General features: G+C 40.6%; 2 protein-coding genes across 3 annotated transcripts; both read right to left on the bottom strand.

The window, feature by feature from the left end:
• Nucleotides 1-22,670: 22,670 nt before the first annotated feature.
• Nucleotides 22,671-33,835, bottom strand: TM2D3 (TM2 domain containing 3). 2 transcript variants are annotated; one of them, XM_046655477.1, is made up of 6 exons: nt 33,717-33,832; nt 33,227-33,319; nt 31,284-31,441; nt 26,975-27,149; nt 25,343-25,418; nt 22,671-23,431 (listed from the first exon to the last, which is right to left on the bottom strand). In XM_046655477.1, the coding sequence occupies exons 1-6, from the start codon at nt 33,805-33,807 to the stop codon at nt 23,266-23,268; spliced, it is 759 nt and encodes a 252-aa protein (XP_046511433.1). In that variant the 5' UTR covers nt 33,808-33,832; the 3' UTR covers nt 22,671-23,265. The 2 variants fall into 2 exon arrangements, with proteins under 2 accessions (XP_046511433.1, XP_046511434.1); XM_046655478.1 differs by lacking the exon at nt 33,227-33,319 and having other exon boundaries at nt 33,717-33,835.
• Nucleotides 33,836-35,979: 2,144 nt separating this feature from the next.
• TARS3 (threonyl-tRNA synthetase 3) lies at nt 35,980-99,610 on the bottom strand. The gene is made up of 19 exons (XM_046654782.1): nt 99,239-99,610; nt 98,254-98,319; nt 97,349-97,545; nt 90,074-90,197; nt 84,820-84,941; nt 83,002-83,119; nt 80,156-80,220; nt 77,618-77,696; nt 76,630-76,776; nt 75,436-75,534; nt 64,559-64,725; nt 62,699-62,861; nt 53,029-53,166; nt 50,969-51,046; nt 50,784-50,884; nt 42,498-42,602; nt 39,025-39,097; nt 38,159-38,273; nt 35,980-36,819 (listed from the first exon to the last, which is right to left on the bottom strand). Exons 1-19 carry the CDS (start codon nt 99,527-99,529, stop codon nt 36,671-36,673), a joined length of 2,397 nt encoding a protein of 798 aa, XP_046510738.1. The 5' UTR covers nt 99,530-99,610; the 3' UTR covers nt 35,980-36,670.
• Nucleotides 99,611-119,327: the final 19,717 nt, after the last annotated feature.

The raw sequence follows: 119,327 nt of genomic DNA, 5'->3' as shown, positions 1-119,327 counted from the left end.
TAGGGGTGATGCTCAGTACCCTGTGTAGGGGTGATGCTCAGTACCCTATGTAGGGCTGACGCTAAGTACCCAAATAGCCAAACACAGACACAGAAAGATGAGCGGCAAGCAGCTCCCCCTGACGCAGGCTGCAGCCTGCAGAGCGCCTGGCCAACAGCTTCAGTCCTTGCCTCCTGCCACCCCTCTGCACACCTGCCTTCCTGCTCCAGGCCGGCACCCCAGGGCTCGCTGGTGAGGTCTTGGCAAAGCTCCACGTTGCATTCTTGGAGAGATTTTACTCTGGCAACTCAAACGAGTGCCTAGAAAAGACTCTCTTAAAACAGACTGTCTTTTCTTTGACCCGATGACTCTAACCGCCTCATCCGCCTCCCTCAGCAGGCCCTCACCCCGCCCTCCTCCCTTGTCCCCCCTCCCTCACTGGCTCCCTTCCAGCCACCTGCCCCTCCTCTTCCCTTTTCTCCCATACCTCAGCCAAAGACCTCTCCTTCAGGTCACCCTTTCTTCCCTAAAACAGCTTCTGAAGTCTGACCTGGTCCGGGAAAGCTTCCAGCCAAGGGCAGGATGGGCCCAGGAGGCGTGGCTCTGCGTCCAAGGAGCCTGGTCTGCAGGCCTCCCTCCAGGCACCTGGACCTGTGCCTCCCTTTGATTCTACGGAGCGTCGCTAAGACTAAGTCACAGAACCCACAGGCCTGTCTAGCACGCTGGCATCCACAGGCTCCTTCTCCTGGTCTCACTAGTAAGAGGTCAAAGAAAGGATATAACTAAAGTTTAATCCACTAGAAGGTTTTCTGGAGAGAGAGAGAGGGAGAAATGAAATGACAGATAAATATATATGCTAATAAGTAGATATACTGTATGTATGTATATATGTGTGTGCATATACAGATACATACATATAGATACATATGTACATATTTAGATACATGTCTATATATAGCAACTACTGTAAATGCACAAGGCCCTACCCAACCAGTCGTCTGATCCAGTGCCAGGGAGCAGAGAGAAGATTCTACCCAGGAGACAGAGAGAGAGCCCAGAGAGGTGAGAGCTTGTCATGGAGGGCTGCAGGTGCCAGCCCAGGAGGATGAATGACCCTGGTTCTCATGCCCCTGGTGGCAGAGCAGGTGACATGGCCCCCTCTCTTCTCACTTGTTTCTCCCTGGGCAACACTGGCTATGCCTGCGGCTTCAGTCACCATGAGACACAGAGGACCCTTGGCTTGTACGTCCAACCTGACTGCTCCTGGGCTCCAGACCCAGGGACCCAGCCACTGCTTGACACCTGCCTTGGACCTGCCAAGTCATGTCACACCATACTTCTCCTGCTGCCCAGCCAGAAGCCTGGACACAGCCCCTTCTCCCCCCATGCCCACCCATCACCAAGTTTTCTCAGTTTCCACTCCCAAATATTGCATGGATGCCCGTTTCTTGGCATTGGCACCAGTGCCCTGGATGGTGCCCACTCTCGCTCTCCAATTAGTGCAGCTAGAGCGGTCTTTGCATTCCACACCATCCTCCACAGCCTAGGCCACAGAGCGCCACTGGCGTGCTCAGGGAGAGATGCTCCTGCAGCATGGGGTCGGGGAGAGGAAGACTTATTCCTGGGCACTCGTGGAAATGCCTGCGGATGCCCAGAAATATCGGTGCAGGCTGGGGGCTCAGATGTCCACTCTGCTCCCGGTAACCTGGCCCCTGGTCCCACATGCCTGGCCTCTGTGCCTGCTCCATGTCAGGGGAGCCACCGAGCAGGGCTCCAGCCCCCAGCGACAGCATCAGTCTCTGAGCTCCCAGGGCACTGACTTCCTTTCCATGCCCTTGGCAATTATTTAGGATTGGGAGTCAGGAGACCATTTCCACACAAACATGGTTGCAGGAGGAGGCAGAGCAGAGGCAGCGCTCCTTCAAGGCAACTCTACATGCTAATTACCCTTCCTGGGCTCAGGACTCCACCTGCGACTTTGACTCAGCCAGGCTGTACCCAGCAACTGCTGCAGTTTATCATCCTTTGGCATTTCTCCCTGAATAGCCGGGTTCCAACCAGTCTGGTTCTTCAAATACAGACTGGTCCATCCAACTGATTAGGACCAAATTAGTGAGGGTCACGGTGTTCCACAGGATTCTACTGGAACCCAGGGAGCTGGGGAGAGGGCAGGAACTCATAAACCCAGGCCGGTGACATCAGTATGGATGGCAGTTAACTAGTGAGGTGCAAGTAAGTAAGGAACACCCTCGGGACTCTCTCCCACAGGTCTCTTCACACCCGTGCACAAAGAGGGAGGCATAGGACTCTCATCCCAGCAAGCTGTGACAGCAAAAGTACATGCCATTGAGGAGGGGCTGGTTAAATAAATCGTGAACTGTGCAGTGGAGACCTGCACAGCCATTGAAAAGAACACAGCATGCTGGTGAAGTGCCAGCGAGTGAGTGCTGAGACACATCACGTTTTCATGCTCAGGAAAGTGCTTATAGCGGTACGCGATGTCGTCCCAGCTGAGGCCACCACACTAGGAGTGACAAGAGCTGAGCGCCCTGCCTGCTAAAGGTGCTGGGTCACACACCAGAGTAGATGCCCTGTGAGTGCCAGACCCTAAAGGGGGCTACCCGGTCCAGGCAGATTTGCCAAAAGGTCCCTCAACCACTTTGAGCCCTTCCAGAAGGCTGCTTGATCAGGGGGTCTGGGACAGAAGAATTTCTTGTTAGAGAGCTTTGGGGACAGTTTGATGGGAGCTCTGTGATGTCATGCCTGCTCCCAGAGTAGGGAGTGGAGGAGGAGGCTGCCCGCTTCTGCCCCAATTCAAGCCCAAGGTAGAGGCTCTGAGGGTCCCAGCACCAACAGGGCAGGGGGAAGAGCATTAAGAGACAGTCTCAGGGAGCTCGCAGAAGGGCCTGGAGTCAGGACACACAGACTGGACCTTGCCCAGTCTGGAAGAAGGAGGCCAGCAGGCAGAGGGGCTGCAGTGTCCACCCTAGCATGACAAAGGAGACACTACAGAAGCTGTCTGAGTTCAGGTGTCATCTTGACCAGATCCTCTCAAGAATGACCTACAGGGGTGGGGGATGCCAGGAGGAGGCTATGTGAGCTGCACCCATTCCATAGGATGCAGGAGAGAGGTCCCTGGAGAACCCCTAAAAGCCCACCACAAAAAAGAGAGCTTTGAGCATCTCAGAGGGGATAGCAATGCCAGTACCCTCTGTTGAGGGACTGGGAATAGCCTAATGAGTAGAGGAGGAAGAGAAGCCGGAAAAGAAGAGGAGGAAGAAGAGGAAAAGGAAGAGGGGAAAGGTAGGGATGCAGAGATGAGGGATGTGAGGTTGAGGGGTGCAGGGGTGGATGGGTCCAGGGATGAAGGACTCAGGGATGAGAGATGCAGGAATAAAGGGATGAAGGAATGAAGGGATTTCGTGATGGAGGGGGTTATGTGGGATACAGAAATTAGAGATGGAGGCATGGGTGCAGAGATGCGTGGCTAAGAGATAAAGCATGCAGGTTTGAGGGATGGATGTAGGAGGGATGCAGTGATGAGGAATGCAGGTGTTATGTAGGGATGCAGGGATGAGGAATCAAGAGATGAGGAAAGCAGGGATAAAGGATGCAGAGATAAGAGATGCAGGGATGCAGTGATGTAACCACATGAGAATTCAGGGCTTGAGGATGTAGGGGTGGGGGATGATGAATGCAAAGATGTCTTGCAGAGATGAAGGATGAGAGGTTCAGGGAACAGAGACAGAAAGATACGGGATGGAGGAATAAGGGAGGCAGAGATGAGGAATGCAGCACTGAAAATGCAGATTTTCTCTTAAATCTCCCGATATTTAAATGCTGGCAACAAATTCATATTTGTGTAAAATACTGAGCCAGCTAAATGAAACATGCAAGCCAAGGCGAAGGTGATCCCGGAGAAGGCTGTGTTGGTTGGTGAGCCTTAGCAGACGCTTTGCCAGGGTCTTCACTTTCCAGGCACACAGGGTGCACAGAGTGCGCGGCTGCTGGCTGAGCTGCTCCTCGGACAATGTAGACCGAGAATTGAGGCCTGCTCTCCAGCCCCTGTTCCACCTGCACAGAGTGTGGGAAACTTCTTGGCTCTCATTAGCTGTTTCCTTCATCATTGTAATAACGATAACCTAGTTGGGATGGCACCGCTGGTATTTTTCACACATTTGTCATGTTATCAGCCACGTTTTATGGGAGAAGGCTGCGGCTGGAAGGTTAAGTGCGGGGCAAGGACTGGCTGTCACGTTTTCCCTAGGGGAGCCTGGAGCCTGGGAGGGAGGGACCCTGCAGGGAGGCGGTGCAGGTCCAGGCCTCTGGAAGCCCTGGCAGGGCTGGTGCCTGGGCTCATACCCAGATGTCCCCAAGGGCACGAGCTGGAGTATAGAGAGCATGGTGCTGGCTGACAGGCCAGTGTGAGCATCCAGTTGGCCCAGCATGCTCTATAAAGGGTCTAGCTCCATGGGGGCCATAAGCAAGCACCAAGCCTGGGAAGCACAGAGCCCAAGGCAGGCAGGTGGGAGCAGGGCCCAGCCAAGCACATCCTGCCTCCAGGCACGGGCCAGTGCAGCCACCCTCTCTGTTCCCAGCATCCCTACAGAGCCAGAGCCACAACCCTCTGCTGATAGCCTCCATCCTCACTGGCCTGTCTGCCCTCCATGGGTCTGTGCTTGGGCCTCTTCTGGGGCCTGGCAGAGTGTTCATCAATGTTTGTGGAATGAATGAGTGATAGACTCTGTGAAGGGATCACTCAAATTCAGAAGAGGTGATTAAAAGAAGCACTTAGACACAGTGAACAGGAAAGTGACTGGTGATCCCATTGTTCCTCCTCTTCTTCCCAGAGCCTCCCCACCTATTGTAACTGCCCCACAAAATGTCAGTGAGCAGCTCCCGGCCATGGCAGGGAACCCCCAGATGCTGCACGCTCCAGTGCCCCCAAAGCCCCTCCTCCAGGCACTTATGCAGGTCCTTTCTCTCCAACCCTCATCAGCCTGCAGCCACAACTCATCCCATTTCTATGTGGACCCCTGCACTGTGGGTCCCCTCCTACACCTGCAACAGGTTTGGCCCAAGTGGCTTCCTCAGTCTGTCACCTACCAGCCCCCTGCTCCCCTGACAAGGGAATTCCCGTGCGAGCGGCTCACAGGACACAACCTTCACCACACCTCACAATAATAACTAAAGTTCATGACTCCCCAGGTGCTGGGTGATGCCACCAGTGCCTCACCATACAGCATCTTGCTTATTTCTTACCCTCTGAGGTACATGTGAGAGAGAAGGATGCTGAGGCCCACGGAAGAGCATCTCTTTGCCCAACATCCCCAGGAAGTGATCAGCAAACCTGGAATTCACAGCCAGTTCCGAGCCTGCGTTCCTCCTTTCCCCGGTTGGGCTAAGATCCTGGGAACGAGGGAAGCTGGACCCAGCCACGAGACAGCAGCCAGATCAGAATCAGTGTCTGGACCTGATTGGTTTGTGTCTGGACCTGATTGGTTGGGCTACCAACTAGAGCAGTGCAGAGCGGCATGATGACCGGGTAATGTCACATTGACACCTATGAGAGCCAGAGCCAGGTGCAGTGACAGGTGGGAGTTTGGGCATGGGGTGGGATCCAGAGGAGGAGAGGGGGCTTGGAGCTGACTCCCCACTGATGAAAGCGACCCTGGACTCTCTGAGGTGCCCGGCACCTGGGCCCCCCGTAGCTCCAGGGTGGGGTGCCCTGTTGCTGACGACTACTGACTAAGGGGCTACTTCTTCAACACTTCTCATCCCTCTGGGTGGGAATTTTCAACTCTCAAGACTCACAGCTGGCTCTGCCACGTGGGATGTCATTTTGGCTGCTCACCATGATTATGCTCTGACCTCAAAGCAGGCAACACAAGGCAGGCCTTGCATCAACAAGCCAGATGTTAAAGAGACACGTGCCAAATTTAATCATTTGGCATTTTAAGGTAAGGCAAAGCAGCCCTAGAAGATGTCCTGGTACTAGCAGAGTATTGGATCAACCATCAAAGGTGCGACACCAGAAGTCATGTTTAGGCCACTGGGGAAGAACAAAACCTCATTCCCATCAGGAATCCGCTCTCATTTAAAAGCTTTCTACCTCCCACACATCTTTTCACCTTCCCTGCCTTTTATAAACTTGCCGTTGTCATGTCCAAACAGCAAGCAGAGTCTTGGAGAAAGAACATGTACAGCATGTGCACAACATGACTATCTGATCGGTCACTACTAGGTAGATAAAGTAAAATCCCACTTACAGCCCAGGGGAGGCGCGTTGTGTGAGTAATCGCGAGTGTATGTGTGTGTGAGTGTGTATTATGGTGATGACAGGATAAGGCGATGGCCCCTCATCCTGTATCAGAGAAGATGCATGATTTGTAGAAACAGACAAATGTGTTAATTGCAGGATGAATGGCTCTGTGCGCTGTGGGTCCGTCAGCCTCAGATTATACATCATAAAGGAGATCTTGATAAAGAGTGAGTTCCCCCACAGTGACATCTCATTAATTCAGCCTTGGCAGGAAACAAGGAAACCTAATTTGTCCAGATAACTTGTAATCACTCAAAATTACAAATTAGCATTTTATCAGAAACATTTCTATCCTTAACCAAAGTATTCCAAACGCAATTTACTTTGCCTTTGGTAACTCAGGGTCTGCCTTGTGGGAGATGGGTCATTCTTTGGGCTGTGGGGGGTATCTTCAGTAGTAAGTGTGACCATTGGGCCCGTACAGAAAGTGGCTCCAGGTCACTGCGTCTTTTAGCTTCCCATCTACAATGTGGCTGGAGTGATTTACAAAGGCCCATGGGGATCGATTGTAGCAAAATGACCAAAGTTAACATCATCATAATCAATTGAAACGCTCTGGCTGAGCTGACACATAATCAATTGCATTGTAATCTACCTGGTTAGAGGCTGCAGCAGGGGGAGAGAGGGCTGGAGCTGGGGCTCAGGGAAGCAGGGACGCACACCCATCCTGCAGCCCCAGAGAGTTGGGAGTCAGGGCCCAGCACACCCTGGACAGCCCAACTGTGTGTCACGGGGCTGATCCTCAAGCTCTGGCAGAGTTTACACAGCACAGCCCTCGAAACCCTCCAGCCTCTTAGAGTGACTTGTTGGCTTTTACCGCACCGTGTTCTTGTACAATTTGAGGTGACAACCACTTGTCACCCTCTGGTTAGACCCCTTGCCCACTGGGCAGCCCCTGCCCACCACTTGCTGCCTGACAGGGGAAGGGTGCCTGCAGCAGTGGGGAAACCAGCACTGTGCACTGCTCTGCTTCTGCAGCTCTCCAGGAATTGGCTCATTGACTTGATCCTCTGGCCCCTGGTTCCCGTCAATTAAACAGAAGCCCAGGAACTATAAAGCTGAGGCCCGAACCTTGGCTAGCAGTGACTGTCACCCTCGAGGGCACTGCAAGCTGTGAGAACAGTGACAAGTCACTGCTACTGATAACAGTAAAAACACAAAAGTTTGCAATGTTTTTAATTAAACAAAAGTTTACATTTTTTTGTGGATTATAAATATCCTATCTAGAGATTGCATGTTTTGCTGATTGTGTGACATAGATTGTCTCATTTGGTGTCCACGTCAGCCCAATGAGGTAGCAACTCCTAACACCCCCATTTTACAGATGAAGAAGCTGAGGCCTTGAGCAGTATTTGAGAGCTCTGGAGCCCAAGCTTTTCACCCTTTGCTGTCTGCCTCCTCATCAAGCCTGCTGTCCCACCATGTCTGTCACATCACTGGCATGTTGGTCCATGAGGGAGGACAGAGTGACGGCGGGCCCCCTGGACCTTGCCTGCAGCCTGCAGCCTCCCTCATGAATATCACAGACCAGCAAGGACGTCTAAATGTCTGGTTTCATTATTCACTTACAAAATGCCTTCATGATTATTATATTAAAAGCCACCTGAGTTATTTCCTTCCTCAAAGAATGTCTTTTATTCCGTAGCCGAGACATCAGCTGTCCCCTTTTCCATGACACGCTGTAGCAGATCTTGCAGGGGCAGTTCAGTTAGGAGCAGTGTTTGGCTGCTAGGAACAAACTGGCATAAACAAGAGAGCATTTGTTTCTCTCAAATAGAAAATTCTCTCAAATAGAAAAAACAATCCTGAATATCCAATGGTTTACGTTCTCTACTTGACCTGAGAAGACCTCTCAACTCAATTCAAATTCCAAAATTCCAAATTCCAAAATCCCAGTCAGAAAGGAAAAAGTTCGGTGATGAGTTCAGATTTGTGCTCAGCACGTACACTCCAGGCTCTTCCGGTCTCCTCCAACCAGTCCTTCTATGGCAGAGCCGGCAGGTGCAAAGCCTTGGATGAGAAAAGCTAATTGGTGTGACCTTAAAAGAGACTAATAAATCCTTAAAAACACAAAGTAGAAACTCTTCTAACAGGGACACTTGTCAATTTTGCAAACAAAAGAATAACTGGAAATTAATTGTCCCATCCTAGCCATAAGGAAACAGGAACTAGAAAGTTCTGACGTATTCTTAAAGGGTTCCAAGGGAGACTGTAGGCAGCTCCCTCTCATATTCTTTTTCCCTTCTTTCCTCTTTTTCTCCATCTCTCAAAAGACTGAAGATTAATTGTAGTAGATCGTATTTTCTAAAAATGTCCACTTTTCTAGTTTCATAGGCTCTTCCTGAATCTTTCTACTCCCTCAATAAGAGATGGAGTTTATGCCCAGTCCCCTTGAACTTGAGTGGGCCTCTGTAACTGACTCAATTAGTAGAATGTGGTAGAAGTGATGTTGCATGACCTCTGGAGTTGGGTTAGAATAGGCAATCCAACTTCCATGCAGCCAGTCAGCACACCGTAAGGAAGCCCAACCGAACCCACGCAGAGAGAGCACGTGGAGCGGCCCAGGTGAAGAGGAACCACCAGCTACGCGAAGTTAGAGTCTTCAGGTGATTCTGGCCCCCATCTGCCCCAGGCCCAGCCCCAGGCCCAGCCCCAGGCGTCATGGAGCAGAGACAAACCATTCTGCTATGCTTCATCCAAATTTCTGATCCACAGTACGTGTGAAAATAAGTAATTGTTTTATGCCATTAAGCTTTGGGGTGATTTGTTACACAGCCATAGAAGTTGGAACATTAAGTAATCACAAAAATGTTGTCATTATGTCCACACTGCAGAACTAACAAGCCCAGGTACACAGACCTAACACGGAAGAAAAATAAATCAGATTATAAGGTCTCTTAAACTCCATGGGAGATACTGTCTTAATTGGTTAGAAAGAGCTTATATAAATTTAAAAGAAGACAATTCAACAACTTCCAAAGGAAAAAGAAAAAAATTAACCGTCTGATTATATGGTGACTTGAATTTTTTCAAAGGGAAAAAGTTTCACTGTGGTATTCATTAATGACCTTGGTTACTAGGTTACAAAATAAGAAGAAAAGCAGATAATTCACAGCTTTTAGATTTAAATATGGCTGGAAAATTCTTTTAAAGTCATTTTATAAACTCAGAGGTATATAATCGGAAAAAAAATTCATGCAATGTTTTTGATAGATGACTGCAGAAAGTGAGTCAGTAATTTTGATTTAAAACATCTAATTTCTGCTTCCATGTAGGATGTAGAAAGCTGCAAAGAAGAATGAGAAAAATCTGGATAGTCTACAAAAACTATCATTTTTCTTGAGTCCATCAGAAATGTGAAGTTGAAAGGCAACCAAATAAGCTGAATTCCAAAGAGGGAACAGAACCTCCGAGGACAGATGTGCTCTCTTGGCGGAGCACAGGAGAAACATGGCCACTAAGAGGTATGAAGACATCGTCTAACATTTTAGCAGATCATTACAGGTCAAGTGTGGACCAGGATGTAAGTCTGGAATAGCTAAGGAATCCAGACTTGGAGGAGTTTGCACTCACTTGAAAGATCTTTGAGTGCTCTCAAGAGAAATATTAGGAGCAGGGCAGGAGACTGGGGAGAGCATCCCTCAGTGGCACAGACATGTGGGTGTACACACCAGCTGCTGCTGGAGGATAGGCACAAAACCCCACCACTTCCCCAGATCCATCCCTCCTATGAAGCAAAAGTCTAAGATGCTGAGGGAGGGGTACCAAATCCTCCTACCCACAAGGTACAGGGGAAAATGCGTTGCTTTTGAAGAAAGAGTAGAAGCAAAATTCATCTGCCTCTGGAGAGGGGTAGGAAGCCTCTGGCCCCAAGGACACAGGAAAAGACCTATTCCTACTGTGGGAGGGGTAGAAGCAGAAACTTGCTACTTCTGGGGGAAAGGCAAGAAACCAAGATGGGGCAGAGGTCTGCTACCAGTGGTGGGGAGGGGCATGAAATTTCTATCCAAAACCAACCACAGACATAAGGTAGAATGGAGTTGTCATGGGAAGGAGAGGCAGGAGTGCTGAGAAAGCCCCACACTGAGGGTTAGGATTTGTCAAGGAACATGGCTGGACCAGGACACCAGAGGAAGCCCCCCTCTCACCATCAGCCTAGTGTTGAGGAACAGGTAATAGCACTCTATGCCTGAAGGAGAGCCAAGAGTATAGAAAGAGCTCTCCTTTATCAGAAACAGTTCAAAGGTGAAGGAGTGTCAGGAAAGCTCAGAAAAACCATCTGGCACCCATTCCCCACCATAGGCACAAGGTAAAAGCATCCTACATTTGAGGAGTTGGAAGCCTTAGCTGCACTAAGGGTAGCAATAGCAAGACCAAAATCCAAATCCAGTTCAACTCCTAACTAGATTGACACAGGCCTCACATATTAAAATCCAGACAGAAGAGGCATGCTAATTTTCAGCTGTAAATATAATTTACCTCAGTCTTTACTGATCTTCTATACACTATGTCTAGCATTCAATCAAAAATATACAATTAAAAAAAAGTAAGAGAAAACAATCTAGAGATAAAGTAATCAACAGAAATAGATTTGATGACCCAGAAGTTGGAACTATCACACGGGGGTTTTTAAATAACTGTAATTAATATGTTAATGCATCCAGTGGAAAAGAGGACAACAACATGAACAGATGGGGAATTTCACCAGGAGGATGAAAACTATAAGAAGGAATAAAACAGAAATGCTAGAAATAAAATGTGTGATATCATAGATGAAGAATTCTTGTGACAGCCACATAAGTAGGATGAATATAGCTTTGGAAAAATCAACAAACTTGAAGAAAGATCAAAAGAAATGATGTGAACTGAAACACAAAGAGAAAAAAGTGGTGAAAGCAAGTCAGAGCATTTGAGAGCTGTAGGACGTCATCAGATGGTCTAATGCACATGTAATTGGAGTCACAGAAGGAGGAGAGAATCTGAAGCTAATATGAAGAGAAGAAATATTTGAAGAAGATAATAGTCAAGTATTTTCCAAAAATAATAGCAGACATTCAACCACAAATCCAAAAATTCAGAGAACTCCAAGCAGAACAAATACCAAAAAGAAAAAAAGACACCAACGCTACCAGCAAAAACATCTACACATAGACCAATACACATCCGAGTCAAACTGCTGAAACTGAAGACGAAGAGAAAAGCTTGAAGGCAGCAGAGAAAAGAGGGAGGATTATACACAAAAGAGCAATGAAAGAATTTCAGAACACTTCTGATCAAAAACTACACAAGACAAAAGACAATGGAGTGGCATCTTTAAAACACTGAAAGGAAAAAAAACCTGTCAACTCAGAATTCTACATTCAGTGAAAATATCTTTTAAAATTAAGGTATAATAAAGACATTTTCAAACAAACAAAAGCTGAGAGAATTCATTGACAGCAGACCTGCATTACAAGAAATGTTAAAGAAAGTTCTTCAAGCAGAAGGAGTGTTTGACGGTCACCCCAAGGAGGGTGGGATGGACCGCCTCCCAACGGAATAGTTGAGATGTTGAGACTGATAATGCCACATGCACCAAGAAGATATGGAAAGATTTATTACTCATGGGATTTTCTGGGAGGGAAGGGCAGGCTCAAGCCAGTCCAAATGGCAACAGCAAATGAGGGCCAGTGACTTTGGCTTTTATTGTGGCTAGTGGTGGGGCTGAGGAAAGGGTTCAGGCATTGAGACTGGAGTTTGTGTGGTGTGAACTTCCTGCTGGCACCACTGGAAGGAGTGCAGTTTTTCTTATCAGCTCTCTTATTGGCTATGGCCTAAATGTGGGACAAAAAGGAAAGAAGGAGGAGCGGGGCTTGAAAGCTGTAAATGGTCCAACTTCAAAAATGGAATCTTACTTTTTAAATGGAGTGTGGTAGCACATCGAAACTTGGATCTACACAGAGAAATGAAGAGCACCAGCAACAGCAAAAATGCAGGTAAATATAAAAGACTTTATTTTTAATCACCATAAAAGATAATTCACAGCTTCTGGTTCCAGACAAAATGGAGTAACCACATTTCATCTTATTCCTCCCACTGATTGCAACCAAAACTCTGTGCCAAATGTATAAAGCAACCATCAGAAGACTCTGAGAGGTGAAGAAGAGAAGGTTGACTGGGCAGGGAGCTTGGGACTTGAGGAGCAACCAGGTGGCGAGTTCTTTGTGATTTTCCCCCCCTTTTTGCCCTCTTATATATTCTTGCCTGAGCACTATAGAGGCCCACAACCCAGAAATGCCAATAAGCACACATCAAAAAGAAAGCTCCAGGGAAAGCTTCTCTCTGTTCTTTCTGGTCGAAGCCTTGATAAAGGGCAGCCCTGCAGGACAGAACCCACTTTGCTCCAGATGACCACCTCAAAAACAAAGCTACCTGACCCTCCACTCCCATCCAACCCTTTTGAAGCTGCAGGGTCTGCAAGATAAGCCCTGTCAACCACCCCTGCCCTATACTGATAAGATGGATCCCTTCGTCCTCCCCACTGGAAGTATGGCCATGGGGACTATAGGCAAAGACCTGTTGACCATCCTTGCCGTGTACTAATGAGGAGATCTTCTTCCTCCACACCAGGACTTTGGGCAGACTTTGAGGTGAACCCTGTCGACCAGTCTGATCCTGTACTAACATGAGCAGAGGTGGCCCCCCTCCTCCTCCATACCTAGTGCCGCAGAGACTCTGGAGGTATCCCTGTCCACCATTCCTGCCCCGCACTAAGCAATGTCCGCAAGGAGGTGGTGCTCCTCCCCCACCCACTGGGGTGTCAGCTGCGGAGACTGTGACCATCCCCACCATGTGCCAGGCAAACAGCAACAAGGCAACACATACACCCTTCCCTTCCCAATCAGAGAGTAGGCATGAGGATTACACAGAGAGAAGAACCGGAGACAGGGAACTTTACATCTGTGTATGAAGTGCTGGGCAGACCCACAAGCAGCCCATGCATGGCCAACCAGAGTCAACACATCAAAAGATTGGAGAACTGAAATACAGTGTCAAATACTGCTCTTATGTCAGATTGTCCTCTGAGCAGCACACAAGACCTGTCTCTGGGCAGACCAGAATAGCACCTCAAACTAAATTGGCATTTGAACCACAGCCCACAAAAGAGTTCCAGAACATGCACTCTGAACCTAAACTGTTTGACTGCTGAAAGAAGATTTAGATAGAAACCAGAACCTTATAGCATGACACTCAAAATGTCCTGGTCATGTTCCACAGTTACGCATCATACTAAGACCAGGAGAACCTCAACCTGAATGGGAAAAGACAGTCAGCGGACATCAACACTAAGATGATACAGATGCTATAATTACCTGACAAAGATTTTAAAGGAGCTATCGTAAAAATGCCCCAAAAAGCAAATACTAACACTCCAGAAAAAATAGAAACTTTAAGCAAAGAAAAAAGAAGACTTAAGAAACCAATAAAAAATTGAAAACTGAAAAGTAAGTGAAATGAGAAAAGCTCACTGAATAGGCTGAAGAGCAGATGGAGATGACATTAGAAAGGGTCAACGAACCTGAAGATAAAAACATAGAAGTTATCCAATCTGAACAGAGAGAGAAGAGATTTTTTAAATGAATAGAATCTCAGAAACAAGTGGGACAATAACAAAAAAGTCTAACATTCATGTCATCAATCAGAGACCCAGCAGGAGAGAAGAAAGAGTGTAGTGCTGAAAAAATAAAGAAATAATGACTGAAAATTTACCAAATTCGGGAAAAAGACATAGACTTACAGATTCAAGAAGTTAAGCAAATCCCAAACAGGATAAACCTAAAGAAATCCATGCCTAGATACATTGTAATCAAACTTTCGAAAACTAAAAACAAAGAAAAAATCTTGAAATCAGCCAGAAAAAAAATAATGTATTACCTATGCAGTAAACCATTCAAATGACAGCATATTTCTCATTAGAAATCATAAAGGCCAGAAGTGGCATAACATTTTCAAGTACTGAAAGAAAAGAGCTGTCACTCAGAAGTCTATATTCAGCAAAATTATCTTTCAGAGATGAAGGTGAAATAAAGGTATTCTCAGATGAAGGAAATCTAAGAAAATTTGTTGTTGGCAGACTTGTTCTACAAAACAACAAACGCTAAAGAAAGTTCTTCAGACAGAAAGAAAATGACATAAGGAAACTTGGATCATTAGGAATGAGGAAGAGCAACAAAAGAGTGTTGTTGTTTTCTATTGCTGTATAAATTTGGAAAGCTTAAAACATATGGATCTGGAGTCTGGGATGGCTTAATTGGATGGCTTATCTGGGTCTCAGCAGGCTGCAATTCAAGTGTCAGCGGGGCTGTGTTCCTTTCTGGATCTTAGGGTCTTTTTCCAAGCTTACATATTGTTGGACGAATTTAATTTCTTGCAATTGTAGGAGTGAGGCCCTCAGCTCCTATAGGTCACCCACAGTTGCCAGCCATGTGGCCCTCAATAGGCAGTTCATATCATAGCAGCTGGGTTCTTCAAGGACTCCATGTGATTAAGCTACACCCATCTGCAACGAGGCAATGTGAGTCAGCGCTCCACACTTGCCAGGTGGTGTTAATGAAACCCAACAGGGAGCTGAACATGCTCCCCCACCTGGACCAGCACATTACCTATAAATAGAAGAAGGATTTTAAAAGAAGAATAAACATCAAACAGGTTTCACAACACAATACCTCAAATGTGCAGAATACAACAGAAAATCACTTGTCACACCAAGAACTGGGACAATTACAATTTGAATGAAAAAAGATAATCAACAGGTGCCAACACTGAGATGACTCAGATGTTGGAATTATCTGACCAGGATTTTAAAGCAGCAATCATAAAAATGCTTCAGTGAGCAACTATGAACATTCTTAAATAAAAAATAGAAAATCTAAGCAAATAAAATAGAACATGTAAAAAAGAACCAAAGGGAAACTATATAACTAAAAGTACAATAATTATAATTAAAAACTCACTGGGCATGCTCAGCAATAAGTAGATTGGAGACGACAGAGGAAAGAATCAGTGAATTCAAAGAGAGATCAATAGAAATTTCCAATCTGAAAAAAAGACAAGAAGGAGAAGAAGAAGAAGGGTACCTCAGGAACCTGTGGGACAATAACAAAAAAACCTAACACATATCATCATCACCGGAGTCTCAGCAGAAGAGGAGAAAGAGTGTGGGACAGAAAAAAATATTTGAAGAAAAACGGCTGAAGATAATTTTTTAAAACTTCAACTAATCCGAAAGTAGGCAGGAAAAGAGGAAAAGGAGCAGATGAAACAAACAGAAAACAACTAACAAGGTGGTAGATTTAAATCCAACCATATCACTAGTGACATTAAATGTAAATGGTCTAAAATCCCCAGTTAAAAGGATGATTATCAGATTAGATGAAAAACCAAGACCCAGTATATGCTGTCTGGAAGAGATTCAGTTTAAATATAAAGACATAGATAGGTTACAAAAATAAAAGGATGGAACAAGATATACCAAGCAAACACTAAAAAAATAAAAGTGGGGATGGTTATACTAATATCAGACAAAGTAGACTTCAAACAAGGAATAAAGAAAGAAAGAAAAGAAAGACATTACATGATAATAAAGGGGTCAATTCACCAAGAAGTTATGACAGGTTCCTTCAAAAATTAAACATAGAATTACCATATGATCCAGCAATCCCACTTCTGAGTATATACTCAAAATAATTGAAAGCAGGGGCTCGAACAGATACTTGTCCACCAATGTTCACAGCAGCATTAGTGAGAAAGGCCAAAAGGTGGAAACAACTCAAATGTCCATCAACAGATGAATGGATAAAGAAAATGTGGTCTATACATTTAATGGAATATTATTCAGCCTTAAAAAGGAAGGGAATTCTGACACATGCTACAATAGAGATGAACCTTAAAGACATTATGATAAATGATACAAAAGGACAAATCTTGTATGATTCCACTTATATGAGGTACCTAGGGTAGTCAAACTTATAGAGATAGAGAATACAATGATAAGTGCCAGGGTCTGGGGGAGAGGGGAGAATAAGGAGTTGTTTAATGGGTGCAGTTTCAGTTTGGGACGATGAAAAAGTTCTGGAGATGGATTGTGCTGAGAGCTGCACAACAATGTGAATGCGCTTAATGTCACTGAACTGCACACTTAAAATGGTAGGTTTTGTGCCGTATATATTTTAGCACAACTGAAAAAAAAAGTCATCACAATTCTAACAAAAGAATGCCTAACAACAGAGTTTCAAAATACAAAAGCAAAACTTGATAGAACTGAAAAGAGAAATACACAAATCTATCATTACAGTTGGGGACTACAACACTGCCCTGTCCGTAATTGATAGAATAAGTAGATAGAATATTGGCAAGTATACATAAATCCCCAAAAATACTATCAACCAACTTGACCCAATTGACATTTATAAAACCCAATACCTGGAACAGTACAACACACATTCTTTACAAGTGCACATATAACATTCAGCATGCTAGACCATATTTTGAGCCATAAAGCAAATCAACAAATTTAAAAGAATTAAAATACAAATTTTATTCTCTGATCACAATGAAATTCAACTAGAAATTGCAAAAATATATTTGAAAGTTACCATATATTTGGAAATTAAACAGTACATTTAAAAATAACATGTCAAAGAGGAAGTCAAAAGAAGAATTATAAAATATTTTATATTACACACAACAGAATTTGTGAGATGTACTCAAAGCTTAGAGGGAAATTTATAGCATTACATACTTATATTAGAAAATGAGAAATGTCTTGAATCAATGACCCAAGCTTCCACCTGAAGAAACTAGAAAAAAAGAGGGAAGGGAGTATTGCTGGTGTTCTGGGCAATTTTTAAACTTAGAGGTTAAAATCACAGCCTGGCGACTATCGTGGTCGTTTTTCCCTTTCTCGGCATGATCCCACACTTGGTGCCACATTTCTTTTGCTGTGAAATGAGTTCTTTGATTAGGAGCAAGTTTGTGTGAAGCAGTGAATAAAGCCAGGGAAGGAAACTCATATCCAGAATATGTGTCTATCTCAGTGAGGATAAATCAATGTCCCCTCTATGAGGGAAGGAGTCCAATGGAATCAATATTATGCTTACATTTTTGCACAGACATATATGGTCAATTAATTTACAACAAAGAAGCCAGGATTATGCAACAGGGAAATGACAGCCTCTTCAATAAATGGTGTTGGGAAAACTGGACAACCACATGCAGAACAAAACTAGACCACTATCTTACATCATCCACAAAAATCAACTCAAATGAATTAACAACTTGAACCTAAGACCCGAAACCATAAAACTCCTAGAAGAAAACATCCACCGATGTAAGCTCCTTGACATTGGTATTGGTGTTGAATTTTTGGATATGATTCCAAAAGCAAAAATAAATAAGTGGGTCTACACCAAGCTAAAAAGCTTCTGCACAGCAAAGGAAACCATCAACAAAATGAAAAGGCAACCTATTGAATGGAAGAAATATTTGCAAATCATATATCTGATAAGGGGTTAATATCCAAAATATATAAAGAAGTCATACAACTCAATAGCAAAAAACAGTCTAATTAACAAACGGGCAGAGGATCTAAATAGACATTTTTCTAAAGAAGACATACAGATATCCAACAGACACGTGAAAAGATGTTCAATATCACTAATTGTCAGGAAAATGCAAATCAAAACCACAATGAGATATCGCCCCACATCTGTTAGAATTGTTATTATCAAAAAGATAAATAACAAGTGTTAGAGAGGATGTGGCAAAAAAGGAACCCTCATACACTGCCGGTGGTAATGTAAGTTGGTGCAGTCACTATGGAAAACAGTATGGAGATTCCTCAAAAAATTAAAAATAGAACTACCATATGATCTAGCAAGTCACCTTCTGGGTATTTATCTGAAGAAAACGAAAACACTAACTTGAAAAGATACATGTACCTCTATGTTCATTGCAGCATTATTTACCATAGCTAAGGTATGGAAACAACCTAAGTGTCCATTATGGATGAATGAATAAGGAAGATGTGGTGTATATACAAAATGGAATACTACTCAGCCGTAAAAAAGGAAATCTTGCCATTTGTGACAACATGGATGGACCTTGAGGATATTATGCTAAATGAAATAAGTTAAGAAAGAAAAATACCATATGATTTCACTTATATACGGAACCTGAAAAAGAAAACAAACAAAACAAAACTCATAGATACAGAAAACAGCTTGGTACTTATCAGAGAAGAGGCTTGGAGGGTGGATGAAATGGGTGAAAGGGTCAATTGTACCATGGTGGATGGTAACTAGGCTCATTGTGGTAATCACTTTTTAGTGTATTCAAACATCGAATTATTATGTTGTACACCTGAAACTAATATGTTATATACAAATTTCACCTCAATAAAAACAATTTAAGAACTTCCAAACTGTTTTCCAAAGAGGTTGTAATCATTTTACATCCCCGCCAGCAACGTATGTGGGTTCCAATTTCTCCATCTCCTCACCAATACTTGTTACAGTCTTTTTTATTATAGTCATTCTAGTGGGTGTGAGGTGGTGTGTCATTTCTTTTTATCGTTTTCTTGTGATATGTGGGCAACTTCCTGATACCATGTGAACAGATTCTATTTATTTCTTCTCTCTGAGCAGTTTGAAAGTTCTATCTTGTGTTCTAGACAATGTTCTGTAGCCTGATAGCCAGGGGTGGGGCAGGGAAGAGCTCAGCTGAGACTATCTTTGGTAGAATATCTGGTCTCCTTACTAAGATTTTCTACATGTTTGAACTAAGGTTTCCTCCCCTGGTTAGGGAGTGGATTTCATGACCTTGTGGGTCACCTTGGGCTTTGGATCCACTCTCTGCACAGTGTGGAAGCCCCACATCCATGAGAGAATGGGTCGTTCACCAGCCCTCTCTCATGGGTGTCTTCCCAGCAGCCCTTTCCACTTCCCCCAGCATCACCAGGGGAAATGTAAGGACATCCGCCTTCACCCTGCCTGTTTCTCCTGCAAGTGAGAGTTCCGGGATTTGGCTGACTCACCAGGGCCATTTGCAGGAGTAGCCTTGCACACCTGAACAACAGTTCTTCCCTTCTCTTACTATTTTTGGATGTTTTTGACATTTGGTTGTGTCTTTTTCCTTGTATGCTGCTGGGGTCTTTTTGCCTGCATGTTTTTTGTGGGAAGGAAGCGCAAGTTTTTACCATATTGTGCTCATGTCATTAAGGATTTGTAAAAGGAGCTGCTGTGATCCAGCTGCACTCTCACACTTTATCCAAAAACTCTTAGCAAAACTTTCAGGTGTTTAGCTTACTCCTGGAGATTCCCTATTATTCATTCATTGAACAAATAGTCACTGTGCACCTACTGTGTGCCAGGCAGGGCTCTCAAAGCCAGGCTACAGCAGAGATCCAGAGTCCAGCCCTCATGGAGCCACTTAGTAAATTATGTCCAAGTGTCTCAATCAGCTTCCTTACTTTGCATAAAAAATGTGTTTATAAGAGACAATTTCAATACTCCAAACCTAAGAATTTATACCAAATTTGCCTAGGTTATATAATTAACTCACCCTATAACATTCCTCTGAGACTTCACAGTCTAGCAAAGGTGCTTTCATCAGATATGGCATGGGCAGAGCAGAAGCTGAAGAGTGGGAGCAAGGAAGCTTTTTTCTTTTGGTGAGGAAAATTGGCCCTGACCTAACATCTGTGGCCAATCTTCCTCTTGTGTTTGACAAAGAGTGGCCCTGAGCTAACATCTGTGCCAATCTCCCTCTATTTTGTATGTGGGATGCTGCCACAGCATGGCTTGATGAGTGGTATGTAGGTCTGCGCCTGGGATCCAAACCCACAAACCCTGGCCCGCTGAAGCAAAGCGAGGGAACCTAACCACTATGCCACCAGGCTGGCCCCTGCCTTCATTTTTAAGCTCTCTTGATGTTGTACTTGAAAAGCAGCATCAGACACAGCTCATTTCCCTCTCAGTGCTTACAGGATGAATTAAAGTCATTTGCAAATTCCTTGGCTGATGATGTGCCAAAAGTAAATGCAATTCTGGCAGAACACATTTAAAAAGTATAGGGAAACAAAGTTGTGTGGCACAGAAAAGACATTTTTACATTTTAAATCTTGAAGCTTAAGATCTTTAAAAAATTTTTAATCTTTTTTTTTAAAGATTGGCACTTGAGCTAACAACTGTTGCCAATCTTTTTTTCTGCTTTTTCTCCCCAAATCCCCCCAACACATAGTTGCATTTTTTTTTTAGTTGTGGGTCCTTCTAGTTGTGGCATGTGGGACGCTGCCTCAGCATGGCCTGATGAGCAGTGCCATGTCCGCGCCCAGGATCCAAAGTGGTGAAACCCTGGGCCGCTGAAGCAGAGTACACAAACTTAACCACTTGGCCACGGGGCTGGCCCCTAAAAATCTTTTTATAAACAGCATAAATAGTTGCACCTCAGCAATTTGCAGAAATCAGATTAACGTGATGCCATGGCTACTATTTACTTGAAGCCAATTTCTGTAGATTACCTCCCTGCAGCCACCTCAACTGTTGAGTCCCCAGAATTCCACTTGATCACTGCAACACTCCAAGACATCCATTACATCCACTCATTCCACAAATATATGAGACCTACTGTTTGCACTGTGCTAGGGACAACGAGGGAGACAGAAATAAATAACACAGCATCTGCCCCGGAGGAATTACTGGGGCAAGTGGAAGAGTGCTGACAAAGCAAGGTAGAGAGTCTTAAGATGAAGTAATGACACGTGGCACGCTGCGTGATAAATTCTGAATTTCCAGAGAACCGTCAACAGAGGTTGGTGACTGATCTGGTTCCTAGCCTGTGAAGAGGTTCCGTACCGAACAGCCCCTAGTCAGAGCTCACAGCACACAGAAACAGAGCCTGAAGGTCAGACCCAAACATGACATTTTGCTGCCAGAACAGGCCCATGGAATTTGCTAGAGATCACACCCACCATCTCTGGTGCCCTTTGAACGTGTACTTTTATTACAGTTTCTTTTAGGGGCCCATGTTTGAGTTCATCATTCATAAATTTGTTTAAATTGTATCTGGGAATCCCTTGATTTTCCTACTAATTCTCTGTCTCAGAGGCCATCAGCTCCATCAAATGCTTGATAGGAAGCCTCCCCGATTTGCTGACATCCTTTAGGTTCCAAAGTCTATTCTCTTGTAAAGATTTTTTAGGATTGGGGAACAAGTTCCTTCATCTCCCTTCATGGATATGGAATATTTCAGCTTTCACCTGTCAAATACTGGAGCTTCCTTATTTAACCCAGGCCCCAAAGCCATAAAGACGGTCAATTGTCAAGGCAGCTGCTACTTATTTCCCATGTGAACACATGTGCAACCAGTAATTCCCATCGCTTCCCTGGCTCCTCCTCGTGAGGTAGCTCAACAGGGAAATGTTGGAGATTCTCTTCTACATAGAGCTAAACACGGAGGGGATTCAGGGGAAATCTTTACTGCTGTTAGCAAAGGGGCCGCTTCCTTGCAGGAACAGGTTTTCCTCTAAAGAAATACCTGCTCAGCCAAGAGTCTCATGTAGCCATGACAGATAAGAAAGCGTTTGCCCTACAAAAGAAAGGCCATGCAAACGGGACTACCTAGCTGGAAGTGTTGCCCTGCTCTGTGCCCAAGCTCACGTTCCTAGCAAAAAACAACTTAACATTGGCTGTTTCTGGAAATAGCATGGGAAAGCAGATGTGATGGGGATGCACCACCTAGTGACCAGAGCTGGAAGTGTCACTCACTATACCAACACACCTAAGCATAAGATTCTGAGCTTCACAAGAGGCCCATTCTTAAATGGCAAGTTATCACACGAAAGCGATTCAGTTCCCCTTTCAGGTAAACTGTAACTAATAATCTGATGAAGAAAATATGGGTCTGTCCCATGAGATTTATGAAGATATTCTCAAAAAATATTTACAGCTTTTAGATTTGACAGGCTGATTAAGTCTTCTAGCTATTAACACAGATGTTTAAAAAGTAATACTCAGACACCCAATTTGAAAGGAAAAATGCTAACAATTTGTAAATGTTTCAAAAGAAACTTGAGTAAAACCCATTTGGGATTAATAATTGTTTTTCTTTCCAATAAAGGGTCAACAGCAGATCTACAAAGACTCAAAAACATTTATCACACTGACACACATTTCTAAACACTTCCAGTCTGTCAATAAATCAGCCAATTATGAATATATCTTAAAATGGAGTAATGCCTTAAAAATAAACATTTTACTTCTTAATAATAAAATTAAGTTGCTATGATTATTCCAGATTATATTTTAAAGTAGAAAACATACAGAAAAAAAACTACATTTTTAAAGTGACTTGTAATTTTATTAATTTTCCAGTACTCGTGCAACCTTTTACATTACTAACAAAATTCAAACCACATCAACTAGACACAACAGGTGTGCAGTTTACTTCAAACAGTCATAGGAAGACAAGACTACGTCGCTATTACACTGTAGAACTGACAGACGACTCAAGTTTAGGTAGATAACTTTATTTAGCTAAAGAATTGAAACACTTCCCACTTTCTGCAATCATAGCTGAAAAGCTTTTCAAGGCAAATTACATCCAGGCCAGAGATATGAGTGACACACTTCAACTTAGCAATATAAAACTAATGTCACAGGAATTAAATAGATATTCAATCACTGCAAAGGTTGTTCTTCTAATTTAAGTTTAAATTTTTTCACAGAAAAAAATATATTTCAGGCAAATAAAAACAAATTCCAGAGAAGCACGATTCAGTTTTTTATTTTACCTTCATCAAGGCAGGCAAAGTACAGATGCTGTACATTAAAAACAACATACGAATACATCACTCACAACACATCAATTTCTACAGGCAAAAGGGCTTTTTCTGAGCACTGCTCTCTTTCTGAAGCACAGAACCACAGCTAAATGTACAAAGAGCCGTCTGCAGGTCCAACGTAGCCAACACCAATTAGCAAGACGTCTATCAGCGTCCATATTCCCAGGCCACCGAAGCTGAAGAGCTTGCCGAGACCTTCTCGCCACTGGCCCAGGTAGAAACGATCTGCTCCGAACCCACCAAGGGTGATGCTGCAACAGCAAACAGGACTGGAATGGATCAGATGGCCCCCAACTGTAGGCAGGTGGGGCTCAATAACCACGCCAAGTCCCACTTGTGAAAGGGCCTCAAATTATCATAACTCTTAATTAGAACAGAATGACTATTTCACAATTTACAACACCAAATAATCATGAGCAAGAAGATTGTTTAAATGCCAAAAGTAAACACACAATTTTTAGCTGTACTGAAATTTAATGTTCCTTTTTTATAGAAAAGTAATTGATCTCATTGCTTTTTCATTTTGAAAATGGCACATCCAGGAGAACAAAGCGGGGGCTGGGTCTAACCGAAAGTGCACGAACATGCAGTCGGTGGCGTGAGGCAGCCAACACCATCTGGCTGACCTGGATTAAGCCGCCTAACTTTGTCAGTCACTCATCGCTGAAAATTTAGCGTTACGAACAAATGACTTTTAAGGTTCCTTCAAATTCCAAGATCTAACAATATTCAGACAACTTCCATTGTATTTCTTTTAAAGTTTTTCTTATGGAAAACTTTAAAACACAGAAAAGTAAAGAGAACAGTACCCATGACCCATCTCCAACAATTATCAGCACGTGGCCAACCCTGCTTCATCCATACCCTTCTCCTCCCCACCCAGAGGACTGTGAAGCAAACCCTGGACATTACCACATTCACAGTGAACAGTCTGAAAGAAACTATGTTGAGCCTTGAGAAGAAAACTATTCTTACTTTTTGAAAGTCAGTTGTTAAATGTACCATGATAATTTAAGATGTTAACAATGTGGGAGAAACTGGGTGAGGGGTGTACAGAAACTCTCTCTCTTTGCAACTTTTCTGTAAATCTAAAATTATTCCAAAACAAAAAGTTTATTTAAAAAAAAAAAGCCAGTTGTTAGTTTTAATTTGAACCTCTGCTGACAGTGACCATGGCCGCTGTCAAACCTCGTTCTTGTTGTATCTATCTCCTATCTAGACTCCTCTTCTACCTTCCAGTTGAGCCTTCCTGCCAGGCAGGAGCCTTCTCTCTCCCCAGCCCAAATTCAAATGCAGGGGTTCTTAACAAGTGGCAATCTGGCAGTATCTGGAGACATTTTTGATTGTCACAACTTCAGGGTGGGAAGGGAGGAAGTGCTACTAACATCTAGAAAAGAGAGTCCACAGATGCTGCTAAACATCCTACTATGCACAGGATACCCCCACAACAAAGAAGGATTTGGCCCAAATGTCAACACTGACGAGTCTGAGAAACGCTGCCCCATGTCACGCTGCAGCCACAGCGTCTAAGGCTCTAATTCTAAATCTTCAGCTGCAGACAGCACAACTTTTTAATTAGTGACTCATTTAACTAGCATCCCTCTGGTGGGAAGAACTGGTATAATTTTTTTTCAAACTGTTGAAAAGTTTAACAAATATAAGCACATTTTTATGTAAAAATTATAAGTCTATAATTATCTCTGGATGGTGGAATTATAGGTGATGTTTAATGTTTTTTTCATTTTTTCCAGTTTTCAGTATTAAGCATGTATTAGTTTTTAAAATAAAGAAGCAAGTCACTAGAAAGTAAAAATATACACCCTAAACCTACCTACTTTAAACAGCATACGGCATTTTACTGACTCATGGTAATGTTCAAGATGGAAAACCCTGACTGGTTCTAATGATATAATAATGACTCAACCAAATCATCTCTAGAATATGCAGGTACTTTGGGAGAAAAGCTACATCCTGGCCTTAAATTCCATGAAGGTACTGGTCTGCTCATCTAAGTAATTGCCTGCAGCTTGATGTTTCCTATGGTCTAACATGTGGGAGGAGCTGAGTGAAGGAGAAGCTTGGCTGAGCTCAATGTCTGGAAGACTCCATTAAACCCAACGAAATCCAAATGGCGTCTTTAACTTCTTAGTAATAAAGCTTACCTCAGAGCCAGAGCAGTAGACCACTTATAACCTCCAGTCCAATTGCAGTACAGCATTTTCGGGAAAGTACGGTTACCTTAAAAAAAGGAAAAACACTCTAAGTACATAGAAACATGGGTACAAAAATACTCTTACACAGAGACAATTATAACTAGTGGCCTTGTAATTGAAAACCTAAAAAGTCAACTCCCTTTACAATAACAAATGTTTACTACAATGAATGGTAAAAGGCAAGTCCTTACTATCTATAAGCATAGGTTTAATATTTAAATCAATTAAGTAAGGGTTACAGCTTGACTGTGAAATGCCCTACCAGCTATCGAGACTTTGTAAAGTGAAGAGTGAACAGTGTGGTACTGAGATGGACAAATCAAGTGATGGGAAAAGAGAGTGGCCAGACCACACACGTATAAAGACCTCCTGTGAGTCCTGAGACAACTGGCTATCCGTGTGAGGAAAAAGTGAACTTGAATCTTCCTCACACCATATACCAAAACGAATTCCAGGTGTATTATAGACCTAAATGTGAAAGGCCAAACTTACAAATTGTAAAACAAACCACAGGAAATTATCTTTATGCAGCCGGGGTAAGAAAAGATTTCCTACAACTATGAAAAGAGCTAACTCTGAAAGACTAATAACTTCAACTAATTAAAATTTTAAAGTTCTATTCATCAAAAGATACCAAAAGAAAGTGGAAAAGCAAAAGAAGATAAAACCTGGGAGATGATTTCAGGGACACGAAAGGTTACCATCCAGAATATAAAAGAATTCCTAGAAATCTTTAAGAAAAAGATAAAACTTAGAGATGTGGATTGCAGAGGCTGTGGATCATCAAGAAGAGTTATGCAGCACTGGGGGGAATAGAAATCGATCAAACCACTTACCATGCTACACAAAAATACATGCTAGACAAGAGTATATGCTAGACAAGCTTGTACACATGTGAAACCAGGAAACATGTACAAAAATGTTAACAGCAGCACAATCTGTAAGAGTAAAAACGGGTAAATAATCCAAACACGTAGAATGGATAAACTATCATCCGATCTTACAATGGATTATGATACAGAAGTCAAAAACAATAAGAGAAGACATATGGATGAATCTTAGAGCCATAATGTTGACAGGAAAAAACAAAGTCCTAGAAGACCATAAACAGCTTGCTATTATTTTATACAATTCTAAAACACGCCCTATTGGATAATATGTCACACTATATGTTATCATCTACATGTGACAGAACTGTAAATAATGTAGAAGAGGAAGTGGGATGCTAAGAGAATTCAGAGGGGTGGTTACCTCAAAGGGGAGGCGGCTAGCTGCGAGGGTAGCAGATGGCCTCAGTTGATTGATTGGGTACAACTCAATGACCATACACTATGCTCTAGACCCCACACATTTTTTCTTGTTTTATCAAGAAAACATTTTAAAAGATAAGAAAATTTCAAATTCTCTGGATTTTTTTTTAGTTCATTGAGTTTATTAACGAGGCTTGGCATAACTAAAAAGTGCTGACAAACGTTTCTGAGTAAATCATTTAAATTTAATTCTCAAATTTCTGGTTAAAGTTCCATAAGCAAGCTTAGAGAAAAACATTTTGCTTACAAATTTCCTTAAACTCCAACTTACCCAAGCAATGAATGTGGTCCCGCACCGTGCAGTTGGCAGTGTAGCGCTGTCGAGGGCAGGACACCGTCATGCAGCTGGTGGAATTGGAACACTCATAATCGGTTTCTGGAAGCTGCCAGCAAAATCTGCAAGTCATGTTGATGACGAAGTTCTTTTGGGATTTGAAGTCTTGATCCTACATACCAAAGGACACAGAACTAATCAATCATAATATGCTAATGTTATGTTAACATGTCAATTGTTAATATGTCAATAAAACTACATACCATATGGCACAAAATTCCTAAAGTATTTAAATTTATGACCTAGCAGAAAGTGGCAGAAAAATAGGTACCAAAACAATATGTACACAAAACAAATGTATATAGTCCTATAATCATAAAAATATACACCCATTTCATTTCCATTTAAAAAGTCATTATTTTGTTTTCTGCTTATGAAGTAGCACACGTTCTATGGATGCTGCCATTTGGAAATTACAGAAAAAACCCTGTAACCTCTCCAGAGAACCACTTTTCATCTTCTTCCATTTTTTCCTCCTGTAACATAGATTTATGTAAGTGGAACTTTACTGACAGCATTTGGTATCCTTTTTACTCCCACTTGACACTATATGATACATATTTTTCAAAATCATTTTTAAATGGTCACACAATCACCTCTGCAAGTATCATATTTATTAATTTTCTTGATCAATGCAAAATAGCTTTTATGGATAGCGTTCAAAACTGGGTAAGACCACTTGATTCAGGCAATATCATTTTAAACATCTGCATATTTCCAGTTATGCATTTATAACAAACATTTCTTATCAACTGTTTTTTAAAACTAGGTAATACATGTATGTGGTACAAATTCCCAGACGTGACAGGAGAGTGAGGAGGAAGTTGGCTCTGCCCTCAGCAGCCGCTCCCTGCCAGCACCGCGCACTGCTCACCCAGAGGCCTTCCAGTGAGTTCGGTCGATGCATGGGCACATTTATGGCACATATATTTCTGTTTTAAAATTTAACTTTCCCACTGATATTTACTTTTCACGTAATTCTGTAGCTATCAGGAAATATCTCTAAAGCTGCCAAATCCTTTTAAATAGGTGCAATGTATTTATTTCAGTACACAGTGAACCATAAATTAAACAGTTCTCTCTTGGACATTTAGCTTGTTTCAAGTCTTTTGCCCAGGGAACCAATGCAGCTAAGAATGTCATCAGGCATACTGATTTGCATCCATCTGCAATAATATCTGTAAGATAAATTCCTAGATATGGAATTGCTGGGTCAAAGTTTAGGTGTATCTCTAAGTTTCATAGATATGACAAACTGCCTATAAGAGGTTGATCAATTTGCCCACCCAGTATCAAGAAATGAAAGCGTTTGTCCCTAATACCCTCATAAACTCAGTGTTATCAAACTTTTTGACTTTTTCTGCCAATCTGATAGGTTAAAAGAAGTATTAATTTTATTTAATTATGGGAAAAATTAAACATGTTTTTCATGTGTTGAAAGTCCATTTGTATTTCTTTCCTATGAACCATCTGCTCATGTCCTAATGCCATTTTTCTATAGGATTGTCACCTTTTCTCATTGGTTTTTAGAAAATCTTTATGTATTATCAACATTAGTACATTACTTGTCATGTGTGTTAGAAATACTTTTTCCTAGTTTGTCATCTATCTTTTGCTTTTATGTTTTTTAGGTCATGCAGAAATCTCAAATTTGTAGAAGTCAAATGTATCAATTCTTTCTTTTATGGCTTCTAAATTTTATTTCATATTTGGAAAAAAATTCCCGACTTTGGGATTATAAGAAAACTATCTCATGCTCTCTCTGATACTTCATGGTTTCTTTTTGCATATTAAATCTTTGATCTACTTGGAATTTATTTTGGACAAGACAGGGATTCCTCCTAATCTTTTTCCAGATAGCTATCCAGGAAACCCAACATTTACTGAATCTATCTTCTCACCACAGAGAAGTACAGACCTGTTCAAAAGCTCATCTAGAGTGAAAAGATTTGTTACCTGTCCCTCTGTGAAACAGCTGTCATTACTAAGAACACAGAATCCATCTGAGGGAACTCTACCTGCTTCGGGCACACTAGCAGACTGGTATCTTCTCCAAGTTAATACAAAGCAACATTTTCTTCAAGAACATTTAGAGCTGACATCAACTGGCTTGACAGTTACCATTATAATTGGAACAGGAGCAATCTGATACAGAAGAAGTTGCAGGATTTTTACATTTATTTCTATTTATATACTTAACAGGGCCATCACAAAATAATTTCTTTGAATGGTGTAATCCAGTTGAGATTCTCTTAGCCTGTACACATGCAGAAGGACTGGAAGAGCTTTTTTCCCCATTAATTTTAAGTTCAAGATAAGTGGGGGAAGAGAGCAAGAGGGGCCTGAGTGCATGCACACACAAGCAAAGGAGAACAAGTATTTGCATGTGTGCATGTGACGGGCGGGGATTATTTCTTCTTGAAACGGGAACTTATTTACCAAGAAGGGACCCTACAGATTGTCACTAAACAAATAAGGAGAGAACACATGGCTTGCCCGGGATCTCCTGGCAACGGTGGTCCTAGGACCCACACCTCCTGACAGGCAATTCACATATTTTACTGCTCTCCATTTTTAAGAAGGAACAGACCGCCAGACTCTTCTTGGGGCAGACTTCAAACTCCACACCCGAGGACTGGGCACCTGCTATCTTAGAGGATTCTTATTACTGGCTAGTACAGCAAGCAGGTGAGATGAAAACACCTGGAGTAGGAGGAGAGAAAGAATCTAATCAGGGCACATCTCAGCCAGGAGGTGAGACCAAGGAGTTCAGAAACTTCCCGAAGCTTTGTAATTTCCCTACCTTTGTTATTTTTCTTATCCTCTGCCATTTTCCACTAAATGAAACTGTTTTCAGAACACCTACAGAAAGAAGAGATTGAGGACCATGTCTCCCTCTGTAACCAGTTTTGAGAGCTGAATGTCAAAGATGAGGAAGCAAACCACAGAGGAGGCAAACCCTACGAAGGCTCCCTTCAACGGCAAAGTCGGCCCGTCCTTCACTAAGTACCTACCACGCTCCAGACCCAGGAGAGAAAATTTTAAAAGCCTTCACGTAGGCTTAACCATCAGGTAGAGAGAAAATCCTATTGAAGAAACAGCGCCAAAGACTGATGACTAATAACTCAAGGGCAGTTCTGAAGACTATCTGGCAATTAGCTCAATTTTCCAGTGTGCTTTAAAGGGTAACACTGACAAATGAAAATGACAGGCTTAAGTTTACAAAAACCACATTCGGACACTGACGCGGCATAAAACCCTACCTCCCCTTTGGAGGGAAGCCTCTCTGGCTCCCTCTCCTGATAGTCTCCTGATACCAGACTTTGGGAGAATTACAGAAAGAGCCTGGCGGTGGAAGGAACTTTCCAATCTAGCCCTTCCCAGACCAAGTTCCAAAGAACCGGGGAAACAGTACCTTGTTCAAGTAAGTGACGGACATGCCACAAACGCTGTGTCAAAAGAAATCTGTGAAAGAGGATATAGAATGGAATCTGTTTTTTCCTCCTCGACCATTTCCCAGAACCAGGGTCCCATGGAAACACTTTAGGAAAAGCTATTCTGGGCCCATCCCCTCATTTAACAAGAGAAAGATTAATTAATCACACAGTTAATTATGGCAGGACCAAGAGTAAAACACTGCTTCACTATTCATTTCTACTCCTTAGCTCACCCAGATGCTAGGACAGTAGTCCCAAACAATGGGATGTGCAAGGACTTGCTGGGCTACTTGTTAAAAAACGCAGATGCCCGAGTCTCCCTGAGCTATCCACAGTCAGCGGCTCTGGGGCTGCCGCCAGGACTCTAACAGGAGCCCCAGCGAAGCAGCTGAGAAACAGGCAGCCCTGGACACTCCAAGGAACACCAACTACCAAGGCCTTTCTAGGCTCCATCCTGTCTGTCAAGTACCAGAGAGAGGATGGAGGTGTGATGATTGTAACAGGGCCATTTCTAAGAGGCAATAGCCGGTGTACTTGAACTTTCTCTACTTCCAACTTTCTGTAAGAAGGCTGATATTTGCTCCAATTTATCCTTAGGTCAAAAAATTGCCATATGAACCCTTACGATCAAACCCTACCTGGAAATACAACTTTCAGTCTTCTGATAAAGTTGACTGTGTTCCTAAAATATTAATTATCAAATGCAGAGCACTTTCTTCCAGAATTTCCCCCACAGTCAAGTCTAAACTCTACTTTTAACTCGAGGTTTACACTGAGTTTGTTTAGAACAAGTAAGTTGCAGTACTTACAACACAGGTAACAGAAGGTTTGACTGTGCAGTCAAAAGTGACAGGCTTCCCATAGACACAGGAGAAATTTGTCTTGCACTCTACACAGTCTGCAGGAAGTCTGCTGCATAAACCATTGCTTGGACACTTCATCACATAAGGTGGCATATCGGTACTTTCTGTGAGAAGTGAGAGAGAAGCTTATTCTTTCATAATGCTGATGGGAATCACAGAGGAAAAGAACTTTCTAAGGTTAAGGGACACGATCATTAGCAATGAGATACCGTGCTAGAATGGAGAAAGCAGAGTTGGAGTCAGAGACACCTGCAATTAAAGCAGGATTCGACAGCTCAACAGCTAAGTAAAAAGGACTTAATTACTGTCCCCAAAATGACTATGAAAATCAAAGGTGCTTATGTACATATAATGTATATAAATGCTAGGTATAAGTAGGGCCTCAAAAAATCTACCATGTAACGGGATGAAAAACTATGGCTTAGAAACGGTGGAGTTTGTTCAAGATCACAGAGGGAGTGACAAAACTGGAACCACAACCCAAATCTCTGTTTCCAATTCAATGTTCTTTTCACATGAATTCACTAATTTGGAAGTGAAGCCAATGACTTTTTAACTGAATCAATGGGTACAACCGGTACCAATTCCAGAAAATCTTCTGTCATTATTCCACACTGGTACGTCAAGAAGCCATACCTTACTAATATAATTAGCTAATAACATTTACAGTTTTGTACTACCAAAGTTCAAAATAGTTCTCTATATTAATAACTTGTTCAGTGGGTTGCAATTCTTTTTCCAGCCAACCTTGCCAAAAGCACGATATATTTTTATCAATTAAGTGGATCAAAATTGCAAGTATTCTTGGGGAGGAAGAGAAGCTTTCAAAGACATCCAGAAGAATAAAAAATTCTTGTGCTTTCTCTATAAAATAACCTATGTTTTAAATTCAAGTATGCTGCTATCTTCTAGCAGTCTTTCATATCCAAATAACAAACAGTAAATACCTCTGCCAGTTTCAATTCATTGAAATAACTGAACTCTAAAGGGATGAAATGAGAGAGACAATGGTTCCATTTAGCAAAACACACTAATACTCATTTAAGAATGGTCTCAAAGTCACTGCATTAAGTAGGCAATTCTACAAAATACCATTTTTCTTTTCTTTTCTTCTTATTACTATTGTGGCTGGAGGCTGGACCCTTAGAATCACAAAGCCGAAATGACTTTATAGGGCCAGGCTAACCTCACCTCCTGAAAGATGAGGAAACCGAAGCCCACGGGGTGAATGATCTGCTCAAGCTCCCAGCAGCACAGCCAGACCTAGACTCCAAGTCTCTCTCAGTCCCTCTGTGATCCTTCCATTACACACAGCCCTGGGAGGCGCCTTTAAAGTCCAACAGCAGGAACAGGGTTCAAAAAGCAGAAGCATTGGCTGAAGTTTATCTTGAAGGACAAAATGGAAAAATAATAGAAATAAAGAAATGGAAATGAAGAGTGTGGGACTGGAAAAAGAGGTGAGACAGGAATGCCAAAAGGTAGTGAAATATCAAGACTGTCTATGGAAATGTTTGTGTATCTGGGGGCCAGCCTGGTAGCCTAGTAGTTAAGTTCAGGCGCTCCGCTTTGGTGGCCCAGGGTTCGCTGGGATGGACTGGGATCCCAGGTGCGGACCTATACACTGCTCATCAGCCATGCTGTGGCAGCATCCCACATACAAAATAGAGGAAGATTGGCACAGATGTCAGCTCAGGGCCAATCTTCCTCACCAAAAAAAAAAAAAGAGAAAGAAAGAAAAGAAAGGTCTGTGTATCTGCCTTTTAGTTCACATAACCTAAAATACAATAAATAAAATACTCAAAAGATGGAACGTGATTTTACCCAAAAAGAAAAAGAGAAACCACTAGATATGAATATACACATTTACTAGAATAGAAAATGTCTAGTACCTGCTGCCCTGGGAACTACTGTGAAAGTACGTGTTGGGCCCGGATCCTTTAGTGACTGAGCCAGCGGCTGCGAAAGGTCTAAATTTAAGGATCCTACAATTAGAGAAACATGTTATCCTGGGATACGAACACCTTGGTTTGTGTGGTTAACACGCAGGGTCCAACAACTGCTCATGAAACCCTCACAGCTTGACTGCCCAGAAAACTAAAGAATGAAACGCCAAAAGGGTCTACACCAATTGAGATCTATGGGCAACTGGGGAACAGAGCCTGGTATCGGGATCCAGCTCCGCTTGCCCGGCCGAGAGCCCGGCGGCTGCGGGTTCCTGAGCGGAGGGGCGGTCGCGGACCTGCGCTCAGGACGCGCCAGACTCGGGCTGTAGCGACCCGCCGCCCTCCGCCCGCAGGCCCAGCCCGGACGCTTCCCGCAGCTCCCGGGGGCCCCCTGTCACTCAGCCCGACCCGGAGTGGACGCCGGCCTTGAACTCACCACCACCCGACAAGATGTAGAACTGTGAGAGGAACAGCAGCACACGGCACAGGCGGCGAAGAGCCCGCAGCGAGACCGCTGCACCCGCCATGTTACCGGCGCGCGCGCACTTCCGGGACGCGGGGCGGGGCTAAGCCGGGGGCGGGGCTAAGCCGAGGGCGGGGGCGCCGGAGGGGGCGGGTCTGGGCGCGTCCCCGGGGAGCCCAGGGCGCAGGCGCGCAGCTAGTGCTGCAGGGGTTCTTCCCCCGGGCTGGAGGCTCCCGGGAGCAGGGAGGCGGTGGTGAGGGGCCCGGGCCGATGCGACGGTGTGAGGTTGCTCGGTTCACAAGAGCTGCTCACTTGCACGAGGTGCTCACTTCTTTCATGGCCAGAGACCGGGGAAGGTCACCTGGGACCAAAATGCGCCCCTGAAGTGACTGAAAGCAGAGGCGGGTATCTTGGGAAGTTGGTCACCATTTGTATGTGGCTGGATATGTATGCGTAGAGATAAAAGTTGCAACTGTGTGCTACGTACTAGGGGAAAGTTTTAATGACATTACATATAATTTCACACTAAAGAAGTACTTGTTTACAGATGAAGAAACCGTGGCACAAACTGTACGGGAAGTGACTCCCAGGTGTGCCAGGTGGCCCTGCACAAGCCGCTCCTGGTGATCCCAGCGCTGGCCCGGGTCAGCGCAGCTAGCGTCTCTCCGCGGCCTGCGTGGGCGCCCCATGAGCCTAATCCTTTGACAAATAGAAATGGCAAACAGTAGGATATATTCGAGTGTGTGGGGAAGCCATTTCGTGTAAACCTAATTTGGCCTGACTTTGTTTTTTCCAAAAGGGCCTGACTGTGGCCGTTGAGCCCGCATTGTATATCTGCTTTAAACATTTCCTATGGCAAGAACAAATGGCCTTGAGATAAAGGTGCAACTTCCCCCTACATTGGCATTTCCTTAAGGACAAGTATCTTTCCTTAGGCTAGGAACTGATTGCTGCACTCGCCTTTGACCGCCCAGCTCCAGACAACAGACCCGCCACCCTGCTGTGTTCACCAAGACAGCAGACCTAACTGCTGTTTCCATCAACTGCTGTGTGGACAGAGCAGTCTCACGACTATTGTAAAAGGGACATTTCAATCATGTGAAACATCCTCTTTGGGGGTATATAACCACTCTGTGCACCCCACTTCTTCAGTGCCCTTTCTTCCTTCGGGAAGAAAGGCCCGGACCATGGTCCTTACATTTTAGCTCAGAATAAACTCACCCAAATTTTCATTTATAGATTTGTTATGGATTATTTTCGTCGACACCTCGAAGACACGCATTACTTCAGAGCGTTCCTCCAAGACTGGGAGAAGCCCCCAGGCCCTGGGACAAGAGCCCTGGATGCAAGAGGAGGGTCCAAAGCATGGGCCCCTCCCTGGAGAAGGCCAGCCCTGGGGGTGAGCCTCACCCCAGGCCACCATCTGCACCTATTTCTATCATAGTATACTTTGTCCTGGGCTGTTGACATGCTTCCCTCTTCCCAGCTGCCTGCCACAAGATCATTTTGGGGGTGGGGGGGGATCTTCTGACTCCCCACTTCCTCACTACCACGTTTGGTGAATGAAAAATATATCAAGGGGCTGGCCCGGTGGCTCAGCAGTTAAGTGCACACGTTCCACTTTGGCGGCCCGGGGTTTGCCAGTTCGGGTCCCGCGTGCGGACATGGCACCATACCATGCTGTGGTAGGTGTCCCAAGTATAAAGTAGAGGAAGATGGGCAGGGATGTTAGCTCAGGACCAGTCTTCCCCAGCAAAAAGAGGAGGATTGGCAGCAGATGTTAGCTCAGGGCTCATCTTCCTTAAAAAAGAAAAAAAAAATCTAATTGTTTCTGGCCTCAATAACTGTTAGTGTGAAAAATTATGTCACATAATTTGCACCTTATAGCACTATACAGGTTTGATATATAATACTGTTTTATTTACCAAATGTCCAGGAAACTAAATGATAAGTATGTTGAGAAGAGAGAGCATGTCTTAAATTTATTTTTAATTCTGTAGCACCAAGCCAAATAAACACTCAAAACTACTTCTTGATTGGTAGCTAAATTCTCTATTGGCATTAAGCCATTTTAATTTGGTTCTGAGCAGTAAAGTATTCCTCTCAGTTAAAATCAGAAATCCACTTGAGTCTATAAATCAGTGGAATGTCATCCCATCAAAAAAGTAATTTAACTCTAGGGCAGCAGATTACTGTGGAATAAGCCCATAGCTGAAACAGTGGAAACACTATGTGATGCATTTTATTTGGGAATTTATTTTTTGTAAAGATGAACAAGGCTCAATTGTCAATTAGAAGCATTAAAACAGCAATTCTTAAACTACAGTGCAAACAACAGGAGTTTCCAGAACAATGAATTTCTTTGAGTTCAGAGTCTTTTGTCAGTAATTCAGTATTTAGCACTAGCTGCTTCTTTTGTGGTTGTTGGTTAGTTAAAATAAATTAAGTAATGACTCCAATCTTGGAGATAAAAGTTTCAGTGTGAACTTTAGTAAAACAACCATAAAAATACCTGAGAAATAATGTTATTAGAAAATAATATTTTCCCTTATATTCAAAAAAGCTTTGCAGACTTATATTTGAAACCAATCTTTTGAAAATCACAAATCTTAGATAATAACATCTCATAATCCTCATTTCCTAGTATTTCCCTCTTTCAATGAATAACATTTTCCCATTTAAGTCTCTCAAGACATTTGGGAAATTAAAAGTTTCCCAAGCTTGTCCTCTTACTGTCCTCAGACATACTAGTGAATTAAGCTTTGTACATTTCAGCTACTCATTCACTGTCTCCTTTCTCACTGCTCCCATCAGTGGACCCGTCGGTGGGTCCAAAGTTCTTAAAAGAAGTACTAACGTTAATTAAGAAAAATGCATTTTCAGGGGTCAAAATAAGGTTACACAGAAGTGAGTACAAGGAAAGAAGTTCAAAAGTCTTCCTCAGCATTTAGTGTACGTGATTTCTTGAGATTCTTCAACTTATCAATGGCAGAAGTTACTGAAATCTCTCCATGAATTTTGTTGTCCCTTGTTCGAACATTTACAGCATTATTTGTCTTTTCCTTTTCTCCAACCACTGTGGAAAAGAAAGGGAAATAAACATTTTAAATCAATGATTTATTAAATATTGTCAACTGTCACATGACACATGTGTCTTACTGAGTTTTCTTCAGTATTAATCACTAAATATCAATCTAATGACCATTAGGTCATGCTCTGATAGTAAGTTTCTGGAGGGAAGTAATGACTTCTAATCCCATCTCTCTACTGTCCACTTGGGAGAACATCTGTTGTGGTCTTGGGGTACAAACGGGAGCAAGGAGCTCTTACAGGCCTCTTGACTCCACCTGGCATAGTTGATAATCATGGGGTGGCCACCAGAGCCAGGCCCAAGCAGCCAACCAGAATATTCTGGAATGCAGGTAAAAAGTTGTTCTCTTTAGTGACCCGTACCATGAGATGACACAGGAATCTGCAGCCATATTTCTTGCATATTTCATCAAGAAAGAAACTGGCGAACAAGTAAGGGGAATAAAGCAGATATTCCAGAGAAGAATTAAGAATAAAAGCAAAACAGGGGGACCAGAAATGGGGAGAAACAGTCCTGGTAAGGGTGGAGCTCCTTGTTCCACTTATTATTCTAATGGTTTGCCTATTTAACTCTACCTTCCATGTCATGAGACTCCACCACCATTCCAACAAGTTCCATCTTTGCCTAAGCTAATTAGAAATTTCTGTCACCATAAGAAGTCTGACTGAAACACACAATACAGAGTCAACACTCTTGATGAAAAGCTGCCGATAGGACAACTCCATGCCTATTTATTTTGCCTTCTACAGAATCTTGCAACTTATAAGAGATAACAATATCATGCCTGCAGCTATATCACTATCAGTTTCTCTTGATTTTGAATCATTTTTTAAAGTCAAAATTTGAGATTCGCATACAGTTACTCATGTGCCTCAAAAACTTTTTTTTTTTTTTGCTTAATTCTATTCTTTTGACCTTCTTAAATTTGGAAACTTTTCCACTCATTAGTTTAATCTTAAAGATTTCTAATAAACCAGAAAAGCAAAGGAGAATATTTAAGGCCTGTTACATGGCTGAAACATAAGTAGTATAATTTTACTGAGATCCTTTTCACATTTTTTCCATTGTTAGTTTGAGATATTATTTCTTGCTAGTAATATTCTATTACAGGATTCCTGTGAAACTTTATACTCTTCTTCCAGCAAATAACAAAGAGTACATAGGAACAGCCTTCCCAGGAACACCACAGACTCCTCTGTGTATAAGTATTAAACAGTCAAATTGTCATGATAAAGTAGTTATACCATATTCTTTATTTTGTTTTTTGGAATTTAACTGGGAAAAAAACCTAAGCATTGTGAAAATATATAAAAATTTAAGTTACCCAAAATAAAATTATATTGAGCCAGCTGCGCATTTCGTATTTTCTTATTTAGTGTACAACTATGATCTAAATCAACGTCAGCCATGAATCCTTCTTCAAAAAATTCATTGGATACCTACAAGAAAATGAAACACTTTTATTATTACATTATGTATGGCAGCCAGCTTCCAAGATGACCATGGGGTCCCTGCCTCCTACTATTCACATCCTTGTGTAGTTTCCTCCACATTGTACCAGGTCGGCCTTTGTGACCATAGAGAAGGGCAGAAGTGATGGCATGTCACTTCTGAGGTTAAGTTACAAGACTGCAGCTTTCATCTCTTTCAGATTACTCCCTCTGGGGAAAACCAGCACCATGTTGGAAGGACACGGAGGCAACCTCTGAGAAACCTGCATGGTGAGGATCTGAGGCACCCAACAATGAGGTGATTGTGTCCCCAAGGGCTGCAGCCTCACGAGGTACCCGGACCCAGAACCAGCCAGCCAAGCTGCTCCCAGATTCTGACTTGCAGAAACTATGAGATAATAAATGTTTCTTATTTTAAACTGCTAAGGTTTGAGGTAAGTGGTTATGCGGCAATAGATAATGTAAGTATTCTTCCCTAATAGAGCCATGTAGAAAAGAATAACTTAAATATGTGATATTTTAAAACACCAATTTCTCAAAAACATTAAGAAATAAAATAGTTATGATACACCTACACAGACATGATTCAGGTGTTACTCCCAATTACTGAAAACATGGGTTGGTAAATTAATGTGTTAGTTATGCAGTATTTTAAGGCATGAATAACATTCCAAGTCAATGACCTTCACAGACTACCATAATGCCAAAATTATTATGTACTTTAAATGTCTCTGATTACCTGAAGTGCATATTTTTCACAAGTTGGCCCCACAGGGATGACCATTACCTGACGAGGAGACAGCCAGAAAGGCCTGAAAAATATTTTAAAAATATGTATTTTCAAACTGACCATTTATTACATGATTAAACCAAAGATTTTCTTTGAAGACTTCACAAGACAGCAGATTCAGCAGAGTGGTGTGGAAGTAAGGCAAACTATATTAAAAGTTAAAAGGCAGCAGAGTAGACAAAAGGGGAAACTTGGAATTTTGATAGGAAAAGGAGGGAAGAATGGGTTGGCAGACAGATGGCAGGGCTAAACATCACTTACCATACGACCCAGGAATTGCACTCCTGGGCATTTATCCCACAGAACTGGAAACTTACATAAACCTGCATGCTAACGTTCATAGGAGCTTTATTTATAGTAGCCCAAACCTGGAAATACCCCAAAATGTCCTTCAGCGGGTGAATGGTCAAACTGGTGCATCCACACCACAGAACACTATCAGCAATAAAAAGCAACCAGTTATTGATACTTGAAACACCTTGGATGGATCTCAAGGGAATTCCATTGGGTGAAAAAAGCCAACCTCAACTGGCTGCATACTTTATGATTCCATTTATGTAACACTCTTGAAATGACAAAATTATGGAGATAGAGAACAGATTAGTGGCTGCCAGAGGTTGATGATGGGGGTCGGGGGGGGGGGGTGGCAATAAAACAGTAGCACGAGGGATCCTTATAGGTCACATAACTGTCCTGTATCTTGACCGGTGGTGGGTACACGAATCTATACATGTGATAAAGTTTACCGAACTAAATTCACACACACAAGTGATGAGTACACATAAACTGGTGAGATCTGAATAAGATTAGGAGATTGCATCAAAGTCAGTGTTCCAGTCCTGATACTCGATATAGTTTTGCAAGTTGTTACCATTGGAAAAAACTGGGTAAAGGCTGTGCTGGACCCCTCCATATTATTCTTACAACTACATGTGACTCTACAATTATCTCCAACTGAAATGCTTTTTTCTTAAAAAAAAAAAAAAGATGGAAAGGTGAGTATAAGCAATGTTTGATGCGGGAAGTGTTTGCCTTTTTCCTCATCATGTGAGTATTTAATTTGAAGGTGGAAGGAAATGCAATGGGTACTATTACCAGACAGCACTTTATGAATGTATGTATTTATATATTTATTCTTAAATTACAAAAGCAAAATAATACATATGATAAAAGTTATAATACATATGATAAAAGAGAAATACAGTGATACTGTGTTTAAGATGAAAAGTAAATGTTCCCTTTGGAGCTCCATCCTCATCCCATCCCCAGTCCTGCTCCCCCAAGAGGAGCCACATTTTAAACATTTCCATTTTTAGTTCCTGGGGAGATTCCCATCACAATCCTAATAGGTGTGTGAACTCTTGATTTATGAACTGCAGAGGGCATGCACTGAGTCTCTGCTGTGCAGGATGGCACATTTAGTGCACCAACACCATCTCCCATCTCCCTGTTGGTCTCCTGATTCCACTAGTTTTTTAGGTTTTGGTTTTTTATTACCACTTTCATCTCTACTCTTCTACTGCAAGACACCACCTTCTCTCACCTGTGTTAAACTACTTGAAACAGAATCAACTAGAAACAAATATAAACGTTAATTCATACTTAGGTAGCATACATATTCATATCTATACTTTTGGCTTATCTGTAACTTTAATAGCTTAGATACCTTATGACACCTAAGGATATTTTTCTAAGATCACAAATAAAATCTCAGGGATATGGACAGACTCTAGCTACCCAGGACCTTTTGAAGACCCTCTGTGTGGGAAATTTCCTGCCTTGTGTTTCCTGCTCGGAAATTTGCTTTCCTAGCCTCCCTAGACATGGATGTTAGAGTCCATGCATGTGATCAAGCACGGACAAGCATGGCACGTTGATTTGGGACAGAGCGGCACATGGAGGGAGGTACTACGTGGAATCGGTTCTGGCAAGGGTGATAGAGAGACACGGAGCTTTGGGAGGAACCTGAGGCAGTGACTTCAGCAGTAGCGTCCAGTGCCCAGTGTCAACCATGGCAGCTGCAGGGACTGTGCCCAGCTATCGTAGCAGTGGGGCCAGTAGGTCCTGAAGACACAACTAAACTGCATGAGCAGATGCTCAGTTGGTTTCTTCAAAATGGGAAGGGAGGCAAAAATTTCACAAGTAGTTGCTGGTTTGCAGCATTTCCACATGCTGTAGGATGCGCCATCACAAGACATATCTGCCAGCTGGTGCCCTGACTAGCAAATCCCATAATGTCAGTTCAGTGCCTTACTTCTTTTGCTACAAGTTACTTCTATGGTCAGAAGTATTGTTGTACTTCTGACAGCGAAGAAGGCTAGTAAGGATCTATATGGTGCTGCTGGCAGAGGCATGGCAGGAAAGAAGGGCAAAGCAAAATCCAGAGTTGATATCTTTTCTAGTGAGGCCAAGTCATTGGCCTTTTGCATGATGAAAGGGATCCAATGTCATCGACCCTCTACAAGAGAGCTGGCTCTTTCCCTGGGTTATGGTGCCCTATGAGGGATTAGGAGTGATCACTAGTGATGGCAAACTGAGTCCTCAGAAGAGGTGTAGCCAGATGGAACTTGGCGAGGTCCATGTTGTTAAACCATGCATGCCCCCTACTGGCCACTTTGTTCATGAACCACTGAGCAATCACTAGGAGAAGAAAGAAGCTGGTGATAACAGAATGGGTTCTCTTGTATTTGAATACTGAAACACTATTCGCAGTGAGGGCCCTTGGGTGATAACACTACCTCTGTGGCCCATTCTGAGCGATCATACACATTCCTCTCCCCCAAATCTATTTGTCATCTATTTTCCAATCTAATTACTTCTAAGTAATTACTTCTCTGACCTTGCAGCCAATGTAGTAAACCAGAGCCCATGCATCCGTGTAACTCCCTACCTCTAGCCATTTTTTCCTTCCAGGCAAAGAGGACTAAAAAGATAGACCACTCAAAATCTTGCACTCGAGAGCATTTCCCTTTCCCTCTTCATCCCTAAATGGGGCTGTGCTACTGTAACTGTCCTCTTTGGGTTTGTGCCAGCATATTGGTCAGAGCCATTTGTGAAGCAGGTTTACACGTTTTCCTCCTGAGTCAATGGTGATAAGGCCCCCACGAGGTTTCCAAGAGGCAGGACCCTGGGAGTGTGGGCGATATATTTGCCAGACGCAGATAGGTCTTTGCAGGGCTTGAAGTAGGTGAAAAGATAACTCTTTAATTCTCCTGAGTTCCCAGAAAGATAAATGATACAGTTTTATGCCACTTTGCTTTTGTTTTCTGATCAGGCACATGCAACAAGAATTTTTTTATCTGCTGTTTGGAGACTTGCTAATTATAAAGCAGGAGCCACCAATTTTTCGTACTAATTTTATCTTGTCAGACAAGATTTTTAAGAATAAAAGGCATGTAGCTTTTCTTTTCCAGATCACTTACCATTTTCCCCCATAGTTTTCTGAGAGAATGGCTATCATTCTTTCCACTGATCCCAAAATGGCTCGATGAATGATCACAGGATTCTTCTTATCATCCCCATCCTTACTAAAAAATGAAAATTATATATGTAAGTATTTTCTTAAGATTCAGTGATAATTTTGTCTTCTTACCTTATATTTAACTTATTTTTCTAAAGTAGGTAAAATGATGGATTCCTCATAAATCATCTTCAAGCATATAATGTCCCATTTATTAGAAACAAAGGGTTTTTTTCAAATTATCATATCTTCTACAAACCAGAGGGAAATGAAATACATTATCCAGGAAAAATCAAGATGGTATTATATCACTATCTCTGTTACATCTACTGATTCTCTTTATTCTAAACTACTGGCTTACATCATTTTACTGACAGTGACAGGCAATCTTGCAAGTCGTAATTTTTTTAGATTAACTTTATTTTGAACTCTGGCTTACTTCACCAGTACTCGATTGAACTGTGTCAAAGATACTGAAAAATAAAGGAAACAGGTTTCTGTATCTAAATTCTCATTTTCTCATAAACACTAAAAATAAATCATGGGATGAATTGTTTTGTAAGTTATAAAGATAGAAAATGCAATAGAAAAAAATTTGTATGGCTGTAATTAGTGAAGTTGAATGTCATTTTACATGTTTAATGATACTTCTTTTTCCTCAACTGCCTACTTGTGCCCTTTGTCCACTGACTAGTGGAAATTTGGGGGGGGGGGGTAATTAACTCATAAACATATATGTGTAAATGTATATTTTGTATATATAGTAAACAAATATATAAAGACATGTTAAGGAAATTAACTCCTTTTCTAATAAGCAAAATTGAAAATACTTTTTCCAAGTTTATTTATTTACTTGTTATTTGCCTATTTTGGTACTATCCTTTCTATGATAAGTTTTTAATCTTGGAGAAGTCAAAGCTATCTATCATTTTCTTTATGAATTTTAACATTAATGTTATATAATAAAGAACTTTCTCTCCCCAACATAATAAAAAGACTCACCTACATTTTCTCCTACTTTGATGGATTTTTAAAAAATAGTTTATCCAGCTTTAACTAACTTTTGTATCTAGAGTGAAAAATGGAATTTCACATTTTCCTTCCAAATGGATAGCCAATTGTCCCAATGTTATTTATTGAACCCATCCCCTCCTCACAGATTTGAAATGCCTCGTTTCTCATGTACTATATTCTTTCATAAGTCTGTATCTGGGCTATATTGCTTCATTTATAAATAGCACTATTTTTTTTCTAATTTAAAAATTTATTGTGATATATATTATTTGTAGTGAAGATTGTTTCAATCATTGATATCTACTTTAAAGAATATTTTTTAAAAATTGTGCTAAAAATATATATAATATTACCAGAACCTTAAAATGGACTCCTCCCCAATCATATCCCCCTTCCTCCATCCTTGCTTTTCTTTGGGGTTTGGACTACCATTTAGTTTCTAAGCAAACCAAGCAGCAAGTACATGCACGCCCAGCTGTGTAATGTTGGGGTAGGACCACCAACGTTGCGGGGAGACTCCCCAGAGAAGAGGCACTGAATGGAGTCCTGGACTCTCTTCCTGTAAACTTCCCTGAGAGTTCACAGGAGCCCCTTCCAGGCGAGTCAGCATGAGTCCAGGGGCATGCAGGCTCACCACGGTCAAGGTACCGGCAGGACACTGGTGTGGACCAGGTCAAGTCATCGCACAGCAGCACAGTCAGGGAAGTGGCCATCAACATTGTCTGCTTCTAGGTCACTTAGCAATCTCTACATCTGGGCGGGGGGGATTGGGATGGGGAGCGCCAAAGCAGAGTGCTTCGGGTTCTTCTCACAGCGTTTTGACTATAGATTTAGATGAATATTTTTGGATCTCTCCCCCATGAACTGTATTTGTTTTGTTTTGTGACTGTCTTGTTTTCTCAAAACAAAAGACTGTTTCTCAAAACAAACTACTCTGTTTGCTAATCTTTGTTCTTTTACTTCTAAAACTTTTTATTAGAGACATTGAAAACATATACAAAAGTAGAGAGAATAGTATAATGAACTCCGAAATAACCCTCTCCCTGCTTCGCCAACATCAACTCACAGCCGATCTTGTTTGATCCAAATGCATCTCATTCCTGACACTATCCACCACCCATATTGTAAACCTCATTCTTCAAAATGTTTCTGATGTTTGTTCCAGAAGTTCACTGGTCAAATTCCCTTTACAGACCTGAAATCTTCATGAAATGCACCTTACATTTACTGATTCTCTCCTACCTTTCAGAAAAAGTTGGAAAAAGCAAATTATGACTATTAATTGTAATGAAGTAAGTCACCCCAAGATCTGTGCACACTTAAGACAGATAAATTTCACATTATTGCAATAAATGTAACATGTGACGCTTACAAAGTTCTTCTGAGAAAATTTTATCTAAAAATTCTACCAGCTACTAAAGGTTAGCTACTACTAAAACACACACACACAGCAAACAAACAGAAAGAGAGAGACCCATTCATTAAACTCACTTCAAATGAGTTATAACTGGATATCGTCATTGCTAGTCATTTCTAAGAGTCATTACAGACTGGCTGCAGGCCAAAGCCTCTGTCTAGATCCCACAGAAAGCTTTGGGGTGGGGGTAGCTGGCTGAGTCCAGTCCTTCTCCGATATATGAACAAATAATTCACTCCAGGAACTGAAACCAGCATGGTATATTCCTGAATGTTACATATGTTGCTTCTGTGTAGGGAATGAAAGAGAAGTAGGATGATCCTTTCACAAGCACATGGGTACCAGGAATTTCTGTCCTATCATTTATTTTAAAAGAATTAAGGACAGGGCAGCCTTAAGAAGGGCAAAAAGTGACCTAAACTATGCCAACGCATCTATACTTTCAGATAAACATTAGAATTAACATCAAATTCGCCCCCCCCCCCCAATAATCCCGGTAGATTTAGTTGGAATTACATTAGATTTATAGATAAATTTGGAGAGAATTAAATCTTCATAATATTGATTCTTCCCATTCCAAGAGTGTAGCATGAATCTTCATTTAAACAATTCTTTTTTTATGGCCTGTGATAAAATTTTATAGTGTATACTTCATATAAATATTATATATTTATTATTAAGTTTATTTCTAGATATTTTGTATTTTGTTGTTGTTGCTTCTAAAATGTTTTTTCCATTGCAATTCCTAGGAGATTATTGCTAATATGTATGAAAGCAAATTGATTTTTTCCATTTTAACCTTATTGCTAGCTACTTTACTTAACTCTATATTAGTTTTGATTTTCCTCCATTTGATTCTGTTGCATTTCTAGACATCTTAACATCTACGAATAATGATAATTTTATCTCTTTATTTCAAATATTTGTACTCCCAAAACAATTTTAAGTAACAGTAGAAATAGCAGGCATATTCACCTTATTCTCAACTAAGTTGAGATGTCATCGTTGTTTTCCAATAAATATTCTCTATCATAATAAGCAAAATACTTTCTGTTAATCTCACAGGGATGAATGTCAAATTTTATTCAATGCCTTTCAGCACTGCTGAATGTAATGAATGACAATAATATATTTCTTAATCTTAACCATTATTGCTATCTTAGGAAAAAACCCTACTTGATCATGGTAATGACCTTGATGCTCCCCTCATACCTAAGCCATGAATAGATCACATCAGTTCTACCTCCAAAATATACCCCAACTATCTCCACTTCTTTCATCTCTATTACTACCACTTTGTTCTGTCATCATCTCTTACCTGGTCTACAGACCACTGCTGCCCCTTTTGCTCCCCTACTCTCCATTTTCCACACAAAACCTAGGATAGATGGATTGATGGCTTGGCTGATCTGCTTCTCCTCCACACCCTCCTTGCATGGTCAGTAGTGTTCAAATTTCATTGAACAAGTTGGGTTATTTTAGCAGAAGGTCCCCCACCTCTCATTCTTTTTGTTCATTTTAGTAGGTTTTGGAGAAAGACGGTTTTGCAAATATGAACTTTAGACACCATCTTTCCCAAAGGGCCCAAATTTATTTTTGAAAGGTCTGCATGTTCTCCTTTATTCTCTGAGCATTTTTATTATTCTCAGGTCTTGGTGTAACTCTGTATGAAACACTTCACCTATTCCTTCAGCTGTTTAACTTCTCCCAGGCCTAACTCTTAGTGTAGCTCTATAACTCGTAATCAAAACAGAAGGTGGAGAATCCAAAATAAAATAAGACTTCTGTTGCTTGGACATAAATTGAGATCAATCCATAAAATCACACATTCTTGGAAAATGGTAGTTGTTCATTTATTCTAAGAATCTTATTATGAAAATATTCCATTAAAAATTACTGGATTTAAAACATGCCAATAATTTTTCCTCTTTTGCCTTTATTAATAATGTTGAGTGAAAAAGAACTCAACACATTATCTAATCAACACTACATCTAAATTGGACATGGTGAGAAGAGGAGAGTTTACAGGAATGTTGTTGTGATTTTGTGTAATTCAGATCAGGGGAATGGTCTTTAAAAAGAAGTTAGTTTCAGGCAAAATGAAGTAAACATACTCTACTCTAGCTCTCTCACTGAATGCAAACAGAGGTCCTGGAGAGAAGGTAAGGAGCAGCTACCTGAAGACTCTGAAGAGTGAATCGTGACAGGTAGATTGCCAAAGAAGACCAGAACGTGAAGCAGCACCAAACCAGCAGTTAGTTTCCTGTAATTTTGTCTTCCAGTATTGTGTGGCCTGGACTCAAAGACAGCCCACCAAGAAGTACCCACCAGATGCAGACAGAAAAAGCGTCAAGAGAAATCCTCACTTTCTGGCCAAGAGCCAGAAAAATAACTCCTGAGTTTCAGAAAGCGTGAGGGTGTGGGAAATCCTGGCTGTTTTTTTCCCATTTTTGCTGTTCTCTTCTCCCCAGCTCCCAGGCATTCCCACAGTGGCATGAAGACTAAACAGGCACCTAAAACTCTGAGGAATGGGATCTTCTCTCTGACCTGAAAGGCTATGATCCCAAGTACATGGGGTGAATCTCTGTGGCTTTCTCTCTCTATCTCTGGCCTTCTGATGCTTTGTCTCTGACATGGATATAGTCATGAAATAGAACATGGCAGAGTGGGGAAGCTAAAGCCCCAGCTTTCTGGCCACAGGACTGCAAAAAGAGAATTCAGGGAACCAAAAAGTATCAGGGAAATCACAGAGAGTAGGGGGCACAAAAGAGCTATCCCATAAAGTAGCGTATCAACTCACCTGGCCTCACTTCTGAATTGCACATGGATAGATCTGACTCTAAACAGCATACAGAAGGCTTGAGAACTGAACTATGGAACTTGGCCACTGGGTGCCACACACAGAGAACAGCTCTGAATATTACCGTTATGGCTTTGGAATGGAACTGTCATGGGAACCACAGAAGAGTGGTTGGAAATTACAGCCTGAGCCTAACCAGGCAGACTATTAAAAAAAAATCAACAATCTCCTTAGGACTTAAACAAGACCCAGCATCTCAAAACATAATATTAAAAATGTCTGGGCTGCAATACAAAACTACTCTGCATATTAATCACCAGGAAAATCTCAATTTATGAGAGAAAAGACAACAGATTCCAACAGCAAGATGACACAGATGATGAAATTATCAAAGACTATAACGCAGCTACCATACCTATGCGCTAACAAGTAAAGGTGAACACACTTGAAATGACTGGAAAGATAAAAGTCTTAGCAAAGAAATAAAAGGTATAAAGAAAAGAAATTGCAGAACTAAAAAATACAATGATGGAAATAAACAATGCACTGGATGAACACAACAGCAAAGGAGATGATAGAAAAGAGTCAGTGAACTTGAAAAAGAGTCAGTGAACTTAAAGACACATGAATACAAAGTATCCAATCTGAAATATACATATATAGAAGAAAAACTGAAGAAAACATAAACAGAGCCTCAGGAAACTGTGGAACAATAACAAAAGGCCTAATATTCATGTCATCTGGGTCCGAATAGGAGATGAGAAATTGTACCGAAAAAATATGAAAAAAACAATGGCTGAAAACTAATTTTGGCAAGAGATATAAACTTACAGATTCAAGAAGTTTAGCAAACTCTAAAAAAGATAAACTCAAATAAATCCTCACTCAGACACATCATAATCAAACTGCTGAAAATTAAGACAAAGAAAACAATATTGAAAGCAACAAGAGAAAAATGAAATATAACATATAGGGGAAAAATAACTCAAATTACTGCAGATTTCTCATCAGAAACCATGGAGGCCAGAAGGACACAGAACTATATTTTCAAAGTGCTGAAAGCAAGTAATTTTCAACCCAGAGTTCTATACTCAAAGAAAATATCCTTCAGGAATGAAGGTGAAATGAAGACATTCTCAGATGAAGGAAAACTAAGACAATTCATCACAAGCAGACCTGCTTTAAATGAATTGTTAAAGGAAACACTTCAGATGTGAGAGAAATGATACCAGAGAGAAACTTGGAACATCAAGAATGAAGGAAGAGCAATAGAAATTGTAAGTATCTGGGTAAATATAACAAAATATTCTCCTCCTAAGCTCCTTAAAACATGTACAATGGTGGAAAGCAAAAATTGTAATATTGCTCGGTGAGGTTTTCATTGTATGTAAAATGTATTATGTATGACAACTATAACACGAAAGAGGGAGGGTGGAGGCGCCTTACATGGTAGTAAGGTTTCTACGTTTCATCTGAAGTCATAAAATATTAATTCTAAGTAGACTGTAAAAAAGAAAGTATATATACTGTAATTCCAAAAGCAACCACTAAAAAACTATACAAAGGGATATAGTCAAAAACTCAATAGCTAAATTTAAGTGTAATACTAAAATATATTCAAATAATAAAAAGAAAATAGGATAAGGGAAATAGAGGAATGCAAGATAAAGAACAATCAAATAACAAAATGGCAGGCCTAAATCTAAACATATCAATAATCACATTAAAAGTAAATGGTCTTACCAGCATCTAGATCTTCATTTCTAAATATCATTCTCCAATATTGTATTTATTGCATTTTTCAGTTCTAAGATTTCCATTTTTCATTGGAAAAATGGCTGATTCACAAGTCATGTCAGAGAAAATACAAGATGAGCTGGCAGCATGTTGTAGTGCCAGTGAGCAAAGAAGTGCTTAAAAAAAAAGGAAAAAGGGAAAAGGATGGGGTACGTCAAAGGGAACAAGAGCCAACACAAAAGAGTGCCCACTGGCAAAGGCTGGCACAATGTGAGCAAGAGAACTTTAAAATGTACTATTTTATTATAACCCAAAATGTAAGATGAATATTCACAAGTCTCTACTGATATAAATAAATGATTGGATAGATAAACAAATGAAGAAGAAGCAAATCTTCCTTACAGAAGAATTCCAAATAATAAGTGTAGATACTCCCCTCTCCAGGAGGTGAAGCTTAAGTGTAAGCTTGAATTTTTGTTAAACTTAATGACTTGGTTCCAAAGAACAGATTACGAAAGGGGAATAACAGTAACTCTACAGTGGGGAAACCCAGCAAACGTTAATTTAACCAAGTGATTGAGGTCAACATCATGGGTTATAAGTCATATTGGTACCACGCACCTTGATATAATGAGCCACTCTCAAAAGGTTATATATAGTATGATTCCATGTATATGACATTCTGAGGAAGGCAAAACTGCAGAGATGGAGAACATATAAGTGGTTGCCAGGAGCTAGGGGTGGGAGGAGAGTGTAACTGCAAAGGAGCAGCATAGGAGTTTACTGGCACGAGGGAAACATAATTGTGGTGGTAGTCACACCATTCTACACGGATGGTAAAACTCATGGAACTGTACACACACATACACACAAAGTCAACTTTACTGCGTGTTAAGAAGATTTTTTGGTTTGCAGTGATGAAATTGCCTTTTTTCCTCTGCTTTCCCTGGCAAATACCTCATCCTCAAGACAGATCCAATGTCAGCTCTTTATGAAGTTGTCCCCCTCCACCTCAGGGAGAGTTGGCAATTTGGATCACATTTTCATGGTACTTTGTTCATATCTCTAATCTTATGCTTATTTATCTTCCTTCCCCCACTAGACCATGTCCTGAGAAAATTCAAGTTGCTCTCCAACTAGATTATAAGCACATAAACATATGTTGAGTACATTGCACATAAACTAAACATTCACTAATGTTTGTTTTTGTATTGCTAATGCTCGAATGACAAATAATCAGGATATCAGTACTACATATTCCGTCACATTCAATCACTCACCTAACATATGTAAGATTAAATCTAATAGGTAGTTGGAAGTCCAGCTGAATTGTAGCACATTGATGGTATCTGCCAATAGCATCCTTGATTTTTATATCAATCTGTAAATTAAATGATGTTTGTTTAGAGACAGTTTTTATTTTTCTTTTAAATTTTATTCTTTTTGAAACATATAGTCTACATACTTTAGGGCCATAAAATGCTCCATCTCCTGGGTTCATCTTCCATGGTTTTCCAAATTCCATCAAGCTATTCTGTAGTTGCTATTTTTTTTAAAGAAGAGAACATTTAAGACTTCTACTTATTGTACATTTTATCTTTTCTCTCATATAGTTCAAAAATTGTTATTATAAATCTTAATTACATTCTATTTTAGTTCAACATATATTTATTGAGTATCTGTCGCATTCAATAAACTACTGAGCAAGGACTACAAAAAGATCATTAAGATGTTACTTGCTCTCAAGAAACATACACATTTTAATTGTGGGAAAAAAGATAACTTACTAAATCGTTCCAGTGAATTCCAGGTAAGCATTAGAAAGGGATGCTTTTGGCACTCCTGCCAAGGCAAACCCCCTCACCCCTATGCACTTACCAGCTCCTTGAGGTGGGGGCTCCACACATTAAAAGGCGTGAAAGCTTTGACCTTTCTCCCTCATCTACTCTGTGTTTAGCTGGGTAAGAAGACCAGGGACAGGGCAGGCCTTGCCACCTCTCTCCTGCTTTTCCTCTACCTCTGTACATGGAGCTGGGGAGTAGGGCTGCTTGATGATTTATAGGGGTGTGGGAGCAGGAGGCCCACTTTGGTCTTTAGACTAAGCACATAAATTCTTTCCAGTTAGCTTGAGGTAAAGATGCTCAGCACTGAAGGTGAATATATATAAATGTTAATAAAAGGGTTCTTTGAGTCTTTGGCTATTCCCTGTGAATAAAGCTTCTTTGGAAAGCTTTGGGGCACTCCTAAGTCCTTGCCCAGAATACTGTCAAAATGCCACCCAAACTCCTGTCATCTCCTCAATATATTGGTGCCCATGAGGGGGACTGACATTTGGGAGTGAAGTACCTGACAGTGAAGTCAAAGCAGTGGTGGTCTTTTGGGGCCAAATATAGAGTTATTAAGAAAGCTGACTCTTGGGATTTTTTTAAGCTTTTCCATGATCACAGTCAGAGTGGGTCAGGAACCGGTCTTGGCTAAGATCCCAGGAGGCTCCCTCCTGGGCCTAATCCTACTGAAGCAACTTCCCTTCCACTTAGGACCAGAGAAGGCCACCACCATAGAGCACTTCACAAGCTAGGAGGCTACCCTCCCCCTTCCTCTGTTTCTGAAAGGAGGAAATACACTGGTATATGTTCACAGAGGAAATGAGACTCTGGTACAGCAGGTAACTAAGTGATGGAAAGAATTTTGGGGGTCTCAGGGAATTAAAAAGCCAAAAAAGGCCAGGTTTTGAGGAAGAGCATAAAGCAGAGGTCACTGTGCCTCACCGGGCCTCTGATGACACAGGGATAGGAAGGCCCAAAACATGCGGCCAAGGCTAAGAAAGCTTTTGGTTTATGCAAGGTATGGGAGAAGTGTACGTGTGAGGGGAGCCTGAGCCGCTGCACCTCACAGGACACGTCTGTGGACACTGGTGTGGCCTGCCTGGCACCCTGGTGAAGGAGAAATCAAGATCTCCTTTTCTCTGCTGCTGTCTGTCTCCTCCCCCAGGTAAACCAAGTCACTGGCTCCCAGTAGCACTGGAGGTCTACACTGTGGTATGTGCTGGGCTCTGGACACGTTACTTTGCTTGAAATTGTGTGAGTGTGGGGTTGTAATGTTCTTAGGGATCTTAATGACTCAGGGCAACTCTGGAAAATTGGGACGAGGGAGAGACTTGGATTGGGGTTAAGGAGCTGATGGCTTTACATTGGTTGCAGTGGTAGAGGCCAGACCAGAGCTGCTGAAGATGGAGCGAGAGGATTTTTTCAAAAACCTATGAAAATGGTTATTAGTGACTGGCACTAAGAGAGTATAAGCAAAAACCTGATATAAATTTGAAGTGTGAAACAAATGCAAGATATTATTATATCACTGTTTCGGAGAAAACTGGGTAACTAGATTCTGCAATTGCCCTCTTTATCCGGGAACCTCCAATTTAAAATTTCTATTGCAAAGCATTGCATCCTCATGCAAGATAATCGCAGTCCCTCAGCGGTTTCCACGTTCACAAAAATGAAAGGCGAGCACCTAGCTTCTCCATACCTTCTCAGCTTCATCCCAGAGCCCAATCTCTCCTAAGAAGTTTTCTGGTCTTGTTGACAAATTTAATTGAAAGGAGAAGCCAAATGTTGAGTAAACAGATTGCAAAAACTGCAAACACCCCTTTATTTCTTCTTCAATCTGAAATTAGAGCAAATGAAATATTTTTAAAAGAACACTAACTTAAATACATTTATGGCATTTTTTAAAATAAAGAGAATTCTCCATGTCAGATAGAAATAAAGCATGTTGTTACTACAGAGTTCAGTCAATGACACTGTTTTGGTTGTTCATCCATTCCTTACTCGAGTATTCACTGAATGCCCACCAAATGCCAGGCATGTGCAGGCTGCCAGAGGCTCCCGTCGAGTGCAGGGGTTGGACCAAGAAGCAGGCAGGGGCACCTCACCGTGAGCAGTGCCGCAGGGAAGGGGAAGGGCAGCTGTCCAGAGGAAGTGATGGCCAACCTGCAGCCAGAGGGTAAGTTAAGAGTTCTCCGTGGAAAGAGAGGGCAGGAGCTCTCTGAGCAGAGGGAATACTGAGGGTGAAGGCCCAGAGGACAGAGGAGCAGGCTAAGGTGGGGAGCCAGAGGGAGCTGCTATGGGACTCAGCTGTATGTGATGGGGAAGAGAGGCACAGAGGGGAGGGTGGTAGGTGATCAGGCTAGAGGCAGGCAAGGGGCAGAGAAAATTAAGTGCTTTCAAAGCCAGGGTAATGTCTGCACTTTTTAGCCTGAGAGCAATGGAAAACCACTGAAGAGTTTTCTAGTAGGGGACTAACACCCTCTGCTTTGTTCTTTTGAAGTATGGGAAATAGATTGGCAAGACTAGAAGAGAGGCCCATTAGGAAGCTGGTGGAGTCATTCAGGAGCGAGATGAACCAGAGAGAAGCACCTGGAATGTAGGAAATTTGATGCATTTGCAGGATATCAATCCTGTCATTCATTAGCAGATAGTAACTGCCCCACGTACTAAGCACTGTGCTGAGTGCTGGGAATTCAGGACTGAATAATATATTTAAGGAGAGTGATCAATAGGGCTTGTGATAAACTGGACATGAGGAGTGAAAAGTAAGGACACCTGGGTTCCTGGCCTGGGTGGCAGAGAGGATGTTGGTGCATCCCCAAAAGGAGGAGGAAGCAGTGTCGGGGGAGGGTAGAAGAGGGGTCGATTTCGGACTTGGCAAATGTGAGGGGTGCTTGCGATGGCCATGCAGCCACGTCCACCAGGCCCTGCAGGATTGAGGTCTGGAGCTCAGGAGGGAGGGCTGAGATGCAGGTGAGACTGGGGGCTGAGCTCAGAGCGTAACTGAAGCTAGAGAAAGTGCAGAGTGAGAAGAGCAGAGCTGGGGGCTGTGAGGCTGAGAGAGGGCATCTCTGAGAGGGGGAAAGGACAGCACATTTAAATGCAAACCGGATGGGGTCAGCAAAAAGAGAGACTTTTAGGAGAGAGAGCAGACAAGCAAGGATCTGTGTTCTGTCACCATGGATTAGTTTGAATTTTCTAGAATTTTTATCAGTGGAATCATCCTCTTTTTGGTCTGGCTTTTTTCACTCAGTATAATTATTTCAAGACACACCCATGCTGTTGTATGCATCAATAAATCATTCTTTCTTATTGCTGAGTACTTTTGCATTAGATGGATATACCCCAGCTCCTTTATACATTCGCCTGCTATTGGGCATTAGGGTTGTTTCTATATTTTGGCTGTTTTAAATAGAGCTGCTATGAAGATTTGTGTACAAGTTTTTGTACGGACATGTGCTTTCTTTTTCTTTGTATGGACCTGTGCTCTTTTTTGGGGGTGGGGAAGGAGTAAGATGGCTTGGTCATATTGTAGATGTGTGTCTAACTTTTTAAGAAACTGTTTTTCAAAGTGATGGTATCATTTTACATTCCCATGACCACTTCCTCCACATTCTCAACATTTATTATAGTCAGACTTTTTAATTTTAACCATTCTAACAGGCATAGAGTGGTAGCTCATTACGGTTTTAATTTTCATTTCCTTAGTGACTGATGATCTTGAATACCTTATTCATGTGCTTATTTGCCATCTGTCTATCTTCTAGGTAAAGTGAATGTTCAAATCTTTTTGCCATTTTTTGAAGTTAAACTTTTTATTTTGAGATTCACATGCAGTTGTAACCAATAATATGGTGATCCTTCTACAGTTTACTCAGTTTCCCCCAATAACACCATCGTACAAAACCACAGTACATTATCACGACCAGGATATCAACAAAGATACAAGACACAGAACAATTCCATCACCACAAGGAGACCTCATGTGGCCATTTTATAGCCACACCTACTTCTTTCTCATCCTCACCCCTCCTGGAAACCACTAATCTGTTCTCCATTTCTACGTTTTTGTCATTTCAAGAATGGAATGGAATAGAATCAACATACATAAACTTTTGGGGTTGACTTTTTTTCATGCAGCATAATTCTCTGAAGATTCATCCCAGTTGTTTTGGGTATCAACAGTTTGCTACTTTTTATTGTGGAGTATTATTGCATGATATGGATGTACCACAGTTTAACAATTCTCCCTTTGAAGGACATCTGGATTGTTTGCAGGTTTTGGCTATTAGTAATAAAGCTGCTATGAACACTCATGTACATATTTTTGTGTGAAGATAACTTTTCATATCTCTGGGATAAATGCGTAGGAGTGCAACTGCTGGGTCATACAGTAGTTGCATGTTTAGTTTAAGAAACTGCCAAACTGTTTTCCAGTGTGGCTGCATCATTGCTGTACCCAACAGCAATGATGAATGATAGCAGTTTCTCCACATACTTGCCAGCATTTGGTGGTGTCATTATTTTTTTAGTGATCCTGACAGGTATACAGTACTTCCCTAATAGATAATGATGTTAACTCTTTCTATATGCTTATTTGCCATCTATATACCTTCTTTGGAAAATGTCTGCTCATGTTTTTTGTCCATTTTCGAAGTGTATTTTTTATTATTGTTGAGTGTTGAGAATTCTTTATATATTTTAGATACTAGTTCTTTCTCAGATATATAGTTTGCAAATATTTTCTTCCAGTCTGTAGCTTATCTTTCATCCTTTTAATAGAGTCTTTCAAAGAGCAAAGGTTTTAAGATTTATGAAGTCCAATTTATCAATTTTTCCTTTTAGGATTGTGCTTTTGATGTCAAGTCTAAGAACTATTTGTCTAGCATTAGACCCTAAACATTGTCTTGTATGTTGTTTTTTTACAGTTTCATAAGTTTTACATCTTATATTTAAGTCCACTGTAATAGTCTCAGTTCTGCAGAGAAACAGAACCTACATGTGTGTGTGTAAAGAGATTTATTACAAGGAATTGGCTCACGTGGTAATGGAGGCTAAATCCCAAGATCTGCCCCCAGCAAGCAGGGGAGCCAGGAAAGCCAGGGGTGTGAGCTCCAGCCCGAGGCCGCAGCAGGAGAAGACTGCTGTTCCAGCACGAAGACACTCAGGCCTTTTCATTCAGGCCTTCAGTGGGCTGGACAAAGCCCACCACATTAGGGAGGATAATCCGCTTTATGCAGTCTATGGATTCAAGCGTCAATCTCACAGAGATTATAAAACTATCAATTATAAGTTAATCTCATAGAAACACCCTTATAGACACACCCAGAATAATGTGTAACCAATTATCTGGGCACCCCATGGCCTAGTCAAACTGACATACAAAATGTTAATTTTTGTGTCCACATATTTGTGTCCATCATATCCACAATCCATTTTTAGTTAATTTTTATATAGGTGTGAAGTGTAGGTTGAAGTTTTTTATTTTTTGGCCCATGGATTTCCAATTGCTCCAGCACCATTTATTGAAAGGCTATCCTTCCTCCATTGAATTGTTTTTGCACCTTTGTCAAAAATAACTTTGCTATACTGTGTGAGCCTATTTCTGGATTCTCCATTCTGTTCCACTGGTCTATGTTTCTACTCCTCTGCCAAACTCACACAGTCTTGACTATTGTAGCTGTGTAAGTCTTGAAATGAAGTAGACTGCTTCTACCACTTACTATTCCTTTTCAAAAACTATTCTAGTCTTTGCTTTCCCATGAAAATTTTGGAATAATCTTGTCTACATCTACAAAAAAATTTTTGCTGGGATTTTGACCAGAAACTGCATTAAACCTCTATGTCAATCTAGGGAGAATTGACATCTTTACTACACAGAGTCTTCCAATCTGTGAACACAGAATGTCTGTTTATTTTGAACTTCTTTGATTTCTTTCCTCAGCATTTTGAAGCTTTTAGCATACAAGACTTTGGTATATTTTGTTAGATTTCCCTTAAATGTTTCTTTCTTGAGTGATTACAAATGACATTGTAGTTTTAATTTTAGCATTCACATGATTATTGCTAGTATAAGGAAATACAGTTGATATTCACAGGCAGACCTTATGTTCTGAGACCTTGTGGAACTCACTTATTAGTTTTAGCAGGTTTATTTCTTGAGATTTTCTATGTAGACAATCATGTCATTTTTAATAGGAATAGTTTAATCCTTCTTTTCTAATCTGTATGTCTTTTATTTCCTTTTCTTGCCTTTTTGCACTGGTTAGAACTTCCAGTACTATGTTGAATAAGAGGGACAGGAGCAGACACCCTTGCCTTGTTCCCAATTTAGGGGGAAAGCATTCAGTATTTCACCATTAAGTACAATGTTATCTCTGGCTCTTTTGTAGATGCTCTTTCTCAAGTTGAGGAAGTTCGCCTCTATAGTTTTCCAAGTGTTTTTATTATGAATGAGTGTTGAATTTTGTCAAATTATTTTTCTGCATCAACTGATATCATCATGTGATTTTTCTTCTTTAACCTGTTAATATGGCGGATTACACTAGCAGATTTTTGAATACTGAATCAGCCTTGCATTCCTGAAGGCTAAACCTACATCGCTAATGATGGATAATTCTTTTTATATATTGTTGAATTCTATTTGATAATATTCTGTTAAGGGTTTTTGCATCTGTATTTCTGTGAGATACTGGTCTGTAGTTTTCTTTTTTTGTTCTATCTTTGTCTAGTTTTGGTATCAGGTAATACTAGCTTCATAAAATGAACTAGGAAGTATTCCTTCCTCTTCTGTTTTCAGAGTAGACTATATAGAATTAGTGTTAATTCTTTAAATGTCTGATAGAATTCTCCAGTGAAACCATTTGAACCTGGACATCTCTTCTTTGGAGATTTTAAAATTACAATTCAATTTCCTTTATAGTGATAGTGTTCTTCAAATGATCTATTTCCTGTTGGGTGACCTACAGTAGTCTGTGCTTTTCAAGGAATTAGTCCATTTCATATAAGTTGTTAAATTTTTAATGTGTGTAGAGTTGTTTACTGTATTCCCTTATTATGCTTTTTATTTTTTCAGGGTCTGTAGTGATATCTTCTATTAATTCCAGATATTGGTAATTTGTGTCTTCTCAATATTTTTCTTTGTCAGTCTTGATAGACATTTGTAAATTTTATTAACCTTTTCAAAGGTTTATTAACCTTTTCAAAAAACCAGTTTTTTGTCTCATTCATTTTTTCTATTGTTTTTCTGTTTTCAATTTCATTGATTTCTGCTGCAATCTTTATTGTTTCCTTCCTTCTTATTGTTTTGGACTTGTCCCTTCTTTTTTCTAGATCTTGAGGAGGGAGCTTAGATTACTGATTTGGGACTTTTCCTCTTTTATAATATACACATTTAATGCTATATAGTTACCTTTTAGTACTGCTTTTGCTCTGTAGCATAAATTTTTATACGTTGTATTTTCATTTTCACTCTGGTCAATGTATTTTTTTCATTTCTCTTGAGATTTCCTCTTGAACCCACAGATAATTTAGAAGTGTGTTTTCAGTTTCCAAGTGTTCAGATACTTTGCTGTTATCTTTCTTTTATTGATTTCTAGTTTAATTCCACTGTGGTCAGAAAAAAACACTTTGTATGATTTTAATTTTTTAAAATTTGGTTAAGGTTTGTTTTATGGCCCAGGATATGGTCCATGTTGGTATATATGTTTTGCATGCATTTGAACAGAATGTGTATTTTGCTGTTATTGGGTGGAGTGCTTTATAAATGACAAAGGAGATTCTGTTGATTCTGTTTATTTCTCTTTTCAGTTCTATAATTGTGGATTATAATATTTCGTGGATTCAAATATTTTGCAGCTCTGTTGTACGGCTTTTATACAGTTAGGATTGCTATATCTCCGTGATGGATTAACTCTCATTATGTAATATCCCTCTCAGTCTTTGGTAATTTTCTCTGAAGTCTACTTTATCTGATATGAATATAGCAGCTCTTGCTTTCTTTTGATTAATGTTTTCATAATATCTTTTTCTCCATCCTTTTACTTTCAACCTATTATGTTATACCTGAAGTATGTTTCTTGTAGACAGCACATAGTTGCGACATATTTTTTAATCACTCTGCCAATCACTATCTTTTAACTGGTTTATTTACACCATTTACATTTAATATAATATGTTAGGACTTAAGTTTCCCTTTTTTCTTGTTATTATTTACTTCTTGTACTTTCTTGTTATGCATTCCTCTATTTTCTTTTTCCTGCCTTTCTATGGGTTAATTTAACATTTTTTTAGAATTTCTCTTTGACTTCTCTTTTTTTTTTTTCTTTAGTGTATCTCTGTGTATGGCTTTTTTTAGTGTTTTTCCTAGGTATTACATAACTTACCACAGTGCACTGATGTCATCATTTTACTAGTACAAGTGAAGTGCAGAAATTACTTCCCTTTACTCTCCTCCATTTATAGTATAATTTTCTTAAATATTTTCTCTACATATGTTTAGAACCATATCAGTAATATAATTTTTGATTCCACTACTAAACATAATTCAGAAAACTCAAAAGGAAGAGGAAAATGTACTATATTTACCCGTTTTACTTTTACAATTGTTCTATCTTCCTTTCTAATGTTTGAAGATTCCTTCTGTCATTTCCTTTCTGCTTAAAGGAATTCCCACAGCCATTCTTTTAAGGTAAGTCCAATGTCTTGATTTTCCCTTCATCCTTGAAGGGTAGTTTTTCTGGATAGAGAATTCTGAGTCAACAGTTCTTTCAGCATTTGAAAAATGTGCCACTTCCTTCTGGCCTCCCTAGTTTTTGATGAGAAATCTGCTGTCATTCAAATTTTTTTTCTTAAAGGTAATGTGTCATTTCTCTCACTGCTTTCAAGTTTTTCTCTTTGTCTTTAGTTTCAGAAATTTCATTATGATGTGTCTTAGTGTGGATTTTTTTTTATTTATCCTGGTTGGAGTTTTCTCAGTTTCTTGAATCTGTATGTTTATGTCTTTTGCCAAATCTGGCAAGTTTTCAGCCATTAAGTCTTTGAGTACTTTTTCACCTCCACCCTTATTTTCCTCTTCTTCCATAACTCTGGTGACATGAATATTAGATATTCTGTTATAGTTCCACTGGTCTCTGAGATTCTGTTCATTCTTCTTTCAGTCTCTTTTCTTTCTGTTTTTCAAACTAGGTCATTTCTATTGTTACCTTCAAGTTCACTGATTCTTTTCTCTGTCTCCTCCATTCTGCTCATGAATCCATCCACTGAGCATTTTATTTCAGTTATTACATTTTTCAGTTCTTAAATTTCCATTTGGTTCTTCTTTATGTCTTCTGTTTCTTTCCTGAGATTTCCTATTTCTTTGCTGAGGCTATTTTTTCATTTGTTTCAAGTGTGTTTGTAACTGCTAAAGTCATTTTTATGATGCCTTCTTTAAAATTTCAGTCAGATAATTCTAATATCCCTGTCACCTCCACATTAGAGTTCTAGATTGTCTTTTTTCATTCTAGTTGAGATTTTCCTAGTTCTTGAAAAGATAAATGATTTTTGATTTCTGAAATCTGGACATTTTGGGCATTATGCTATAAGACTTTGGATTTTATTTAAACTTTCTGTTTTAGCTATCATCCACTGACTCTGCTCCAATAGAGAGAGGACAATACTGCCTGGTTACTGAAAGCTTGGAGTTGATGCCTAGGTTTCCCACTGGGGACCCGTGATGGAGGCAAGGGTTCCTCATTACTGCTGGGTTTAAATGGGAGTTCTGGCTCCCCACTAGGATTCCCCTGATAACGCTTTGGCTGGGAGAGGTAGGAGTATCTTGTTACTGCTCCTCACATGGCCTTTACTGACCACATAGGGTGCGTGGCCTCTTTACTGTGGGGTGGTGGTAAAAGTCTTGTGTCTCCACTGGACCTCCTCTGACGCTACGCAAGCAGGAAGTGGGAGAGGCACCTTGTGACTGCCAGGTGAGAGTGGAACTCCAGGCTCCCCCATGGTCTCCATTGACACTACAGGATAGGGGTGAGGATAGGGGTCCTTGTTAATTCTTAGCAGGAATGTGCAGAATTGGTATTACTTCTTTTTTAAATGTTTGGTAGAATTCGCCAGTGACTCCATCTGGGCCTGGAGTTTTATTTGTGGGAAGGTTGTTAACTGCCAATTCAATTTCTTTAATAAACATAGGGCTATTCAGGTTATCTATTTCTTCTTGAATGAAGTTTGGTAGTTTGTGTCTTTCAAAAAATTTGCCCATTTCATCTAAGCTGTCAAATTTACTGGCATAAAGTTGTTTATAATGGTGCCTTATTATCTTTTTAATATCTACAGAATCTGTAGTAATGTCACTTCTCCTGTTCCTAATATTTTTAATTCATGTCTTCTCTTTTTTCTCTAATCAGTCTGACTAAAGGTCTATGAGTTTTGTTGATGTTCTCAGAGAACCAGCCTTGGTTTTTACTGATATTTTGTATTGTTTTTCTTTTTTCTATTTCATTGATTTCTGCTCTATTATTTTCTTTCTTCTGCTTACTTCTGATGTAATTTGCTCTTCTTTTTCTAGTTTATTAATTGGAAGCTGAGGTTACTGATTTGAAACCATCTTTCTTTTCCAATTTAGTGCTATAAATGTTCCACCTAAGTGCCATTTTAATGGCAACTCACAAATTTTGATGTGTTGTGTTTCCTTTTCATTTCATTTGTTATATAATATTTTCTAATTTCCTTTTGTTTCTTCTTTGACACATGGGTTATTCAGCAAGTGTGTTGTTTAACTTCCAAATGTTTGGGAATTTTCTAGATAGCTTTTTGTTATTGATACCTACTTTAATTCCATTGTGGTCAGAGAACATACTTTGTATGAATCAAATCCCTTTAAATTTATTGAGACATTTTATGACCCAGAATATGGTCTATCTTGGTAAATGTTCTGTGTGCACTTTCAAAGAATGTGTACTCTGCTACTACTGTTGGAGTATTCTATAAATGTCAATTAGGTCAAACAGTTTGATAGTGGCCCTTTGCATGACAATTTGAATTTGAATTAACATGAAAACTTGAAAAAGTAAACTTTAACTTCTAGGCAATAGTGAAAAACAAAAACATCCAAAATTCTAACAAATCCCTTAAAACATTCCACTTAACATATTTAAATTATTATAATTGGAGGAAACTTAAAAGAAAAAATAATAAATTTCATGTCAAGAGATTACTGATCTATGACCCAAATTAGAGAGAATCACAAAATGTTAGAGCTGAATGAGACCTTAGAGACTAGACCAGACATCTTATTTCTCAGTGACTCTGAAAGACAAGAGATGTGTCCAAGGCAACACACTGAATTTGTGCTGACCATGCTTCACCCTGTATCATACCTGCTCCACTGTGCAGAAGATGTGAGCATCATCCTGCTGGAAGCGTCTAACTCGGGTCAAGCCACTTAAAGTTCCCGACAGTTCATTTCTATGAAGAACTCCAAAATCAGCAAATCTAATAGGCATTTCCCTCCAAGATCGCGGACGATGGGCAAACATTAGACTAGAAAAGATGCAGTAACACATAACTTTTACTCAGCATAGAGAAAATTAAGTAATTATCTAAATATTAGTAAATTTCAATTAAGTCTCAAGATTTGTAAACACTTTGTTCTGGTTCTTAGATCACCAGTTTAAAAAAAATTTCTTCACCTATGAATTATTGAACCTTGAACTTACAGCACTGTAGTGATCTGAGAAAGAACTCTGTCTATTATCTCTTCCAGAAATGCTGTTCCTGATTCTCATTCACCAAGTGAATTTCCACTTACCGTTTACAATTCATTTCAAAGGCTACTTCTTAAGTCAAGTCCTCCTGGACGCTTCCCTAGACAGGGCTAGGGTAGTCTTTCCTTAGGTCCAAGAACACCTGGAACATGCCACTATCTTGACACTAGTCTTACTTTTTTATAACTGACTACCTATATATCTGTTCCTGCCCCACTCCTCTCTTGAGCTCCATGATGAAATGGACTGTGTCTTAATCACCTCTATATTTCTAGCACAAGGCATTGTAAGCATTAACTAATATTCTCTGTTGAATGAAAGACCTCTTCTGCAGAAAGCACTCCTGCCTCCCATAGCCCATCAGCACTGAGCCATTGTGGTCTTGCTTCCTTATTCTGAGGCATGAAGACACAAAATTACATTCTCTACTTTCATTCAGGCTTTCTTATCATTATAGTTGAAATCACAGGCTACAGCCTCAAATGACACCTAATGGGAAACTAAGTTAAGAGGTTGTTAACACAACTGTTTTAGAGAATGCAAAGCACTAGGTTAGCCTCCACCTTCTGTTTAAAAAGAGAAGTTACAGAATATTTATATATCAGTTTTTATAAAATTAAATGTAAACATATACTTTTTACATGCTGTCATCATGAAGTTGGAGACTTCCTTCAGTCTTTACTGCAAAGGGCAAAGAGCTTTCTTCAATGTTCAGAGGTTTGTTTTAGTAATTACCTTCTAAGGTCAATTTACTTGAAACTACGTATGTTGACGATACAAAACTACAATAGTTGGAAAATGTTTTGTGGATAATTGTGTCTGTTCACTTCTAGTTGTCAAATCTACTTGTCTTACAAGGCTAAATTTGCATACCATATAACTTTATGATAATTAAATTTTTTCATAGAATATAAGACAGCATTGATTCTAAGATGTACCATTATTTTCTGTATCACTAAGAAAGAAAATAACCCATTAATTAAATTATGACATAATGCTACGATGCTATGAATTATAAGATGCATCCCAATTTCAGGGATGTTGATATACGGGAGGAAGCCGTATCTTGGAATCAATTAAATCCAGTAACCCATTGATTATGATTTCACTCATAATAGACCCAAACAGCATATAAGAACTAAATGTTCTGTAAACATGTATATTTGAAGTATATTACTGTTAGGAAGACAAACATTATAATAATTTATAAAGTTGATACATAACATTATCCTCTGAGAAGAACAAAATACTAAATGGTTTCCAGCTAAAATTCCACACCTGCCAAAAAGCAAACATATTTTAAAAAGTGAACTCACTTCCAGAATGAAATAGCTTGGTAAAGATGATAATAGCCACCAATCTTCAGATAAAGGAATTACTTAACTCCAAAAAGTAAAATAACATTAAAAGCTAATTTTAATGAAGTGTGCTATGAGCTCTTCTGCAAAGATCTGCTTCACTCTGAATACTCACCAGTGCCCTGGACAATTCATGGGTTTAAGGGCAAAAGTGTCCTTTTCAATATCAAAGGTAAACATGTTCTCACTGTAATGCTGCCAGTGGCCCGAGGCTTCCCAGAGTTTACTGTTGTACATATTGGGAGAGAGCACTTCTGTGAAGTTACGTTGGTGATATTCCTCCTTTAGGATAAATGCATTTAAAGTTAAAATCTGCTATGACAGATCACAATTCCATGCAAAGTAACACTGTCAACAAATATTTTTTAACTCGAGATTATGCCATATTAATTTGTGGTTAATGTGCTTTCTGGATCATGAAAGAAAGATTAATGTATGCTCAGTATAATTTTCACATTAGGTACATTTATTTTATAGTATACAATAGCATATAGTATATAATGTTTTAATTCTTTGAAAATTAGTGATTGAAATACCATATATTAAACTTCCTGTAACTATAAACTCCAAAATCCTTCTAGATTCTAGATAAACAGCAGGTTTTCTCTATTACTCAAAAAGGTAGAATAATTTTACAGCTCAATAAGCTTGAATGCCATGTTGCATGTTAACTTACAGTTTTGATCGATTTAGTTTTAAATAGAAATAAAGTTGGGAATTTTAACTTATAACACCTAGTGGTTGATATCAAGTCATTACTGGCTTCTCTCCCTCCTTACTTGTAAACAGCTTCCCTAATTCAGTCACTGGGGGTGGGAAACAAGAGTTTTGATTTCAAGCAAAGTTCCTATTTTATTTAAACATTGTTCTTGTTTTTTTTCCTTCAAGATATCAATCTGGTGATCTTTGTTGGGTGTTCCTTAGAGTTTCAACATTTGTTAATCACTTAATGGACATCTGGCACAAATCTAGACCACCATATTTTAGCTACGTAAAAAAAAATGACAATTAAAAACATATAAAATAGAATATTTTTAAATTACTAACAACAACAAGTTTGTATCACTGACAGGGATATTATTCGTTCCTCTTTGGCAGACCACCTTTTCAGTCTAATTGTGGATAGCCTGAGTCTCAGCCATCCACCAAGCTGCTTTACCTATCCTCTGTTTTCATTAAGTTGGAAAATTTTAACAAAATTATAGATCAGTACAAACGGCAGTAATTATTTAGTGGCTAAGTCAGATGGCTCCATATATCCAGATTAAACAAGGTCCCAGAGATTAAAGGGGTTTTTGTGAGTTTGTTTCTTTTTACTGAGGCTACTTTCAATGCTTAGCTCAGGAGACAATGATCAATGGATTCTTAATCCACTCTGGATACCATCATGTTAGGAATTTATGTTTTGTTGAGGTGTTTGGAAATGATTTTAAACTATGCCCTGTGAGGGAAAGTGTCATAATGTCTACAACTTATCTTGCGTGGTTTAGCAAAAAACTACTACTACATTTATATATAAAATATGTACACATATATAATATGTATACTGTCCTATCTCTATATATCATAATATACATATATAATAAATATATACTGTTCGGTCTCTTTTACACACACACGTGAAAGAGAGAGATAAACCAAACTGGCAAAATGTTAACTGATAAATCTAGATGAAAGATATACGGATGTTGACTGTACTGCAGTTTAACTTATCTGTAGGTTTGAACTTTTCAAAAGAAAATGTTGGGGAAAAAGTAGGCCTGATGCCATGTTGTCAATTTCTTTCTCTAAAGAGTAAAGAAAATCAAGTTCTTGGAAGAGTAAAGTCATGGTGATGGAACAGTTCACAGCTCAGTCTGGTCTCCTGAAGAAATCCCAAAAGCTTATTCTGAAGATTAAAAATCATATTTCATCCCTGAAGGTACAGTTTCAGGCTATTGAAGGTACTGACTCTCCTGCGCCTGGTGATGTGGTTGCCTGGAAACACCTAAATAGCACCTAAATATCAGAGAAATGCTTTTAAGTAATTTTTCACTATAAAAACTAAAGCAATTCCAGTTTAACAGCTGCTTTCCAAAACCACACTAAAATAACAGAGTTTTTATAAAAGCATAAATCTACAAGGTCAAAGAGAAAAGGAAAGAAAACGAAAGCTATATACCTGAGAATCTGGAAAGCAGATGCACAATTGCCTCAGCAGACCTGAGAAAACGAAAACTAAACGGCAGAACCCCAGAAGCGAGACTATTTTAGCTATATATAAATTTCTAGGCTTCACATTTTTAAGGCATTGTTCGTGTCTTCTGTTCTTATGTCTATAGCTTTTTCTCTCTGGAAATTTTTAGGATCTTTTCTTTATCCCTAAAGCTTTGGAGTCTCTCAGTAATGTGCCTTGGTGCCCAAGGAAAGAATGTTTTCACCAAAAATCCCGGAACACTCCTGTTGGGAGCTGAGACTGTCCCTTGTTCATTGAACTAACAGGCAGAGAATCACTTATTCTTCTGGCCAGGATTATGGAGCCCAGTTACTAGGGGAGATTGTGTTGCTGTTAAACAGCAGAGTAAGGAGGACTATTGGAATCAGTGAGGAGCCTTAAGTATTTCCATATCCAACAATGATTGGGGAACCCTAGCAAACCAATAAAGACAGGATCACTAAGAATTTGGATACTTGGGAAGAAGATTTGGGTCATCCACCATTATGGGTTGCATTGTGTCCCCCCAAAAAGATATGTTGAAGTCCTAACCCCTAGGACCTCAGAATATGGTCTTATTTGGAAATAGGGTCTTTCCAGATAATCGAGTAAAAATGAAGTCGTTATGGTGGGCCTTAATCCAATATGACTGGTGTCCTTATAAAAAGGGGAAATTTGGATGAGACAAACACATGTAGAGGGAGGACAATGTGAAGACACAGGGAGAACACGATGTGAAGACAAGGACTGGAGTGATGCAACAACAAGCCAAGGAACACCAACGATACTGCCAAACCACCACCAGCTAGGAAGGGGCAAGGAAGGATCCCCCACAGGTTTCAGAGGGAGCACAGCTCTGCCAACACCTTACTTTCACATGTCTGGCCTCCAGAACTGCAAGGCAATACGTTATGGTGCTTTGTTAGGCCCCCTAACAAAGGTGAGGCTAATACACCCACCAAGCAAAACATTCTGTCCATCTGAGGTGCTGGGTGGACAAGGGGAAGACGAAGTGGGTGGCGGAAGAAGGAAACTCTGCTTTATCAACTTAGGCCTTGTTTCCATCTCCAGAGGCTGAGGCTGGAACCATTACATTTAAATATTTCTTTTCTCTGCATATTCACATGAAGAGCACTGATGGTGGCTAATATCACAATTTAGATTTTAGGTGAAACTGAACTGATGTCACCACATGATGATACATTGGCTTATGGGACTTTGTGTGAGGAAACAAATGTCTTCATCCAAGCAAAGGACAAAAATGGATGCTGAGTAGCGAAAGGGATGGGTCGTGCTGGTTATTCTCCATTTGCTACCCACTGTCCCACACCATAGTGATCCATTTTCCTCCCTTCTATGGCCTGCTTTGTGTCCCCAAAGGCTGATTTCCATGGACTCCATCACCAGGCTTACTTGCCTTCTGACTTCTGGTCGGGTTTGACCAATGCGAGGTTCTAAAAGGATTCGAGGGTGAGAGAAGAGAGATGTCAGGGTATTTATTCCCCCTTTCCCCACTCCTTCCTTGCCTTGGGTTTATTCTGTCTCTGACTGTGCTCTCCAGTTACAGCTTCTGTTGAGTGGCCTCTCTTCCATGGCTTCAAGCTCTCTCTAGGTTTCAGTAACACTATTCTTCTCCTCACCTCTTCAGGCCTAGGGGTGGGGGTAAAGGGGTCCTGCTGTTGGTAATCCCTGCTGTTGGTAATCCCTGCTCTACCATCTCTTGTTGTTACCTCAGCTGGACCCACACCTCCATAAATATTTCCTTCACTAGACTGTCTTCAGTTAAACCTTTTGAATGCACCTGTCAGGACTCTCTCTGCACAGCAGGTAAATGTTTTGATATCTCACATGTCTGCAAAGACAAGTTTGATTTGGAAATCCACTGAATCCAAGGTTGTGGGAACAGGAAGCAAAAATTCTCCATGAGTTATTAGTATAAAAACAACAGAAGCAATTGCCCTCTCCACTCCATACTTCCAGATGTGCATCAATGGATCAGGCAGACTCCACGAAACCAGCAAACTCAAAAGGTGTGACCGAGAAGAGTTCTACAAAAGGAACCTTCATACATTGCCAGTGGAAATGCAAGACAAGAGTCCCTTTGGAAAACAGTTTGGCAATTGCTTATAAAGATAAACATAAATGTACCACATGACCCTGAAATCACCCTCCTACATATTTACCCAAGTAAAATGAAAACCTATATTCATATAAAAACCTGTACATAAATGTTTATAGCAGCTTTATTCTTAATTTCCTAGAACTGGAAACAACTCAAATATCCCTCAGCTGGGGAATGGATAAACAATCTGTGTAATGTCCATACAATGGAACACTGCTCAGCAATGAAAGCAGCCAATCATTGATACACTCCACTTAGGTGGATCTCAAGGGTGTTATGCTGAGGAGAAGAAACTAGTCTCAAATGTTACATACAGTTATGATTCTATTTATATGCCAAAATTTTAGGAATGGAAAACAAATCAGTGGTTACCTAGGATCAAGAAGAAGAGCGTTTGACTCTAAAGGCGGGTAGCATGAGGAAATTTTCTGGGGTAATGAAATTGTTCTGTATCTTAAGTGTTGTGGTGATAACACAATTCTGCACATTTGTAAAAAGTGTGAATTTCACCATATGAAATTTTAGAACCAAAACAATTTTAAAGGAGGAACGAAAGACAAAGAAAGAACCCGTTGACAGACATATTCCAGAAAACAGGAGAAAAGAATTTCAAGGAGAGTAACAAAAAGACTCTACACTTATTCGCTATTAGTTTTTCATACAGTCAGCAACCAATCTACATCCAAAAGCTCACTCACCATAACTTAAATCTAAGTGGAGGTCATCTCAGTCCACAGTCAAAAACTCACAAACTTTGAAATTTCTCTCTCAGTGGGAACAACACGCCCTCCTGCATGACCTTCCACAGAAAGGCGGCAGTTCTATTTCTGAGAAAAATAGCCCTATATAGCAGACTGCTTCTGCAGAGGCCACTGTGCTCAGTACCATGTATCCCCACCACTCTGGCCACAACTGACTGGACCAGGACCTGATGCCAAGCCAAAGGCTGCTGATACTGGATGGCCAATGGCCCCTGAAGTGACCTGGTGTGACTGAGAATCTGCCCCACTTGTACACCCTCTACTGGGTGGTGATTAACAGAACTGACTGGATCATCTCTCGGAGAAGGACTGTGAGGCACAGGGAGGGGGTACAGGAAAAAAGACACAGGTGGTCGGACTGAACAACAGAAATAAGGCCCAACAATATTCTCTTTTTTCCAGAAACACTCTTTCAATATAGAAAGAGACATCCAGGAAATAAAAGGATGGCAAAAGATCTATCATGCAAACCCTAACACAAGAAACCTGTTTTGCCTAAGTTAATATCAAAGTTGGCTTTTAAAACATTAGCTTTATTACAAAGGTCAAATACTGTGTGATTCCACTTATATGAGATGTCTAGAATAGTCAAATTCACAGAGACAGAACACAGAATGGCAGTTACTAGAGGCTGGGGGAGGCAGGAATGGGGAATTACTCTTCAGTGGGTACAGAGATTCATTTGGGATGATGAAAAGGTTCTGGAGAGTTTCAGTTCTGCAAGATGAAAGGAGTTCTGGAGATGATGGTGGTGATGAATGTACTTAACGCAACTAAACTATATGGTTAAAACGGTAAATTTTATATTATGTATATTTTACCACCAAAAAAAATAGTTTTATTGAGGTATAATCTGTATGCGATAAAATTCACTGATTTTAAGTGCACAATTGAATGACTTTTGACAGAGGTATGCAGTCATGTAACCTCCACCAGAATCAAGACATAGAATACTCCTATCATGCCAGAAGGTTCCCTCCTGACCTTTGGTAGGCAATCCCCTCTCCCCACCCCCAGGACACCTGATCATCTTTCTATCACTGTAGTTTTGCCATGTCTAAAATTTCATATAACAGAATCATACCATATAGAGTTTCTGACTGACTTCTTTGGCTCAGCGTAAGGCTTTTGAGATTCATCCTTCTTGTGTATGTATCGATACTTCATTCCTTTTTATTGCTGAGTAGTACTCCATTGCATGGACATACCACATGATGTTTATCCCTTCACAAGCTGATGAGCATTTGGGTTGCTTCTAGTTTTGTACTATTATAAATAAAGCTCCTATGAACATTCAAATACAAGTCTCTGTATGGACACATGTCTTTACTTCTCTTGGGTAAACAAGTATAAGTGGTATTGATGGGTCTCAAGGAAAGTATATGTTTAACTTTAAGAAATTGCCAAACCACTTTACAAGGTAACTATACCATTTTGCATTCTCACCAGCAACAAAAGTTACAATTGCTCTGCATTCTCTCCAACCTCTGGTATTTTCAGTCTATCTTGTAGCAAGGTTGGGGGACATTCTTTTGGGTGTATAATTGTACCTCACTGCAGCTTTAATTTTATTTCTTTGATTTTCTCCTGTTATTCTGTCTCATGTCAATTTAATTCTTAGACCAGCCAAAAGAACTTAGAGGGTAGAGGAATATTCTTCCTCCCCTACAGAACCATGAAAGATAATAATGAAAAAATGTCAGTTTTAAGCTACTAAATCTTCGGACACTTTGTTATGCTGCAATAGACAACCAGGACAGAATTTGCACTGGACGCGGGTGCTGCTATAATGATAACCGAAAACATGTAACTTTGGCTTTGGGGCCAGGTGGTGGGCAGAAGCCAGAAGAGCCTCAAAGAGAGTATCGGCAAGGTCTTGAAGGACAGTAAGGAAAATGTTATTGGAAGTTGAAGAAAAGAGAACCCTTGTTATGTGGTGACAGACATTTGGTAACACCGTCACCAGAAGAAACATGGAAAACAGAAAGAGTAGCCAAAGAACTCATGGATTTAGCTGGGAAGATATCTAGGCAGACAGTAGAAAAGGATGACAAGAGATTTTCACATATTGAGGTATATGGGGTAACTATTTGGGTTCAAAACTGATTTGGCTTGAACTAAAGAAGCCTGACTTATGGCCTATCAAATATATGTTGTACATCTGCTTTAACCATTAAAGTAAAGAATACACTCTCTTAAGATAAGAATGCATGGGGCTGGCCTGGTGGTGTAGTGGCTAAGTTCACACACTCCACTTCGGTGGCCCAGGGTTCGCAGGTTCAGATCCCAGGTGCGGACCCTACACACTGCTCATCAAGCCATGCTGTGGCAGCATCCCACATACAAAAAATAGAAGAAGACTGGCACAGGTGTTAGCTCAGTGACAATCTTCCTCAAGCAATACTTCCCTTCCTACGCACTATTGGTAATGCCCTATTGGTAACGCTAGTATGAGTCCCTTTCCTGACATTAGGGTCATGCTGACCTGCTAATTTGCAACTAAATACATCTTTGAAACTTTGAAAATGTATCCTGAGTATGTTTAATGTATGTTTTTTGTTCTAAAAAGATGTAAGACTGTACTGAAAACCATACTTCTCTGGAATGTTTTCCAAGGCCTTCCTGGGTTATAACCCTCACTCTGGCTAAGGCAAAACTCACCTTATTTCTCTCATCTATAGAACGGTTATTAGTTATTTTGCATCAACAAGGACAACTGACTTCTAGCTGTCTATGCTAAAATCTAAGAAGAGAGTCATAAACCAAAGAGAGTACTATAACACTTTTGAGCCAAATTTAGAGGAAATATAAAAGTGCCAGGACCTAGTTGGGCACAAAAATACAACTTCTTATCATCAGATTCTCCCAGTAGAAGGCTCACAAGATAAGAATAGCATCAGGACAAAGATAAAATCCAGGTGACAGTGAGTCGAGCGTGGCCTCGGGGTTGAGACTCAGCGTGACCTGAGTGCCCAGCAGGCCTCAGGTGTGCTTTGTAGACTTAAACTTTGCAGCTTTGTAGCCCGTACGAGTGTGCTTTGCAGGTTCTCTCAGTGAAACATTAAGGCTTTTATATTTTTAAGTATTATCTCACAGCAGCCTCACAGGCAGCCCTAGGTAGAGAAGGCTCGGTCTCAGAAAGAGATGCAAGCATGGCTTTTATCTAGGTGTTGATTATAAACGTATGTAAAATACCCCAAAGTTTTTAAAGGAATTGTAGTAGCTTAGATTGAAAGAGACAGAGATATCACAAAATGAAATGAGGCCTTTGGACCCCCAACCTTCTACAGAAGGAATCAGGTTAAGAACACTGAGAAAGCTACTCAGAGGTTCACATGGGCCATTTCTTAGGGAAAAAGAAGGATGACTCAGAACCAGAGCCCAGAAAGAACAAAACTGAGTCCTAATCAATGTGCATTTTTTGCCCCTGTAGCAGGGAGAACTGGTACGTTATCAAGATTTCTATAGATCAGTGACTACTAGTGCCTGCTACTCTCCCCCAACCCTTTTGGAATGGGAGTACCTACTGCATCCTATTCCTCTATCATCATTTTATAACATGGGGAGGGAATAGTGGGGTGGCTCACGGATAACTTGTCTCTTCAGTTCACAGGTCTTATAACGGAGAGGAACTGTACTTGATGATCTGTACCTAAGGGACTGCACCTGAGGAGGCTCACCTGCCCCTACACCTGACTGAGATGACACATTAGTAGATTGTGAGCCCACGTGATAATCACAGGACACTTGGAATAGTTTTTCTCAGTAGTAGAACACATCTGAAGGGCAGAATGGACTCTCCTTCGGTCTTTTGGGGCTGAAGAGATGATGACCCACCAGACTGTCGACTGGAAACTCAGAGGGCCATGCCCTAGAAAGAGGGATGAATCAGAGGTAGAACGTGATTTATCAAAATGGAAGCCCAGCCCTAATTCAGCTCAGTCTCTGACTGGATTGAGCGATCAGCCTTCAATTCTGGCAGAGGGTAAATGCTCTGGTGGGAAATAATATTATCTAGAACCTCTGCAGTTATTTTTATATATAATATCTAGCATATAATAAAAAACTTCTAGGTATGGGAAGAGGCAAGACCATGTAACAGATAACCAAGAGAAAAAACAGGTAAAGTTCCTAAAAATTTGTTTGGTTGTTTTATTTTTTTTTTCATGGAAAGGCCAGTTTCTTCAGACAAGGGTATCTGGGAGTTCAAAGTTCTCCACCTCATCTGTATCTGCTAAATATTTCCTTTCCAAACCTCAGGGACCCACTCCTTCCTATCAGTGCCCTTACCTTAGTATGAGAGACCACTGGGGTTGTGTATTTCAATGGTTGTAAAATTTGCAACCCATACAATCATACAACCACAGAGACTTTCTGTCTATTCACACACTACACCCCCAACCTAGAGTTCAAGATGTCAAAGGCTGTGTTAATTTTCCAGCAAAAACAGTACATCCAAAACAGCAGCTGTGATGGTCATTACCACCTGCCGAAGTCTCCAGTAATCTTCAATGATTCTTCAAGTCGCACCTCCCCACCCTCTGGTCTTCTACCATGGCTAAGCACTGGCCAATCCCTATGGAAGGTATGCAACCCAGGTCACAGAGTCCAAAGTGGTCAGCCTCCAGCGGCACAGCACAAGAAGAGAAGGAAGGAAAATGAGTCAGGTGAAGCAGACAGAGAATGACCAGTACATTCCATGTACCCTTTTCAGGAAGTTACTGAAGAAACTGCTCCCCCAAGTGAGAGGGATAAGCAAGGAAGAGGAAGACACAGGATCAAGAAAGAGGGGAATCAGCATAGGAAAGACATGAGGGAGTAGCCAGGATGAGGAGGAAAAGAAGTCCTAAGACATCAGTTGGCAAGAATCTTAGCAGCAAGTTAATTCTGGAGTGAGAGAACTAAATTTGAAAAAAAAAAATTGACTCAGAGATTATCTGAACCATCAGAACATGCTGCAAGGAGTTTCAGATTTTCATAGAAAGGTGAGGATGAATTAGTGACAGGCACATAGAAAACTGAGTAAATGAAAATTTTCAGTAAATGAAAATTATTAATTATAGGAAAGACCACAAAAAAAGCACAAGAAAGGAAATGTAATCCTCCTAGCCCACATGGATACCTCTGAACAGTATCTATAAGGTCCTAACGAAGACTTTCTAATCCATGGACTGGCATTACACGTAGGTATTTTACAGAACTGTTTTTTCACTCTTTGCTCTGGAGCTGCCACATCACCTGGGAGGCACCTATGACGACGGAGGAGCACCAGTGTCCACTGACCACATGTGGAGAAGTGGTGCTTCATAGCTTAGCGTTCTGTGCCAAATATGACACTTCCTGCTTTCTTCTCTTTCACAGAGAGTTCTGCACTTGGTCTAATGCTTGTCTTTGTATTGTATGTATCTTTGTATGGCTTCTCTAGAAACTTATACGGACAATAGGTGCATTTAATGAAACCCAAGAATGAATTTATTTAGGGAAAATACAAATTATCTCAATGTTTTTATTAGAAGGCAAAATCCACTATTTCTCTTCTAGGTTCAAAATTCTTAATATTACTAAAATAAAATGAATGAAAATACTTGGGGCCGGCCCGGTGGCACAGCATTTAAGTGCACACATTCCCATTCAGTGCCCCAGGGTTAGCTGGTTCAGATCCCGGTGCGGACATGGCACTGCTTGGCACGCCATGCTGTGGTAGGCATCCCACATATAAAGTAGAGGAAGATGGGCATGGATGTTAGCTCAGGGTCAGGCATCCTCAGCAAAAAGAGGAGGATTGGCAGCAGTTAGCTCAGGGCTAATCTTCCTCAAAAAAAAAAAAAAAATGCTTGGCCATTTTACTGTGAGAGAAAATAGTAAAATGTAAAATGGAGTTGAATAAGAATAAAATATTTTTTAAATTAACTTACTCGTATGAAATCCATAAGTGTATTATAAATGAAGGCTCCTCTGGGAAGGAAAAAACAGCTTCCAGGACTCAGATCATGGAAAAAGAAAAGCTCTTGTTCCTAGATTAAAACAATAATTGCATTTCAAATTTCACTGCTATTGCTGAATATTTACTGTACACATGCTAGGATATGCTAGGAGTAAAACATATACTCAGTTATCATTTCCATCTTCTAATAACTGACATTCCAAAGTCTCTCAATACCTATATCTAAATATATGTAAAAGCACATGTAAAATTATAATTCATATTACGATTGCTTAGCTTTTACTTCAACTTCTACTTACGGCTAATTTCTTACTTGGCACCATGGAGTATGGATCAACATGACAAAAAAGATCAGAAAAGTTCACTGCCGGAGGTGGGCATTAAGTGATGGTGACCATCATCACGGCTATCACATTCTGAGAGCCTGCCCATGCCATCACCTAGCGTCTGTCCTTGCATGAGTCCTGCAAGGCTGCCCAGCAAGAGAAGAGGACATGCAGTTCCGTAAGTGAATACTGGCCCATCATACAAGACAGCTAATAAGTGGCAGGATTGAGATTAAAACTAGGTGTACCTGCATTCACATCTCATTCTTTCTTTCTGTTCTACTTCCCAAATGAAAAGTCTATTACCAAGTATACATAATTTCTTAAAAGGTATTTTTATATCATGATAAAAATAAGAGAATGGGCCAGCCTGGTGGCACAGGTTAAGTGCCCATGTTCTACTTTGGCGGCTCGGGGTTCACTGGTTCAGATCCCGGGTGCAGACATGGCACTGCTTGGCATGGCATGCTGTGGTGTCGTCCCACATATAAAGTAGAGGAAGATGGGCATGGATGTTAGCTCAGGGCCAGGCATCCTCAGCAAAAAGAGGAGGATTGGCAGCAGTTAGCTCAGGGCTAATCTTCCTCAAAAAAAAAATGAAAATAAGAGAAGGGTGTAATTTTTAAAATCTAATAAAAGATACAGGAAGGAACAAGGTTAGAAGACATCCAGGGTATTAGCATGAAAGCACTCAACAGCAAACTATGAGTGTCAGCAAAATAGAAGATAGGAGAAGAAGAAGAAATATTATTATTAAAACAATATGGTTTTATGAGATGTAATCGTAAGCCAACAAAAGAATGTTCCCACTCCAGTAGTGCTTAGGGTGTGCAGCATACCTTCCCAATTTTCCTGTGATCTCGGTTCTTGGCTTCCTCTTGGAACTTTTCCCAGTTTTTCATCATCTTGTTATCAGGAAAGGATATCCCATAGATCCTCTGTAATGTTTCCATTTCAGGATTGCCCTCCCAATATGTTGAGGAATTCTAAACATCAAACAACATTTTGGTCAACATATAAAAAATATCTGGTTACAAACAAAACTGCTCTTAAGCACGTATACAAATTTCCACTCTAACAACATAGCTTACTTAAAGATGATTTTTTGTAGCACTTGAAAAAATCTTTAATTCCAACTAAAACTTCCCAGCCCAAATTATATCATTAATCATAAATTATGTTGAGCCTGTGGTAGATTCTAGGAATAGAAAGTGAGAAAGAAAGAGTGGAAGTGAGGGAAGGTTAAACAGCAATTGTGATCACCGAGGAGGGGAGCAGCAGAGGAAGGAGAGGCAGGAAGCGAAGACAGGCCTTGCTGATCCACGGCCAGTGGTTAAGAACAGTGCTGTCATCAACCCTCATCTCACCACCTGCGAGAAAATAAGGCCCAGAGAGGCCAGGACTGCAAAGTCAGTCCCCAGCCTCTTCATTCCCAGAGCAATGTTTTCTCCATTATACCACCATATCCCCTTTTGTCTTTTCCCTTTTCCTACAGTACATTATTCTCACATCCAGATAAATGTTCTTGTTCACATTAGGGCAATTCAAGAAAACAAAAGTATGCAGAACAATATCTTAAAATATCATACAAAAAAGAAATGTATTATAACACAGTAAGGTTAAATCATAAACAATTAAAAGCTACATATAATGTTCTAATTACCAAAATTCTAAAACATCATATTATTTTTAGAAGTCCATGTAAAAATCAAATAAGAATAAAATGTTTTAAAATAGCATGATGTTCAGATTATAAAATATAGGACTGAAATACCTTCTTATCTAGTTTACCTTAAGTTTGCTATATTAAAAAAAATCAATTCTTACCTTGAAAATTTTTATGGCTTTAATTTTTCCAGTGTGTCTTACATGGGGGCCTTTACAAAGGTCAATTAGTGGACCACACCTATAATGGAATATTTAAAATATGCTCACAGAGTTACAGCTTTTTGGGTTATTCATTATAAACCATGTTCTCATATGTTTTAGGTAAAGAATTTCACTTATTTGTAAGTTTGAGGGCAATTTTTAATTTGGGGGCAATTTAAATTAATTTTTAATTTAGGGTGAAGGAGAGGCAATTCATCTAGTCTCAGATCCCAGTCTTCTCTCTTTTCCTCTAATTCAAAAGCTACAGAATCTTGTGAAAGAAACTGCATACAGAGACACCACTTTTCATTGCCACATCCCAAGGTTCTTACAAACTTCCTACTGTCATAAAATCAAAAAGTCATTTCCCTGCTCTACATTAATTTTCAAAACCAAAATTACATGAAGTTTATACAAAAGGCATTAATTTGACACCTTCCATTGAAAAATAAACTTCACCAAACCCATAGAATGTACAGCACCAAGAGTGAACTATAATATAAACCCTGGGCTCTGGGTGATTATGATGGGCCAATGTGGGTTCAGGGACTGTAACTAACGTGCTACTTTGGTGGGGGACGTTGATAGTAGGGGAAGCTGTACACATGTGGGATATATGGAAACCTGTACCTTCCTCCAAATTTCACTGTGAACCTAAAACTACTCTAGAAAATAAAGTCTATTAAAAAAATAAATAAATAAGTTTCAAGGATTTTTTGTTTGTTTTTAGGCTCTCTGGTTTCACAACAAAATGCCTAAATGTCTCTTGGTTGATTAAAACAGCACGTTGACTTACAATGCAAATCTCAGGCAAAAGTTCAGATCAGAGATGACACCGCTATTAAAACACATGGGGCTGTAGCCAGGGACTCTCTTGCGCCTATAATGAACAAGGACCCCCAAACCTATAATGAACAAGGATCCCCCAAACCTATGATGAACAAGGACCTCCAAATCTGTCATGAACAAGGACTCCCAAATCTTAATGAGCACAGCCTTTTCTTCAAGTACAGGAACACTAACAGAGTCAAAATACTCATAACACAGGTCAGAGGGAAGGTTACTTAACATGAACTAATATAAGGAAAATTTAGTAAACAAAAGTAAGTTATTCCTTTTAACTATTCCAACCAATTTTAAATATTTTTAAAGTTCACTGGTTAAAAAGTTAAAAATTACAATGAACACATAAAGGGACTGGCTGATTCACCAAAGTAGAATGAAGCTTTAATATATTGTTCTCTGTCCACAATGGAGTAAATCAACGTTCAGAGCAATGGAAGGAATGTCTAATTAGCATGAAAGGCCTCAATACTCTAATCTTTAAATAATCCCACAGAAAAAAAGTCATTTATTTTCCAAAAATTAAATACAGCCATTCAAATTGATACAATAAGAAGTGTTGATGTTGATCTAAGTAAAGTTAAAAAAACAAAAACAAAAAAGGTCAAGTAGCAGAAGCCAGAATTTCAAAACTTAACATACCCTTTCTATTTCTTCATTTATTTTTATACTTTAAAATGGCTATCCTAACATTTATTTGAATTATAGGTAATAAATAAGAAAACCTTATCAGGTCATGAGATAGTGGCAAAAATAAGATAAACATGGTATCCCACTTCAATGTCAAATGGCAATGAGTTCATATCATAATTTAAGAAATGCCCTGTGCATAGCTCACAGAAGGGGTATGATTTTACTTATAGTTCAACTAAACCAGAAAACCATAAGTACTTGACTGTGGAAAACAAGTGTCCCAATGGATATGTGTGATAGTATAGACTATACAGACACCAGATCTTCTAAGATGGGACCATGAAGGTCACAGCAGCAGCCAGGTAGCCGGAAGACACAGAAATGGGGAACAGCAATTACCTGTAACGCAGCTTAGAAACGGATGAATAAAAAAGGGGTCAGGAGCCTAACGCTAAACTAACAGAACTAAGTCACTGTACTAATTTCCCTTCCCTCTTCTTACCACTTGACTTTGCCTTTGCTTCCAACTTTTTGTTTCATCGTGAATAATCTGCTAACGCATAAAGGTCGATATGTGACTTTTCACATAATAGCGAAAACACACTTTGGACTCTGGGCACTACAGCACAAGGCAGAAAATCACTGTGTGAGGAGATGGCCCACAACAGCTCCCACCGCCACCTTCATAAGAATGTGGGAGGATCAACAAAATTCCTTTCCCTAACAACCCCTCAAAAATGTAAGGCTCTGGGCGAACACAGTCTCACCCACTTGGAGAAAGATGCTGCTACAGCTAACATCAGAAAACAAAATTTGGGTTTTTGTACCATCCTGATGAATACAAACAAGAAAAAAATAATTCCCTTTGGTGATAACATTTTGGAGTCCCTAACTGAAGCAGTATATCAACTATGCAAATTTACACATCGACCCCCACAGCCAGAGACAAACTGCTTCCACTGCCAATGCCTTCAGGTTTACCACTGAGCAGGGTTTAAAATTTATGCACACACACTTTACCTGTAAACTGTGGTAGTTGGCGTGTTAACCTTCTCATTCAGGATGCGGCATTTAAATTTATTGTACTACAAAGAAAAATATATTTACATGTTATTACATAAAATGTTTGAATGGAAAAAAACTTCCTTTTTTCAAGAAACATTGAATGGCCATCTACCATGCGTTAGGTACTGAGACCCTGGGGATATGAAGAGCTCACAGCCTAGAGCCATACTGTCCAGCACGGGAGCCACAAGCCCTTGAGGCTGCTGAGGACTGGAAAGGCAATTAACCTGAAATGAGATGTGCTGCAAATGCAAAACACACTGGATCAGGGTCATAATGTGAAAAAAGGACATAAAGTAGCTCATTAATTACGTTAATTATTTTTGTATTTAATTAAAAATAATTATTATGTTACATGTTGAAGTGATCTTTTTGATATATTGGGTTAAAAAAGTTATAAAAGTTAATTTCATCTTTCTTTTACTTTTTTTTTTGGTTAGGAAGATTGGCTCTGAGCTAACATCTGTTCCCAATCTTCTTTTTTTGCTTGAGGAAGATTAGCACTGAGCTAACATTTGTGCCAGTCTTCCTCTATTTTGTATGTGGGTTGCCGCCACAGCATGGCTTGACAAGTCGTGTAGGTCCGTGCCTGAGATTCGAACCCGCCAACCCAGGCTGCTGAAGTAGAGCATGCCAGACTTCACTACTTTGCTATGGGGCCAGCCCCTCTTTTACTTTTAAAATGTGGCTACCAGAAAATTTAAGATTACATATGTGGCTCAGATTTGTGGATTGCATTATACTTCTATCGGACAGTCCTGTTCCAGAAGATTCTAATTTTAACTACAAGAAATAAGTAAATAAAATTCTGAGGACACAGCTACATTATTAATTTGTGTAAAAATTAAAACAAAGTTTATAGTAAAAGATATCATTATGTTAAAAAACTTAGCAGACATTTTTATTTTATGCTTTCATCACTATTACTATGATGCTGGTACTTTATATTAAACAACTACTGAAAGGAGGTAGCTGTTGGGAGAAAAAATAGATTTGTATGATTTAACTGTTTCATACTTATATGTTAAAATCAAATCATTTTACTTCATGAAGGCTTTACTGAATTTAGTTCTCAACCCACAGAATAGGAGACAATAATTGTAAATCATGTATCTGATAATGGGATCAGAATATATAAAGAATTCCTAGAATTCAACAACAACAAACAACTCAGTTCAAAAATGGGCAAAGGATTTAAATAGATATTTCTTCAAAGAATATATGGAAATGGCCAATAAGCACATGAAAAAATGCTCAACATCACTAGTCATTAGAGAAATGCAAATCAAAACCACAATGAGATACCACCTCACACCCATTAGGATGGCTATTAGCAAAAAAAAAAGAAAATAACAAGTGTTGGCAAGAATGTGAAGAAGCTGGAACCCTTGTGCATTGTTGGTGGGAATGTAAGTAAAATAGTACTGTCACTGTGGCAAATGGTATGGCAGCTGCCCAAAAAATAAAACGCAGAATTTCCATATAATTCAGCAATTCCACTCTAGGTATATACTCAAAAGAACTGAAAGCAGGGACTTGAACAGATATCTGTACACCCATGTTCATAATTTTTCACAATAGTCAAAAGATGGAAGTGACCCAAGTGTCCGTCTTCAGATGAATGGATTAACCAACTGCGGTCTATACACACAAAGGAATACTATTCAGTCTCAGAAAAGGAAGGAAATTCTGACACATGCTACAACATGGATGAACCTTGAGGACATGCTGAGTGAAATAAGCCAGTCACAAAAGGACAATATTGTACTATTCCATTTATATGAGGTTCTAAGTGTAGTCAAATCTATAGAGACAGATGGAGGGGAAAGGAGAATGAGGAGTTTGTGTTTAATGGGTACACGTTTCCTGTTGGGGAAGATGAAAAAGCTCTGGACATAGATGCTGGTGATGGTTGCACAACAATATGAATATACTTAATGCCAATGCACACTTAAAAATGATTAAAATGATATATTTTATATTTTGGATATTTTACCACAAAAAAAAGAGTAGCTGCAACTTTTACTAAATCCAAATCTATTTTTTTAATTCAAGCCCATAAAACTAACAATATTGTGCTTTCAAATTATAGTCGTGCATCACTTAACAATGGGGACACGTTCTAAGAAACGTGTCATTCAGCAATTTCGTCGTTGTATGAACATCACAGAGTGTACTCACACAAACCTAGATAGTATAGCCTACTACACAGCTTGGCTACATGGTACTAATCTTAGGAGACTACTGTCATATATGCAGTCTGCCCTTGACTGAAACATCATTATGCGGTGTATGACTATATGTGCTTTCTCTGATATTTGTGATTTTAAAAATAAAATTATGAATATATCTAAGTACATTGGTTAAAACAACATAAAGAGAAAACTGAAATTTTATACAGGTTACTCCAAGCTAAAATCTAAAAAAAAAGAAAAAAAATAACCACAGACAACCCCGAAGGAAAGAGAAAAGCCAGAATTGTATACGGTATTAAAAATATTGTTGAAGTTAGTAGTCAGAATATTAATACTAAAAATTAATCAGATTTATAAATACATACATGAAAACTATTCAGCTGGCCCTTTACCTACCTATGTCTGCATTAAAATTCTCAGGAAATAGTAGGGAAATAGCACATTGAGTGACTGGTGACAACATCACAATAGGTTGCCAAATCATTTGGAACAACTGGGCTAGTACCAGTCAATTACTTATTAAAAAAAAAAAAGGTTGTCTATGTTAATTATTTTTAATATTCCCGGCAAAAAGCTTTGTTATTCTAAAGAGTTTCCTGAATTTACCTTAAACATTTCCAGGAGGACTTCCTTACTGACTTCTAATCTTTCAAAGGCTTGCTTTTCTTTTATGATCGTCTTACACATGCCCTCCAGCGCTGACAGCTCTGTGCTGGACACTGCTCTAAAAGGAAGAGCAAGTAAGAATCAACACAGATTTTTCAGACAATATGCATGTTTCTTTGTGTGGACCTTTGTCCTGTAGACTTTGTCTCTAATTACACACTTTCCAAATTGAGGAATTTGGGGTTTTTTGTACCAGGACTTCAGAAAGTCAAAAATTCACATACAAGGCAGATCCTATCTCTCAAAGAGGAGACAGCCATCAACTTCACTTCTTCTCTGCAGTGAGGCGTGCCATTTGAAAACCCTGTTAGAAACGACCCCAGGTGGATTGTAAGCTCCTTTCAGGCCCATTCTGTGCGGTCTTCCTCGTCCCTGACACATTTATACTTTCGTTCAGAGGGCTGTATGAAGCGCTCGCCATGTCCCTGCCCTCACTGACCGTGGAGCCCAGGCTGAAGGAAGATCTGTGTGCGTGAGTGGCGGAGTCGGAGCTGGGTGCTCACGAGGGCAGTGGGCCTCTGCAGGCATGGACTGACCTCCCTCAGTCACTCCCAGGTTTCAGCTCACTCCCCTCCAACCACGCTGGCTTCCTGCCACTCCTCAAACAAGCATGGCATATGCCCACACAGGGGCTGTTCCACAGAGGCCTCGCACGTTCTTCCCCTAAAGGACCATAAACACCCCCCAGCAGCCTCAGAGCCTTGCTCCCTCCTTCCACTCTGGTGCTTGCTTCAAAGTCACTTTACCCTTTCCTGACTGCTTTCCTGTCACAGCACACACTTCCCCATACCTGGTTTATTTTCCTTCATGGCACTCATCACCACCTGACAGTGGATGCTGTTTGTTTATTGTCTGTCTGAGCTAACCACACTGTTAGTTCCACAAGGACAGGCTGATCTATTCACTGCTGAATCACCAGCAGCAAGCACAGCACATAGTAGGCAGTCAAAAAATCTTGCTGAATGGATCTTGGAGCGGTGGTAACAGGGGATGAAGCCGGATCTGCCTGAAGGCAGGACTACAGAATACTGGATGCTCAGGAGAGATGAGGGAGATCATTTAAGCAGGATGGAGGTGACAAGTAAAGGCAAAATGTACCATAGTCATCCAGGCAGGAGATGTTGTGGGTCTAAATTAAGGCAGAAGTACAGAGGAGGAGAGGAGGATGGGAGAGCTATTTAGTAGACGAAATTGGCAGAACTGGACTGAGCGACGGGATGGTGGGGTGGGGATGAGGAGCAGGGAGGAATTGGAAGGACCCTCCAGTTTCAGTTTGGACTGCTCGTGGTATCCTTGAGAGCCATGAGGACTGCAGGGAAGGAGGTGGGCTGGGCTGGGCCTGTTGCTAATGATTTCAAGAACAGACCATTGAATGTGAGGCCCCTGTGAATTGCCCCATCTGGTATTCATCTGTGTGAGATGCTGGCCCAGATGGACAGCATCTTCGATTACCATGGACCAGAACCGAAATAACGGCTCTCCAGGGATTAACCTTCGCTCCCAGTCTCAATTAGTACTATGCTCTAGCAAGTCCCAGATTAGATAAATAGTATATCACTTCCTTCTGGGGAAAAGAAAGAAAACATTAAAGAAGTTACCTGGAATCTAAACTCATAAAAAAAATAATTTTCAAACATACCTATCCAATCTATAATCACATTATGTAACATATAATTCACTAAATTAATACATAACCATTATTTTAAAAAAAAGGACTATAAACACATGCATTCAGAAGTGACTATCCAGTGGTGTTACCTGTCTTCAATGAACATGTCATAATAAAATCCATTTTCAATGGGTGGACCGTAGCACAAGTGGCCTCCATAGTAAAGCTCCATGGCCTCCCCAAGAATGTGAGCACTGGAGTGCCAGTACACCTGCAGGGCACAGGACACAGAGGTCACTGGCTATCAAAATTATGTCATGGAAAATTATTAGTAAAAAAACATGAGTAAGCAGGTTGATAAATTTTAAGGGGATAAACACCAACACACAGGGCAACAGTGATTTCAAAAGAAAATCTCCAATGCCCACTTGGAAGAGCATATTTTCTGAGCACTCTGAGTTTCCACCAGAGCCATTTACTTGGTTCTAGCGTAAAACTGCTGTTCTGAGTCACAGCTAAAGTACAGCTCCTAAATCATTTCCTTCTGTGTGTTTTAATTGCCTAAAAGCTTCAACCACCCACTTGGACACTGAGAAGAGTAGACACACGGAAGCCTGGCTCAGCCCAGAGTGCAAGAAGGCGGGGAGTGACAGACACTAATTGCCTTCCTTTTTCTCCAGGGGCAGCATCTGAACAGAATGTGGAGGGCCAAAGACGCTGTTTATGACATCACTAACATTAACAAAATGTTGCATCTACACGGCAGTCTTCACATGCTGAACAGCACATGACTGTGGACGTTTGAAAGATGGCTAGTGGAGGGGGCAAGGTGTTGCGGGGGGAAGCCTGCTGGCTGCCTGAAACCCCGAAGCAGTAAATACATGAGTTAATTTACCATAGTCCAAAGGCCAGTCATCAGCTCTAAAAGTTCAGAAAACTCAGTACTAAATTCCCAAAGAATCAATGGTTTACAGATAAACTAAAACTAACCAAAGTCACCAAATACATACGAGTGCCAAAGGAACAAGATAATTGAGTCCTCTGGCAGCACTTTCTTTCCCTTTATTAAATAGGAAACAAATCAAAATTAGACAGATGTTTTATAAAATAAATAACCCAGAGCAAAGGGAGTTAGCTGCTTGAGCAGACTACGTGCAATCCTGACCCACGGCATTCGGCTGGGATATGATCTGCAAACAGACACAGAGGGTCAGTCCGTGGGGCAGAGCCCCTCTGCTCTGGATGGTGCCGGGATGGCAGGCCAACTGCCAACACCAGCCCAAGTCTCCTCTTCAGTGCTTTGTCCACACCTCGCTATTTGTTGAGCCAAACACTGTGTTAGGTGCTGGGGATGCAACAGTGAAAACACCTTAGTCACAGGCTTCATGCGGTTTACAGCCTGGTGGAGGAGAGACAGGCAATAAATGAATCTGTAAGTACATAATCACAAGATGAGAAGAGCAATTAAAAGGAGATGAACAAGCACTGTAATAAAGAACAGCAGCAAAGCCTCTACATTCTCAGGGAGTCAGGAAGGCCTGGGTGGCTAATACATTGGAGACGAACAAAGAGTAGCTCGAGAAAGGTTAGAGAGGTAAGAGAGGGCCAGTGACCACGCAGGGCTTGGGAGGAATTTGGGTTTTATTCTAATGCAATGGGACACATTAAAGAGTTTTAAGCAGAAAAGAAATGGACTCAATTACATTTTAAAACATTGTTTGGTAGCAATATGGGAATGGATTTCAGAGGAACGAGATAGCAGGTGGGCAGTTTCTTGGGTACTGCTACAAATGGCATGATTATAGAATCTTGGCTAGTGGCAGTGGAGATGGAGAGAAGTGGGCAGATTCAAGACACATTATGAAAGTAACGGCTACCAATAAATTATAGACTAGAGTTGAGGGACGGGGACTCATCACATGCAACCTCCAAGATTCTGGGCTGAGCAACTGGGTACGTGGTAAACTTGTACACTGAGATGGGCAGCCAGGTAAGAAAGAAGTTTTGAGGTTAAAATCAAGAATTTCACTATAGACGAATGGAAGTAAAGATTCTTGTACAATATGTAGGTGGAGATGCCACATGGGCAGGAGTGTATATAAGACTAGGGCATTCTAGCTACAGATAGAAGAGTTGAGAGTTGACAGTTTATAGATGAGTATGACAGCTTAGAACAGGAGTTAAAGAAAGAAGGAGGCTATGACTGAACACGGAGGAATTCTTAACATTTGGAGGTGGATGAAGAAGAAAAAGCCAGCAAAGAAGACTGACAAAAAACAACCAGAGGTGAGAATAAAACTAGGAAAGCACTGGCGACATGGAGAACCTTAAAAAAAGAAGGGAGTGGTTAACTGTCAATTTTGCTGCGAAAATATATAGGATGGGGAGTGGGGGGGCAGGCGGCTAGCCATCGAAATTGCAGGTGATGTCAAACTAATGTCATGAGACCCTGGGACAGGTCACTGAACCTAACTACAAGCATGTCGCAGAACTAGCAGCATCTGTTCTTATAGAATCTGCTTTTTTTGTTTACACCTCCAAATAAGCACCTTATGTTTTCTTGAGAATGAGACTGCGGCTGCACATCACGGATTGCTCCTGCGATTTCACAAAGATTCAGGGCAGAACATAGACCTTAATACACCCTTTACCAGACGTGATGGTTACAAAAGCAAATAGCAATTAGATATATATTTAAACTTGAAAGCTCTATCATTTTATAAAACACCCCTTGTTTTTGGTGTGCGTATTTATCAACCTTACATGAACATTCTCACTCTGTCATTTTCCATATGAATTTATCCAGAGGGCAGGGAGTCCTTTCGTATGCTACATTATGCACTAAATATTCTTATAAATAGAATCCTCTCCTTTTTTTTTTTAAGATTGGCACCTGAGCTAACAACTGTTGCCAATCTTTTTTTTTTTTTTTCTGCTTTATCTCCCCAAATCCCCCTGGTACATAGTTGTATAGCTTAGTTGCAGGTCCTTCTAGTTGTGGCATGTGGGACACCGCCTCAACGTGGCCTGATAAGCAGTGCCATGTCCGTGCCCAGGATCTGAACCTGTGAAACCCTGGGCCACGGCAGCAGAGTGTGCAAACTTAACCACTCGGCCACGGGGCCGGCCAATTTTTTTTTTTTTTTTTTGGTGATGAATATTGGCCCTGGGCTAACATCCGTTGCCAATCTTCCTTCATTTTGTATGTGGGATGCCACCACAGTGTGGCTTGACATGCAGCATGTAGGTCTGCACCTGGGACCCAAACCCACAAACCCCTGGCTGCTGAAGCAGACTGTGTTAACATAACCGCTATGCCACTACGCCAGTCCTAGAATCGTCTTTTAAAATAAAAGTGACGGGTAGGCCCAGTGGCATAGTGGTTAAGTTCGCACACTCCACTTCAGCAGCCCAGGGTTCACGAGTTCCAATCCCAGGCACAGACCCACACACTGCTCATCAAGCCCTGCTGTGCTGGTGTCCCACATACAAAATAGAGAGACACTGCCACAGATGTTAGCTCAGCAACAATCTTCCTCAAGCAAAAAGAGGAAGATTGGCAACAAACGTTAGCTCAGGGCCAATCTTCCTCACCAAAAAAATAAAAGTGAGAGTTTGCTATTTAATGGAGACTTGAATTTTTCAGTAAAGCAAAAAATGCTTTTACAAAATCATTAATTTATCATTTTGTAGATCTGAGTTTTCTAGATTCACTTTCCTATAGGGTTTCTTTTTCCTGGATAGTCACTAAATATTGATAAACTGGTTTATGTTCAAAATCTTGCTAATATGTTCATAGTAATAGGAAAATAAAATCCAAGAACAAAAAAAAACCTTTGTTACTAAATTACACTAGAGGAAGCGTCAAGATCTTGAAAAAGTTACCTAACTGTTCCAAGCCCTGGCTATTTCATCTGTAAAATGGGGATTAAAACAGTGGCTGTGTGATAGAGTAACTGAAGACTCATGACATAATGCACATAAGGAGCTGGGGCCAGTGCCTGGCACATAACAAGCATTCAGTCAATGTTTATTACCGTTATCATTTTCATCAACAACCACAAATATTTATGGAAGCCCCATAATGCAATGTCAGGAACCACATTAGTATCATGGCAAGCAGAGGGCATGCTGGTTAGGCAGTCTAGAAAGATTCCCAATGATAATGAGTGTTTTCTTTTTCATGACCTCACGAAACACAAGGATGAAAGAACTCCAAAGAGCCAATACCTCCATGGAACACTGAACTTGGCAGCTCCTCCCCACCCCCACTCAAATCCCTGACAGTGCGAGTTCAACAGCTGACTGCTAGAGAAGGGTAGCAGAAAGATGCCTGCAGGTCAACCAAGAGCCCGGCAGTGTGGGAAAGCGCAAGGCTTGCTCACACCCAGGTTCAGGCAGCATTTGGGCCCTTAGAAGAGGACTGAAACTAACCAACTACCACGGCTGCTCTCTGTTCCAGACCCTATTTTACTTTATCCAGAGACTGACACCATCTGAAAGCACCTATTGTTTGTTTTCTTGTTCACTATCTCCTCCCACTAGATGTGAACTCTGGAGCGGGAGCCTCAATGCTTTGTCCACTGCAGCCCCACAGAACCTCGCACCTGCATCCCTTGCCCTAGACACTGGTCAGTTGACTGAGGGAATAAATAAAATTTTACAGGTCCAGGGATAACACCTGGGATGAAGTTAGGTGACAATTGTTAAGAACTAGAGAGAAAAATTAAATAATAGATATAAGCTATTTATTTTTTAAAAAACTTGCTCTTTCTGAATCGCTTGTAAATATGATTTTATTAATACTGTATTGTTTAACTATTAAATGGCTATACTCTGCATATTTTAAACAAAGAAGTAATTATAATATGGTTCTTACAGTTTGGATTAATAAATCAAGAAATTCCACGTAAGCTTCACAACTAATGCAACCTAAGCTATTCACAGGTTAGGTTTTATTGAGACAACGGACCTCTTAAAGGGAGATTGCAAAGTGAGGGTGACAGTGTATATCAGAGACCTATGTGAAAATGTGGTATCTATTTTATGGAATATTACACAAACAAGTATTTAAAGGATATTTGAGTTTTGATAATTTTTTCCAATTCTCCCACACATATTAAATTATAAAGTAGATCCATTTTTAAGTCTAATAAAAATTCATTTCAAATACACACTGATTTAATAATTAAGGCATTCTAACTTAAGGAAACAACAAAATTGATATATACTTGTATATATTCATTCCATAAAACATATTAAATATTTATTAAATACCAATATACACATTTTAAATCTTGGCCACAAAACTCCTCATTCTTGACTTCAGTTTGTGACTTTGTATATAAAGTAGTTTATAACATAACCACCCAAAGTTTGGTTGGTTGGTTTTTAAATACTTACAGCTTGAGCTTCCTCACTATCAAACATGAGCAGCTCCAAGGTGGAGTCCCCCTCCAACGGACGGTCCAAGTCCCATAATTCACCATTGACTTTGGCTACCACTGTGCTTTCAGCCAGTTCTTGACTAGTGAGAGAAAAGTCACTTGGGAGTTAACCTTATCACATTCTACAACAATTCATTAAAACAAAAGATTAAAATAATTCCCAGGGCAGGGCCAGCCCTGTGGCAAAGTGGTCAAGTTCAGCGCACTCTTGGCACACTCCACTTCGGCAGCCCAGGTTCACGCGTTTGGATCCTGGGCACGGACCTACACCACTGGTTAGCCATGTTGTGGCGGCAACCCACATACAACAAGAGGAAGACTGGTACAGATGTTAGCTCAGGACTCATCTTCCTCAGGCAAAAAAACAAAACAAAATAAAAAATAATAATAATTTCCAGGGTTTTTTTTAAGTGGATAGAAAGTACAAATGTAAACTAATAAGACAGATATTTTTTATTTTGCAATATTTATTAAGTGCAAAAGTAATATGCATTCACTGTAAAAAACTTGGAAAACAGAAAGCACAAGAATAAAACAAAAATCACATATACATCTCATCACCCAGAGATAACTACTCATAACATTTGGTACATGTCTTTCCAGTCTTTTTTCTATGTTCACCCCGACTCACACATAAACATATATACTGGTTTTAAAAGCATAGTTGCCAATATAATTTTATAGCCTGCTTTTTCACTGCAATACCATCTGACAGATTCCAAAACAGTCTAGAAGTATCATATTCATTGAGGAAGCCTCCACTCTGCACATTCCGGTCACCTGTGTTTTGCTATCATAGAGTTGACTGCACAGACATCCAGACACATCCAGCTTTGTGTCTCCCGTGACTGTTTTCTGGGAATAAGCCCTCAAAGTGAAATTGCCAGGCCAAGGGGCACAAGCCTTTGAAAGATTTCTGACAAATATTGTCTGAGTGTACCACTTCCATGCACCCCAAAAGATTTTTTAAGTCTTTGTCAATTTGACATTGGGAATTGTCATTTTAACTTGAATTATTTGATTATTAATTTTAGTAAATGTTTACTGGCCATTTTTACTTTTTTTTAACTGTTCATGTCCTTTACCTATTTTCTATTGATGCATTGATCTTTTCCTTTCCTTTTTTTTGTGTGTCTTTCAAATGACATTTATTGTTGTTTGAAAATTTACAAAAAAAACATTAAAAGAAACCTGGAAAGTACAGAAAAGCACCAAGAAAAAAAAATCATCCACAATCCTATTGCCCAGAAATTGCTGTTAACATTTTGCTGTATGTCCTTCCACATATTTTCATAAATATATACACCAATATAAAAAGTTTAATAGTATTATTCTGCATATGCTAATTGGTAACCTACTTTTTAAGCTTAACAATAAATCACAACATTTTCCCTAACATTAGACAGACTAGTAAAACATGCTATTTAATGCAGTAGATGAACTTAATGAATCCCTTATTGCTGGGCATTTTGATTGTTTCTTTGTGGGTTTTGTGTTTGTTTTGTTTTGGTAATGACAAATAATGCTGCAATGAACATTCTTGAACATACATCTTAGTACCCAATTATTTTCTCAGGAAAAATTCTAGAAGAAAAACTTCTGGGTCAAGGGAAATATACTTTTAATAACTTTTGTTGGAACATATTGCCAAATTCTCCTATCAGGAAGGGTGCAAGAGTACCTTTTCTCTGTGCCCTCATAATGCTAGGTACTACTAAATTGTGCCCTCTTTACAATGTAATGTTATAATCTGCATTTCCGTGAGTAACTTGAGCAGTGGTGCAGCACTGTGCTTAAGAGCATGCACTCTGATGTCAGGCCAACCAGGGTTTAAACACTGGACAATTTACTCCGTTTCTCTAAGCCTCAGTTTTCCCAGTAGTAAATTGGGCATTGTCGGACCTTCCTCATATACTTATTCTAAGAATTAAATAAAATGTACTCCTAATAACAATTTATAAATGTTAGACATTGTTATTAACAAAATAGCATTTTATTTTCATTTTTACTGGCTCTGATAGATTGCTAAGGGCTCCTCAAATCCACACTCTCCTTCTTCTACAGTAAGTTTTCCAGCCTCCCTTGCAGCTAGATGTGGCATGTGACTAAGTTTGGAGGCATGATACAAGCAGAAGTGATATGTTGCACTTCTCTATCTCAGCCTTAAGACAATGGAGGGCACTTCTCCATCCACTCCCTGCCTGCTATGGACTGGAGCACAGAGGTACTGTTCCCTTTGGACCATGTAGACAAGAGCAACACCGTACCAGACAGCCCAGCAACTGGATGGAAGGAATTTAGGTCCCCAAATGACTGTATGGAGAAGTGCTGCCCTGCCAACCTGGACCCCACACCTCCAAACTACTATATGAGAGAGACTTTGACCATATTGAAGCCACTGAGTTTTCTGTAGTCTTTTTGTTGCAGTAGTTTAACCTGTATCTTAACTAATACAGAAATAAGGACCTGGAAGTGAGTAACAAAAACAAAACATGTGGCATTGGGTGAGCAGATGGGCAGTGGATAAAGGAAAGAGATACTAAAATATGGAAAGCCAATAACCCTTGTTATGGCAGAACAAAAGATTTGATAAAAACTGCAGGCAAACTAATGTGCTTCCAATGCCTGTAGCACATAAGGAAGCAGTTATAAAAGGGCAGAATGCTGATATCTACTTTTAGCTTTTAGCAAGATACAACCAGAATGAGATAAGATCAGGGGAGACGTGCCCAGTTTGCAAGCAGAGATGGAAGGGACAGGGTTTGCCAAGGGAGGCTCTCCTAGCCTGTGGCCTGTAACCCAAACTGACAAAGCCTGGATATGTGAGGCTGTGCAAGACTGGAAACACAATCTTCTGTCCCAAACAGCAGGAAGGACGGGCACTGACAGCCCTTCCCAAAGGCCAGGCATCAAGACAGGCAACAGGGGCCCATCTAGCACAAGGATTACAGGTAAACAACAGCCTGTTGTTTCATCTGATCTCAGCCCATTAAACTGAGACAGAAGGGAGTGAGCCAAGTACAAAAGCCAGGGAATAAAGGGGTGAAAAGTCTGTTTAGAAGAATTCTTTAAGTGAGATTACTTTCACTCGGAATTGATTAGAAGCAAACAGACCAAGGGCCTATTACAGTTAACTGCTTGAGGGAATTCTATTGCCAAATGAACTACAAATCCAGCTTACAAATACCTCTGACTGTTTGATCCTGAAAAGAGCCCTCAGCCTCCAAGTGTGCACCAGTGGGAACTGTGCTGTGCAAACCACACGGCCTCCAAGAGGACAAACAGCCCTGCACTTCAGATGCAGCAAATGATGCTGATGGACAGTTATGAACCTCCCAAAGAGCAAAATGAGGGCCCTCGAGAGACTGTGGACAAGAGAGCCGCTCCCAGCGAACAAAGGGTGGCCAGATGGGCTGACCCAAGCACAACCCACTGCCAAGCTGTGGGCCTCACAACCGCTGCCAGCAGGATCTGATGGCTTCTGTACACCAGTGCCTGCCATACTGCTCCTTCTTCTTTTTTCCAAATAGAACTTTGTGATTGTCTGTGTTTATTCCACCACTGTATACATGTGTGGATGGGCAGCCTTGTCCATTAGTTTATTTGTTGCTAGAGTGCAAGGAGCCAGCCTGACGGGGGTGTTCTGCACAACACTTGGAAATCCTGGGCTTCCAGTTGATGGGACCTGGAGTTGTCTCATTTGGGTAGAGAATGAATGTGTGGGATGATGAAAGAAGGGTGCTCACAGATATCTGGACGTTAGAGGAGCACACTGTGGCAGACATTATTCCCCTAAACCATTCTTCTCTCTTCCACAGTGAGAATGCTTTAGCTGAACATGTGGCTGGCCAGCAGGAGCTACACTTCCATTCTCTCTTACAGCTAGGGGTGGCCACGTGACCAAATGTGAGCTAACAGAATGTAAGTGGAAATTACAGTGTGCCACTAGGGGTCTTGGCCTCCAAGCATCCTCGTTCTTCAGCCATTCTTCCCCTTGCCTCCAGGCGGCTCCATGGATGGGACCCAGCTTCCACGCCAAGACATTAACAAACCCTACCTAGGCAATGGCAGATTCATAAGATGGAAGGAGCCAGGGTCCATAAATGACTGCATGGACCAGAGATGTCCACCATCCTGGACTGGTCATCTCTGTACTGTTATGTGAGAGAACATGAGGTCCACCTTATTTAAGCCACTTTCTTGGGGGTCTCTTTTTTGCAGAAGTTTAGCCTAACTCAGTGGTTCTTAAACATTAGCTTGCATCAGAAGCCCCTCTCATAAAAATATAGACTGTTAATTGATTCAGGAGGTGTGGGATGGGGCCCAAGAGTCTGCTTTTCTAACACGTTCCAAGGTGATCTAATGCTGTTGGTTTGGGGCCACACTCTGAGAACTACTCTTTCATGAACTACTATGAACTGTCCTTTGCCCATTTTTTCGACTGGGGTATCTTCTTAGGGTAAATGGCTACATATAGAATTCCTAGGTCCAAGGGTTAGGGTCTGCACATTTTTAAGGCTTTAAAAGCTTGAAAGAGACTGCGTGGATTCACCCTGCCTCCAGCAGGGCCATGTCCTCAAAACTGTATCAATATTAACTATTTTCCATACATCTTTGACAAATCAATAGGTAATAGGTAATTATTTTCATTTGCATTTATAAGATTATTTTTTCCTCTGTTCAAGTTTTCATCTGCTTCCTACTAATTTGAAAAACACTTAGAGAGCAATCATGTTTTACATGGTACATTTTTTTCCACAACTGTCATTTCCCTTTTTGTGTGTCATTTTTACACATGGCCATTTTTCTTAAGTGTTTAATTTTTGTGCAGTTTGAATCTGTACATCTTTTCCTTAATGATTTCTACCTCACATGTTACGCTTAGAAAGGCCTACGCTCCCCCAGAGCAGGAATAACCACCTATGCAGTCTGCTCTCAGTTAAACAAGGGAACAGGCAGTATAACAGAATAAAGCTATTATTTTATATCCAGCCACCTCCCAGGACCCTTACTTACTCTAACAGTTTTTAGTTAATACTGTTCTCTAATTCACTTTTGAAATTGTTTAACTGTTCTTTTACTAACTGCCTGAGTTGAATTCTTAGTCTGTTTCTTTCATTCTTTCTTATTCAATAATAAAAGCCTTCAACGCCACAAATCTGTTTCTGATAACCACTCTGGATGTAGTGGTGATAGATTTTGAAATGTATTCTCTTCATTAGAAATATTTTCTAAGAATTCTGTGCTTGTTTTTATTTCCTTTCACCCAAGTTATTTTAAAGAGCTTTTTTTTTAATTTTCAAGTTTTACTTTTTGTCTTATTGTCATTAATCTGTTTACTGCGTTTGTAAGTGATTTCACTGTACTCACAGAATGTGAACTGTATGTTTCTGCATTTTATTTAGGATTCTGAGGAGCCAAAAGCATGACCACAGGTGCCAAGAGAGAAGGCAGTGTCTCTGCCTGTAGAGCACAGAGATGGGCAAGGAGGCACGAAGTCTACCTTACAGTGTCATTACTCAGACACACATGACCTTAATTTTGCCTATTTGATCTGTCAAGAGGAGTGTTACAGTCTACCACTCCTGAGTTTCTGTAATTTTGTATTTCTAATTTGATGCTATATATTTTTTTTTTTGAGGAAGATTAGCCCTGAGCTAACTACTGCCAATCCTCCTCTTTATGCTGAGGAAGACTGGCCCTGAGCTAACATCCATGCCCATCTGCCTCTACTTTATACAGGAGATGCCTACCACAGCATGGCTTTTGCCAAGCAGTGCCATGTCCACACCCGGGATCCGAACTGGCGAACTGCGGGCTGCCAAGAAGCGGAACGTGCAAACTTAACCACTGCACCACCGGGCCGGCCCCATGATGCTATATTATTTAACTCATAAAGGCTCATGACAAATAATCACTGTGGATTGGATAATTGTATACTGTTCACCTATTTTTAAAGTAAGCCTCAGTATCCCACTGGATGATTTCAGTCCTGAATTCTGCTGTGTGACAGTAACATTACGGCCGCTGTTTTCTTATCAGGTTTGCCCAATAAAGATTGGCCCATCCTTTAGTTTTGGATGATTTTACTTTTTAGACACTCCTGCAACCCCTCTGTCATTAAACCTGAGGGTGGAGTGTCTAAGCTAGTACCCTGTGGAAACGCATATTGCTAAGTGTACAAAGAAGCACATGTTCCATAATCAATAACTTTGCTTCCAAAGCTTGAACAGGTTTCTTCAGTGCAGGCTTGTCAGTCTCTAACATGCTAACATGCACAGTGACTCTCCAGGATGAAACATCAACTTATTTTTGCCTCAAAGCCCATTTTTCCCCAGTACATCTATTCATCTCTCTTGGAAAACATGGGAACAGGTTGGGAGGGGCCCTTAGGGTACACGATATGATAGGATGAAAAGGAAATATAATCTTAACCATAGTTTCCAAAGGAAATGTCAGGATTTCAATTGTTAAAAAAGTTTGCTTTTTAAATAATAAAACTTTATTTACATGGCAGTTTAGAGCTATACTTTCATAAATTTGTATTTAATGCTAGGAATTAACATTAGTCAAAACAACATAACTTCACTAATGTATCTAATTTCTAGGAAAGTCAACATACTTATTCCAGGGCCAATAATAGCTCTAACACATACATCTTAAATCTAGAATTAATAAGCTTTTTTGTACATTTCTAGAGACACTTCAGTTTTCAGAGTATCTTTCATATACAGCATTTCATTTAACCTTTACAACCACACAAGGTAAATGGAAAAGTATTATTTCCACTGAAGATGTAAGAAAACAGGCTTGGAAAGCTTTAGGGATCTGCCCAAGTTGGTTCAAAGAGCCACCCACGGTTACTTCCTGATGGACCAATGGCTTGGAGTCAAGTCCAGCAAAAGACCTGACAAATCTCATGGAAATATCTTCATGATGAACAAAGTCAATATAATGTGGCCTGTCAAAGATTATATACTTTTCTCTACTATGTATTTTTATTAGAAGTTTAAAATTTGGACCTTTTATTTAAAGAGGAAGAGATTGTGTTCTGATATTCAGCTACTGTTTAATGGCCTCTTTAGAAGCCAGAGGGAAAAAAATTAACTAATTACATTTAACTTATTCAACCGAGTAGGAAAAAAATACTTTAGGAGTCCCTAAGAACACATTTTCATCAAGCTCTGGCACAATACTTAATACTGAATATCTTCTCCAAACTACGGTTTACCTAATTTCAGCAGCCACTTGATAAGGTGTTGTTTTCCAAGCTTCCCCTTCCACTGTTTTCCCATCAGCCACTCGGACTGTGATCACATTGCTTGTATTCCCCTTCTTTTCATAAATGGCAAGTAAGAGCTGATGATCTTTCTTCAATATTTCAAAAAGCTTCAATCTTTCCTTTATGAAGTTTGGTTGATTTTTCACCTGAAAATCATTAGAATACCATAAGGTTGACATACACAGCCCACTTTTTCCTAACTGCTCAGCTCTCAGGAAGTTCCACCCCCTTCTCAGCAGGCCCCAGGTCACCTCCAGGGCTAGTCTGGATCAGTTGACTTCTCACTCTCACCTCCAGAAGACTCCTCTCCACTGATCTGACTCCTTAGTTCTCAGGGTCCAGCTCAAAGCCAACCTCTTCTAACTATCACACCCACCGGCCTCTCCCTTTTTCCACACGTTCAGCACATGTGTACGCAGTCACACAGTTCAGCCCGCCCTTAGACACCATCCTACTTTGTCCTCTAGTGGTTTCAAACCTGTGTTTGTCTGAACTCCTCAACCAGACTGATCCCTTTGAGGCCAGATATTCCTGCTTTGCTCCTACCAAAGGCTGATGCCTGATAAATACTCTCTGGTCGTTTAAATGACTCACCTAAAAAAGCAAAGTAGCCAGTTTCCTTAACACAAAAGAAGAGCTCTGCTATCCGACCTTAAATAGACTAAGGAGCACTTTATAACTCATCCCTAAGACATCTTGTATTGAAGGCTTACAAAGTTTTAAATGTCCTACTGTGGCCTAAGTCGTAATTTAATTAGTAATTATGTTTTAATTAAAAATCCTGGGCAGTTAACTATATAAGCATATTTAAATTCCAGGTAGTATTTTATATTATTTCTACAGCAACAACTTACCTCACTGTCAGGCCCGCTTTCCTTCTTCTTTTTATTGTCCTTTTCTGGGCTTTGACTAGAAGGAGGCTGAGAAATAAAGATAAACTGTAAACGACTCATACCAACGAAAAGAAAGAGCAACACACCTGAAACTGGAGCAAGGAGGGGGCCCGGCCGCAGGCAGCAAGTGTCCCCGGTTCAGAGGCCATAGCTGGGCTCTCGGACCATCGCCCACGACCCTCAACGAACCTCAACCCGCAAGTCGTTTGCTGGGGTTCAGTCCTTCCTGTCTGTGCATTTTCACACATTCTTGCTAAGCACATTTAATATGTTCTGCTCTTTAAAGGTTTTTCCCTCTAATCTTTAAACAAATAATGTCATTGGAAAAATGGTTGTGTAGCTGCTGCCAGGGATTTTAAACGCACTATTTCAGGAAGATGTGGCTAGCGCTCCACAGTGACGCTGGGTAAAGGACCGAGGGACACCCCACAGTCTGAGAAAGCCTTCCGAACGCAGAAAATTTATGATGTTACAGGAAGCAGACAATGTGTCTTTAAATGAACCCAAATATTAAAACTCTATTAAATAATAATGTTAAAGACACAGATCTCAAGAGAGACCACCCAAAGAAAGCAAAACCACCTGTGGTCAGGGCTCAGCGCCAGGGGCTCAATAATGGAAACGGAGGGTTTCCGTATGTCGCTGTTGGTCCGCCCGTCCAAGGAAAGCGGAGTGGGTTTCAAACACCCCAGCAGTTTTTCAAACATGGGGAAACCCCATTTCTGGTACTGAAGAAGGCGTGTGGCAGGCCGTTTCCTGGGACCGCAGGGAATTCCACCCTTCGCTCCAGCGGGCGCTTGCCGGACACGCAGCGGGCCGGGGGCGCAGGCCGCCCGCGCCCGCACCCGCACCCGCACCCGGCCCGGCCCGGCCCAGGGGAAGCCGCTCCGCGGGCGCCGCGCTCATCGGGCCCGGGGCCCCGCAGGCAAGTCCGCCGCCCCGTTACCTGCGCGCCGGCAGCCGCCGCCCGCGCCGCGCTCTCCAGCTTCGCCTGGTGGCTCAGCTCCTCGGCCAGGCACAGCCGCAGGCGATACAGGCGGTGGCGCAGGTCGCGGTTCTCGGCCCGGAGCTGCGCCACCTCCCGCGTGAGGCACGGCCCCTCGGCCTGGCAGCGGTCGGGCGCGGTCTGCAGCTCGTCCCTGAGGCGCTGGACCTCCGCCCACAGCCAGCGGATGTCCTCCTCCTGCCGCTCCAGGCGAGAAGCCACGGCCTCCGCCGCCAGCGCCTCGGCCGCCATGGCGCTTGCCGGGCTCGGGGACCGACGCCGGGCCCCGCGGTGGGAGCAGGGCCGGCTACGGCGGCTGGGAGAGCCGGGTAGCCGCAGGGCACGCTGCAGGGGACGGGGCGGGGCGGGGGCGGGGCTATGCAAATCAGCGGGGCGGGGCAGCCGGGAGGAGTGGGGCGGGGCCGCGGGGGTCTGCGCAGTGCGGGAGGCGGGGCCGAGGTGGGGCGCGGCGTGGTGGTGGGCGTCGCTGGGAGCCGGCACGCTGGGTGGCCCAGGCTCGGAGATTTGCGTGGGGCCCGGGTAGGCTCATGGTGACTCCAGTGTTACCAGCATGTCGCCATTGGTCAGTTAAAATGCAAATCATCCAAACTCTTGGGCAGGCTGACATCTCCCTTCCAGAATGGTTCCTGTCTTTCCCCTCGCGAACTTTGGCAGTCGACATTCTTGCACCTTGCGATCAGGTTCTGAAAAGTGGCCGTTGAGCTTTCACCCTCTTTGGCCTTCATACTGGCCTTCATACTTCATAAGGCTGCCTAAGTGCAAAGGCCACTGGGCCAGGGCGCACAGATCTCTACAAAAATTTAATCTGACTGGCATGATATTGTTAGCTCCTTGAGGCTAGGGCAAATGCCACATACATCTCAGTATCCTTCATAACCAGGAGCACAACCTTCCTGTAGTAGGAACACAGATTGATTTTAATTAACATTCTTAGGGCTTGGAATGTAGCAAACACTATTCTAAGCTCTCTACAAATATTAACTCCTTTAATACTTATTATAACAGATGCTATTGTTATATCCATTTATAGATGGAGAAACTGAAGCACAGAGAGGCTAAGTGACTTGACCAGGGTCACAGTTACAGAATGACAGAGTTGAGATTCAAACTCAGATAATCTGGTGCCAGTGTCAATGTGTTTAATACTATGGTGCCTTTCAACTCTGGTAAGATTTAATTGAACATGTCATATGACAAGATACAGGTAAAAAATGCTATCAGAATTCTAAAATGGGAGAGTTTAGTTTGGAGATGCAGTTGAGAAAGTTAGCAATTTTCTGGAATAAAGGTTGGCAGACACTGGAAACCAACGGGGACGGGGCAACCGGGAGGAGTGGGGCAGGCCGAGGGGTCTGCGCAGGTGGGGAGGTAGATGAATGCCACTCTAGGAGCAGAATCAGCATGCTGGAAGGAGCTGGGGGCGGGGCGCAGGATAATTGGATTAAGCTAACTGGAATCAAAAACAGCTGCCAGGAGGAGGTTCCCTAAAGTACAACACTGATACCACTGTATCTTTCTTATTCCCTTTCCTGACAAGATTCTGGATAAGTTCCTGACAGAGACTCACTGCCATGACCTATGTATTGTCAAATGTCGTGGTCCCACTTAAGCCCGCAAAAGTTTCTTTGGGCTCCTTTGTAATTTGTCTCTCTTGGCCACCCACCCCTAATCCCCAGGCAGCTGCTGATCTGCTTTCTGTCACTATAGGTTTGTTTTCATTTCCTAGAGTTTTCTATCCAGGCATACCTCGAAGATATTGTGGATTCCATTCCATGCCACCACAATAAAGCAAATACACAATAAAGCAAATCACAAAAGTTTTTGGTTTCCCAGTGCGTATAAGTTATGTTTACACTGTACTGTAGTCTAAGTATTATGTCTAAAAAACAATGTACATACCTTAATTAAACAATACATTGTTGATAAAAAATGCTAACCGTCATCTGAGCCATCAGTGAGTGGTAATCCTTTTGCTGGTGGAGGGTCTTGCCTCGATATTGATGGCTGCTGACTGATCATGGTGGTGGTTGCTGAAGGCTGGGGTGGCTGTGACAATTTCTTAAAATAAGAGACAATAAGGTTTGCTACGTCAATGGACTCTTCCTTTCATGAAAGATTTCTCTGTAGCATGTGATGCTGTTTGATAACATTTTACCCACAGTAGAAGTTCTTTCAAAATTAAAGTCGGTTCCCTCAAACCCTGCCACTATTTTATCAACTAAGGGTATGTAATATTCTAAATTCTTTGTTGTCATTTCAACACTCTTCACAGCATCTTCACCAGGAATAGATTTCATCTTTTAAAAACCTCTTTTCTTTGCTCATCCTTAAGAAGCAACTCCTCATTTGCTAAAGTTTTATCATGAGACGGCAGCAATTCAGTCACATCTTCAGGCCTCACTCCTAATTCCAGATCTCTTGCTATTTCCATGACGTCTGTAGTTACTTCCTCCATTGAAGTCTTGAACCCCTCAAAATGAACTTCTTCCAAACTCCTGTTAATGTTGATATTTTGACCTCTTCCCATGAATCACGAATTTTCTTAACGGCATCTAGAATGTGAATCCTTTCCAGAAGGTTTTTGACTTATTTTGCCCGGATCCATCAGAGGAATCACTATCTACGGCAGCTCTAGCCTTATGACATGTATTTCTTAAATAAGACTTGAAAGTTGAAATGAGTCCTTGATCCGTGGGCTGCAGAATGGATGTTGTGTTAGCAGGCATGGAAACAACATTAATCTCGTTGTACATCTCCATCAGAGCTCTTGCGTGACCAGGTGCATTGTCAATGAGCAGTAATACTTTGAAAGGAATCTTCTTTTCTGAGCAGTAGGTCTCAACAGTGGGCTTAAAATGTTCAATAAGCCACGTTGTAAACAGATGTGCTGTCATCCAGGCTTTGTTGTTCCATTTACAGAGCACAGGCAGAGTAGATTTAGCGTAATTCTGAAGGGCCCTAGGATTTTCAGAATGATAAATGAGCATTGGCTTCAACTTAAAGTCATCAGCTCTATTAGCTACTAACAAGAGTGAGCCTGTCCTTTGAAGCTTTGAAGCCAGGCATTGACTTCTCTCCAGCTATGAAAGCCCTAGATGGCAGCTTCTTCCAATATAAAGCTATTCATCTGCATTGGAACTCTGTTGTTCAGTGTAGCCAGCTTCATGAATTATCTTCGCTAGACCTTCTGGAGAACTTGCTGCAGCTTCTACATCAGCACTTGCCGCTTCACCCGGCACTTTTTTGTTACGGAGACGGCTTCCTTCCTTAAACCTCATGAACTTCAAAAGCTTCAAACTTTTCTTCTGCAGCTTCCTCCCCTCTCTCACCCTTGAGAGAATTGAAGAGAGTTAGGGCATTGCTCTGGATTAGGCTTTGGCTAAAGGAAATGTTGTGGCTGGTTTGATCTTCTGTCCAGATCACAAAAATTTTCTCCATATCAGCAATCAGGCTTTTTCACTTTCTTATCATTCATGTGTTCACCAGAGTAGCACTTTTAATTTCCTTCAAGAACTTTTTCTTTGCATTCACAACTTGGCTACCTGTTTGGCACAAGAGGCTTAGCTTTTGGCCTATCTTGGCTTTGAACATGACTTCCTCACTAAGCTCTATCATTTCTAGCTTTTGATTTAAAGTGAGAGACGTCCAACTCTTCCTTTCACTTAAACACTTTGAGGCCATTGTGGGGTTATTAATTGGCCTAATTTTAATATTGTTGGGTCTCAGGGAATAGGGAGGCCCAGGGGGAGGGATAAGGGAACAGCCAGTCGGTGGAACAGTCAGAACACACACAACATTTATCAATTCAGATCGCTGTCTTCTATGGGCACAGTTTGTGGAGCCCCAAAACAATTACAACAGTAGCATCTAAGATCACTGAACACAAATCACCATAATAAGTATAACAATGATGAAACAGTTTGAAATATGGTGAGAATTACCAAAATGTGACACAGAGACATGAAGTGAGCAAATGCAGTTGGAAAAATGGCGCCGATAGACTTGCTTGATGTAGGGTTGCCACAAACCTCCCATTTGTAAAAAATGCAATATCTGTGAAGTGCAATAAAATGAGTATGCCTGTAAATGGAATCATACAATACGTACTTCTTTTGTTTGGCTCCTTTCACTAAGCATAATAATTTTGAAATGTACCCATGTTGTTGGGTGTATCTATTATTCATTTTATTCTTTCTTTTTTTCTCTCTTTTTCTGAGCAGTATTCAATTGTACGAATATACCATAATTTCTTTATCCATTTATCTGTGGTTGGATATTTGGGTTGTGTCCAGGTCTGGTCTAGGCTCTATCTCACAGTGAGCTCCTCACGTTCTCAAACTCACCTTGTGGTTATTCCCCCGGGTTCAGAAAGCAGCGTTTGTACAGTCATACGTGCAACTGGCGGAAGCCTCACAGTGGTTCCCTGATCAACGGACGTAAGGCTATTCTAGTATGAAGGGTCAAGGGGAAGCTGCTAGAATTTTCTCATCCTCTGAAAATAGTAAACCAAAAGCAATACCCACTCCTGGAGAAATTGCAGAGATTACTGCCACCCTCAAGGACTTGAAAGATGCAAGTGTGGAGATTCTCACCACACCTCCATTTACCTTACCTATTTGGCTTGTATAGAAGACAAATGGATATTGAAGAATTACAGTGGATTATCATAAATTTAATTAGATGGTGACGTTAGCTGCCACTGCTCTTCTAGGTATGCTATCACTTGTGGAGTATATCAACATAATCCCTGGCACTTTATATGCAACTATTGATCTGGCTAATGCTTTTTTCTCTACCTGTTAATTAAAGGCCATCAAAAGCAGTTTTCTTTCAGCTGACAAGACTAGCAATACCTTCACTGTCTTACCTTGGGACTATATAAACTCTAGCTTTATGTCATTATCTAGTCCAAAAGGACTTTGATTGGTGCTCCACTTCATAAGACATCATGCTGGTGCCCTATAAATGATACCATCATGTTGATTGTACCTGGTGAGCAGGAAATAGAAAATACTGTAGTCACATGATAAGACCTATGAAAGCTATAGGGAGGGAAATAAATCCCCAAATCTAGTCATTCAGGGCATCTAGACATATCATTTTCAAGGTGGAGGAAAAGTTGCTGAATCTTGTCCTCTTTTCACTAAGAGGCATAATGCTTAATGGGCATCTCTGGATCTTAGAGATAATTTATAACTCATTTGGGCATGTCACTCTGACCCAATTACTATGTAACTCAAAAGACTGCAGGCTTTGAGTGGGACTAAGAACAGAACAAGATTATGTGCAACCGCTGTGAAAGCTACTTTTTGACATGGACCACACGATCCTATAGATTTGACAGTGCTTAAAGTGCAGATATGGGTGGCATATGTAACCTTTGACAACTCTAATAGGTAAATCACAGCATATTCCTTTAGGATTGGGAGGGAAAGCATGTCATTTCCTGCTTTTAAGAAGCAGCTTCTGGTTTGCTACTGGACCATAGTGGAGACTGATTGTTGATTGTGGGCCATGAAATTACAAGCTACCTAAGTTGCCCATCATGAACTGGATGTTGTCTGATCCACCAAGCGCTAAGTCTGGGCATGCATGGCAGCACTCCATCATCAAATAAAGAGGTGTACACAAGATCAAACTCAAACAAATTCTCAAGGCACAAGTTAGTCGCATAAGCAACAGCTCCTATGGCCTAATGGGATATTTTATATGGACAGTTGACTGAGGAAGAAAATATTTGAGCCTGGTTTACAGATGGCTCTTTACTCTTGTGGAGTAAAAGCCTCTTCAAGTTGACTCCTGAGACATTTAGTTGCTCCCTTGCTTTCTGGTACGATACAATATTCCAGACTCATCTTGTATACATGCACACTGTCATCTCTCCAAGGCACCATGCCCTAGTCCCTTTTAGTGGGCACTGGTGTTTAAGCTGCACAATCTGGGTGCTGGCAGTCATCCTTATTTCTAGGACTTCTCTGTATTTAGGGTTGCCAGCTTAAAATACATGATGCACAGTTAAATTTGAATTTCAGATAAACAACAAATAATTTTTGGTATAAGTATGTCCCATTCAATATTTGGAACTAATTTATACTAAAAAATTATTCAAGCTAAAAGGTGTTAAATGAGACAAACAAGGACACTTTGTAATATAAAAAGAGCCACTTTCTGCAATGACATATAGCAATTGTTAATATCTATAAACCAAACTAAATAGCATTCACTTATATAAAATAAAAACTGCAAGAAAAATAGATCAAAACACACTAATAATAGGAAAACTTAGGACACTACTCTGTTCAAGACATGTCAAGTGAACACACACAAAAGAAAGAAGGTAAAAGGGCCAAAAAACATAACAGAAAAGGTAGATGTTTTGGATATATATCAAAAACTATACCCTGATAAAAGAGACTACGCCTTTTTCTTAAACACACATGGATCTTCACAAAAATTAATCATGCACTAGAGCTCAAAGAAAACCTCAGTAGTTTCAGTAAATTAGAAACATTTATAACACTCTTGGATCTCAGTGCAATAAAATTGGAAATTAGAAATTAAACAATGAAAAGAAAGATCTTTCACGTGGACATGGAAAGCACTTCAACTCTTTAGTGAAAGGGGAAACAAAAGGAAATTATAGAATTTCTTTAAAATAATGATAATGAAAACTCTACACTTAAGAATCTATGGGATAGGGGCCAGCCAAGTGATTAAGTCCATGTGCTCCACCGGCCCAGGGTTTCACCAATTTAGATCCTGGGCATGGACATGGCACCGCTCATCAGGCCACAATGAGGCGGCATCACACATGCCACAACTAGAAGGACCCACAACTAAAATATACAACTACGTATTGGGGGGATTTGGGGAGAAAAAGCAGAAAAAAAAAGAAGATTGGCAACAGTTGTTAGCTCAGGTGGCACTCTTATAAAAAAAGAAAAAAGAATCTAGGGGATACACTTAAAGTAGTGATCAGAGGAAAATTCATAACCCTAACACCTATGTCAATAAAAACAAAAGAATGAAAAGAAATTCTCAACTCAAAAATCTAGAAAAATGTCAACAAAATAAACCCAAAAGAAGCACAAGAAAGGAAAAAATAAAGATGAAAGCAGAAATTAATAAAAAAACAGAAAACCTTTCGTTCAAATTAGTAAATCAAAATCTAACTCTGAAAAATAAGCAAAATGGACAAACCACTGACTTCTGCAATCAGAGAAAAAAGGATAAGGAAGGATACAGAGGAAGTAACTATTGATATGGAAGAAATTTAATAAATTATAAAAGACTACTTTACATACCTCTGCAAATAAATTTGAAAACTGAAAAGAAATGGATAATTTCTTAGGTAAATAAAGTTTACTCCAACAGAAGTACAAATCATAAACACACCAATTTTCATAGAAGAGATAAAGTTATATCAGAGAACTAGCCCACAAAAAGCAGCAGGCCCGATGATTTCACAGGGGAATTCAATCAAACCTTTGGAGATCAGAGAGCACCAATGTTAATAAATTGTTTCAGAGCATGCAAAATTAAGGAAAATATTTAAACTGATTTAATGAAACAAGTATAACATTGATACCTAAACCTGATGAAGACAGCACTAAAAAAGAAAATTAAAGTTCAACATCATTTAGAATATTGATGCAAAAATCTTAAATAATGGGCCAGCCCAGTGGCACAGTGGTTAAATTGGCATGTTCCACTTAGGCAGCCTGGGGTTCGCCAGTTTGGAACTCGGGTGCGGACCTAAGCCATGCTGTGGCAGGCGTTCCACTTATGAAGTAGAGGAAGATGGGCACAGATGTTAGCTCAGGGCCAGTCTTCCTCAGCAAAAAAGAGGAAAATTGGCAACAGATGTTAGCTCAGAGCTAATCTCCCTGAAAAAGAAAAAATCTTAAGTAAAATATTAATAAAAATGAACAGTGTTCCATACTATATAAAAAAACTAGCAGGGGGCCGGCCTGGTGGCACAGTGCTTAAGTTCGCACGTTCTGCTTCTCGGCGGCCCAGGGTTCGCTGGTTTGGATCCCGGGTGTGGACGTAGCACCACTTAGCAAAAAGCCATGCTGTGGTAGGCGTCCCACATATAAAGTAGAGGAAGATGGGCACGGATGTTAGCTCAGGGCCAGACTTCCTCAGCAAAAAGAGGAGGATTGGCAGTAGTTAGCTCAGGGCTATTCTTCCTGAAAAAAAAAACAAAAAACTAGCATATCATGATCAAGCACGACTTATACCAGAAATTTATATTTAATATATATAATATATTTAATATGTTAAATATAATTTAACATAAATATATATATGAGTCATAAAACCACAGTTTTACTTAATGGGGAGACCCTAGAGGCATTCCCCCTAAGGTGAGAAACAGACAAGAATGCCCACTAACTCCACTACCATTTAACATTGTTATGGAGGTACTAGTCAATAAGATTTGACTAGAGAAATGATAGAAGAATAACAATCAAAAAGAAAATAAATTGTCTTTATCTCAAGATGACATGGTAGTATACCTTGAAAACTTTGGATAATCAAAAATAAAACTAACACAAAAAATGAGAAGAATTCTTCAAGATAGCAGGATATAAAATTAATATGCAAAAATCAATAGTAGTCATATGCACAAGTAGTAACCAGTCAGAAGATATAATGAATAGGAGAAGCCCATTTACATCAGGAACAATAAAGGTAAAATATTAGAAATAAGCCAGAAAGAAATATTCAAAAGTTATATGAAGAAACATTAAAATGCTTCTGAAAGTCACAAAGGTAGACTTGGACTAATGGAAAAACATCCTTGTTCTTGGTTAGGATATCTCAACATCCTTTAGATGTCAGCCTTCCCAAGTGGATTTAGAAATTTAATGTGATCCTAATAAAGATTCCAGTGAGCTTTTTCATCAAAATAGAAAAGTTGATTCTAAAATTCACATAGAAAAATAAACACATAATAATAGCCAGGAAAACACTGAAAAGAAAGAACTATACATAGAGGCTAACCCTACTAGATATTAAAACATATTAAAAAGGCTACATAATTAGGAATATGGACCTGGTGCACGAACGGACAGATATATCTACAGAATACAACAGATAGTCCAAAAATAGGCCCAACCAGATATAAAAATCCAGTAGATGATCAAGGTAGTATCTCAAATAACTAATATATAGTCTTTTAAAAAATGACGTAGAGGAGGCCGGCCTGGTGGTGTAGTGGCTAAGTTCACACACTCGCTTCAGTGGCCGAGGATTCACAGGCCGGGATCCCAGGTGTGGACCTAGCGCTGCTCCATCGAGTCATGCTGTGGCGGCATCCCACATAAAACAGAGGAAGACTGGCACAGATGTTAGCTCAGCTACAATCTTCCTCAAGCAAGAAGAGGAAGATTGGCAACAGATGCTAGCTCAGGGCCAATTTTCCTCACACACAAAAAAAGATGTGGGGATTTTAATAAATGGTGTAAGGACAGCTCAATCATCATTAGGAAAAAGATGAAGTTAGACCCATTCCTTACATCATACACGAGAATAAATTCAAAATAAATGAGAGATCTAAGTGTAGAAATTAAAACTATACAAGTACTGGAAGTAAACAGGTGAATTCCTCTGTAACCTTGGCGCAGGTGAACACTTCCTAACTTTGACTCAAAATCCAGAGACAACGCAAAGAAAAAGGATGGATGCATCTGAATACCTAAAAATTTAAAAAATTCGCATGGCAAAAGTCTCTATAAGCAAGTCAAAAAGCATGACAAACTGGGAGAAAATATTCTCAATGTACATCACAGATAAAGGACTAATCTCGCAAATTTATGAAGACTTTGAAAAAAAGACCAAAAATCCTATAGAAAATGGTCAAAAGACACAACAACTTACAAAAAGAAATAGAAAAATGGCCCTTAAAAGTATTAAAGCTATTTAATTTTACTACTAATAAGAAAAATGTAAATTCAAACTATATTAAGATACTATTTCTCACCCATCAGATTAAAAAAATTCAAAAGTTTGACAGTTCCCCCGTTGGTGAGGCTGTGGAGACACAGGCACTCTCATACATTGCTGGCAGGAATACAGACTCATAGAACCACTATGGAAGGGATTATGACAATTTCTGATAAAACTACATATACATTTATCCTTCAATCTAGAAATCCCAATTCCAGAAATTTATTCTGAGGATCCATCGCCAAGAATACAAAATACATATGCACAAAAATCATTTGTAATTGTAGCATACTGCATAGGAGATTGTTTCAATAAACTATGGCACGTAAACACCGTGAAGTACTACGCAGTTGTTAAAAAAGAATGAGGAGGAGCTCTAAGAACTGACACGGCCTGATTCCCAGGAGACATTATGAAGTGAAAAAACCCCACCAAAGTTCAAAAGAGCATATATAGTATGCTAAATTCTGAAAATAAATTAAGAAAGAAGAGAAATTTCTGTAAAAAACAAGAGAAAATAAGAAAACATGCATATGTCTGCATATCATCACAAAAGAGCAACGGAAGGATAAACCAGAAAACTATGAAATTGCTTATCTACGAGGGATCTGGAGAAGGAGTAGGAGGAAGAAAGGAGGGAATGATGCTTTCCCGGGTGTTTCTTTTGTATAGTTTTGAGTTTTGGAGGTATATAAATATCGTACATATTCAAAAACTCAAATTAAATCAGTAGAAATGGGAAAGGGGAAAGCTTAAATTGGAAGCAATTTGAAACAAACTTGATAAGTTGATATGAATGCCATGACCAAACCAAAGGAAGGAAAAAAAGAGTGAATGACTACATATCCTCAGTCTTGGCCAGGGCAGAGTTGGGGAAGAAATTCGAACAAATACTGAACCCTCTTTAGAAGGTTTGTTTCTAGTAGTGGTATGGGCAAAGGAATTCTGAAATAACTTTTGATATATTATAGGATGGAGAAATGAGTAAATGCATGGATGTCATTGGGAACTACAGTTCTCTCTGCAGAAGATAGAAATGAATATGGAGTAGGGGAAGGCAGGAAACAGCCCTATGGGAATAGATTGGATTTGAAGGGATCAGTATGAACTCATTAAAATATATGTGAATATGCTTGTTTGTGTGCACATGTACATATAAACACGCCTGTATGTGCATGTGTATATGTATATATGTCCATGCATATATTTCCTAGGCTGTATGCTGGAAGAGTCAAGAAGCAAATATACCCAGTAGCAATGAGCACCCCTAGCATCAAGCTCTTGATCTCTAGTACCATTCCCCACTAAAGGAACCAGCGCTCCTGGGAGAAAACGCTGATTCCAGGGCTGGGGCACGGAGGTTCAAGATAAGCCTGGAGCACCTTGTTTTGCTGGAAAGAAAGCAAGTGCTCACCACCACCCCAAAATGATGGGAACATGTCACAAGGACACGGAAACCAGCTTGGAGGGGCTCCCACTAGGCAAATCTGAGGCCATTTGAACAACAAAAACAATTAAGTACGGTAAGGAAGGATAAAGCGTTGACAAATATAGGAATTCATGAGTCCATACTGAAAATAGGGCTAAACAGCAAACGTGGAATTAGAAAATCGTCAGTCTGCCACCATCACGGTAAAGATTGGATCAGGCAAGAACCATCTAGGGAGCAGTTTTTTGGGGGGTTTTTTTGAGGAAGATTAGCCCTGAGCTAACTACTGCCAATCCTCCTCTTTTGCTGAGGAAGACTGGCCCTGAGCTAACGTCTATGCCCATCAGGGAGCAGCTGTAAGAAGCAGCAGAATATTTGCATGGTCGTAAAGTGTCCTCCTACAGACTATTGATTAGATGCAAGGGAGAAAAAAGATGTAATAGTACAGTCGAGACACCAGGCAATACCTTGACTGAGCGATCAAAATCAACATCACCTATGAGGAACAGGTGGGCATCATGTACCTACAGATGTAATATTCTGAAGAAGGTATAACATTGCCCGTACAGAATTCATACCCCCAGTGCATAACCCCAATCACATCACAAGGAAACACTGGACAAGCATAAAATGAGGAATACAATTTTTTTTTAAGTGATGGGAGGGGGAAGAAATGTTTTCTTCAAAAATGTTGACATTATAAAAAATAAATTCTGTAGAAACATTCTAGATTAAAGGTGGCTCAAGAGTCATAACAACTATACTCGATACCTGACCTCAAATTAATAAAAACCTCCAAAGGACATTATTAGATCAACCAGACAAAACTGGAAAAAGAATGGTATATCAGACAAAATATCTAATGTGATATTATGTTAATGTGATTTATGGAGTTGATAATTGTTCTAAAGCTATAGAAGAGGATATCTCCATTCTTAGTAAAAACAAGCTGAAATATTTAGGGGTAGGGAGTCATCTTGTACGTAACATTTCAAAATAGTTCAGAAAAAAAAATTGTAGAGAGAGAGAGAATAAATGATAAAGCAAAGGGTAAAATGTTAACAGCCTCAAACATGAGGCTTCTGAAAATTAATATCAGTTCTGAAAACATCTGTCAGTTTACACCACTCCCCTGGGTAAAGCCTTCCGGAGCTTTCCACTGCAAACAGAAGAAAATCCAAATTCCTTATCAGGACCTATCGGGCCAGCAAGATGGAGCTCCTGACGGCCTCTCCAACCTCATCTCATGACCCCACGCCCTCTAACCCCATGTGCTGGTTTGTGGAATACTCAGATGCCCAAATACCTCCCACTCCTTCCTGCCTCCGGGATTTCACACATTTTGAGCCTCTGCTTGGTGACATCTTCTGTCCACTCTTAATATCTGACTTCTTTTCATCCTGGCAGTTTTGGGCTTATGTGCCACCTCTCCACTCTGTTTAAGGTGGCCCTACCCCATTTTCTCTCAGCATCCTTTTCAGCCGTATTGTAATCATTTTATTTATTTCCCCACCCGACTTTTTTTTATTCCTGTCTTCTATCCCTCCCCACACCTCTTCGCCAGGGTGTAGAGTTTTCTGCCTCACTCACCACGATTCTATATCATGCACCAGCACAAAGTGGGCATTCAAAAAAGAAAATCTTAGAACAAAAATGGCCTGTGACAAAAATCTGGAGACAGTAAAAGGATCAGAGGGTGCCAGATGCTAGGGGGGAGGGACTGATGAAAAGGTGGAGCACAGGGGACTTTTCAGGCTGTGAAAATACTCTGTATGATATCATAATGGGGGATACATGCCCTTACACTTTATCCAAACCCACAGAACATACAATACCAAGAGTGAACCCTAATGTAAACTATGGACTCCTGGTGGGGATGAGGTGTCAATTAGGTTCATAATTGTAACAAATGTACCACTCCAGTGGGGGAGGTTGATAATGGGGGAGGGGGGAGTTTATGGGGTTGGGGTATATGGGGACTCATCGTACTTTCTGTTCAACCTCACTGTGAACCTAAAACTGCTCTAAAAAAATAAATGTCATTCACAAAGAAAAAGAAAAAAAATGGCCAGAGAGACTACAAAATATCACAGGATGGCATTATTTCCCTCAGAAGTTTCAATGCGGGGCACATTTACCTCAATTGCTGGTGCTGCAGAAAGCAGCGGGGATTCTGTGACTTCCTGTCCCAGCTCTTCATGAGACTCAAAGTCTTTCACGATATTGTCACAGCCCAGCCCCAGGTCTGTACTTTCCATTGATGTTTTAAAAGGTAGAGTTTATTGCTTTTCAGGTATGATGAGGCCAATGGATCAGGAGAAGACTGCCATTGAAAAGGTAGTTTGTTACTCATAGTTCTCAAGAGGAGGGGGCGCATCACACCACCAGGGGCCACACAGGGAAGCACTGGGGTCGGTCAGGAGACAGAGGGAGCAAGAGGGAAATGTGGGCAAGAGCCTTGATTGTGATTTCCACACAGAGGAACAGGTGAGGCCGGGTAAGCAGGGTTAGGATTGGCTAGCTGGAATAATTTGGATGGGCCCTGGGGCATGGGGGCTGTCCCTTGTTGTCAGTACCTGGCCCTGGGGTGATCAAGGCACATGGATAGTGGCCCCAAGGGTAAGAGCCCCATAAACGAGGTGGTTGGGGTGGGGTCTCGGGATTGCTTGGCTTGCATATGAAAGTCACGCTTGCAGGTGAGTATTTGCTGTCTTGAGGAATTAGCTAGCCCCAAGAGGGTCGCTCTCTCCAGGGTCAGCAAGATCCCAAGACGTCAAAACATGAGAAACACACTGTTAACACAATGGAGTATGGTGACATGAAGTTGTTCTCTCAAGGTCGCACATGAGGTCAGAAGCAAAGGCAGGGAAAGTCTTTGCCTGTGGTTTACCACCACAGCGAGGTTTGATCTCTGGAAAATGTCTTCCACCTGGATGATGTAGAGAAATATCCAATTGCTTCTAAACTGAACCGGCAAGAATATTACAATAACCATAGATCTTTTCATCAATTTCCTAACTGGAAAAAAATTTGAGCGTCTTTAAATCATTTCTCCTGAAATGCAAACAATCTTAGGGTGACTCTTAGAGAGACACGTGCGACGTGAGTGGAAGAAGGACCCGGATGCCATAATTCACTCATATGGGCAGATGGAGAAGACTGGGACAGAGAGGGTATGGGCAAGAGAAGACTGGTCAGCTGCAGACCGAGACGGGAGTGTCCTGAGGTGACTCCAGGGGGACACATGAAGGCTCGCTTGGAGCAATCGTATTATATCCACACGATCCACAGTGAGGCATCATTTGTGGCAGAGGCCTCCCCTGAGCCAACAATAATCCCTTTTTCTAATCTGACCTCATTAAGTGAACACCAGGGAAAGGGGTCATTTACAGGATTGGATCATTTAACCAAGCAATGACGTACAAGTGTTCCAATTTCTAAAAGAAAAGGGACTATGTTACTAAGAAATAGTACTCAGTAGACAATTCAAAACGGAAATGCCATCATGCAACAGCCGGCTTTGGCAACATTCCTCTGCTGTCCAGGCTTTCCTGCAAGGCCGTGTCTGACACCACAGGGCAGTGGTGAGAAGTCCAGAGAGAGATGAGCAGCCCAGCTCCTGATAGGCTTCCAACATCGTGATGAGACCATTCCGTACAGACTGTGAGCGTGTTGTGTTCCCAAAATGATCATTTGAGAGAACATAGCGGACCACCTGGGGAAATGATCTTTTGGGGATGAGGAGAAGAATTTAAACTGAACAGGAGTTAGGCAGACCGCATCCCTTGTTCATCTTTCGAAGTTAACTGCTACAAGGGGCTAATTAGTGCCGCGCAATCCTCTTAGGCCGTGACGGTCAGCACTGCTGGTTTAATCTGAGGCCTCGCCTCTCCCTGCAGAGCTATAATAACTCCAGACAGCAGGATGAGTCTGCCTCCAGAGGTCCGTGTGGTGTGGACACTGCCCGCAGAGGCTGCAGAGCAGCAAGGCCCAGGAGGGAGACATTTCCCTGGCTCTACACGTGCCAAGATGGCTGAGAGAGGGCCCAGGTCCTGGTTCTATTACTGTGAGTCGACGACACAGAGAGAAAAGGAGAAGAGGAGCAAGAAGCTCTCAGAAATACCGGTGAGTTATAAAGAGAAGATACTGAAGGAATTAAACGTGAGCTGGATGCTGCCACACTTGGTGTACGACGGCGTGTTCTCCTTGAAGGAGTACAAAGAGATCCTCTCTCGGGATTGCTGTCAGAAGAGAGTGGAGTGTTTTTTTCTGAAGCTTTACTCCAAAGGTCCAAAGGCTTTCTGTGCTTTCTGCTCTCATCTGGAGGAATTCTGCCCTTACCTGCTCACCTGCTTTTTTCTTTATTACCAAGGTAAGAACAGAGTTTGCTCTGAAAAGCAGTAAGCTTGATGATGGTCTAATCAAAATATCCAGCACCCCAGCAACACTATGTAGTAATGAGCTTCATTGCAGTGTTAATTTTTATTTCAATAAAAATATCCTATGCTTCTCTCTAAAATCTCAGGATACAGAAGTAAATGTCTGTGATGCCAAATAAAACCCTACATAACCCCTGACATGACCTGGGCGATGATTTCAGTTGTTTCATAGAAAGATTTGCACCTTACTTGATTTAATGGGAACTGTCAAGAGCAAGGCACAAATTATTAGTTGGTTAAGGAAGCTGGACTGAGCTTTCCTTCTGCCGGTGAAGGCGCAAAGTGATCATGTTTCCTTAAAATGTTAGGTTACCATAAGACCCAGCAATTCCACTCCTAGGTATATAACCAAGTGAAATGAAAATGTGTCCACACAGAAACCTGTGTAAGAATGTTCATAACAGCATTATTTATAATAGCCAAAAAGTATAAACAACTCAAATGTCTGTCAGCTGGTGAATGGATAAACAAAACGTGGTATATGCATTAAATGGAATATTATTCTGCCATAAAGAGGAACGAAGACCTGACACATGCTACAACATAGATGAACCTGGAAAATCTTATGTTAAGAGAAAGAAGCCAGTTGCAAAATGCCATGTATTGTATGATTCCATTCTTATGGAATGTCCAGAATAGATAAATCCATAGAGACAGAAAGTAGATTAGTGGTTGCCAGAGGCTGGAAGTAGGGGATATGGAGAGTAACTGTCAGTGGATACAGTGTTTCTTTTGGGAAGTGATATAAATGTCCTGAAATTAGATAGTGGCGATCATTGAGCACATCCATGAATATACTAAAAACCACAAAGCTGTATTACTTTAAAAGGAGGAATTTTATGATATATGTTTTATCTGTCAATAAAGCTATTACTAAAAAAATTAGCGCAGAAGTCTTCTTAGCTGTTTCTCTTCTCCTAGCTTTCTAAAGAGAGCCCTGTAATTGCTTCTCCCAATTTCCCTACCCTGTTCCTTCTAAAGGAAAAGGATTCTTTCCTGCTAAGAGCTAGTTTGGGTTGGTCAGTATAAAAAGGAGTGACGAGTGGAGGAGGGAAAGGTGAGCGCGGGAGAGAAAAGCAGCGTAGAGCTGGACAGAGGAGGAGAGTTTGGGGAAAGTGATGGCAGCGGATGTTCTGGGGCAGTTGTAGGAGTGATGAAGGCAGAGGCAAAAGGAGATCCTTGTTTGAGATGCTGTAGCCTGTGTACTTGCGTATCCATTGCAGAAAAGAATTTGAGCTGTTTGAAGCCGTGTTTGACTGTTGGTCTTCATTTGCCCGCAACACTTCTCCGAGACTGAACCATAATGGTCCCGACTTTACAACAGTTACATGTATTTTTTTTTTTAGAGATTTTATTTTTTCCTTTTTCTCCCCAAAGCCCCCTGGTACATAGTTGTATATACTTCGTTGTGGGTCCTTCTAGTTGTGGCATGTGGGACGCTGCCTCAGCGTGGTTGATGAGCAGTGCCATGTCCACACCCAGGATCCGAACCAACAAAACACTGGGCCGCCTGCAGCAGAGCACACGAACTTAACCACTCGGCCACGGGGCCAGCCCCAACAGTTACATGTATTTTAAGGTTTGACTTAATGAAAAAATTATCCTTGGTTTTTAGGGCAGCTGTTATGAATTATAGTCTTATGGTAAACTCCCATACCACAGGCCCCATGACGTTCAGTAAAATGGTCCACCTATTGAAAACGTCAAGTTGGTGAAAGTGAGTATCTATAAGTGACTTCTTATTTATACATTATTTTAGGTTGTCATGTAATACATTCTTATAGGCTGTAATGTAATATGAATTTATCATGGAAGTATTTTTTCATCCATTCATTTATTGATTCAATACAACTTTATAGAGCACAACGGTAAACAAGACCAATGCATTCCTTTATTTTTTTATTCTCAAGTCGCTTTACTGCTATCAAATATCTATTACACATTTTTAAAACTTTGATATATATTTTTACAATGTAATTTAAAATGCTAAGTCAAAAATAGTCTGAATATCTATTATAGTAATCATTTAACTTTTCAGGTAAGAAAAGCTCACACTTTACAGAGGGAGTTTTGTTTGTTTATTTGCTGCTTAATTTTGCTTGCAAAGAAATAACCTTGGGTGCCAGCCTGGTGGTGTAGTGGTTAAGGTTGCGCACTCTGTTTTGGTGGCCCAGGGTTCGAGGGTTCAATCCCGGGCCCAGGACTACATACTGCTCATCAAACCATGCTGTGGTGGCATTTCATATACAAAAAACAGAGGAATTTTGGCACAAATATTAGCTCAGCAACAGTCTTCCTCAAGCAAAAAGGGGAAGATTGGCAACAGATGTTAGCTCAGGGCCAATCTTCCTCAGCAAAAAAGAAAAGAAAAGATAAGAAATAACCTTGGGTGAGAAGGAAGAGGGGAAGGGAAGGGGAGCAAGTGAGGTTTTAGCTATATCCTCAATACTTACTCTTTTAAAAATTCTCAAATGTTTGTGTCAAAATGTTAACATTTGTTAAATCTAGAGTTGGAAACATGGATATCTATTATATTATTTCCATACTTTTCTGCGTATTTGAAAATGTTCTTAAATAAAAATAAAAATAGAAATATTTGATTTGAAAAAGAAATAATCTTATTGTGGTGGTTACACAAATCTATACCAATGATAAAATTTTATAGAACTATACAACAACCACATAAAAACTGAGTGCATGTAGAAACTAGTACAACCTGAATAACGTCTATAGTTTAGTATTGCGCCAGTATCACTTTCCTGGTTTTGATGATTGTATGGGTTATGTAAAATGTCATCATTGAGGGAAGCTGACTAAAGGGTATGTTGGAACTCTCTGTACTATTTTTTTTTATTGTGGTAACATTGGTTTATAACTTTATATGAATTTCAGGTGTACAAAATTATATTTCAATTTCTGTGTAGATTACATCGTGTTCGCCACCCAAAGACTAATTACAGTCCATCACCACGCACGTGTGCCCAGTCACCCCTCTCGCTCCCCTCCCTCCCCCTTCCCCTCTGGTAACCACCAATCCAATCTCTGTTGCTATGTGTTTGTTTGTCGCTGTTTTTATCTTCTACTGATGAGTGAGATCGTATGGTATTTGACTTTCTCTCCCTGGCTTATTTCACTTACCATAATACCCTCAAGATCCATCCATGTTTTTGCACATGACCGGATTTCATCATTTCCTATGGCTGAGTAGTATTCCATTGTGTACATATACCACATTTTCTTTATCCATTCGTCCCTTGACAGGCACCGAGGTTGCTTCCAAGTCCTGGCTATTGTGAATAATGCTGCGATGAAAATAAGGGTGCAAGTATCTTAACGCCTTTGTGTTTTCATGTTTTTTGGATAAATACCCAGCAGTGGAATAGCAGGATCATATGGTAGTTCTATTCTTAATTTTCTGAGGAATCTCCATACTGTTTTCCATAGTGGGTGCACCAGTTTGCACTTCCACCAGCAGTGTACGGGGTTCCCTTCTCTCCACATCTTCTCCTACGCGTGTTTCCTGTGTTGTTAATTATAGCCATTCTGAGGGGAGTGAGGTGATATTTTATGGTAGTATTGATTTGCATTTCCCTGATAGTTAATGATGTTGAATATCTTTTCATGTGTCTGTTGGCCATCTGTATATCTTCTTTGTAAAAAAGTCTGTTCAGATCTGTTGCACATTTTTAATTGGGTTGTTGCTTTTTTGTTGTTGAGCTGTATGAGTTCTTTGTATATTTTGGATATTAACCCCTTATCTGATATATGGTTTGCAAATATCTTCTCCCAATTGTTAGGTTGTCTTTTCGTTTTGTTGATGGTTTCCTTTGCAGCACAGAAGCATTTTAGTTTGATGTAGTCCCATTTGTTCATTTTTTCTTTTGTTTCCCTTGCCCAGTCAGACATGGTACTTGAAAATTGCTGCTAAGACCAATGTCAAAGAGCATACTATGTTTTCTTCTAGAAGTTTCATGGTTTCAGGTCTTACATTCAAGTCTTTAATCCATTTTGAGTTAATTTTTTTTATTGAGTTTATAATAGTTTACATCAATGCGAGATTTCAGTTGTACGTTATTTCTTGTGTGTCACCACATAAGTGCTCCCCTTCATCCCCTGTGCCCACCTGTCACCCTCTTCCCCTGGTAACCACTGAACTGTTTTCTGTGTCTATGTATTTGTTTGTATTCCACATATGAGTGAAATCATC

The sequence above is a fragment of the Equus quagga genome, chromosome 2 (genome assembly GCF_021613505.1).
Source record: "Equus quagga isolate Etosha38 chromosome 2, UCLA_HA_Equagga_1.0, whole genome shotgun sequence".
Lineage (NCBI taxonomy): Eukaryota > Metazoa > Chordata > Mammalia > Perissodactyla > Equidae > Equus > Equus quagga.
Note: the sequence above shows the minus strand (reverse complement) of the source record. Positions and strands in the feature narration are given on the sequence as shown.

Coding starts and splice junctions, on each gene's coding strand:
- TARS3 (XM_046654782.1), bottom strand. CDS start 99,529: ATGGCGGCCGAGGCGCTGGCGGCGGAGGCCGTGGCTTCTCGCCTGGAG. Junction 83,120..84,819: donor GACATGTTCATTGAAGACAG/GTAACACCACTG, acceptor TCTTCCTTTTAG/AGCAGTGTCCAGCACAGAGC. Junction 75,535..76,629: donor ATCACAGGAAAATTGGGAAG/GTATGCTGCACA, acceptor GTTTTAATCTAG/GAACAAGAGCTTTTCTTTTT.
- TM2D3 (XM_046655477.1), bottom strand. CDS start 33,807: ATGGCGGGTGCAGCGGTCTCGCTGCGGGCTCTTCGCCGCCTGTGCCGT. Junction 31,442..33,226: donor AGTAGTTCCCAGGGCAGCAG/GTACTAGACATT, acceptor CACTTCTCACAG/AAAGTACCGATATGCCACCT. Junction 25,419..26,974: donor GGACCACATTCATTGCTTGG/GTAAGTTGGAGT, acceptor CCTTTTTTTAAG/GTAACCGTACTTTCCCGAAA.